The 127,430-nt window shown below is 53.8% G+C and overlaps 36 protein-coding genes and 1 non-coding gene across 37 annotated transcripts in view; 20 read left to right on the top strand and 17 right to left on the bottom strand.

Annotated features, from left to right (window-relative positions):
• Positions 1-2,242, top strand: part of F5144DRAFT_399111 (POT family-domain-containing protein) — a 2,305-nt gene extending 63 nt beyond the window's left edge. The window contains exons 1-4 of the mRNA XM_066784801.1: positions 1-52; positions 116-718; positions 789-991; positions 1,055-2,242. The exon at positions 1-52 is cut by the window's left edge and continues 63 nt beyond it. Of these exons, the coding sequence (XP_066638206.1) occupies positions 49-52; positions 116-718; positions 789-991; positions 1,055-2,134 (1,890 nt within the window). The 5' untranslated portion in view covers positions 1-48 and the 3' untranslated portion in view covers positions 2,135-2,242. The remainder of the gene's footprint in view (positions 53-115; positions 719-788; positions 992-1,054) is intronic.
• Positions 2,243-3,352: 1,110 nt separating this feature from the next.
• F5144DRAFT_587144 (uncharacterized protein) lies at positions 3,353-4,892 on the bottom strand. The gene has a single exon (XM_066789820.1). The coding sequence runs from the start codon at positions 4,768-4,770 to the stop codon at positions 3,724-3,726; it is 1,047 nt and encodes a 348-aa protein (XP_066638205.1). The 5' UTR covers positions 4,771-4,892; the 3' UTR covers positions 3,353-3,723.
• A 152-nt stretch (positions 4,893-5,044) lies between these two features.
• Positions 5,045-7,042, bottom strand: F5144DRAFT_587140 (galactose-binding domain-like protein). Its single transcript, XM_066789819.1, has 3 exons — positions 6,880-7,042; positions 6,023-6,362; positions 5,045-5,963 (listed from the first exon to the last, which is right to left on the bottom strand). The coding sequence occupies exons 1-3, from the start codon at positions 6,887-6,889 to the stop codon at positions 5,438-5,440; spliced, it is 876 nt and encodes a 291-aa protein (XP_066638204.1). The 5' UTR covers positions 6,890-7,042; the 3' UTR covers positions 5,045-5,437.
• A 125-nt stretch (positions 7,043-7,167) lies between these two features.
• On the top strand, positions 7,168-9,902 carry F5144DRAFT_542028 (Mre11 DNA-binding presumed domain-containing protein). The gene is made up of 3 exons (XM_066787180.1): positions 7,168-7,305; positions 7,400-8,635; positions 8,693-9,902. Exons 1-3 carry the CDS (start codon positions 7,290-7,292, stop codon positions 9,613-9,615), a joined length of 2,175 nt encoding a protein of 724 aa, XP_066638203.1. The 5' UTR covers positions 7,168-7,289; the 3' UTR covers positions 9,616-9,902.
• Positions 9,903-10,093: 191 nt separating this feature from the next.
• Positions 10,094-10,758, top strand: F5144DRAFT_607178 (transcription initiation factor TFIID 23-30kDa subunit-domain-containing protein; the record flags this gene model as incomplete). The annotated part of the gene is made up of 2 exons (XM_066791533.1): positions 10,094-10,294; positions 10,351-10,758. The coding sequence occupies 2 exons, from the start codon at positions 10,094-10,096 to the stop codon at positions 10,756-10,758; spliced, it is 609 nt and encodes a 202-aa protein (XP_066638202.1).
• Positions 10,759-11,291: 533 nt separating this feature from the next.
• Positions 11,292-11,882, bottom strand: F5144DRAFT_607177 (mitochondrial 37S ribosomal protein uS19m; the record flags this gene model as incomplete). Its single annotated transcript, XM_066791532.1, has 4 exons — positions 11,292-11,325; positions 11,399-11,578; positions 11,717-11,732; positions 11,840-11,882. 4 exons carry the CDS (start codon positions 11,880-11,882, stop codon positions 11,292-11,294), a joined length of 273 nt encoding a protein of 90 aa, XP_066638201.1.
• Positions 11,883-44,357: 32,475 nt separating this feature from the next.
• On the top strand, positions 44,358-45,866 carry F5144DRAFT_500067 (glycoside hydrolase superfamily; the record flags this gene model as incomplete). Its single annotated transcript, XM_066786359.1, has 2 exons — positions 44,358-44,983; positions 45,068-45,866. The coding sequence occupies 2 exons, from the start codon at positions 44,358-44,360 to the stop codon at positions 45,864-45,866; spliced, it is 1,425 nt and encodes a 474-aa protein (XP_066638200.1).
• Positions 45,867-46,821: 955 nt separating this feature from the next.
• F5144DRAFT_499668 (uncharacterized protein) lies at positions 46,822-47,875 on the top strand (the record flags this gene model as incomplete). The annotated part of the gene is made up of 2 exons (XM_066786337.1): positions 46,822-46,978; positions 47,244-47,875. 2 exons carry the CDS (start codon positions 46,822-46,824, stop codon positions 47,873-47,875), a joined length of 789 nt encoding a protein of 262 aa, XP_066638199.1.
• A 249-nt stretch (positions 47,876-48,124) lies between these two features.
• F5144DRAFT_587097 (uncharacterized protein) lies at positions 48,125-49,336 on the bottom strand. The gene is made up of 2 exons (XM_066789818.1): positions 48,566-49,336; positions 48,125-48,480 (listed from the first exon to the last, which is right to left on the bottom strand). Exons 1-2 carry the CDS (start codon positions 49,009-49,011, stop codon positions 48,321-48,323), a joined length of 606 nt encoding a protein of 201 aa, XP_066638198.1. The 5' UTR covers positions 49,012-49,336; the 3' UTR covers positions 48,125-48,320.
• A 2,218-nt stretch (positions 49,337-51,554) lies between these two features.
• F5144DRAFT_587091 (uncharacterized protein) lies at positions 51,555-57,407 on the bottom strand. Its single transcript, XM_066789817.1, has 2 exons — positions 52,209-57,407; positions 51,555-52,145 (listed from the first exon to the last, which is right to left on the bottom strand). The coding sequence occupies exons 1-2, from the start codon at positions 57,042-57,044 to the stop codon at positions 51,933-51,935; spliced, it is 5,049 nt and encodes a 1,682-aa protein (XP_066638197.1). The 5' UTR covers positions 57,045-57,407; the 3' UTR covers positions 51,555-51,932.
• A 565-nt stretch (positions 57,408-57,972) lies between these two features.
• On the top strand, positions 57,973-59,197 carry F5144DRAFT_398598 (bladder cancer-related protein BC10-domain-containing protein). The gene is made up of 2 exons (XM_066784799.1): positions 57,973-58,446; positions 58,523-59,197. The coding sequence occupies exons 1-2, from the start codon at positions 58,430-58,432 to the stop codon at positions 58,980-58,982; spliced, it is 477 nt and encodes a 158-aa protein (XP_066638196.1). The 5' UTR covers positions 57,973-58,429; the 3' UTR covers positions 58,983-59,197.
• A 2,150-nt stretch (positions 59,198-61,347) lies between these two features.
• F5144DRAFT_398602 (uncharacterized protein) lies at positions 61,348-64,966 on the top strand. The gene is made up of 2 exons (XM_066784800.1): positions 61,348-63,445; positions 63,517-64,966. The coding sequence occupies exons 1-2, from the start codon at positions 61,523-61,525 to the stop codon at positions 64,690-64,692; spliced, it is 3,099 nt and encodes a 1,032-aa protein (XP_066638195.1). The 5' UTR covers positions 61,348-61,522; the 3' UTR covers positions 64,693-64,966.
• Positions 64,867-66,748, bottom strand: F5144DRAFT_520951 (P-loop containing nucleoside triphosphate hydrolase protein). Its single transcript, XM_066786709.1, has 2 exons — positions 66,270-66,748; positions 64,867-66,182 (listed from the first exon to the last, which is right to left on the bottom strand). Exons 1-2 carry the CDS (start codon positions 66,502-66,504, stop codon positions 65,248-65,250), a joined length of 1,170 nt encoding a protein of 389 aa, XP_066638194.1. The 5' UTR covers positions 66,505-66,748; the 3' UTR covers positions 64,867-65,247.
• An 863-nt stretch (positions 66,749-67,611) lies between these two features.
• F5144DRAFT_398555 (Sodium/calcium exchanger protein-domain-containing protein) lies at positions 67,612-71,516 on the top strand. The gene is made up of 2 exons (XM_066784798.1): positions 67,612-68,005; positions 68,147-71,516. The coding sequence occupies exons 1-2, from the start codon at positions 67,852-67,854 to the stop codon at positions 71,356-71,358; spliced, it is 3,366 nt and encodes a 1,121-aa protein (XP_066638193.1). The 5' UTR covers positions 67,612-67,851; the 3' UTR covers positions 71,359-71,516.
• Positions 71,517-72,289: 773 nt separating this feature from the next.
• On the bottom strand, positions 72,290-74,141 carry F5144DRAFT_398549 (uncharacterized protein). Its single transcript, XM_066784797.1, has 5 exons — positions 73,580-74,141; positions 73,313-73,509; positions 73,011-73,226; positions 72,766-72,944; positions 72,290-72,705 (listed from the first exon to the last, which is right to left on the bottom strand). Exons 1-5 carry the CDS (start codon positions 73,994-73,996, stop codon positions 72,662-72,664), a joined length of 1,053 nt encoding a protein of 350 aa, XP_066638192.1. The 5' UTR covers positions 73,997-74,141; the 3' UTR covers positions 72,290-72,661.
• Positions 74,142-74,281: 140 nt separating this feature from the next.
• F5144DRAFT_499980 (uncharacterized protein) lies at positions 74,282-74,806 on the top strand (the record flags this gene model as incomplete). Its single annotated transcript, XM_066786353.1, is given in 3 exon segments — positions 74,282-74,487; positions 74,666-74,698; positions 74,710-74,806. The coding sequence occupies 3 exon segments, from the start codon at positions 74,282-74,284 to the stop codon at positions 74,804-74,806; spliced, it is 336 nt and encodes a 111-aa protein (XP_066638191.1).
• Positions 74,807-76,375: 1,569 nt separating this feature from the next.
• Positions 76,376-77,760, top strand: F5144DRAFT_587081 (uncharacterized protein). Its single transcript, XM_066789816.1, has one exon. It carries the CDS (start codon positions 76,614-76,616, stop codon positions 77,694-77,696), a length of 1,083 nt encoding a protein of 360 aa, XP_066638190.1. The 5' UTR covers positions 76,376-76,613; the 3' UTR covers positions 77,697-77,760.
• Positions 77,761-79,113: 1,353 nt separating this feature from the next.
• Positions 79,114-81,618, bottom strand: F5144DRAFT_398521 (uncharacterized protein). The gene is made up of 3 exons (XM_066784796.1): positions 81,068-81,618; positions 79,487-80,984; positions 79,114-79,426 (listed from the first exon to the last, which is right to left on the bottom strand). The coding sequence occupies exons 1-3, from the start codon at positions 81,428-81,430 to the stop codon at positions 79,371-79,373; spliced, it is 1,917 nt and encodes a 638-aa protein (XP_066638189.1). The 5' UTR covers positions 81,431-81,618; the 3' UTR covers positions 79,114-79,370.
• A 2,133-nt stretch (positions 81,619-83,751) lies between these two features.
• Positions 83,752-84,315, top strand: F5144DRAFT_472050 (uncharacterized protein; the record flags this gene model as incomplete). Its single annotated transcript, XM_066785014.1, has 2 exons — positions 83,752-83,973; positions 84,064-84,315. Coding segments are annotated over 2 exons (474 nt in total), but the record flags the coding sequence as incomplete, so codon positions are not given.
• Positions 84,316-85,128: 813 nt separating this feature from the next.
• On the bottom strand, positions 85,129-86,239 carry F5144DRAFT_398399 (histone-fold-containing protein). Its single transcript, XM_066784795.1, has 3 exons — positions 86,027-86,239; positions 85,522-85,653; positions 85,129-85,441 (listed from the first exon to the last, which is right to left on the bottom strand). Exons 1-3 carry the CDS (start codon positions 86,135-86,137, stop codon positions 85,253-85,255), a joined length of 432 nt encoding a protein of 143 aa, XP_066638187.1. The 5' UTR covers positions 86,138-86,239; the 3' UTR covers positions 85,129-85,252.
• A 741-nt stretch (positions 86,240-86,980) lies between these two features.
• F5144DRAFT_398381 (uncharacterized protein) lies at positions 86,981-87,606 on the top strand. The gene is made up of 2 exons (XM_066784794.1): positions 86,981-87,221; positions 87,297-87,606. The coding sequence occupies exons 1-2, from the start codon at positions 87,051-87,053 to the stop codon at positions 87,489-87,491; spliced, it is 366 nt and encodes a 121-aa protein (XP_066638186.1). The 5' UTR covers positions 86,981-87,050; the 3' UTR covers positions 87,492-87,606.
• A 708-nt stretch (positions 87,607-88,314) lies between these two features.
• F5144DRAFT_596633 (uncharacterized protein) lies at positions 88,315-90,778 on the top strand (the record flags this gene model as incomplete). Its single annotated transcript, XM_066790819.1, has 5 exons — positions 88,315-89,255; positions 89,380-89,600; positions 89,658-90,454; positions 90,574-90,643; positions 90,723-90,778. The coding sequence occupies 5 exons, from the start codon at positions 88,315-88,317 to the stop codon at positions 90,776-90,778; spliced, it is 2,085 nt and encodes a 694-aa protein (XP_066638185.1).
• Positions 90,779-91,496: 718 nt separating this feature from the next.
• Positions 91,497-92,562, top strand: F5144DRAFT_596632 (uncharacterized protein; the record flags this gene model as incomplete). The annotated part of the gene is made up of 2 exons (XM_066790818.1): positions 91,497-92,396; positions 92,506-92,562. 2 exons carry the CDS (start codon positions 91,497-91,499, stop codon positions 92,560-92,562), a joined length of 957 nt encoding a protein of 318 aa, XP_066638184.1.
• An 853-nt stretch (positions 92,563-93,415) lies between these two features.
• Positions 93,416-93,959, top strand: F5144DRAFT_499736 (uncharacterized protein; the record flags this gene model as incomplete). The annotated part of the gene is made up of 2 exons (XM_066786342.1): positions 93,416-93,447; positions 93,539-93,959. 2 exons carry the CDS (start codon positions 93,416-93,418, stop codon positions 93,957-93,959), a joined length of 453 nt encoding a protein of 150 aa, XP_066638183.1.
• An 836-nt stretch (positions 93,960-94,795) lies between these two features.
• F5144DRAFT_500097 (uncharacterized protein) lies at positions 94,796-95,641 on the top strand (the record flags this gene model as incomplete). The annotated part of the gene is made up of 2 exons (XM_066786362.1): positions 94,796-95,492; positions 95,556-95,641. 2 exons carry the CDS (start codon positions 94,796-94,798, stop codon positions 95,639-95,641), a joined length of 783 nt encoding a protein of 260 aa, XP_066638182.1.
• A 3,125-nt stretch (positions 95,642-98,766) lies between these two features.
• F5144DRAFT_596629 (RNA dependent RNA polymerase-domain-containing protein) lies at positions 98,767-102,551 on the bottom strand (the record flags this gene model as incomplete). The annotated part of the gene is made up of 4 exons (XM_066790817.1): positions 98,767-99,241; positions 99,292-99,596; positions 99,690-99,998; positions 100,110-102,551. The coding sequence occupies 4 exons, from the start codon at positions 102,549-102,551 to the stop codon at positions 98,767-98,769; spliced, it is 3,531 nt and encodes a 1,176-aa protein (XP_066638181.1).
• Positions 102,552-104,087: 1,536 nt separating this feature from the next.
• On the top strand, positions 104,088-105,358 carry F5144DRAFT_499730 (uncharacterized protein; the record flags this gene model as incomplete). The annotated part of the gene is made up of 2 exons (XM_066786340.1): positions 104,088-104,724; positions 104,790-105,358. The coding sequence occupies 2 exons, from the start codon at positions 104,088-104,090 to the stop codon at positions 105,356-105,358; spliced, it is 1,206 nt and encodes a 401-aa protein (XP_066638180.1).
• Positions 105,359-105,826: 468 nt separating this feature from the next.
• Positions 105,827-107,845, top strand: F5144DRAFT_398234 (Alpha/Beta hydrolase protein). Its single transcript, XM_066784793.1, has 2 exons — positions 105,827-105,982; positions 106,040-107,845. Exon 2 carries the CDS (start codon positions 106,042-106,044, stop codon positions 107,668-107,670), a length of 1,629 nt encoding a protein of 542 aa, XP_066638179.1. The 5' UTR covers positions 105,827-105,982; positions 106,040-106,041; the 3' UTR covers positions 107,671-107,845.
• F5144DRAFT_398121 (uncharacterized protein) lies at positions 107,739-109,066 on the bottom strand. Its single transcript, XM_066784792.1, has 3 exons — positions 108,827-109,066; positions 108,143-108,758; positions 107,739-108,069 (listed from the first exon to the last, which is right to left on the bottom strand). The coding sequence occupies exons 1-3, from the start codon at positions 108,896-108,898 to the stop codon at positions 107,807-107,809; spliced, it is 951 nt and encodes a 316-aa protein (XP_066638178.1). The 5' UTR covers positions 108,899-109,066; the 3' UTR covers positions 107,739-107,806.
• Positions 109,067-109,594: 528 nt separating this feature from the next.
• On the bottom strand, positions 109,595-110,315 carry F5144DRAFT_661194 (uncharacterized protein; the record flags this gene model as incomplete). Its single annotated transcript, XM_066793289.1, has 2 exons — positions 109,595-109,723; positions 109,806-110,315. 2 exons carry the CDS (start codon positions 110,313-110,315, stop codon positions 109,595-109,597), a joined length of 639 nt encoding a protein of 212 aa, XP_066638177.1.
• A 729-nt stretch (positions 110,316-111,044) lies between these two features.
• On the bottom strand, positions 111,045-112,012 carry F5144DRAFT_661188 (uncharacterized protein; the record flags this gene model as incomplete). The annotated part of the gene is made up of 2 exons (XM_066793288.1): positions 111,469-112,012; positions 111,045-111,303 (listed from the first exon to the last, which is right to left on the bottom strand). Exons 1-2 carry the CDS (start codon positions 111,801-111,803, stop codon positions 111,045-111,047), a joined length of 594 nt encoding a protein of 197 aa, XP_066638176.1. The 5' UTR covers positions 111,804-112,012.
• A 504-nt stretch (positions 112,013-112,516) lies between these two features.
• On the bottom strand, positions 112,517-115,033 carry F5144DRAFT_587057 (uncharacterized protein). The gene is made up of 3 exons (XM_066789814.1): positions 114,209-115,033; positions 113,531-114,133; positions 112,517-113,474 (listed from the first exon to the last, which is right to left on the bottom strand). The coding sequence occupies exons 1-3, from the start codon at positions 114,801-114,803 to the stop codon at positions 112,690-112,692; spliced, it is 1,983 nt and encodes a 660-aa protein (XP_066638175.1). The 5' UTR covers positions 114,804-115,033; the 3' UTR covers positions 112,517-112,689.
• A 44-nt stretch (positions 115,034-115,077) lies between these two features.
• F5144DRAFT_t180 lies at positions 115,078-115,148 on the bottom strand. Its single transcript has one exon. It is a non-coding gene; the product is annotated as a tRNA-Gly (tRNA).
• A 291-nt stretch (positions 115,149-115,439) lies between these two features.
• Positions 115,440-117,722, top strand: F5144DRAFT_520917 (major facilitator superfamily-domain-containing protein). The gene is made up of 3 exons (XM_066786707.1): positions 115,440-115,989; positions 116,073-117,216; positions 117,273-117,722. Exons 1-3 carry the CDS (start codon positions 115,684-115,686, stop codon positions 117,584-117,586), a joined length of 1,764 nt encoding a protein of 587 aa, XP_066638174.1. The 5' UTR covers positions 115,440-115,683; the 3' UTR covers positions 117,587-117,722.
• A 313-nt stretch (positions 117,723-118,035) lies between these two features.
• F5144DRAFT_398090 (amino acid/polyamine transporter I) lies at positions 118,036-120,006 on the bottom strand. Its single transcript, XM_066784791.1, has 4 exons — positions 119,863-120,006; positions 119,448-119,793; positions 118,550-119,314; positions 118,036-118,480 (listed from the first exon to the last, which is right to left on the bottom strand). The coding sequence occupies exons 1-4, from the start codon at positions 119,954-119,956 to the stop codon at positions 118,078-118,080; spliced, it is 1,608 nt and encodes a 535-aa protein (XP_066638173.1). The 5' UTR covers positions 119,957-120,006; the 3' UTR covers positions 118,036-118,077.
• Positions 120,007-120,483: 477 nt separating this feature from the next.
• F5144DRAFT_398078 (glycoside hydrolase) lies at positions 120,484-122,715 on the bottom strand. The gene is made up of 6 exons (XM_066784790.1): positions 121,758-122,715; positions 121,562-121,698; positions 121,281-121,493; positions 120,970-121,216; positions 120,767-120,897; positions 120,484-120,708 (listed from the first exon to the last, which is right to left on the bottom strand). The coding sequence occupies exons 1-6, from the start codon at positions 122,322-122,324 to the stop codon at positions 120,651-120,653; spliced, it is 1,353 nt and encodes a 450-aa protein (XP_066638172.1). The 5' UTR covers positions 122,325-122,715; the 3' UTR covers positions 120,484-120,650.
• Positions 122,716-124,804: 2,089 nt separating this feature from the next.
• F5144DRAFT_587050 (1-phosphatidylinositol-4,5-bisphosphate phosphodiesterase) lies at positions 124,805-126,978 on the top strand. The gene is made up of 2 exons (XM_066789813.1): positions 124,805-125,350; positions 125,486-126,978. The coding sequence occupies exons 1-2, from the start codon at positions 124,899-124,901 to the stop codon at positions 126,819-126,821; spliced, it is 1,788 nt and encodes a 595-aa protein (XP_066638171.1). The 5' UTR covers positions 124,805-124,898; the 3' UTR covers positions 126,822-126,978.
• Positions 126,979-127,430: the final 452 nt, after the last annotated feature.

Genomic DNA, 127,430 nt, shown 5'->3' with positions numbered 1-127,430 from the left:
CGTCACCAACATCGCCGACGCGAATTTAACTAACTGGGTTAACAAACGATGGGTAAGTGCCCATAAAGGCCGAGTGCGACCTTGAATCTATGACTTACACTAGATGTTCCGACAGCGGAGAAACCGCGCTCGTCCGGCGCGGACTCGATCGCCTCTCCCGTTACCATGGGCGATCTGGAGAAGCAGCCGCACACCCCTCCGGGCGATAGCCATGCGCCATATCTCGACCCTTCCATCATGGAAGAAGACTACGAGGGCAAGCCAACGGAGGAGGAATTGAGCGTTTTGCGTCGTGTGCCTGGTTCGATCCCAGTTATCGCCTACCTCATCTGCGTAGTTGAGTTCTGCGAGCGAGCCTCGTACTACGGAGTGCAACCCTTGATTAGCAACTATGTCAACCGGCCGTTCCCTACCGATGGAAATGGCTGGGGCGCCCCGCGCGCCGGCAGCCAGGATACCGCTGGCGCTCTCGGTATGGGAACTGTCGTCGCCAATGCCGTGACGCAGTCCTTCAGCATGCTTGCTTACGCCTTGCCTCTGCTGTTCGGTTGGATGGCCGATGCGAAGACGGGCCGCTTCAAGCTCATTTGCTGGGGTGTTGCCGTGTTCGGTATTGCCCATGTCCTTATGGTCGCCGCCGGCTCCAAGGATCTTTTGGCCAACGGAACTGCCAAGGCTCCCTACTTCATCTCGGTCTACATCCTCTCCATAGGTGCTGGTGAGTATTCCCGCCCTCCGGTGCCGTTTTCCATCTGCACATCAAGGTCCCGTTCTGACTAGCTCGCCAGCTATGTTCAAGCCGAACGTCTCGCCCCTCCTGCTCGACCAGGTCACAACCACCGTGCCCAAGGTGATCACACTCAAAACAGGCGAGCGGGTTATTGAAGACCCCGAGTCCACCACGGAGCGCGTCATGCTCTGGTTCTACCTCATGATCAACATTGGCGGTTTCATGGGTGTGGCTACGGCGTACTCGGAGAAATATGTCGGCGTAAGTACCTCCGGCTGCATGCTGATGATACGGTACCGCGCTCTAGACACTAACGGTGTATAGTGGTGGCTCGCCTTCGTGATCCCCCTCATCCTTTACCTTCCCCTTCCGCTACTGCTCTGGTTCCTGCACAAGCGCATTGTCCTCCACCCCCCTGGCGGCAGTGATCTTCCCAACGTCTTTAAAATACTCGGCATTTGCTTCCGCCGTGGAGGCGTCAAGAGGATTGGCCGCCATGGCTTCTGGGATCTCGCTAAGCCCTCGGACATTGCGGCCGCAGGTCTCACCGGCACTTACTCGACGCCATGGAACGACCAATTTGTTGAGGACGTCCGCCGAACCTTCCAAGCAACGGGCATTTTCTGCTTCTTCCCGATCCAGTATCTCAACGACAATGGTATCGGTGCCGCAGCCAGCTTCCTGTCAACCATGCTCGAGACCAACGGTGTTCCCAACGATGTCATTTCCAACTTCAACTCCCTCAGCATCATCGCATTCGCACCTATTCTGAACTACGGCCTGTACCCGACTCTACGGAAGTTCAATGTCCACTACGGTCCCATCGCGCGCATCACCACCGGCCTGACCATGTCCACCCTTGGAGGTGTCGGTTACACCCTTCTAAATTATTATGCATACAAGGAGTCACCGTGTGGAGAGTACGGTTCAAGCGACTGCAAGGTGGGCACTGGCGTTGCCCCCATCAGCATTTGGTGGATGGCCCTTCCTTTCGCCATCGGTGGCATCTCGGAGCTCTTCGTTAACGTCCCCGCATATGGCTTGGCTTACTCCCGTGCGCCCGTCAACATGCGTGGTCTTGTATCGGCCCTCAACTTGTTCAACACAGCCGTTGCCTACATCATCGGCCTGGCCTGTTCGTCTGTCATTACAGACCCGTATTTGACATGGGACTTTGGTGGCACCGCCATCGCTGGCGGTATCATGACGATCATTTTCTACTTCACCTTCCGGCACATTGACAACGAGGAATATGTCCTAACCACGAACAAGCCGGACACGGATTACCACCTAGAATTGGAAGGTACGCGTAATGTTGTTGGCGAGAACCAGTTCAACAAGAGCATCAACCGGCCGGCGCCGATCGCGGAGAACGAGGAAATGATGATGTCGCCGAAACAGTAAGGGGTCATGAAAAAATGGGATGATCACGTATGGAGTTCGGCGTTTCTAGCTTAGCAACTGTTGGGTACAAGGGCCATTACTCGTAAGAGGCGAGGTGGTCGCGTGTGTCAATTGTAACTGGATAGTTCTTTTGCCGATCTAACTAAGCAAATGGCTCTCTAGCCTGCGTTTCCTGCTCATTCTTGTGCCCGACACCACCGCTCAATAGCTCACACATGAAAAACTGGGGATGTTGGGAGTGGGTGGCAGTCTTTGATGCCGAATATCTCCGACTGGACATACCGAAGAGACGCCGGACGGGCCCGCAATCGGCTTTCCCAGATGTCGCAACCGGGGTATCGTGTCGAAGAGGCCCTTGTCCGCCGACGTTTCTAGAAAGCGACCAGCAATCTTGATACGCTGTTCCTGTGAGCGAAGTTTCCTCCGATGGCAATGTACCTAAACCCGCGAAGGTGGTGTGTGCAGCCTCGTCCGGCCATGTCTCTCACGGCCAATATCTCAAACCGGAGTAGAGAGGTTGATGACAAACACGCATGTGGGCGTGTGAAACCACAGAAACAACCTAGCTACTTCAAATGAGGCAACGAATGAGCGCAACAGGATCATCCAGTGAAAATCAGGTGCTTAAATTGTAACTGAAGCAAAGAGTCAGAATTTTCTTCTTCACGTCCCGAGAGCTAGCCCGGGATCGCAACGAAAAAAGAAAAAAAAAGAAAGAGGCCGGTCAGACTTCCATCGACACCCACCCCGCCTGAGCGCCCGAAGGCAAGTCCTCAAGAAAGCCGGGGTACAGATCATCGCCACTCTCTATACAGTCGCAGCACGAAGCAACGACCGCCGCCTTTGCAGGCAGAACGAGAGTAAAAAAGATTCTCACTGTAGGGTGCCGAGGATATCGTTCATCAACCCGGGTGGGATCTGTGGCTCCTTCAGGGAACACAAAAGAGGACGAATACTATAGAAATGATTCTCTGAAGTATTGTCGACATGAAGAAAAAAAAGAAAAGAAAATCGAAATGGAGGGAGGAGGGCGCTCAATATATAGGCGTCTGTTTGGGGTCTGTGCACCACGCCATTCTGCAGGGCCCCACCTCACTGTGAACCATTTTGCGCTGAAGATTTGGCAGAAAACGTGGGGCAGAGCATTCTGCCGCGCAAGACCGCCAAAATTTCTTGCGAGGGCCAGCCTTTACCCTCAGGCAAGCAACACACAAAGAAGGAGTAGATGTGTTATGACGGTATTTCCCACGGAAATTCTATCAGTTGTAGGGAAGGTCCCCATGGAGATTTAACATCATTCCAGAGACAACGATGCCTCACCAACCATGCCGACGACGCATTACTGAGCGAGCCAGGAATAACTCGTCCCTCACCACGGGCCAGTCAGTGTCTCTCTGGTTAGTTAAGCCAGCTCTAGAGTTTCTTATGTAGGTAGGTTGATCCTAGGAACTACTTAGATATTTAATTTGAGGCCCTGGATCCCGACCACCACCGGGGAACGTGAAGCCCTCCCCCACCTCCGTTAAGATCTATCAAAGAGTTTTACGCTCGAGGGCCAAGAGAAACTTGGCCCATGTAGCGCACCTATATCACTCAGAATACAGATTCTCTTGCTCAATCCACCATCTCACTTCCGAGGTAACCATCAGATCGAGCTTGGCAGAATCTCGATCCTTTGCCGCGGCCCGCGCGTGCGTACTACTTATAACATCCGCCCCGAGCTTGCGTCCCTCGACCATCCGTATCCTACCACCCCAGTCTGTGCTACCACCCATATTACTTAGACCCCCCGCCTGCAACAAACCCTCGAGATACGCCGTCTGTTCATCAGCCCCGCCCCATTCATCACCCGTCCTCATTGTCACTCGCAGCTTGGCACGGGCGAAGAACGGGTCAAGGGCCTTTCGCATCGCCGGAGGCCTGCCAGTGGAATCCTGGCCTTCCGAGCCGGGGGGGTTGTAATATTTCGGGTCAAATATGCGAATGAGGGTGTCATACCCAACGAGGAAGACCTGTTCTGTCTGGGACTGTTCATCCATACCCCGTTCCCCATGATAAAAAGTATCCTCAGCCAATGCAGCGCTCTTTTCGTGGAAATAAGGCACCGTAGAGAGGCCCAGGTCGACGATAAGTGCCTCTTCCTCGGAGCTTGCCTGCTCCCCTCCAAAGTCCGCTTCTAGACTGCGCTGTACGTCTCTAGCGAACGCCCACATCATGGCTAACCGTTTATCAAAGGCGGCCGGCTTGGCACCTTTATCCGCGTTGTTGATTGAGAGCAACAGCAACAGCCGCAATGAGCCGGGGCCTTGGTTCTGCTCGTGCCTAAGCTCCTGTCTGAGCTCCTGTATGGCCGATGTTGCCATGCGTAGGTGCGCCCGCGTCGGCGGGTTGAAGGAGGAGTCAAGCACAATCAGGCTCCGCGGCCGGATGCGGGGAGGTAGCGGTGTCGGCTCGCCATAGTCGTGGCCTCCGTGAGGTAGTGTTGGGGTGGCAGTGCAGATGACGGAGAGTCTGGACCCGGAGCTCTGAAATGACGAGAGGGCTCGGCCGAAGAAGGCAGCAACAGGGGGGGTTGGAAATGGTGACAGAGGAGGCATTGAGTGTTTGTCTATGGGTAATTCGTTTGATGATTTCATTGTGATATGTTGGGCTTCTATGCGAGTTGCGCGCGGTGTAAACACACGGCCATCAGCAGTGGAATGGAGAGGAAGCGGGGGCGGGGTAACCAAGGCCGTTCATACAATACATGGTACCAAGAAGCAACCCCAGTTCCATGACTGTCGCCGAGACCTTGACCAAAGGCGGTCCGAGCACGGCCCGAGCCGGTCCTGCAAGCCACCCGACCCGTCTTCCAAACCTGCAACCTGATGTTTCTACGTCGGAAAGGGATGGAAGGTGAGGAGCTCCGTGTAGATGGAGAGGGTGAAGTGCTTCTTATCAATACATCATCTCCACGACAACCACCAGGCAAAACGTATCTAAAACAAGCAGTGTAAATGCTGCGAATTGATGGGGTGGATGCTACAACTGTCCCAGTTTAAAAACACCGCTAATAAACGCCGTTTAGCAATGGGTATCATGGAAATCTCCTAAACCCAACAACTATCCACCATAAGTATCATTCCTAAACGCCAGGACCACCATGCACAATCGCCCAGTACCCCTGCTCCCGCGATGCGCATATCACATGCCCGTCTCAACAAGAAGATAAGCGTTTCCCACCACTTGTGTCGCCAAGTACCCCTAGATGTCATACCCACCACGGCCCCAGTCGGGTTATAATCCTCTCCTCAGAGTATCGCTTCAGCGGATAGTCGGCTCGCGCACGGTGTCAAAGTTGGATGGGGTTATTGGGTGCCGTTCAAACGCATCCAAAAGCTCTTGTAGAGACTGGTCGTCTAGGCCTTGTGTTGTCCGTCCCCGGGCGTGGTCGTCTTCCAAACCGGCTCTCGAGTCGCGTGTTGGCTCGCGAGCCGTGCCGCCCAGCGAGTGATCGTCCAGGGCATAAACTTTGATGCCGCGAATGTGAGTATCTTTTCCATTCTGGTGGTTTTCCTTGATGTGCATTTGCACCATCCAGCAGCACAATGAATGGCCGTCCGCACCTCCGCCGCTGTCCGCGATAGGGACATCCTGCCACCCTGCGGGGTTGGTGAGCGGGGCTTCTGCAAACTGTATCAAATCATGGTGGCCAGTCCCGGCGTAGAAGACAATATGGGTCGGTGTGTAGGACTCGTCCTGATTATAGTCGACGTAAAAACGAATTGCCCGAATCTCAACACGGCGTAGAAAGTGAATGGTGAGTAGGTGCGGCTGTTGTCCATCCGACCTAACCACTACCGGTAAACAAGCAGACCCTAAGAGACTTCGGTAGGTGAGGTGACATACTGCCAGTACTTATCAAGGTCATCGCTCAGCAACTCGGCTACGCCGTTTCCGGGGCGATGGCTGCTGACGCCGAAGTGGGCAAGATTGTTGATCTCCTTCAAACCCAATTCTGTAGGACTAAAGGGATCATCCACCATTTCGTCCCCAGAATGGGGATCCTCGTCATTGCCATCGCTCATCTCGTCGCCAAGGTCTTCGGTTCCGGCATCTCCAAGCATCTCATCGTCACCTTCCCCGATGCCCTCCATCAACTCCTCGTCGCTTATTTCGCCGTGCTCATAAGCCCCGCCCGCAAAATGGGCGTCATCGTCATTCGAAAAGTCGTTATCAGTTGTCGCTGCTGAATAAGGAAAAGGTTAGTCAGTGCCATCCCGTCGTTAAGGTTGTGCGCGCCAAGTTGGCGTTCCCCGAGGAGAATAGCTGCTATCTTTTTTGGTAAGAGACAGCGGATCTCCAGCCTGCGCAGCCTATGGCGGGTGTTAAAACCTTTCACCAAGGTCCGGCTAGCGCCCCACAATTCAATAGAACTGGCAGTGAAGCAGCGCAGTGCTTATCGCAGCAGTAAATCGTGGGACAGGAGGCGGAGGGTGAGAGGATGCGTTTTGGAAACCCAAGACCAGAGGAGTAAAGTTCCGTGACAGGGCCATGGCCTACAGCCGGCTCACTCGAAGGCAGTGGGGGAAGAAAAGTGGTGCTTTGGAAAATATATTCGAATGGCGGTAAAGTTCGGGGGGTAGGCGAAGCAGCAGCTGAATAGATGCCGGAGAATGAACCACAGTACAGGTAGTCCGACGTTAAAGCAAGAGATATATGTACAGACCAGCAGTTTGTGTTGGATCGTTAGGGTCATTACTTACAGCGGGACATGGCGAAGCACAACAGTTAATATGGTGCACTGGTCTCTCTGTAAAGGTCACCTTAAAGGCAGAGGACCAGACAGATATGATGGTAAAAAAGAGGTTCGCCTTGTCGAAGGTACGATTTTTTGAAGCCTGGGGAATGTTGACCAGACCCCCCTCCTGTCACACCACACCCAGAACGCCAAGATCGGTCTTTCCGCATCCCATCCACCGGCCAATTTCTGCCACCTTTGACCGCTATAACGACTCCTTAGCTGTGCCCATGTGACCGCGTGCCTCTGTCGCGACGCAACCAACGCGTCGTAGCTCCACACCACCCCGCCGACAACACCACCTGGCCAACGAACCCCAACGGCCCTACCAAGATCAAACTTTGCATTATATGGTTGACTTTTGCGTCCTGCAAGATGCCACAGGATTCCGGTAGGTGTCCCCCGTTGCGTCTTGGCAGCCATCGTGTCTTGCGACATCCCCACCCAACGGCAGAGCTCGCTCTGACTCTAACGTTCCGTTACAGACTCGGACACGATCCGTATCTTGGTTTCAACGGATAACCATGTCGGATTTGAAGAGCGAGACCCTATCCGGAAGGATGACAGTTGGCGCACATTCGATGAAATCATGCAGCTCGCCCGCACTCGCGATGTCGACATGGTTCTCCTCGGCGGGGACCTGTTTCACGACAACAAGCCGTCGCGCAAGTCCATGTACCAAGTCATGCGTTCGCTTCGGAAGAACTGTCTTGGAATGAAACCCTGCGAGCTCGAATTCCTCAGCGACGCCGCCGAGGTGTTCGAGGGCGCGTTTCCCCATGTCAACTACCAGGACCCCGACATTAACATATCCACGCCTGTTTTTTCCATCCATGGAAACCATGATGATCCAAGCGGCGACGGCCACTATTGCTCGCTTGACCTCCTCCAGGTAGCAGGATTGGTCAACTACTTTGGGCGCGTTCCCGAGGCAGACAATATTCAGGTCAAACCTATCCTCCTCCAAAAAGGGAAAACGAAGCTGGCCCTCTACGGGCTAAGCAACGTACGCGACGAGCGCATGCACCGCACATTTAGGGATAACAAGGTCAAGTTTTACCGACCGGGCCAGCAGAAGAACGATTTCTTCAACCTCTTGGCGGTTCACCAGAACCACTACGCACATACGCCAACCAGCTATCTTCCCGAGAACATGCTGCCAGATTTCTTGGACCTCGTGTTATGGGGCCACGAACATGAATGTCTCATTGATCCCCAGCGGAATTCAGAGACCGGGTTTCATGTCATGCAACCCGGCTCGTCGGTGGCGACCTCCCTTGTGCCCGGGGAGGCTGTGACCAAACAGGTCGCAATTCTCAGCATAACTGGCAAGTCATTCGAGGTGGACAAGATTCCATTGAAGACTGTTCGACCATTCGTCACCCAAGAAATCACGCTAGCCAATGATAAGCGTTTCAAGGGACTGGAAAAGAAACAAGATAATCGTCAAGACATCACAAAACGGCTCATGCTCATTGTGGATGAAATGATCGAGGAGGCCAACGCGAAATGGCGGTCCATTCACCACGAAGGCGAGATTCAAGAGGACGAAGATGAGGGACAGCCATTGCCCCTAATCCGGCTCAAGGTGGAATATACGGCCCCAGAAGGATCGAAATACGAGGTCGAGAACCCGCAGCGTTTCTCCAACAGGTTCGCAGGGAAAGTAGCGAACCAAAACGATGTTGTGTACTTTTACCGAAAAAAAACGGGAACCTCCAGTCCGTACAATCTCCCTTCGAGGCCGTGGGACAAAGTGCTAACACTACTGCCTACAGGGAAAGCCAAGGGTGGAAACACACTCTCGAGCGGCGTGACAGAAGCACTCGAATCCGTAGACAGCATCAAAGTTGACACGCTAGTGCAGGAATTCTTCGCTCAACAATCGCTCAAGATCCTCCCACAAGCGCCGTTTGGAGACGCAGTCAACCAGTTTGTGAGCAAGGACGACAAGCACGCGGTTGAAATGTTTGTGATAGACTCCCTCTCATCCCAAGTCAAGGGCTTGTTGCAGCTCGACGACGACAGGATCACCGAAGGCCTCGACGCTCATATCGACGATTTTCGAAAGGTCATGGAGAAAAGCTTCGTTTCGGGGCAGCGGAAACAAGCCCAGCGCAAGAAGCGGTTCAAGGAGAAACCTGACGGTTGGGATTCCGACCTGGACGGTCACTGGACAGCGCAACCAGGGGCTATCGAGGAAGTGCCAGCGTCCTCTGAACCGGTCAACGAACGCGGGCGCACACGAGGCGCTGCGTTTAGCGATGGCGACGAAGAGTTACCGGACGACGAGCCTCCCGCGATGAAAGCGCCAGTCAAACGAGGGGCAGCGAAGGCAACAAAATCCACGAAGAAGACTGTCCCAACCAAGAAGGCAGCGCCAGCCAAGACGGCGGCCGCTTCGAGGAAGGCTCCGGCACGGGGTCGGAAGAAAGCGAATCCGTTTCAAGACAGTGAAGAGGAGGAGGAAGAGGAAGATGTCATTATGGAAGATGATGTGGAACCAGAACCGCCTACAAGAGCAGCGGCGAGATCTACTCGGAGCCGTGGTGGTGCTGCCAAACCCCGGCAAACGACCATCAATTTCTCACAATCCCAAAAGCCCAAGACGCTGCAGAAGCCCGTTGAAATTAGCGACGACGAGATTTCAGAGGATGACGCCTTCGAGTCAATGCCAGCCACACGAAGCCGGCGAAGGTAAACGGGCATTTTGGAATGAACTGGGGTGAATGAATGCTGGAGTAGCAAGTGGGTAAATACCTAGTTACCGATCTATGAGCTTTGCATGTATACAATACTTTCCACACCCAAAACAGAAAACCATCGTAAACGTTATTAAATGCTCGTTCTGTTAGTGATCTATTGATCCGAGGTTTGGGACAATGTCCCGGTCAGGAGATCCCCTCTACTGTGACGGTAGCCCGCTTGGCCACCCGCCTGAGTACGCAGTGCAAAATATACACAATACGGCAAATGGAACTCCCGAATCCATAATCACCAACGGCAGCATTGAGGGATCGGGCGATTGTGAAAGCCAGGAATAGCCAAACTCACCTCACGACCGGCCTCCATATCACGTGACCACCCCTTCGCGCCACCGGCCCCACCTTGAACTTCCGACCTGCTGCATCACCATCCTGCTGGGCCAGAAACCTGCAAACATTACCACGTCCCTAACAATGGCAACCAATCCCTCGATGGACAACGCGGAACAAATGACGGTTACGGCCGCGAATCCAAACGGCGCGCAGCCAAGCGAGGCCACCGAAGTAAATGCCGACGACGCGCCGGCGCCAACTGTCTCAGAACCCAAGTTGCCGACACGGAAAGATGCGTCGCTCAAGGAATTTCTCAACAAGATGGACGATTATGCGCCGATAGTATGTATTATTTTTGACATCATCCAAACCTATGCTAACGAAAGGGCTACCCACAGATCCCCGACGCAGTCACCAACTACTATATGACGCGAGCCGGCCTCCCACCACCGCCACAGACCGACCAGCGCCTCGCGCGGCTGCTAGCCCTGGCGACACAAAAGTTCATCGCAGACATCGCCGCCGATGCCTACCAATATAGTCGGATCCGTGCGAGCAACACCAATGCCAATAACCCAATGGGCAACCTAGGCGCCGCCGCCGGGTTTCCCATCCCCGGACAACCAACCAACCAACCCGGTAACAAAGACCAAGGCCGGGGTGGACCACTGGGCATCCAGCGGCCTGGCTATGGCGGTGGCGGACAAGGCGGCAGCCAAAATCGCACGGTGCTGACCATGGAGGATCTGGGCATGGCCGTGGGCGAGTTTGGGGTCAACGTCAAGCGGAGCGAGTTCTACCGCTAAGGCACGGAACTCCCTCCTTACAGGGGTGTCTACATTTTTTCGACGAGGACAACTACATTGGCATCAATGGGTGGTCAGGTATCCGGTTGATCAATCTGGGGCAACATTTTCTTTTGCGTTTTTTCTCCTTGGGCCGGTCATATGGGAGGTTCTCGCAGGTTATGCAACAACAAGAACAACAGTGGCGTTGGTTGGCGTTGGTCGGCATCGTTTGGTTCCAATAACTCGCGGTCTTGACGCAAGTAGAGCACTCCGTATAAATTTCCTTGCTCATTAAATCATATTCCCGTCTTCTCGATTGGTCCTCGTGTCCAACCGGACGCCTTCTTCCTGGCCGCCAGTTTCAGGTTTATCCTCGCCGGCTACCAGTAGCATCTCTCTTCTTATTTCGGTGGTGGGCGTTGGGCGTTCCGCTCTAAGCGCAGATGCTCGCTTCCTCGTCTCTAATCGTTACACGCGTTGTACATCACGCCGCGAATGCTAGTGTCCCTAAGGTCATGACACCTTGACTCTTGCCGTCACACGGGGTCGCCTTATTTCCTGTCCCATACAAACGTCTTTCGTGTCCTATCGCCTACTGTGTCAGCCAGTTCTCTCTGTTTTTGGGAAGCCTCCGGAGAGTGAGACGGGTATGACATACGGAGAGAATTCGCCGAGCTTATGGCCCACCATCTCCTCGGTAATGGTCACGTCATGGTAGACCTTGCCGTTGTGCACCTGGAACTTGAGGCCGACAAAGTTGGGCAAGATGGTTGCCGACCGCGCCTGTGTCCGAATGGGCGCGACCCTTTTTCCTGGTTCAGGGCGCACGATTGGGAGTCTAGGCAAGGGCAAATGGTTAGAGCGTTTGGACAGTCGACTGGTCGGACGGCGGCGCGGGGCTGAAAAGTATGAGAGCAGGAGGTTGTAGGTTTGTTGGGATGTATGATTCGGGCCGGAATGAGGAGGAGGCTCTTACGGAACGATGTGCGGTCCTAGAGACGATGCAGTTAGTTGTGAAGCTAACAATAACCAAACCAGAGGTACATCCGCTCGAGCGGCGGGGAGAGGAAAGGGGAAACTAATGAAGACACCACATTACCTTTCCATACCGACCGCTTGAGCAGACACCGTGTCGGCTGCATGGTGGGCAAATCAACGGCGCAATGGTTGGTGATGTCTGGTAGATCGCGGCCGAGGTGACAAGTCGCAAGCGAAAATCACAGTCCCACGACAAGATGCTGTGGGGCATGTACTTATCACGTGATGCAGTGAGTGCAGACGATTCATACACAGTAATAACCCTGAGAATGCTACCTGGATGGATTACCTATATTCTATGACCCCTTCTATTTGGTTTTCTCTCTTTCATAGGTAGTGCCTGGTGTTTTTGTTGGAGTTGTGGGACGGTAATGACGTGACTTCGGTTTGGAGAGACATGGTGTGAACTAAGTTAGGTTTCTAACGACTGTCAGTACCATTCGGTAATCCTCGATATAGCATTCAAGTCCATCCGAAGAGAAATTGATCATATAACAGGGTTTGTCCTCAAAACAATTAGCCCTCCGGAGGTGTCTAGTGGTTGTCCGAGACTCATCGGAAGCCGCAACCTAGTCCAGACCCACGCATACGGACATACGAGCAAACGGTAATTAGAAAACTCATGGTGTGCACTCGAGTGTTGTACCTGATTTATTGTTTGGGGCGCCCAGAAGAGTCACCGAGGAGGCAATTAATATTCTAAAATGAGCCCCTGACATAATTGAACAGTAAAATGGTAGACAATAAACAAAAACACTAACGTGGTTGATCACCGAGCGGTCCATATCACCGAGCGGTCCACTTTCCCTCCGCATCGCAACCTCTTCAGGCAATCAATCCACCACAATACAAGAAAATCAGTTGCACTCAATGCTACTCTCCTCAGCTGACGTCGCCTCGTCTTCCTGGCAGGTTCGTACGTTGTGCCCAGTCTTGCCGCATCTTCCGCAGCGCCGCAAAGTCGATAGCCCAGTCTCCGACGTACCCCCTTCCGCCAACCTCCTACCCGATTGCCGTCTACCAGTTTCCTTCTCCGCGATCAAAACCTGTCCTTCCTCTATAGTAAGTGCCCCTCCAGCCCGGAGACGTGTACGCCTAGCCCTCCGGCGCTTTGAAAGGGCCTCGTTCGCCTTCTCAAGAGTTCGGACTCGGTCTTGAAGAAGGGTCATTTCGTGGACAATTAGCTCTGTACCCTTCGCCAGTTGCTTTACAGCAGAAAACATGCTAGTTGGAGAGCTTCCTTGATGATTGGCAATCCGGGTCCGTACATGTTCAGACTGTAAAATAGCCTCGCCAGGTTTATGCGGTGTCTGAGAGACCCATAGGTTGGCCTCTGGGAGGGGGGGGTCCAGTTGGTGTTGGTGTCCGTAGCTTGACGTCAAGCTTCGACAAAACGGCCTGGGGGTTATCCGGCACTAGGCCAGCGCCTCGGAAGCCAGCCCTGATATTTTCAGCTTTCATTGTAGCGAGGTGAGCGGCTTTGAACGCGATGAAGAACTCGGTCTTGGTGATGTGATTGATGTGCGCCTTGATGAAGGCCTCGAGTTCGCGGCCGTACATCCGCTTCAACACGCTAAAACAACCGACATCTAGAGGCTGGGTGATGTGCGAGGAGTGAGCAGGGAGGCAGAGGGTAATAATATTTTGCTCCTTGCAGAACTCCTCAAACTGGGCTGATAGGTGGCTCTCGTGACCATCTAGGACTATCATCCGATACACCCCCTGCCGCTGGGTCTCCGTGTGCTTATGGAAGTGCTTGATCCATTCCAAGCCCGTATCATTGTCTGTCCAGCCGTTGGGGGAGGTCTTGATAACCCAGGAGGGGGGAAGATCGCACTCGGTGTACCAGGAGGCGAGGTGGTTGACGCCCTGTACAAGCAAGAATGGTGGCAGCACAAAGCCGTCGCTGCTCACGCACTCAATCGCTGTTGCCCATTCCCGGTTGCCAGGCTGAAGTTGCTTGCCTCGACCGCGTCGATCGGAACGCGTAACAATCATGTTGCTACAGATAATGCCCATCATAAAGCCTGTCTCGTCGAAGTTGTAAAAATCGGCGTCTTGGATGCTGTACTTCGCGCGCATGTTGGCCACCAACCGGAACCAGTCCCCAATAATCTTTGGATCTTCGCAGAGGGCTCTCTGGAAGTCGTACGTACGCGAAAAGCGCGTCTTGAGCTCCGGGCGGCGCCGTATGAACCGGTATGCCCACTGCTTGCCAGTTGGTCGCGCGTGACGCGTCGCGAGGAGGAGATCGGCCATATCTTTCACCCCATCCATCCGAGGCGGGAACCCTCGCGAATCTAGATCGAGGATATATCGTACAAGGGTCTCTTCTTCAGCCAAGGTCAGATTGTGCTGTATGTCGCGTTTCTCAGGCTTTGCGACGCGGCCCTTCATCCGGGCGATGAGGGTCGACTTCGGCACATTATACGTCTGCGGCTGGAACCCGGGCTTCGACGTTGTACAAGCAGTGACGCCGACCGAGATCACGGAAGCGATAGGAAGAGCAAGCCCCTGGAAGGCGCCAGGCGAGGATCTGCTCCCGATGGGCCTTCTGAAGGCGTGCGGAGCACCGTTAGCTGAAGTGCTGGCCCTTCTGGCGACAAGGTGTCTGGAGCTAGGATGGTTCCCGAACCGTTTCAAGAGGGCGAAGACTGTAGTACTACCGAAACCAGGAAAGGCTCCGCCGGTGTATCAGACCCCGGGGGGATACAGGCCCATTGCTCTGCTGCCAACCCTAGGGAAGGTAATAGAGTCAGTGGTCGCCAGGAAGGTCACTCAAACTGCAGAAGTCAACGGCCTCTTACCAGATGAACAAATGGGGAACAGAGCACACCGCTCCACAGAGCTGGCTGTCCGGCTAGTAGTAGCCCAGGTCCAGGAGGCGTGGAGACAGAAGGGTGCGGCGTCCCTATTGCAACTGGACATCTCAGGAGCCTTTGACACGGTCAACCACACCCGACTGCTAGCAACTTTGCGAGAAATGGGCTACCCGAGGTGGCTGGTCCTCTGGACGAGAGACTGGTTGACTGGTCGAGAGGCCACCCTTCTTTTCGACGGCAAGACGGCGGCACCGACGGCAATTCGGGCAGGGGTCCCCCAAGGCTCACCCCTTTCCCCTGTTCTCTTCATCCTCTATATTTCCTCGTTATACAAGCAGCTAAAAGACGAGCACCCTCACTTGGCTATAACGGGGTTTGCGGATGACACCAACCTCCTGGTGTTTGGTCGAAACCCCGAGGCCAATGTCCGGCAACTGGAGGCGGCGTGGGAAACATGCATGCGATGGGCGGACAGTCGGGGGATGAAGTTTGCCCCGGAAAAGAGCGAACTGATCCATTTCAACAAGGGACGACGGCAGTGGACAAACCAGCTGGAACTCACTAACCCAGGGGGAGGCACCAGCCCCGTCAGACCGAAGGAGTCTGCCAGGTTCCTGGGAGTCTGGCTGGACCGGAAGCTCAACTGGGAAGCCCACCTGGCGGCGGTGGAGAAGAAGCTGAGGACCCAGAGCTATGCCCTGTCGAGGCTAGCGGCATCGACGTGGGGACTGGGTCTAGCCAAAGCGCGAGAAGTGTACACAAAGTGCATCCGGTCAGCGCTGGCCTATGGCGCATCGTCGTTCCACATTCCCACGGATGTGGGAGGCGAACCGGTGAAGAAAGGCATCACCAAGGCCCTCGGGAAGGCCCAGAACAAGAGCCTGAGGATTGTGGCGGGAGCCTTTAAGTCTACCCCCATCCGTAACCTCGAGACAGAGACGTGGGTACCACCATTGGACTTATACCTAAACAAACGGCTTGCAGATTTCGAAAACCGACTCCAACAACCCAATCTGGACGACGGCCAAGGCGGCAAGAAGACGGCGGGGAGCGTTATCCTTACCGCCTGCCGCAAGATACAGCAGAGACTCAACTCGAGGAGGGGCAACAGGGGCCGACCGCGAACCTTGAGACCTCAAGGGCCCACGGCGGTAGAGAGAGCCGCGGGCACGATCATGCGCTGGACGGGGGGAACCGTAGATACGGACAAGGCAGTAGAAGAGGCCTGGAGAGCGAGGTGGTTAAAGGAACGGGACGGCAGAGCAATCACCAGGCCGGCGGACGACTTTGACCATCAGCGGGAGACGCTATTCCGGAACGAAACCCTAAGGAGGCATGACGGTCTCAGCAAGGCGAAAAGCTCACTGCTCATTCAAATCCGGACGGGAGCAATAGGCTTACGGGACTACTTGTTTACACGGGAAGTCCCGGAGGTTCTGACGCCTGCCTGCGAGTGTGGCGAGGGACGAGAGACTGCCGAACACCTGGTAGTGTGGTGTTTGGCCCCACCGTTGACTCGAAGATGGGAGAGAACTGGAATTCGGACACGACGGGACTTTTACTCAGTTCTACACGGTATCAATCCCACGACTGTACGGCTTGCGAGGAGGATCCTCGACTGGCTGATGGACTCGGGGAGGCTGCCGATGTACAGCTTGGCCAGGAGGCTCGAGCTGGAAACGGCGGCCTGAAGCGCCCCCGTTCGGAGGCCAGGAGGCCTCCTCTCTTTGTATACGTAGACTCACCAGAACGCATCGTTCCTTGATTGTTGGTAGGGGTTTTTCACCCGGCCCGGGAGGGCACGGTTTTCCTGTACACTAAATAGCAGAGGGTCCGGCACGCCCTAGGGCATAGCGGAGTATTAATAATAATATATAATAACGATCCTCTAACTCTTTTAGGATATCAACCTCGGGATTAATCTATAAAGGTTATTCTTCGGCTTTCCGTTAGTATAACTACTCGGGTTTAGGGTTAACGGATTTGGCCTATCAATAACCGATAACTATATAGCGGCGATTGTAAAACTTAACATACCGGAAACCTTTAATACGCTCGAATAATATATTAGTATGACCGGCTTCCTTAGAAAGTTTATCCTTTAGCACTAACGTAAGGTCTAGCTACTAGAGGATAGAAAGATAACCGTACTTAAGGAAGGAAAAGCCGATAGATCTATACTAGTCGGTAAGTCGAAAGTTATATAGAAGCGATATATATCGAAGGTTAAATTTATACTGATAAATAACGAACGATAGGTATTTACTATCCTATAACAATAGCTTAGTAGGTTAATACAACTTATCTACTGGGATAAAGTATACCCGGTCTTCGTTAAGATTGATATATTAAAGAAGGGTATCGGTATAATAGTATTCTACTTCTAAAGTAATTATTAGGATGGAGTTAGAATTCCTATCAACTATATATAGGCTATTTTATATCTCAATTATTAACTAATAGTATCGGAAAAGAACCAATACTAGCCTATGGAGTTCGAGGTAGCGGATGTAGTCTAGGTATATCGTAAACTACGGATATAGCTCCAGTTATCGGAATATTCCATTATTATCCTTATAAACTACTAGTTAATTAGAGGTATTATTAACCAGTTATTGCTATAGATAATAGACCTCGGGGAACTAAACCTATAGTATATCCTAGTATCTATCTACTTTACCTAGTACTACCTCGATATTAGATATATCCTGGGTAAATTAAACCTTATTCTCGATATACTATTATATTTTCCTAATATAGATACCGTATTTGCATAACGAGTGGGCCACTTTTCCCGAACCTCAACCACCTCGTGTAAGTCAATTCAGCCACAACAGCTCAAATCAATTGAAACTACTCGGAGTCACTGTCTTCAGACATGTCGCAAAGTACTTGACAAGTCCGCGCATTGTGGCCGGGCTTCTTGCAGTTGCTGCAGAGCCGAATGCGTGGCCCACCCACTGTTATACAACCACTACTCCCGGACGTTTCCTTGCAGTCCTTATCACCAAGTCCCCGGTCAGCCATCAAACCCTTTGCCTCTTGTAAACTAAGTGATCCTCCTTCCTGCAGACGCGTTTTCTTTGTCCGACGGCGCTTGCTTAGTCGCTCATTTGCTGTACGAAGTTCCTGGGCCTCAGCTCGGAGTAACACCATTTCATGTGCCAATTTTGAGATGCTCTTGGCCTGCAAGTCGATGATGTCGAAAATGGGAGTCGGAGAGCTACCTTGATGGTTCTCGATCTTCCGCTTGAGAGTGATGGAGCTCTTGGTCGCGTCGTACGCATTGGATGGGGTCTTCAGGGCCCAACTCAAGGCTGTTCCGGGACGCGACTTTGGAGGAGATGGGGTAAGTGGCTTAGGGTCGAGGCAAGAAACTACCAATTCAGGGTCAAAAGGAACAAGGCCAGTTGCTCTAAAGCCCGCTCGTATGTTGTTCGCTGTGATGGGAGCGTGAAATGCCTCGACAAATGCGTCGAAGAAGTCCTCCTTCGTAATGTGGGTGATCTGCATCCGCATCATCTGCTCAATCCGCTTGCCGTACGAGGCCTTGAGCCGACTAAAACACCCAACATCAAGAGGCTGGAGAAAGTGGGAAGAATGGGGAGGCATGCAAAGTGTAATAATGTTGTTGGCCTTGCAGAAATCTTCAAAGTCGATCGAGTGGTGGCTTTCGTGGCCGTCGAGGATGAGCAGCCGATGCACCCCTCTCGTACGGCGCTTGGTAGCCTGGTCGAAATGTTTTAGCCAATCGAGGCCAATCGAGGCCAATCTCATTTGTTGTCCAGCCATTTTCGCTTGTGTGGACTCTCCATTCGGGCTCGAACCGGCTGTCCTGGTACCAGGGGAGGAGGTGGTTTTTCCCCTTGACGACAAAGTACGGCGGCACGACCCAGCCATCCGCACACACAGCTTGGATCACCGTAACCCACTCTCGATTGCCAGGCTGCTTTGTGCGAGGCTGCTTTGTGCGAGGCCGCCCACGTCGCTCGGAGCTCGTCACGACCTTTGCACTCGAAAGCATGCCCATCTGGAACCCAGTCTCGTCGAAGTTGTAGATGTCCCCCTCTTGGATCGCGTATTTGTCGATTACGTTGCGTACGAGCCGAAACCACGCGTTTACTACGTCGAGATCTTCGCATTGGGCCCTCTGATAATCGATTTGACGTCAGCAACGCGTCGTAACCTTGGAATGTCGCTTTACGAAACCGTTTGCCCATCGGGGTCCGACGGGCGACGCGCCGCGTGCGGCCCGAAGGCGATCGGCCATTTCTCAAAGGTCGGAGAGCTGGGGCTGAAATCCTCGCGCATCAAGGTCGAGTACCCTCTCAAGAAGGACTTGTTCTTCCAAGTTGGTCAATTTTCGAAGGTTGGCTGGTATTTCGGGTCGTGGTCGCTTTCCAGCGCGTCGATGTTGAAGCGAGCTTCGCGGAATCTCGTAGATCGTAGCAGCCTTCCGTACGGAAAGTTTAGCGTCTTTCTTAAGAGCTTCAAGCGCAAGGATCATACGACTCTCTTTTGGAAGAGGTTGCATTTTGTATTGTGAAGGAAATTCGGCATGAAGTTGGGAGGTTGCAAGAGGAAGAAAAGTGGCCCACTCGTTATGTTGGCCCACTCGTTATGCAAATACGTTAGTTATTAAATACTAGAGTTTGGATTATAGGTACTGTGGCTGTCTGGGGGCCTCTATTGTGCTATAATCGAATCCATTAGCTCTGTAGCTATATACTAATAATTTGGTCGAGCTGGTAGGGCTAGTAGTTGGCCTGTAAAGTTAAAACTAATATAGCTACCCTATACCACCAGCTCCTAGGGTGGCTACCCTACACTACAGCAACTCCTAACCGGCCTACCCTGCACCTGGTTAGCTCCTAACCGGCCTACCTTATACCCCAATCAGCCTACCCTATACCCCAATCAGCCTACCCTATACCCCAATCAGCCTACCCTATACCCCAATCAGCCTACCCTATAACGGTTAGAGTAGGTTGCAATGTAAGTGGATCTGTTATACCTTTGAGTGTAGCTGTGGGCTACCGAGCCTATTTTTAGTAAAATATATTAAAATGAGTTTTGTAGGATTCAGCTTTTTACCCCTAAGGCCGCCGGCCTATATATAGTACTATAACCCGGCTAGTAGATATAGAAGTAAGAAATGGTAAAACCTACTCCAGTAGCTAGATAGAATTACATTAATAAATATAGAGGCATTCTAAATATTGTAGTAGTATAGACTACTAAATCTTCAACTATTACAGGGCCTAGGCCCTGTAATTTACTGCTGGTAGCTAAGTAATAGTACTATATATTACTTCTAAAAGTATATTATAACCCTATAAAGTGCTAGAACTTATAAGCCTTAACTATCTAAATATTAATTATAGTATTTGTAACTTGGTTAAGTATAAGACTGGCTATATAACTGGGTTTTCTAAACTATTTGATAAAAGCATCTATTGATAATTAGTTTTATAAGAAACTAAGTTAATATATTGGTTAAATATAGACTAACATAATAGGCTCTATATATGGAGTAGTATATCCATAACCTTATAATAAACTTATAATATCTTTAAGTTTTATGAAACTATGGATATAAATATCTAGATTGGTATTTAATAGCCTATATAAAGTAGTTTATTATATAACGCGGTCCACCCCCAAGCGGCGCACACCCCCAAGCGGCGCACTTTTCCACAACCACACGACAAGAAACATTAATTACATCACCACAACGCCTGGAATACACCGAAACTATACAGAGTTATATACATCAGACATTACCACATCTCCCTGACACGTGCGCGCATTGCGCCCGGGCTTTCCACACTTGCCACAACGCCGTGGAGCCGTCTCTGTTCGAGTCCGCTGACCAACATTTTCCCGCGTTTCACGCTCCACCTGTTCCTGCACCTCTCTCTGGCTTAATAGATCACGTGCATTTCCTACAGTAAGTGATCCTCCAAGACGCACACGTGTTTTTTTGGCCCTTCGCCGCTTGCTCAGTGCCTCATTTGCCTTCTGTAAGGTACGTATCTCACCCGTCATTAGGGCAACCGAGTGCGCCAACGCCTGCGTCCCCTTCGCAAGCTGGTCGACAGCAGTGAGAATTTGCGTCGGCGAGTTTCCCTGGTGACGGGCAATGCCGTACTTCGCTCTCATGTTGTGCACAAGCTTGAATCACGCACCAATAAGCTCTGGATCTTCGCAGAGGGCTCTCTGAAAGTCGTATGCGCGATTGAAACGCGTCTTGAGTTTTGGTTGTCGCTTGACGAACCTTTCGGCCCAGTGCTTACCGACACGTCCGCCGTCGCGTTGCGCGAGTAGCAAATTGGCCATATCTTCAACACCAGCGTATTGGGGCGCGAATCCTCGCGTATCTAGGTCTAGTATGTAATGGACAACTGCTTCTTCCTCGGTGATTGTCAATCTATGGGCTGCAGGACGCGACTCTAGCTTTGGCGTTCGTCCGTTCATTCTGTAGCGGAGAGTACTTTCAGGCACATTGTAGATTGTCGCGGCTTTCCGACGGCTAGCTTTTTATCTTGCCGGATGGCTTCAATCGCCAAGATTATCTAGCTTTCTTTAGAAGGGATTGCCATTTTTGGTTGGGGAGAAAAGTTGTGTAGAAGATAGGAAGGTGTGTCGCGTAAAAAGATGCGCCGCTTGGGGGTGTGCGCCGCTTGGGGGTGGACCACGTTATAGGTTATTAGATAACTATAGACGTAGTAGTATAAACGTGTAAAGAAGGTATATAGTATATATATAGTAAGAGATAATATATTAAAAAATAGGTAGGAGTAAGATAGAGGTATAAAACGAAGGGCTAGGCCGGGCCTACTACAGGCCCAGCCTGGAGGAGCTCGGGTACCTCAGAACGATAGGGGGGATATATTAGGGATTAGGCTATAGCCTGGTTAAATAAGGGTTAGGAGATTTCACCCTAACCAAGTTGTTCCGTACCGGCTCCGCTCTGGAGCCGGTACGGACCTATCAGGGGTCTGTACAGGGAGGGGGATACATTCCGAAACGTCTGAGGGAATTCCTGTATCTTCGCTTTTTCCTCCCTAACGCTTAAGAATCTTATATTATATACCTATCTGCAGCTGCTATACGGCTAGCACCTTATATTAATATCTAAGAGGTTATAACCTTCTAGTTAGGCTATACAGGTTCTATAGATAGTTTAAGAACTATCTTCCGGATTTCCTAAACCTCTTCTTTTTCTTTTATTCCAAGGGAAAGCTTATCGACTTTGACTTCCTAGAATAGTTATTTAAATAGGAATACTCCTTATACTATTATAACTATTTCCTCTATTTCTAGAGCTATCAAATCCTCTAAATCTTATATTTATTATTATATATTATCTTAGAGTTTTTAACAGGTTTTTTAAATATATTATCAAATTATAATCCTTCCTCTTTTCTTTTAACCTATAAAGAAGTTTAATATTCTTATATTCATATATATAAATAAGAATGAAAAAAAAAAACCGAAAGCACGAAAGAAGCAACAAAACGCCTGAAACTACCACCAGTCGATCGAGCTCAGAAAGCTCTAACCGCCGACGGTAGTTTCCCCGTTGCGGGATCTGTCGCGCCTCGTCGCGATGGCTCGCAAAGGAAAGGGCAAGACCGCGCCCGGGGCTGGGAAAAATGCTGCACGGGGGGAGCCTGCCCCACCTACTGGAGGAGCCGAACCAATCACAACGAAGGACAGCGACGAAGTGATGGAAGATGACATCTACAATGGCCCCAACCCTCTACACGACGAATCAGACGAGGTACTTGCAGGGACAATAGTCCACTTGGCCAAGGAACCAAACGAGGCGGTCTCCCAAGTAGTGGCGGATGAGATCATGACACGGCTGCGGAGGCTGCGTAGACTGGAAAGCGGAAAGGCATCAGAGACGGGAAACGAGGGAATCGACGTTGCGAGGATTCAAGGAACCGTCGTGGACGCCCGTGGTGGACGGGATCGGACAAGGGACAGGGAGGGCCATAGAGGAAGTGAGAAAACAGATGCAGGAAGTCCGGAAGGAGATGCAGGAGGTCCAGAAGGAATTGCAAGAGGCCCGGAGGGAACTGCAGGATCAGAGAAAGAAGCAAGCTCCTGCACCAGCAACAACGGTAGCCCGGTCGTGGGCTACAGTGGTGGCTGGGGAAGGAGAGCTCCCGAAGAAGATCATACCGGGGCGGCTCAACAAGGAAATACTGGTGAGGGGATCTATAGAGCCGTCGCTGACCCGGAGGTCTCCACAAGAGATCGTCCAGGCGGTCAACGGGGTTTCCGAGAGGAAGGGAGCAGTGGCAGCACGCAAGCTCCCTAGCGGGGATGTTATCGTCACTTTTCAGGATGCTGAAGCGAAGGAATGGCACGCGAAGAACGGAGGATGGATCGGAACGGCGTTTGGAGAGGTGGCGAAAGAGGCAAAGCGGACATTTGCGGTTTTGGTAAAAGGGATGTTGAAGAGAGACTTGAGGGACGTCACAGAAGCGGCATTCGGCAAGCAGCTGGGGCTGCAGTCGGTGGAACGAGTCAAGTTCCGAATTCCAACGGTCGAGGGAGTCACGAGAGCGACGGCACTGGTTACCATGACCAGTCAGGAAGAATCCAAAAGGGCCTGCGAGGAGGGAGTGGTTTGGCGGGCCCAGATGCTCAACTGCGAGCCGTACTGGTCTGCACTGCAGGCTACCCAGTGCTATAGGTGCTGGAAATGGGGTCACACCCAACGGTTCTGCAAGAAGTCTGCGCTGTGCCCGCGCTGCGGCACAGCGGCCCATGGGGGAGGCGGGAGGGCGGGGGAAGCCCAATGCCCAACCCACGGCAACGAGATTCCATACTTTTGTCCGTGCTGCTCAGGGAAGCACCCGGCCTGGGTACGGTGGTGCCCGGAAGCAGTAAAAGCCCGGGGTGCGGCGAGGGAGGCATACCATTTCCGGCCTCGAACCTTTGAGCTTGCTTTGCAGCAACAAACACAACAGCAGCAAGAGAGACTACTACCGAGGATGCGGAGCGTCACATTCCGGGGTGCGTCCACCCTGGAGGAGGCCGACGATGGCTTCCAAGAAGGGGGAAAAAGGAAGAGACCACGGGGCCGCCCCCCCGGCTTTCTCATAGCCCAGGAGGAGGCTGCAAGGAGTTCGAGGCAAGGAAAGCTGACCTTTGCGAGGAAGGTTGATACGGATCTGACCGGAGACCGAGGAGACGGTGTTGGAGGCCTAGGGGTTACGACTCCAGAGGCCGCGGATACCTTGGAGGCGGACGGTCAGGATGTCGGAATGCAGGGAGCTGGGTAGGCTCCCTTCAACCGTAGTACGACGGATTCTGAAGAGACGGGCCAAGGTAACATCGGTACAGGTTTTTAGTCCGACTGGGAAACCAGGACGGTTTTCCTGTACAACTAGCTAGATAGTTGGACCGGCGAGCCCAAGGGCATAGCGGTGTAGGAATAATAATATTTTAAAGATGTTTAATAACTTATATTAGATTTTATTAATAATATTATCCTAGATATAGAATCTCTTTTTCTTTAGTACTCTAGTTAAAAAGAAAACCTTGATTCTTTCTAAATGGTTATATATATTTTAGATATCTAACCTATAAATACTTTTAATAGTTTAGTTACATTCTTTAATATAATCGTTCTTATGGAAGTTATTCTATTATTATTATACTTTAACTATAGCTTTAAAGCTTACCTATATCTGCTTTTTTATTATTATCCCAATTATTAATAGTTTCTCAAAGGTTATTATTATACTATCTTAGGAAATATCGAACTTTCTCGGTTTCTTCCGCTCTATCCTAATCCTTAAAGGTTTTTTCAAATCTTTCTAGGTAAAGGGTTACCTTATATCCTTTAAAAGGTTCCAATAGACCATTATCTTACTAGGAAAGGACAATGTTCTAAAGTATTCTCATAATTACTTAATAAATTATTATTATTCCTACACCGCTATGCCCTTGGGCTCGCCGGTCCAACTATCTAGCTAGTTGTACAGGAAAACCGTCCTGGTTTCCCAGTCGGACTAAAAACCTGTACCGATGTTACCTTGGCCCGTCTCTTCAGAATCCGTCGTACTACGGTTGAAGGGAGCCTACCCAGCTCCCTGCATTCCGACATCCTGACCGTCCGCCTCCAAGGTATCCGCGGCCTCTGGAGTCGTAACCCCTAGGCCTCCAACACCGTCTCCTCGGTCTCCGGTCAGATCCGTATCAACCTTCCTCGCAAAGGTCAGCTTTCCTTGCCTCGAACTCCTTGCAGCCTCCTCCTGGGCTATGAGAAAGCCGGGGGGGCGGCCCCGTGGTCTCTTCCTTTTTCCCCCTTCTTGGAAGCCATCGTCGGCCTCCTCCAGGGTGGACGCACCCCGGAATGTGACGCTCCGCATCCTCGGTAGTAGTCTCTCTTGCTGCTGTTGTGTTTGTTGCTGCAAAGCAAGCTCAAAGGTTCGAGGCCGGAAATGGTATGCCTCCCTCGCCGCACCCCGGGCTTTTACTGCTTCCGGGCACCACCGTACCCAGGCCGGGTGCTTCCCTGAGCAGCACGGACAAAAGTATGGAATCTCGTTGCCGTGGGTTGGGCATTGGGCTTCCCCCGCCCTCCCGCCTCCCCCATGGGCCGCTGTGCCGCAGCGCGGGCACAGCGCAGACTTCTTGCAGAACCGTTGGGTGTGACCCCATTTCCAGCACCTATAGCACTGGGTAGCCTGCAGTGCAGACCAGTACGGCTCGCAGTTGAGCATCTGGGCCCGCCAAACCACTCCCTCCTCGCAGGCCCTTTTGGATTCTTCCTGACTGGTCATGGTAACCAGTGCCGTCGCTCTCGTGACTCCCTCGACCGTTGGAATTCGGAACTTGACTCGTTCCACCGACTGCAGCCCCAGCTGCTTGCCGAATGCCGCTTCTGTGACGTCCCTCAAGTCTCTCTTCAACATCCCTTTTACCAAAACCGCAAATGTCCGCTTTGCCTCTTTCGCCACCTCTCCAAACGCCGTTCCGATCCATCCTCCGTTCTTCGCGTGCCATTCCTTCGCTTCAGCATCCTGAAAAGTGACGATAACATCCCCGCTAGGGAGCTTGCGTGCTGCCACTGCTCCCTTCCTCTCGGAAACCCCGTTGACCGCCTGGACGATCTCTTGTGGAGACCTCCGGGTCAGCGACGGCTCTATAGATCCCCTCACCAGTATTTCCTTGTTGAGCCGCCCCGGTATGATCTTCTTCGGGAGCTCTCCTTCCCCAGCCACCACTGTAGCCCACGACCGGGCTACCGTTGTTGCTGGTGCAGGAGCTTGCTTCTTTCTCTGATCCTGCAGTTCCCTCCGGGCCTCTTGCAATTCCTTCTGGACCTCCTGCATCTCCTTCCGGACTTCCTGCATCTGTTTTCTCACTTCCTCTATGGCCCTCCCTGTCCCTTGTCCGATCCCGTCCACCACGGGCGTCCACGACGGTTCCTTGAATCCTCGCAACGTCGATTCCCTCGTTTCCCGTCTCTGATGCCTTTCCGCTTTCCAGTCTACGCAGCCTCCGCAGCCGTGTCATGATCTCATCCGCCACTACTTGGGAGACCGCCTCGTTTGGTTCCTTGGCCAAGTGGACTATTGTCCCTGCAAGTACCTCGTCTGATTCGTCGTGTAGAGGGTTGGGGCCATTGTAGATGTCATCTTCCATCACTTCGTCGCTGTCCTTCGTTGTGATTGGTTCGGCTCCTCCAGTAGGTGGGGCAGGCTCCCCCCGTGCAGCATTTTTCCCAGCCCCGGGCGCGGTCTTGCCCTTTCCTTTGCGAGCCATCGCGACGAGGCGCGACAGATCCCGCAACGGGGAAACTACCGTCGGCGGTTAGAGCTTTCTGAGCTCGATCGACTGGTGGTAGTTTCAGGCGTTTTGTTGCTTCTTTCGTGCTTTCGGTTTTTTTTTTTCATTCTTATTTATATATATGAATATAAGAATATTAAACTTCTTTATAGGTTAAAAGAAAAGAGGAAGGATTATAATTTGATAATATATTTAAAAAACCTGTTAAAAACTCTAAGATAATATATAATAATAAATATAAGATTTAGAGGATTTGATAGCTCTAGAAATAGAGGAAATAGTTATAATAGTATAAGGAGTATTCCTATTTAAATAACTATTCTAGGAAGTCAAAGTCGATAAGCTTTCCCTTGGAATAAAAGAAAAAGAAGAGGTTTAGGAAATCCGGAAGATAGTTCTTAAACTATCTATAGAACCTGTATAGCCTAACTAGAAGGTTATAACCTCTTAGATATTAATATAAGGTGCTAGCCGTATAGCAGCTGCAGATAGGTATATAATATAAGATTCTTAAGCGTTAGGGAGGAAAAAGCGAAGATACAGGAATTCCCTCAGACGTTTCGGAATGTATCCCCCTCCCTGTACAGACCCCTGATAGGTCCGTACCGGCTCCAGAGCGGAGCCGGTACGGAACAACTTGGTTAGGGTGAAATCTCCTAACCCTTATTTAACCAGGCTATAGCCTAATCCCTAATATATCCCCCCTATCGTTCTGAGGTACCCGAGCTCCTCCAGGCTGGGCCTGTAGTAGGCCCGGCCTAGCCCTTCGTTTTATACCTCTATCTTACTCCTACCTATTTTTTAATATATTATCTCTTACTATATATATACTATATACCTTCTTTACACGTTTATACTACTACGTCTATAGTTATCTAATAACCTATAACGTGGTCCACCCCCAAGCGGCGCACACCCCCAAGCGGCGCATCTTTTTACGCGACACACCTTCCTATCTTCTACACAACTTTTCTCCCCAACCAAAAATGGCAATCCCTTCTAAAGAAAGCTAGATAATCTTGGCGATTGAAGCCATCCGGCAAGATAAAAAGCTAGCCGTCGGAAAGCCGCGACAATCTACAATGTGCCTGAAAGTACTCTCCGCTACAGAATGAACGGACGAACGCCAAAGCTAGAGTCGCGTCCTGCAGCCCATAGATTGACAATCACCGAGGAAGAAGCAGTTGTCCATTACATACTAGACCTAGATACGCGAGGATTCGCGCCCCAATACGCTGGTGTTGAAGATATGGCCAATTTGCTACTCGCGCAACGCGACGGCGGACGTGTCGGTAAGCACTGGGCCGAAAGGTTCGTCAAGCGACAACCAAAACTCAAGACGCGTTTCAATCGCGCATACGACTTTCAGAGAGCCCTCTGCGAAGATCCAGAGCTTATTGGTGCGTGATTCAAGCTTGTGCACAACATGAGAGCGAAGTACGGCATTGCCCGTCACCAGGGAAACTCGCCGACGCAAATTCTCACTGCTGTCGACCAGCTTGCGAAGGGGACGCAGGCGTTGGCGCACTCGGTTGCCCTAATGACGGGTGAGATACGTACCTTACAGAAGGCAAATGAGGCACTGAGCAAGCGGCGAAGGGCCAAAAAAACACGTGTGCGTCTTGGAGGATCACTTACTGTAGGAAATGCACGTGATCTATTAAGCCAGAGAGAGGTGCAGGAACAGGTGGAGCGTGAAACGCGGGAAAATGTTGGTCAGCGGACTCGAACAGAGACGGCTCCACGGCGTTGTGGCAAGTGTGGAAAGCCCGGGCGCAATGCGCGCACGTGTCAGGGAGATGTGGTAATGTCTGATGTATATAACTCTGTATAGTTTCGGTGTATTCCAGGCGTTGTGGTGATGTAATTAATGTTTCTTGTCGTGTGGTTGTGGAAAAGTGCGCCGCTTGGGGGTGTGCGCCGCTTGGGGGTGGACCGCGTTATATAATAAACTACTTTATATAGGCTATTAAATACCAATCTAGATATTTATATCCATAGTTTCATAAAACTTAAAGATATTATAAGTTTATTATAAGGTTATGGATATACTACTCCATATATAGAGCCTATTATGTTAGTCTATATTTAACCAATATATTAACTTAGTTTCTTATAAAACTAATTATCAATAGATGCTTTTATCAAATAGTTTAGAAAACCCAGTTATATAGCCAGTCTTATACTTAACCAAGTTACAAATACTATAATTAATATTTAGATAGTTAAGGCTTATAAGTTCTAGCACTTTATAGGGTTATAATATACTTTTAGAAGTAATATATAGTACTATTACTTAGCTACCAGCAGTAAATTACAGGGCCTAGGCCCTGTAATAGTTGAAGATTTAGTAGTCTATACTACTACAATATTTAGAATGCCTCTATATTTATTAATGTAATTCTATCTAGCTACTGGAGTAGGTTTTACCATTTCTTACTTCTATATCTACTAGCCGGGTTATAGTACTATATATAGGCCGGCGGCCTTAGGGGTAAAAAGCTGAATCCTACAAAACTCATTTTAATATATTTTACTAAAAATAGGCTCGGTAGCCCACAGCTACACTCAAAGGTATAACAGATCCACTTACATTGCAACCTACTCTAACCGTTATAGGGTAGGCTGATTGGGGTATAGGGTAGGCTGATTGGGGTATAGGGTAGGCTGATTGGGGTATAAGGTAGGCCGGTTAGGAGCTAACCAGGTGCAGGGTAGGCCGGTTAGGAGTTGCTGTAGTGTAGGGTAGCCACCCTAGGAGCTGGTGGTATAGGGTAGCTATATTAGTTTTAACTTTACAGGCCAACTACTAGCCCTACCAGCTCGACCAAATTATTAGTATATAGCTACAGAGCTAATGGATTCGATTATAGCACAATAGAGGCCCCCAGACAGCCACAGTACCTATAATCCAAACTCTAGTATTTAATAACTAACGTATTTGCATAACGAGTGGGCCAACATAACGAGTGGGCCACTTTTCTTCCTCTTGCAACCTCCCAACTTCATGCCGAATTTCCTTCACAATACAAAATGCAACCTCTTCCAAAAGAGAGTCGTATGATCCTTGCGCTTGAAGCTCTTAAGAAAGACGCTAAACTTTCCGTACGGAAGGCTGCTACGATCTACGAGATTCCGCGAAGCTCGCTTCAACATCGACGCGCTGGAAAGCGACCACGACCCGAAATACCAGCCAACCTTCGAAAATTGACCAACTTGGAAGAACAAGTCCTTCTTGAGAGGGTACTCGACCTTGATGCGCGAGGATTTCAGCCCCAGCTCTCCGACCTTTGAGAAATGGCCGATCGCCTTCGGGCCGCACGCGGCGCGTCGCCCGTCGGACCCCGATGGGCAAACGGTTTCGTAAAGCGACATTCCAAGGTTACGACGCGTTGCTGACGTCAAATCGATTATCAGAGGGCCCAATGCGAAGATCTCGACGTAGTAAACGCGTGGTTTCGGCTCGTACGCAACGTAATCGACAAATACGCGATCCAAGAGGGGGACATCTACAACTTCGACGAGACTGGGTTCCAGATGGGCATGCTTTCGAGTGCAAAGGTCGTGACGAGCTCCGAGCGACGTGGGCGGCCTCGCACAAAGCAGCCTCGCACAAAGCAGCCTGGCAATCGAGAGTGGGTTACGGTGATCCAAGCTGTGTGTGCGGATGGCTGGGTCGTGCCGCCGTACTTTGTCGTCAAGGGGAAAAACCACCTCCTCCCCTGGTACCAGGACAGCCGGTTCGAGCCCGAATGGAGAGTCCACACAAGCGAAAATGGCTGGACAACAAATGAGATTGGCCTCGATTGGCCTCGATTGGCTAAAACATTTCGACCAGGCTACCAAGCGCCGTACGAGAGGGGTGCATCGGCTGCTCATCCTCGACGGCCACGAAAGCCACCACTCGATCGACTTTGAAGATTTCTGCAAGGCCAACAACATTATTACACTTTGCATGCCTCCCCATTCTTCCCACTTTCTCCAGCCTCTTGATGTTGGGTGTTTTAGTCGGCTCAAGGCCTCGTACGGCAAGCGGATTGAGCAGATGATGCGGATGCAGATCACCCACATTACGAAGGAGGACTTCTTCGACGCATTTGTCGAGGCATTTCACGCTCCCATCACAGCGAACAACATACGAGCGGGCTTTAGAGCAACTGGCCTTGTTCCTTTTGACCCTGAATTGGTAGTTTCTTGCCTCGACCCTAAGCCACTTACCCCATCTCCTCCAAAGTCGCGTCCCGGAACAGCCTTGAGTTGGGCCCTGAAGACCCCATCCAATGCGTACGACGCGACCAAGAGCTCCATCACTCTCAAGCGGAAGATCGAGAACCATCAAGGTAGCTCTCCGACTCCCATTTTCGACATCATCGACTTGCAGGCCAAGAGCATCTCAAAATTGGCACATGAAATGGTGTTACTCCGAGCTGAGGCCCAGGAACTTCGTACAGCAAATGAGCGACTAAGCAAGCGCCGTCGGACAAAGAAAACGCGTCTGCAGGAAGGAGGATCACTTAGTTTACAAGAGGCAAAGGGTTTGATGGCTGACCGGGGACTTGGTGATAAGGACTGCAAGGAAACGTCCGGGAGTAGTGGTTGTATAACAGTGGGTGGGCCACGCATTCGGCTCTGCAGCAACTGCAAGAAGCCCGGCCACAATGCGCGGACTTGTCAAGTACTTTGCGACATGTCTGAAGACAGTGACTCCGAGTAGTTTCAATTGATTTGAGCTGTTGTGGCTGAATTGACTTACACGAGGTGGTTGAGGTTCGGGAAAAGTGGCCCACTCGTTATGCAAATACGGTATCTATATTAGGAAAATATAATAGTATATCGAGAATAAGGTTTAATTTACCCAGGATATATCTAATATCGAGGTAGTACTAGGTAAAGTAGATAGATACTAGGATATACTATAGGTTTAGTTCCCCGAGGTCTATTATCTATAGCAATAACTGGTTAATAATACCTCTAATTAACTAGTAGTTTATAAGGATAATAATGGAATATTCCGATAACTGGAGCTATATCCGTAGTTTACGATATACCTAGACTACATCCGCTACCTCGAACTCCATAGGCTAGTATTGGTTCTTTTCCGATACTATTAGTTAATAATTGAGATATAAAATAGCCTATATATAGTTGATAGGAATTCTAACTCCATCCTAATAATTACTTTAGAAGTAGAATACTATTATACCGATACCCTTCTTTAATATATCAATCTTAACGAAGACCGGGTATACTTTATCCCAGTAGATAAGTTGTATTAACCTACTAAGCTATTGTTATAGGATAGTAAATACCTATCGTTCGTTATTTATCAGTATAAATTTAACCTTCGATATATATCGCTTCTATATAACTTTCGACTTACCGACTAGTATAGATCTATCGGCTTTTCCTTCCTTAAGTACGGTTATCTTTCTATCCTCTAGTAGCTAGACCTTACGTTAGTGCTAAAGGATAAACTTTCTAAGGAAGCCGGTCATACTAATATATTATTCGAGCGTATTAAAGGTTTCCGGTATGTTAAGTTTTACAATCGCCGCTATATAGTTATCGGTTATTGATAGGCCAAATCCGTTAACCCTAAACCCGAGTAGTTATACTAACGGAAAGCCGAAGAATAACCTTTATAGATTAATCCCGAGGTTGATATCCTAAAAGAGTTAGAGGATCGTTATTATATATTATTATTAATACTCCGCTATGCCCTAGGGCGTGCCGGACCCTCTGCTATTTAGTGTACAGGAAAACCGTGCCCTCCCGGGCCGGGTGAAAAACCCCTACCAACAATCAAGGAACGATGCGTTCTGGTGAGTCTACGTATACAAAGAGAGGAGGCCTCCTGGCCTCCGAACGGGGGCGCTTCAGGCCGCCGTTTCCAGCTCGAGCCTCCTGGCCAAGCTGTACATCGGCAGCCTCCCCGAGTCCATCAGCCAGTCGAGGATCCTCCTCGCAAGCCGTACAGTCGTGGGATTGATACCGTGTAGAACTGAGTAAAAGTCCCGTCGTGTCCGAATTCCAGTTCTCTCCCATCTTCGAGTCAACGGTGGGGCCAAACACCACACTACCAGGTGTTCGGCAGTCTCTCGTCCCTCGCCACACTCGCAGGCAGGCGTCAGAACCTCCGGGACTTCCCGTGTAAACAAGTAGTCCCGTAAGCCTATTGCTCCCGTCCGGATTTGAATGAGCAGTGAGCTTTTCGCCTTGCTGAGACCGTCATGCCTCCTTAGGGTTTCGTTCCGGAATAGCGTCTCCCGCTGATGGTCAAAGTCGTCCGCCGGCCTGGTGATTGCTCTGCCGTCCCGTTCCTTTAACCACCTCGCTCTCCAGGCCTCTTCTACTGCCTTGTCCGTATCTACGGTTCCCCCCGTCCAGCGCATGATCGTGCCCGCGGCTCTCTCTACCGCCGTGGGCCCTTGAGGTCTCAAGGTTCGCGGTCGGCCCCTGTTGCCCCTCCTCGAGCTGAGTCTCTGCTGTATCTTGCGGCAGGCGGTAAGGATAACGCTCCCCGCCGTCTTTTTGCCGCCTTGGCCGTCGTCCAGATCGGGTTGTTGGAGTCGGTTTTCGAAATCTGCAAGCCGTTTGTTTAGGTATAAGTCCAACGGTGGTACCCACGTCTCTGTCTCGAGGTTACGGATGGGGGTAGACTTAAAGGCTCCCGCCACAATCCTCAGGCTCTTGTTCTGGGCCTTCCCGAGGGCCTTGGTGATGCCTTTCTTCACCGGTTCGCCTCCCACATCCGTGGGAATGTGGAACGACGATGCGCCATAGGCCAGCGCTGACCGGATGCACTTTGTGTACACTTCTCGCGCTTTGGCTAGACCCAGTCCCCACGTCGATGCCGCTAGCCTCGACAGGGCATAGCTCTGGGTCCTCAGCTTCTTCTCCACCGCCGCAAGGTGGGCTTTCCAGTTGAGCTTCCGGTCCAGCCAGACTCCCAGGAACCTGGCAGACTCCTTCGGTCTGACGGGGCTGGTGCCTCCCCCTGGGTTAGTGAGTTCCAGCTGGTTTGTCCACTGCCGTCGTCCCTTGTTGAAATGGATCAGTTCGCTCTTTTCCGGGGCGAACTTCATCCCCCGACTGTCCGCCCATCGCATGCATGTTTCCCACGCCGCCTCCAGTTGCCGGACATTGGCCTCGGGGTTTCGACCAAATACCAGGAGGTTGGTGTCATCCGAAAACCCCGTTATAGCCAAGTGAGGGTGCTCGTCTTGTAGCTGCTTGTATAATGAGGAAATGTAGAGAATGAAGAGAACAGGGGAAAGCGGTGAGCCTTGGGGGACTCCTGCCCGAATTGCTGTCGGTGCCGCCGTTTTGCCGTTAAAAAGGAGGGTGGCCTCCCGGCCCGTCAACCAGTCTTTTGTCCAGAGGACCAGCCACCTCGGGTAGCCCATTTCTCGCAGTGTTGCTAGTAGTCGCGTGTGGTTGACCGTGTCAAAGGCTCCTGAGATGTCCAGTTGCAATAGGGATGCCGCGGCCTTCTGTCTCCACGCCTCCTGGACCTGGGCTACTACCAGCCGGACAGCCAGCTCCGTGGAGCGGTGTGCCCTGTTTCCCGTTTGTTCGTCTGGTAGAAGGCCGTTGACTTCAGCAGCTTGAGTGACCTTCCTGGCGACCACTGACTCTATTACCTTCCCTAGGGTCGGCAGTAGCGCAATGGGCCTATACCCCCCCGGGGTTTGATACACTGGCGGTGCCTTCCCCGGCTTCGGTAGCACTACGGTCTTTGCCCTTTTGAACCGGTCGGGAAACCATCCTAGGTCCAGGCACCTCGTTGCCAATACGGCGAGCACTTCAGCTAACGGTGCTCCGCACGCCTTCAGAAGGCCCATCGGGAACAAATCCTCGCCTGGCGCCTTCCAGGAGCTTGCTCTTCCTATCGCTTCCGTGATCTCGGTCGGCGTCACTGCCTGTACAACGTCGAAGCCCGGGTTCCAGCTGCCCAAAAAGGCTTGGTCTTCCACGTCCGTCAGGTTGGCCGGTGGGTCCGGGAAGAACCTCTCGGCCAGCGCGCTGGCCTTCTGGTCGTGCGTTTTGGCCGTTACCTGTCCGGAAGAGTCCTTAAATTCCGGCAGCCTCGGTGGTTCTGGCGGCAAAAAGCTCCGCAGCCTAGCCCATCTTTCCAAGCTCCACATCTGATCGGGCTTCTTTGCCTCGCTTGCTTCCTGTAGGCTGTTTCTCCAAGCCCTCGTCCGTGCTTCGCGCGTTGTTCTGGCAAGGTCCTTGAGCCTTTCGCTGAGCTCCTCCCAACAGTACTCTGCCCTAGTCTCCTTCGCCAACCTCTCGGCTCTCCTGGCCTCCCGGGCGGCCTGCTGCACCTCCACAGTCCACCAGGGAGAGCTGTAGCCGCAGCTCGCCTTCTTCCGTGGAGTGCTTTCCCCCGCGACCCAGGTGAGCCACTCAACCAGGCTATCGAAAGCTTTGTCAAGACCCTCGACTGTCCGGGTCCTGGCCGGTAGTCCGTCCGGTCCCGGGTCCGTGAGCCCCATGGCCTTGCATAGCAACGCTGATTCAGCCTTCACCCTCTCTCTGTCCATCTTGTTCCAGGCCCAGCCGTCCGGCTGGGTTGGCTTCGGCCCCAGCCTCCCCTCGATCTCGAGCACCTGTGGGTAGTGGTCTGACTTTCCGCGACACTCCTCCCCGTAGTATGTTGTCTGGAGGTTTCCCGAGGTCCAGAAGTGGTCTATAGTTGACGGACGGCCCCGCTGTCGCCCCTGAGGGGCTCGTGTTGTTGCTCCCCTTGGGGTCCTGATGGTGAGGTCCCACAGGAGACCCAGCTGCAGTAGGTCTTCAGACTCCCTGTCGTAGCGCCCGAAATCGTCCCACAGTGGGTGCTTCAAGTTGAGGTCACCTGCCAGAACTACTGGGTGGCTTGGCCTCGGTCGTCCCTGAAAGGCTCTTGGTACGTTCTCGCCGCCGGGGGGGTTGTATATGGACCAAAGCTCGAATCCGGGGCCCTCCCTTCCAAGGTCTGCCTCTGAAAACCACACACGGCACCAGTTCTCGGTGGCTTCGGAGTCCCACTGCTTGATCCCAAACCTCTTGCTCACGTATATCGCTGCCCGCCTTTCGAGCTTGTGTACCAGGTGGTATCTGCTGCTCCGGGGGCAGTATGTAGACTTCGTCTCCTTGTTAATCCACGGTTCCTGCACCGCCAAGAGGTCGTATTTGGCCTCCTCCAGCAAGACTTCCAGTGTTTGCTTGTTTCCTTCGGTGTTCCAGAGTAGGATTTTAATTTTCATTGCCTGCGACGGTGATCGAGTCCATCGTAGTGTCCCCCTCGGGGTCGCGTTGGTTCGGAGTAGCAGTGACCGCAGGGTTGGCGGCGACGGCAGGCGTTGGTCCGGTAGCCGGTTCGGGCGCCCGGGGCGGCGGAGCGGCGGTGTAGACACCGTTGACTACCGGGTTTGCGAACTGCACCCTCGGAGCCTCGAAGTTGATCCTGGTCTGCTGGGGGTCTAAGAGAGCCTGACGTTGGGCCGCAGCCGCATTCGTCGGTCTTCCTCTCAACCTCTTCCTGCCTGCCACCTGGTAGCTGTCGTCGTCCCTCTCCTCGCCCTCGAAGTTAAACGCCGGAGCGCTCGTAGGGGCCGTGCTGGCAGAGTTCGCCGCTGCGGTCTCATAAGTCCGTGGCCGGAACTGGTAGGCCTCCTTGGCCTTGGCGAGGGTCCTCGACTTCTCCGGGCACTCTCCTGACCACGCCGGATGCCTTCCTCCGCAGGCCGGGCATCGGAGCGGGATTTCGTTTTTGTGAGTAGGGCACTGGTTCTCGCCGTCCCTGCCGCCCTCTCCATGGGCTTTCGTCCCGCAGCGCGGGCACAATGGGGTAGCCTTGCAATGATGTTGTGTGTGTCCCCACTTCCAGCACTTGTAGCACTGTGTTGGGCTGAGGGCAGCCCAGTAAGGCTCGCAGTCCAGTAGTTGAGCCCTCCAGATCACTCCCTCGTCGCACGCCTTGCGTGCTTCCTCCTGGGAGGTTAAAGCAACCAGCACTGTTGCCCGGGTCGCCTTCCTGTGTCTCGGCACTCTGAACTTCACTTTATCGACTGTGTGGAGGCCTGTTTGTTTCCCGAATTCCTCCTCGGTGACCCCCTGGAGGTCCTTCTTCCACACGCCCTTTAGCAGGACTGCAAAGGTTCTCTTGCTCTCCTCGGCCTGCTCTCCGAAAGCCTCCTTGATCCAGTTGGTGTTCATCGAGTGCCAATCTCTCGCGCCTGCGTTCTGGAATGTGACGATTGTATCGCCGCTGGGGAGCCTTCGGGCCGCAACTGCTCCCTTCTTGATAGACACCCGGTTGATGGCCTGGATGGTTTCTTGCGGGGTGCGTTTGGCGAGATCGGCTGGCATTCCTCTGCCTCTGACTAGAATCTCCTTGTTTATGCGGGTCGGCACTATCTTTGTCGGCGTGTTAGGCTGCGGCTGAGAGGGGGCAGCTCCATGAGCGGCCACTGCGGCCCAGGATCCTCTGTCCTGGGCTCCGGTTCCGTTGACGGCTGCCTTCATTTCCTCGGCCACCACCTTGCGGAGGTTGGCAAGCGAGATGTTTCCAGTCTGTGACTGAGACGCGTTGTGCACCTTCCGGACGGCTGCTAGCAGGTCCTGTCCCATGCCTCTGGCTGTCCCTTTCTTCTCGGGGTCTGCTAGTCCCACCAGCTCGTCAACCATCTTCTTGATAACCTCTATGTCGGAGGGTGGGGGTGAGAGGGGCGGGGTGGGGGGCAAGTGTCGGGACTGCTCTAGCCCACTTCTTCCCCTTTGGACTGGGGCAGTAGGGCCGGCCATCCCGCCTCCACTCAGGGGTTCAGGGGGGCGTGGTCGTCTGGGTAACTGTGGGTGGGTCGGGTAGCTCGTGGGTCCGTGCGTGGGCGATAGAGATTTCCAGGGCGACTGCGTGTCCCGGATCGCCCTTCTTTCCACGCCTACTGCGGCCGCGCTGCGGATTGCGCGTCGGTGCACGTGGTGTGGCTAGATAGGGCTTTGCGAGAGCTTTCGATCGACGCAAGCTTTGGGGCTTTTGGGGCCGAATTTCAAGGACGTTCAGCGTTGTTTAGCTTGTTTCTAACCAAAGAATATATCTTCGTCACATATACTGTTATTAGACCAATAACTAATAGAAGAAAGCCGATACGTTGAGGATAGTAAAGAAGCCTATACCAACGAGACTATTAATAATCTCTTTTAGCTCGGTAGTAGGTATATATCCGGTATAGTTACTTTATTAAGGGGGTATAAGTTAACTACTATCCTACCTTTATAGATTCTATTAACGATTTACTAAATAATAAATACCGGGTATTCGAATAGGGTAGGCTATAATATCTAATCTAGCTTCCTATCCCGGTATATTTTATTATATATCTTATTGAGAGCCATAGACACGGACAAGGCAGTAGAAGAGGCCTGGAGAGCGAGGTGGTCAAAGGAACGGGACGGCAGAGCAATCACCAGGCCGGCGGACGACTTTGACCATCAGCGGGAGACGCTATTCCGGAACGAAACCCTAAGGAGGCATGACGGTCTCAGCAAGGCGAAAAGCTCACTGCTCATTCAAATCCGGACGGGAGCAATAGGCTTACGGGACTACTTGTTTACACGGGAAGTCCCGGAGGTTCTGACGCCTGCCTGCGAGTGTGGCGAGGGACGAGAGACTGCCGAACACCTGGTAGTGTGGTGTTTGGCCCCACCGTTGACTCGAAGATGGGAGAGAACTGGAATTCGGACACGACGGGACTTTTACTCAGTTCTACACGGTATCAATCCCACGACTGTACGGCTTGCGAGGAGGATCCTCGACTGGCTGATGGACTCGGGGAGGCTGCCGATGTACAGCTTGGCCAGGAGGCTCGAGCTGGAAACGGCGGCCTGAAGCGCCCCCGTTCGGAGGCCAGGAGACCTCCTCTCTTTGTATACGTAGACTCACCAGAACGCATCGTTCCTTCATTGTTGGTAGGGGTTTTTCACCCGGCCCGGGAGGGCACGGTTTTCCTGTACACTAAATAGCAGAGGGTCCGGCACGCCCTAGGGCATAGCGGAGTATGAATAATAATATATTTATTATTAGTTTAGTATAAGTTTGCTAGAGGGTAGTAATAAGCTTTACTATAGTTTGGGTATTGGTAGATAGGTATTTGATAGTATATAGATACTTTACTATATATATCTATTTCCAGCTATTATTGTTTAACTAGGTAGTATTCTAAAAACGATCGATATCGGTTATCTTATTGATAAAGCTAGTAAGGCCGGTCTTTTCTATATAATTATAGATTATCGGAGGGATACTAGTCTCCGGCTAATATCCTGAGAATAAAACTACTTTTAAGATAGTAGATAGATATAGCTATAGTATCTTACTATCTATATTAGTAATAATCCATATCTGATATTTATTATACTATATAGTAGTATCCTTTTGTTAAATGACGATATTATACTAGAAATGATACTCTGCTAGCCTAGTACCGTTAGAACGGTTAAGTTAGCTTTAAGTAAAGTAGAGGGTTTTACTATCGATATTCTATATCCTATACTACTTTATAGGGGCTTCTATAATAGTAACTATATTAACGTTATAACGTTAGAATATATCAAAGTTACTATACCCTTACTATTAGTTATCTATTCTCTACCCTTTATCGTAATATTTAGCTATAGATATCGGGGTAGATAGTATATCTTCTATACTATCTATAGTAGTAAGAATGGGATACCGACTTAACCTAAGGTTATATTTATACTTAAAACCCTTAGGAATATTGGAGATATCCGGTAGAGCTTTTAGGCCCTTTATAGACCTAGTAAGGGTAATATTCCCAGCTCTATTACTAGGTAGCTACTTTTTCCTAGCTAACTTGTAGCTCCTCGTTACTACCTCCTCGGTATATTGGGTCGAATACTTACTTAGTAGTACTACTCTCTCCCGGGGGATATAGTAGAGAAGTAAATCTAGGATATTATTCGGGATAGTAGACTTTAGAGTATTCGGTATAGTAGATAAAGGAGCTATATTGATATAGGACTTTATAATTGATAATTGATATTATAGGTTAGTAAATTATATAAAGTGATAACGTATTTGCATAACGAGTGGGCCACCATAACGAGTGGGCCACTTTTCCCGAACCTCAACCACCTCGTGTAAGTCAATTCAGCCACAACAGCTCAAATCAATTGAAACTACTCGGAGTCACTGTCTTCAGACATGTCGCAAAGTACTTGACAAGTCCGCGCATTGTGGCCGGGCTTCTTGCAGTTGCTGCAGAGCCGAATGCGTGGCCCACCCACTGTTATACAACCACTACTCCCGGACGTTTCCTTGCAGTCCTTATCACCAAGTCCCCGGTCAGCCATCAAACCCTTTGCCTCTTGTAAACTAAGTGATCCTCCTTCCTGCAGACGCGTTTTCTTTGTCCGACGGCGCTTGCTTAGTCGCTCATTTGCTGTACGAAGTTCCTGGGCCTCAGCTCGGAGTAACACCATTTCATGTGCCAATTTTGAGATGCTCTTGGCCTGCAAGTCGATGATGTCGAAAATGGGAGTCGGAGAGCTACCTTGATGGTTCTCGATCTTCCGCTTGAGAGTGATGGAGCTCTTGGTCGCGTCGTACGCATTGGATGGGGTCTTCAGGGCCCAACTCAAGGCTGTTCCGGGACGCGACTTTGGAGGAGATGGGGTAAGTGGCTTAGGGTCGAGGCAAGAAACTACCAATTCAGGGTCAAAAGGAACAAGGCCAGTTGCTCTAAAGCCCGCTCGTATGTTGTTCGCTGTGATGGGAGCGTGAAATGCCTCGACAAATGCGTCGAAGAAGTCCTCCTTCGTAATGTGGGTGATCTGCATCCGCATCATCTGCTCAATCCGCTTGCCGTACGAGGCCTTGAGCCGACTAAAACACCCAACATCAAGAGGCTGGAGAAAGTGGGAAGAATGGGGAGGCATGCAAAGTGTAATAATGTTGTTGGCCTTGCAGAAATCTTCAAAGTCGATCGAGTGGTGGCTTTCGTGGCCGTCGAGGATGAGCAGCCGATGCACCCCTCTCGTACGGCGCTTGGTAGCCTGGTCGAAATGTTTTAGCCAATCGAGGCCAATCGAGGCCAATCTCATTTGTTGTCCAGCCATTTTCGCTTGTGTGGACTCTCCATTCGGGCTCGAACCGGCTGTCCTGGTACCAGGGGAGGAGGTGGTTTTTCCCCTTGACGACAAAGTACGGCGGCACGACCCAGCCATCCGCACACACAGCTTGGATCACCGTAACCCACTCTCGATTGCCAGGCTGCTTTGTGCGAGGCTGCTTTGTGCGAGGCCGCCCACGTCGCTCGGAGCTCGTCACGACCTTTGCACTCGAAAGCATGCCCATCTGGAACCCAGTCTCGTCGAAGTTGTAGATGTCCCCCTCTTGGATCGCGTATTTGTCGATTACGTTGCGTACGAGCCGAAACCACGCGTTTACTACGTCGAGATCTTCGCATTGGGCCCTCTGATAATCGATTTGACGTCAGCAACGCGTCGTAACCTTGGAATGTCGCTTTACGAAACCGTTTGCCCATCGGGGTCCGACGGGCGACGCGCCGCGTGCGGCCCGAAGGCGATCGGCCATTTCTCAAAGGTCGGAGAGCTGGGGCTGAAATCCTCGCGCATCAAGGTCGAGTACCCTCTCAAGAAGGACTTGTTCTTCCAAGTTGGTCAATTTTCGAAGGTTGGCTGGTATTTCGGGTCGTGGTCGCTTTCCAGCGCGTCGATGTTGAAGCGAGCTTCGCGGAATCTCGTAGATCGTAGCAGCCTTCCGTACGGAAAGTTTAGCGTCTTTCTTAAGAGCTTCAAGCGCAAGGATCATACGACTCTCTTTTGGAAGAGGTTGCATTTTGTATTGTGAAGGAAATTCGGCATGAAGTTGGGAGGTTGCAAGAGGAAGAAAAGTGGCCCACTCGTTATGTTGGCCCACTCGTTATGCAAATACGTTAATACTACGGTAACTTATAATATAATTTATAATTATTTAAAACCTTTTCTAATATTTACTAGAGCAGTAGTGTCACGAATATGCCAACAGGTGGAACCTCGGGGGCGCGGGACGCCCCGAGCCAGTCATTCAGCGGACCAATCCGGAGGACGGAAGGGTGATCAGTGAGCTCAGCCGCTAAGAAGACTGAGCACACTGAGCACCACAATCGGGTCACCAATCAGGAAGCGCGAACTGATCTAAGTGATCAGTGTGATTAGTATCTGGGGAGACTGAGCACACTGAGCACCACGAAAGTAGACAAGTATATAGTCACTCGTTCTGGAGAGCTCTGGGAGTTCTCCAGTTAGCAATCACAACTACAGTTCGCTACGAGCTCGCAAGCCTACTGTTGAGACAAGTCTATTGTTGTGCACCTTTTGGCTGCACCGAACCTAAGCATCCTCGAGAGATTACCTTCAACGAAGCTGAACCCTAACAGGATAGGATCCTGAAGTAGGTTCGTCACAAGTAGCTGATAGTAGCTCTAGTCTAAGCTAAGGTATTAAAATAGTATATAATATATATTCGTACCCTTAGTTCCATCCTATATCTTTGGCTTTTGGGCCTAAAACTACACAGTTTCATATTTTAAATTATATACATAGTAAACCTCCATAGGCCTACCAAGCCTAGTCCATTAGCTTGCAAAGTACCTATAGAATTACCGGCATCGTCGAGTAGTAGTTACTTATATCTCCACTCCCATTTAGTACAAACAGTTCTTACTCTAATAATGTGGTTTATATATCATTGTAGCTAGCATAACTATATGTACTTATCACAGTTTTATAAAACATTTCCGTTAAATTCTAGTCCGCCTCAAATATTAAACACGCTGTACACCACAATATTTGAAATATAACCTCTTGGGATTCCACACTCCCCTTCAACAGTATCGCCATTTACCTCCTCGGCCGTTGACTTTACTTGCATTATTTTGCGGGCGCTGTGACGGCAGGATGGTTCTGACCCTAACCCTGGCCGCAACCTGAGTGGTGGTCTGTGCGCCTCCCACTTGTGTTTTCCCACAGTTGCGGGAATCCTGTATCTTGATTCTTTTCTTCTCTTTTCTTCTCTTCAGCTTTAGATTCAGGTAATTGAGTGGGATCATTTGAGCCTTTGTGCCTCTATTCCTCGCTCGCTCGTCACAGGCGCTATGCCCGTGGTTGTCTTGGGTAGGGGTCGTGCGGACCTTGATCATGCCAACCTCTCTGCCTTACATTGACTTAAGAAATTGGAGCAACGAGCATAAACGCGGGCGGTCTTTCTTTCTAGACGGGGAAGGATGGAAAGACTAAGCTTGGCAACATCAATATCTCGTGCCCATGAAGAACACACCGGCGGCCAGTATCAGATCCAGCGGATCCTACATGGCTCTTCATATGTCAAACTTGGAAGGCCTTCGCGCTTTGAACATCCTCGTCTGGAACATCCATACCCGTAACGAGGTATCTACGAAAGCTCACCTACCAAAAAAGAAACAAGTAGTGGGGTGATGGACCACCCAAATAGCGAAATAGGTACTATCCACGGAGCGAGGGTACTGTACGCAGCAAGATAGCACCGCCTTAGCTCACAGCAAGCTCAGGTATAGCACCCAAGGTAGCCCTCGCTTTGAGAAGCGGTATATGCAGCCTATATTTATACTATATCACATTAGGTAGTGATCATGACGACCGCACTTTGTGTTGTAGCGCTCGAGTTCCATGGTGGCTGAGTAAATATACAATCGGAATAGGTACCTAGCACAAGTGAGCTTTCCACATCTTAACGTATGTCTGGTAACGTATATCTTCTGCTGCCTTCTCCCGTTCCTTTGACCCAATTTCTCCCTACTCCCGTCAAAGTGTACCGAAGTAATATCGGCTTGAACGTTCTTATTCTTACCCTACGATGTTCCGCTTGGAACCGCTCGTTCAGACGACGAAACGGCGCGCAGTCGTCAACGATTCGAACCTTCCCACTTCCTATAAAACAACAGTGGACACCGATTCGGCTGTATATTTAATTCATGGCTGTACAGCCCTCCTCGCCAGGAAACCAGTGTCAGGGAGCATATATGGGGAGCGGGAACCATGGAACGCCGGGGAGCGCTACACTCGCTGGAAGCATCCCGAATGGACACTGAACGCAACCGTTGTGATATTTTCTCAGGCTTGGTTCTGAAAGATCGTATAGGCTTAAAGTTTATACATCACTACGAAGAACGGAAATACTTAAACGGTATACTAGCCGCCCGAGCGCCACCATTGGCATTGAAGGAAGCGACCCTCCTTCCGTCCAGCTGTCGCCCTGGGCCTTCCTAGATAGTCGATACATCCTCTGTCACTACAGGACGAAGGGTATACCGGCCATTCTCGCATGCGTTACAAAACCTCTGAGCTGGTGGACTTGTCAACACGCTGCACGCTCCTAGGTCGCAAGCCTGTCGTCTGGCGCATCCATAATACTACCAACCACGCTCGCGGAAGGACGCCGCCCTATATCAATGCGGACGGAGAGAAAAAAAAAATCCCTCCAACCAAGTGCCCTCCCTTAAAGTGGCACAGTTTCCGCATCCTCCCCGCATCCCCTCCACACGGGGACCTCTCCTCTTGGACAGCAAAATTTCCCGGGACGGCAGAAAACACGGAGACCCCCCTGTTCTATGCTGGCGTATTATATATGCAGAGTACGACGACGACAAAGTGCCAAGCCACGGAAAAATCGCCGGAGAATAATCAGTCACACGTGGCTACAGATGGTTACAACTCTGGCCTGCGAATACTGCCGGACATGATGAAGCCAACAACAAGAGTCCTAGATCTGGGAGATGGAGACCGGGTCCAAAAGGAAGGCCGGATATGTATATATTCCAGCGGTGGCCCGACCCTGAGAGTTCCGATTTTTACGGTGGATAAACTTTACACACAATAGGTATGTTCGCCACAATGCATTCCCTTCATCTGGTAACCATCCTCGGCCTCGCGCTGGGGATGAAAGCAATGACAATCGAGCCCCGCCAGGCCACGGGTATCACAGTCGACCTCGGGAAAACATATCAAACCATGGACGGCTTCGGCACATCGGAAGCTTTCCAGCGCGCCGTGACCATGAAGCGACTCTCGGAAACGGAGCAGCGCAAGTTCTTGGATCTGATGTTCAGCATGGATAAAGGGGCTGGACTAAGTATCCTACGGAACGGAATCGGATCCTCCCCAGACATGAGCGACGACCACATGGTATCGATCCAACCGAGGAACCCCGGCGGTCCCAATGCCGAGCCTAAATACGTTTGGGACGAGTCTGACAACGGCCAGCTGTGGGTGTCAACCGAGGCGGCGGACACATATGGCGTGAAGACATTCTACGCAAATGCCTGGAGTGCGCCAGGGTACATGAAGACGAATGGGAACGATGCCAACGGCGGTAGCTTGTGTGGCGTGTCGGGGGCGAGCTGCTCCAGCGGTGACTGGAAGCAGGCGTTTGCCAATTACCTGGTACAGTACATCAAGTACTACGCCGCCGCCAACGTCTCCATCACCCATCTTGGTTTTCTTAACGAGCCCGACTACACGTGAGTGTTTCTGCCCCCGTCCTCCACCCCCCCACCCCTTTCCCACAGCCTAACCCGTCAATCACCGCTGATACACTCACGCAGTACTTCGTATGCGTCAATGCGCTCTTCTGGATCTCAGGCCGCCGACTTTATCAAAGTGCTCCGGCCGACTCTTGATAAGAACGGCCTGGCTTCGGTCATCATAAACTGCTGTGACACGATGGGATGGACCGTGATGAACAGCATGTTAAGTCAGATGGGCAGCACGCAGTCCATGCTCGGCACCGTGACAGGACACAGCTACACGTCCAGCCCCACCTCTCAACTGTCAACCAAACTCAAGACGTGGATGACGGAGGGCGCCGACAACAACGGCGCGTGGACGTCAGCGTGGTACTCCAATGGCGGTGCGGGAGAGGGCATGACGTGGGCCAACAACATCTACTCAGCCATCACGGGCGGTAATGTGTCGGCGTATTTATACTGGATCGGCGGGCAGGACCGCAGCAGCAACACCAACAGCAAGATGATCCGCGTCGTCAACAAGCAAGTGGACCCATCCAAACGCCTGTGGGCAATGGCCAACTGGAGTCGCTTCGTGAGGCCAGGCGCTGTGCGTGTGGGGGCCTCGGGCAGCGGCGTGAGTACGACGGCATTCCGTAACGTGGACGGAATGGTGTCGGTGCAGGTCATCAACAGTGGCGGTGAGCGGGCTGTGACCATCACTGTTGGTGGTGGTGACTTCGTGGCTACCAATGCTACGGCCTGGGTGACAGACAACACGAGAGATTGCAACCCGATTGCAGCTACAGTCGATGCTACTGGGAAGGTCTCGGGAAGCGTGCCGTCGAGGAGCATGGTCACGTTTGTGTTGCGCCCTGCTGCCGCGACGAAGATTTGAGCTTACATGTATTGAGATGCCAATGTACATACCAGCAACGGTATATACCGGGAGCATCCATCCACGCACATCAGCTACTCCTGCTATATGAGATGCGGGGGCCTTGGTATTTTACGTGGTCGCAAAAAGAGCCTCCAGGTACTCGAAAAGCAATTGTGTGACCGAACACATTTGATATGTTCCTGCCCCCCCTTTCCATGGGCACACCCGACGACGCCACCACGCTTTCTCTCCTAAGTTGCCCTCTGACTTTCGTTCCCGCATTTAGGCCACAAGCTCAAATCATACGTAACAGCCAATTTGAATATGTCGACGGAGGCTACCCAAATTTCAGCGAGTCATTACCCCTTTGCCCAGATATAGAAAATAGAGAAAACCCCCAACGACCAAGTCTGTAACCGAATATGTAGGTAAGTTCCTACCTACCATACCAATTCGTGCACGGAGAGAGAGCAGAAGTTGTTAATAGTTGCTAACTAATTATGGACTAATTACCTAGTAATACCTTATTGCCTAACTAGAAAAGAGGAAGTTTAACAAGACTCTCTGAAGAGGAAGAGACTGAAAGGCACTGCAAGATCCTAATTTCCGAAAGTATAGGATACAGTTGACCACGGTGCTTACAAGTAGTAGTATTCTGTTGGGTTTGTAGTCAAGTGTTGTACAAGTACGATCATGCCAATGTGATTAGGGAGGTAGTAGAAAAACGGCGAAGGATTGGATGTAACCCAACAAGCCCATGGTTTTTTGAGTGGAGACCAGTTCCTAGGGCCGATCAAGTAATTTCCGGGTCGGAAGCCTCGCGTCTTGAACAGGACATACGTGCCGCCGTGTGGCCTGAGCTTTGTCATGGATTGCGGCACAGTCAGGAAGCGCGTTTCGGATTCCCTTCTCCTCCTTTTTGGACCTGGCCGAGCCGACGACATGTCCTCCAAACAATATTCTCGTCGTCAACATGGCCTTCTCACGGGATTTCTCCTCGCTCGGGAGGTGCCTTTTCGTCATAGCCATGCTTGTCGGTCTCCGTGCTGTTTCCGCGCAGACATTTAGATTCCCCGAGGACGCGACGCCGACAGAGTTCCAGGGCTTCGTAACAAGTGCTCCCGGCTCGGGTGAGTGATAATTGATTAACCTCAACGCATTTCACCCACCTCACCCACCCTCACTTCCAAGTTCTGACGCGGAATGCATGCAGTCGGGACATGGTCATGTGTCCCAGGCTCGACACATACCACGCACAGCACGTGGGCGGCGTGTTGTGTGGCGGGTGAGAATTGCCAGTTCTTCACAAAATGCGACGCCGGGACGGCGACGAGGATAGACGGCTCGACCTATGTTTGGTGAGCCCACGCGATCAGGCCAATCAATTAATGGTAGAATCTGACCGATTCCTTAGCGCCACCAACATTCCCAATTGCTATACCATGACCATCTACCAAAGCTACCCTTCAGCTGCCCTGAGCTGGTCGGCAATCGGCTGCGTACAGCCTGGCTTTGATGCCTCTACCGTGTATCGGGAAATCGTGGTGGGGATTACGACCACTGCGCCGCCGGGATCGAGTACCGGGACGGGGACAGAGCGCTCGTCAACGGCGGTTGAGACCGGTACCCGTGGATCGACCATCTCATCAACGGCAGTTGAGACCAGCACCGGGGAGGCAGCCAACGCATCGCCACCGGATTCCCCAAGCTCACAGGCTTGGATCGCCGGTGCCGTGATTGGGCCGGTTGCGGCCGTTACTCTTGCCGCCTTTTTGGCCTTTTGGCTAGGGCGGCGGAAGGGGAGGAGGGAGGTTCCGGGAGAAGTCCCTCAGAGCGACTTCGGCAATCATGACTTTGAGTCGGCGACGATGCAAAGCACCATGTCTCCATTGACGGTGAAAAGTGAACTTGCCGATGTCACCAATGTCGCGGAGCTTGCAGACCACCGTACGGTAGAACTAGATTCTCATCCTGTTAGTTCCAACGGGGCTGGGAGGTACATGAATAAAGGGGAAGGGAGTTGGTGAAGCCGGCCCTGCTTATCAGCACACCAAGATAGCGTCTGTAGTGGCGTCGACATCGGCCATTAGGTTTGGCTGGGGCCGGCCGTGAGTGGGTGGGAAGAAATGAGAACGATTGCGAGGGGCCTCGGTTTTATGCTTTGAGTTGTGTAGACGCCCGGTGGATAGCTCAACGCAGGGGGCAGGTATGTACACTTCGACTGTAGCAAGCAGAGAAACTAATAAAGTGTCAAGAAAGAGAACAGCGACCTGAGTTAGGCCAAGCCGGACCAGACCGCGCAATCTAGTATTGTGTCGATGCCCATGAACTTTGAGGTTTATTAAGATAAAGGGGGCCTCTGAGCTGGACTTATATTGCGAAACATTCATAATCCTCACTGAATGGCAACTCACTCTCCCCGCCCCATACTAATTAAGGAGTCCCGCCGCTCGTAATCCAACATGCATTGCATTACCCAACAACCTGAGTAGGTTGAAAGGTTACATCAACTGGCTCGCATGTGATGACACGCTGGCTATATATCTGCCCAGGTTTCCAATCTGGAGTCACCGTGGTCGTGTCGGTGCATGTCAGAGTGAGATCACTCGAGCCCGTCACCACAAACGTTCCTCTGTTGCCAGGTAGTCGTTAGCTCGCTGCATTAACCACGTGCACAAGAATATAAGGGCAACATGGCGGGGGGGCAGGAAGCATACGTCGCCTTTCCCTCGGTGCAAATAATGGACTCCTTGATGTCGAGTTCACCGGATGGGCTACTGTAGCGGAACGTAACTGAGGCGCCAGCGGGGGCATCGGCGGGCAGAGTGCAGGAGTAGTCGACGGTTCCGTAGAAGAAGTCAGAGAGCTGGCTGCTGGAGGCAGTACAAACGGCAGTGTATGGGACAACATTGTTGGTCAGGTTGAAGTTGACGTATCCCCACGAGTTCTGGTGCGCTGGGTTGGTGAAGGTGTATGAGGCATGGTAATCAAAACCGTGAACCGTCCAGCGCAGGCCGAGGGCTTCCCTCCAGCACTTGCCGTCGCGAGGCAGTTTTGGTCCGCAGCCACCTCCGCCATGACCGCCGCCATTCCGAGCATCGAGGGGTGTAGAATAGGCGAGGGTGGTGAGAAAAATCAAACCGAGGGCAATGGGTTTGGCCATTTTACTAGAAGCGAGCGTGTCGGCTACGTATCAAAGCAGTCGTATTATGGCGGCGAATGTCCGAGATATCAGTATTATCTTGGAGGAGAGCAGCTTATTCGGGAGGGTACTCGGGGCAGAAGTCTTATTATAGTTGGACAATGAACCCAGCAATATTGCTCGTGTCGTGTGTGAGAGCCGCTTCCGTGACTGCCAAGAGCCTTGAGAAAGCCACACGCTCGTATTGACGATGGGGGTGTGGCATGCTCTGCAGTAGCGGCCTTTACAAACCACCCTGATTGGGGGGTCGCTTCGTCACCGTTGTTTTCGACATTCGGCACCCAGCCGAACCCAAATGGCATGATCTGCTCCTGGCTGCGAGCTCTCCAACAAATCGGATGATTTTACCCTGGACTGATTGCCACGACGCGGCACCATCAAACCGCTAGCAGCCGGCCTCAGAACCACGAGGGCTCGCTCTCCCTTGTTGCCTACCTACCAATCAAGCCAAAGTCCATGGGGGAGTAAAAGAACGGACCGTGTACTAGTCAGGCGTGCCGAGTTCCTACACGAGCGAAACAAGGTAGCATGTGGCAACCCCGTCTTTTTGGTCTCTTTGGTTCCATCAAGGTAATTCAAACAGAAGCCAGCCCCCCCCCCCCCCAATACACTGCCAATACGGAAATAGACTCCGTCCAGGTCTCTTACCTGCTACAAAGCAAAGTGCCTTGCTTGGGGAATACACATGTTTACGTGGGCTGGTGACTTCAAGGCCGTTTTCTCGCCACAGTAAGGGCAATACACAATACACGCACTTCTTTGTGATCGTACCATGTTCTGGTTATCTTCACAGCCGTTTTGGTCTCACAACCGTTGAGTAAACCGGCGGTGAGCTCTTCACCTCACATATCAGTCAAGTCGCCATACTATGGTTGCTATAACCCTCCTTGGAAGTTGGCGGTAATAGCATGATTGATAATGAAGTGATGATTACTCCAGATACTTTGTTCCATAGAAGTATTCACGCTCCCAGGGTAGAGCCAAGGAAAGGTAAATGTAGGGTGACGCGGCAGCGGAAGGAGGAGTCGACGGTGCTGTTCTAGGGCGGCCGCCGGCCAGGAACATAATGCCGCGGAAATATTCGAGCTCTGGAGAAGGACCACATTGGCCTGAGCTCATTCCACACGTAGGCTTGGGTTTACTGCACCTATAGGGACGTTGGTTTCATGAAGCACGGTTATCACATTATACTGGATGGTTGTCTCAAACGCCTTGATATTGGTTCCCAGCACGTATGTTGGTGCCCAAGTCCTTGGTTTCACGGCTTTTGCTTATCCTACGGACTAACATAGTTAGGCCTTGCCTTTTCACTACCGAGCCGTTGACTGACATACTACGACTCTGTCGTAACAGAAGAGCCTACATCTATCAACGATAACGCCTTGCATAGGTAGCCTCAGTCTCCACTTACAGTGCGGTACTGCGCTACAGCGGTTTTAAACCGAATATGACGAGACCTTTCTGTTGCTCGTCATAAACTAGGTAACATTTAGGCGGGTACCCCTCAGCTAAGCTAGGGGCAACATGAGCGCAGTAAGGGCTCTTCGCCTCATCGTGAGTGAGCGTAGTCTTATTGAATGCGCCCCTGGCTCCCGAACCGTGCTGGCCGTGACGCCGCCACCGTCCCCCACATGGCACTCACTGATCCCGCTCGAAGCGTGGTTCGTCCCCCTTGTGGGATCCTCCAGGTAATGATGCGTATGGTATCCGGCAGCGGGATGAACACACGGTCGCTGGCGTTGCGCCCTTGTACGTCTAATTGCAGCCTTGTCGTGAGACGCGAGCGTGCACCGGCAGCACAGCCCGGATGGCCAACAAGAACGGATGTTGTAGTTTGACCGTGTCACGGTGGTACGGTAGATCAAAGTGACCAGAGACATGGGTGTTTTTAGCGCCTTTACTTTGGAACCATTGGTGACCACCCGGGCTTGGTCCACGTTCTTGGATGACTGCTACGGAGGGTAGTCGTCCGAGTAGTCATGGCGAGGTTATATAGACGCTATTCGGGTTCGTGCACGTCTAGGTCTCTCCGGATTCGAAATTGTAACCCATCACGACCTACCCAGCTCCGCTTGCTGTCAGCCCCAGTAGTTCTTACCCTGGAGTCTATAAGAAAACCTGATTATCGCCCTGGTTCGCCGCTAACGCACCGACTTCAAACCAGCCTACTTCCTTGAAGCCCAAGCAGAGCCCGAAAGCGTCCCATTGCAATGCCCAGGAATTTAGATCTCCGGACGGGATCCCGAAACGCTACCTACCTGGTAGCGGCATAAGGGCACAGGCTGTACCAAGTTGGCGACAGCGGTGGGAGTACACTTTGCAAGTTTCCTTCGTCTAGGTTCAAATTGGACGAGGACAGCAGTGCAAAAAACCGAAACAACGGAGGCACTAATTCGAGCTGGCGTTAGCACTCCGGTTAGGGCGCCGTGTGAAGGCCCACTGGCCTAGAGTGTGGCCTGGCTCTACTCTAGTAGTGCAAGCTAACCAAGTCAGCATTGAAATCACTGGAACGGCCGTGGTCTCTCAAAATCAAGGCATAGTATATTTGTACATAAACGAGAAATCATAGCGCACCAAATCCTCCAACACCCCACCGTGATGCCGGAAGCCCGGATCACCAACCTAGAAGCAAGATGATGGGTAGTCCCTGCGTTCCTTTCGAGGTGCAGTTACCATATGCGCGCGAGGCCGCAATTTGGCGGCTTAGAAACACCGAAGAGAAAAAAAACGAACCGGCCCACGTAACGAAATAACCACCCTCGCCCATGTCCCACGCTGCCACCCGAGAGCTGCCGCGCTCGCCCGGGGGTATCAACCAATACTAGCCACCGTGATCGCCCCAAGAGGCATACTGCCCATTACCACCAAGCGGCCATCATTCCTTAGTACGGAGCGCCCATGTGACCAGGGGCGTGCATAGGGCCGTGGCGCATTTGCACATTCTCGGCAACGCGCCCGGCAACCTGACTCATGTTGGAGAGCGTCTTGAGGGCTGGATCGTGCGGCGCGATACGGCTGATCTCGAGGAAGAGCTGCTCAATCCGCGTTTTCAGGAGGGTCATGATCTTGGGTGTGACCTCCCGTACTTGATCATCCTGTAATACGAGAATACGGTTATTACGAGCAGAAAAAGACGAAGAGAAAGGAAAAAAACGTACCAAGGTCCCTAGATTCTGATTGAATGCATAGACCACGACCTCCAAGAGATTGACTTTCTTCATCAGCTTTTGTGAGTTGCGGCTCAGATCAACCGAGACGGTGGCGCCGACGGAGAGCAAGAGAAGAGGCTGGAGATCCTGGACGAAAATCGGGTTGTAGCTCGAGAGCACCTGTTGAAAAATCTCCTCCGCCTTGTCACCGGACTGTAGCCAGCGTAGCATTGCCTCGTCATAGTTGGAAGACCGCATCAGCCCGTCAATTGTCTCAACCAGGTTGTCGAGCTCTAGTTTTTGGCGCTCTTCCCGACTGAGCGGCGCGAAGACGACCTGTCCCTCTTGGTTGCCGAATTGGTGCTGGTGCTGGTGCTGTTGTTGGTGCGAGTACGGGGCTTGCACTGGCTGTGGGTGCGCAGGAGACTGGTGTTGCTGCTGGTGCGGCTGATGCGGCTGGTGCTGCTGGTGCTGGGACGGGTAGTTGACCAATTCTCGAGAGCCGCCGCTGGGCAGGCCATGGGAGCCAGCGGCACTGTGAGAATGAGCGTGGCCGCGCACGTGTTCTTCGGTAGCGGAGGACCTCTCACGGCTTTGGTCGTGCATCTGTTGCTTTAGAGTGGCAAGCTCCTGCTGCATCTGCGTCTGAGACGCGGCCAAGGACGAGATTGCACTGGAAAGGTCCTCCGTCTGGGCAATGAGCCGGTCGAGCTTGGCGTCTTCATTGCGGCGGCGTTCGTCTAGTTGCTCAAAAGCATCGCTGATCCGGCTACCGACGTCCTCAACGATGCGTTGATGCACAGTTTGCGCCGTCGCATTGGCAATGGCGGGCGTGAGGGTACTGAGCGACTTGGAAATTTGGTTTTCCACTTGGGCATTGACGTTGTGCGAGACCTTGTCCGAAACTGGCTTGATGAAGTCAGGTTTCAGCATGGCCTGGTTAACAGCGTTAGGAAGGAGCCTTTGGATTTCCCTTTGCACGGCATTGACTTGGGCGGTTGAGTTGGCGCTCAGCTGCTCGGATACCGAGTTGTCAATAGCGCTTTGGACGGATGGGATGACGTTGTTGTTGATCTGGGCGATGATCAGGTTCTTTAGGACCGCCTCGGTGTTGTCATTGAGGACGTCTGCGACCATCTGTAGCAACGCCGACTGATTGCTGGCGAAAGCCGAGTCACGGTTGTCCTGAAAACTTTGCATTTGCTTCATGATCTCGTTGAAGACAGCGTCAAAGCGCTCTGAGAGGTTGGAAACAATGCGCGACTCCATTTTGCCAACCACAGCGTCAAGTTGCTCCTGGAATGCCGTATTGGAAGTGAATGAGAGATCGGTGGAGGGTTTGCTTGACGTTGCGTCTGAAGTTGCATCGGCATGGCGGGCAGGTTTGTTACCCTTGGTTTGAGAAATCGCCCGATTGACCTCTACAGTGCCATTTGAAGCCGGGTGGTCGCCAGCCGCCGCGGCAGCGGCGGCGGCAGTGGGCTTCTTCCTCCGGCCTTTCTTTTCATTCTTCTCTGGGGCAGGCCCGGGTGTGTCAACCTCGTCCTTTCGCTCAAATTTCGGCGGAGTCATGGACTCTGAGCCCTTCTTCTCGTCGACTTGGGGCGACGCGATCTTAGGCACGACGTCCTTAGCGCCGCGCGTGGCAATCCGAATCTGCGGAGTTGCGATAGCATCGCTAGGCATGCTGGTGTGAGGCGCCTCAGCGGCTTGGGGCGGAGGCGGGGCCACCAGCTTTGAGATCTTGGCCAGACCGGTTTCCACAGCATCGGCGGAAGCAAGTACCTTGTTATCCTTCGTCCAACCCAGCTCAGACTGCTTGATGAACAAGCAGGTGACACCCTTGGAATGCATGGCATACAGCTCGAAGAGAGTTGGCTCGTCCCCATCGCCGGAGGCTGCGGGGTTTTCGAGGATGTTGAGGCTGCGAAGCACGCCCTTGTTGGCAAATGAGTACTCCCGAATACCACTAATAACGGCAGTTGACTCAGGTTGCGGGATTGACGAATCCTGAGCGACGAGTCGCTGGATGTAGTCGACCTGGGATAGGTTCTTCAGCGAGTATTTGGGAGCCGAGAGATGGAGGAAGTAAACCGAGTTGCGGGTAGGATGCCCGACGATAATCATGCTGGAAGGCGCATGGTACATGACGCTGCATACAGCGTCGGACTCTTTGTTGTGGGGGAAGTTGAATTCCTGCACTGGCTTGCCTAGCGCGAGATCCCAAAGCTGGAGGGTGTGGTTCTGCTTCATGCCCACGATCATGTACCTCAAGGCGGCACGCTTCTGGTACGGTCGGAACTTATCCAGCAGCAACACTGACGTAGGCCACGCCTTTTCGCCCTCGGGTGTGGTAGTTAGGGTCATGAGCGGCTCCTTGATCTCCAGCGATGTCCGCGCCGGCATTGGGTGCAGAGGGTCCGAGCCCTCCTTGGTGGCGGTTAAGTCGCGGACATCCCAGAACTTGACCCGCCCGGACTTGTCTAACGAGACAACGAGGGTATCGTCCTGGCTGAAGGTGAAGTCCTTACCAGCCTTACCGGTGTTGATCTTCAGCGAACACTGCTTCAGGAGCTTCTCGGTATCGACAACGCGGTCGTGCCCGTTCTTAAAGAGGTCGTTCTCAAACACAAAAGCCGGCCAGATGATGTTGATTGATTTGCCCCTGCCAACGGCGAAAAAGTCGGGGTGCATGGCAGAGGGCCGAGCACGCGTCTTGAGAACGCCGCCAGGAGCATCGCCGCCCTCCTGGGCCGAGATCGGAGGAAGCGCAAAGCCGTATTGCTCCGGGTGCGCATCCTCTAGGTGGTCCCGGTCGCCGTTTTTGAGCTGGACCCAGTATACCGTTCCGCTGACGCCGGTGCCGATGATAGCCTCCTTCGGGTGGTGGTGAGAGGCTGATGTCGAGATGGCGACATTGAAGATACGATCTTTGGTGTCGGTGAAGAGCTTGGCGTCTTTGCCGTCCTCTTGTCTGATTACTCGTAGACCGCCAGCCTTGGACATACCATAGGCCATGTAGGTCTCGGAGGCTGAGACCAGGTTGCGGTCAATTTGATCGAATTCTTTCTTGAGGCGCGCGATGTCGAGGATAGCCTCTTCGCGGAACACCGGGCGAGATTCGTCGATCTCTTGCAGGCTGATGGTAATCCAGGGCTTCATGGGGAAGTTGTACACCTTCACAGGGGCGGCCGTCTCCTCGATCACCACGATCTCTTCGGCCTCGGCGCTCTCCCAGCTATCGGCCACGGCGCCCTGAGTCACTGGTGCTGTGTCATCCCCGCTGTCCCTGGACTCCTGGGCAAAGTCTTGCGCCAGTGAGGAGTCGAGGAAGGCCTTATCCTCCTCCTCAGCACGCTCCTTATTGGCAACTAGGGAGGCGGTTTGAGCCGAGTGAGAGGACCCTTCCCCAGTTCCACCGCTCGCCGTATGCTCTGGGTTATGGGTCGTGTCAAACTCAACCTGTTCTTGTTCAGCCCGGGCCAACGCCTCCCTGGCTTCTCGGTCGGCTTGCTCGGCAAGCCCGCTGACGGCGTCCGCCACACTCTCCTTTTTCTCTTCGCTGGGGTCCCGACCGGTACTGGGTGCTGCATGGGGCGAAGGGCCGCCGAGGCTTGATGGGGGCGACACGGTGTTGCCGGTGGGCCAGGCGGCGTGGGTCTGCGACAGTGGGGAGACGGGGTGCTCAAGTTTGCGCCGGTTGTGCTCGGGGCTGTTGATTACGCCGCGGTCGCTGGGTGGACGCTTCTGTTCAAGCGACGATGATTGAGTCGGATCCTGGTTCTTGAGGATTTGAGTCGGAGCAGGCGCCGGGTGACCACCGCCGACAGCCGAACCGGAAGCTCCGGGTGTGGTCGAAGACTTCGGTGTCCGATGGATCGGGGATGACGTTGAGAGGCGGTCGAAATGGTCCGAGTAGCCAAGGATACCGGGCTGCCTCGAGCTGGACTGCTGCGAGTGCTGGGAATGCGGGGTCGAGTCAAATTTGGGAGGCGGAGATTCGGTGTTTTTAGGCTCAAAATCGAACTCGGAACGCGAGGCCAAGGTGCCCACAAGGGTCGGCTCAGCGGAGCGGCCACCGTGCGAACTCTCGTTGTCCTTTAGGTCATCGGTAGCAGGCGGCGGGGGCAGCAAGTCGGATTCTGTCGGGTCCGCTCCATCGTGCTGGCTGGGTTTTGGCCGGTTAAGGAGGTTGAGCAGATATTGCTGCGTGCCTGACGGAGGCTCGGTCTGGTTCCAGGACGGCGGGCTGGGCTCGGGCTTGCCGGAATCGGGCTGTAGGTTGCCCTTCATAAGGGCGGCGAGCAAGCCTGTGGGATCGGCGGCGGCCGGAGCGGGCGCGTGAATAACATTGGTTGTGGCTGGCAGCGGCGCAAAATTCATTGAAGGCTCTCGGGATGACGGCTGGTGAGGGTTCGTAGAGCCGCTCTGACCACTGAACTTGAGTAGGTTCAACAAATGCGTGGTCCGGCCATCTCCCCCCACCGCTCCGCCGCCGCGAGCGGCACCCATCTGATTCATCATGCCTGGAGGAAACTGGGAATGGCCAAAACCGACGGGCGGTGTGGGAGCTTCGGGCAGAAACGCGGGCGAATCCATGGCGCTCTGAGCATGGTTCGGCAGGTTGGGCGAGTCGGAGTTGGAGTGATGGCCGTAGAAGGGCTGGCTGCCGTGGTGGTAGTTGAACGGACCAGAATATTCGGGCGCAGAACCTGCGCTCGGGCCGGGACTGGGCGACGACTGGAGGCGGAGCTGCGCGAGCAGCGATTCAAACTTTGGGGTTGCGTCAGAGTCGCCAGCACCAGCAGCGCCGCCGCCGCCGCCAGGCATGCCATAGTTAGACATGGTGACGGTCGTTGTCGCGATTGTGGTTTTAAATCACTGGAGGACGGCGCGAGTCACTGATGGTGGATCGCAATGTTCAAGAGCGCAGTAGCTGGCAGCACCGTTGATTCCCTGGTTGCCCGATGGGCGATGATGCGCAAGGGTCGACCCGAAAATGCAAAACAGCAGTTGCAGTGCAGAATATCCACTATCCACCACTCGGCGGTGGAGAGGTAGGGAGTTATTCGTAAGGCAAAAAAAATCAACAACAACGACACGTCCAGCGGCGCTGCTGCGTTTGGCAGAGACAACCGCAGGTTCTGCACAAAAGCAGCGGTGTTGCCGAGGAAGGGCGCTGGTTCAATTGTTTGCTTGTTGCGTGGGTGGTTGAGTGCTTCAGAAAATTATATTGCAGATGGCTGAGGCGGCTGGGAGCATTGCATGGTCCGTGCACAGGCCTTAGCGGCTACACGTGTCCGTCGCTGTGGCGCGTGGTAGACCAGGCAGGGCGTGGGGAGAGGGTGGGTTAGGCCCAATGGGAGGCTCACGAGAAACCTAGACGTTGCAAAATTGCATGCGACCACAAAAACAGGGCTCTCTTTTTCTCGTTTCAATTTTTATCACCACCTCACTGGCGACAGCATTCGGATGAAGGGATGTAGGGACAAATAAAAGGCAAGGGCCGAGATGCGAACCAAGCCGTCATGGCCCAGGCTGGGGACTGCCCGAGACGGTGCGAAGTCGCGGGGCTCGCCAAGAGACGGGGGTAGCAGGCGATGTGTTGTCGACCTGCATGCCCCACGTCAAGAGCCTGGTCCAAAGTTCTCTCCGAAGTACCTAGGTACACAGTAGATTTGTAAAGTAGATAACCTACACAGTAGGTAGGTACTTAGCTAACATGCGGCCTTTTCCCTGAATTAAATACTACTACTTATTGGATGGAGCCCATTTTGGAGACAGACGGAGAATTTCCGAACAATACAAGCACGAGACCCTTGAAGACGACGGATACCACGCGAGACAATGGCGTATGCACCGGGCGAGGTGCCAAGGTAAGGTTCCGCAGACAACTGTTGCCTTAGGTAAGCTCCTCAGTCAAAAATGACGCCAAGCCCGCCACATCCAAAACGAGGCACGCAACCTGGAAGTTATCTTGTCCCTGGATAGGTAGGTAATCAACCTCAATTCAATCCTCGACCGCAGAGCGAGCACGCGTCCGGCATCTGGGATTCCTCTGGCTTATCCGCACACGGTGCCTACCAGACGACGGCACCATTTTCTACACACTTTACGAGGCGAAACCGATTTGCAAACCGACGGTTCCGACCACGTCTCAGTTGGTTGAACTGCCCTTGACATTGCATGAGCCTTGTTCGGCTCGAGCCTACGAACTCCGGCGATTTATCATGTTCTGCCTTCGCAGGTAAGGGCCATTGTTCTTTGCCCAATGGCAGCCGACGGTGATGGTGAATAGGTCCTAACTAATCATGTCCTCGCAGTTGGCTTCCGCTCCTCTTCATCCCGACCAATGCGTCGCCATCCTTCATCTTCCTCTTCTTCCTGTGCACCTATTTCCTCAACCGGCCGTGCTTTTACTGCTCGTTCCTCCTCCTCATTCTCTTCCTGACATCTTGCAACTGGTCAGACCGATGTTTCCTCGACCTCAGCAGCAACTGGTTCCAGCCACGACCCGCCGGAAGCTACATATACCTGCCCGTTTCTTGGTGGAAGGCTGAAGCGGCGACCGGCCCCGCGGCGGGAGAAGACATGAATGCCACCGCCTCGGCTGTGGTTGTTGAGATGTTCAACACGACAGCTGGGGCATTGGCGACCGCTGCCACGGAGCAGATGACGCGGACCAGGGTTGAGTGGACAGGGCTCGGGCTGGAATGGCTGCGAAGTCTTCTTGGGCGTAGGGAATGGTGGATCGACTGCCTGGACCTTTACATCCGGTTATAGCGAAGGGAGTTGGTTTGCCGGCCTTCGCTGTTGGCCCGACGGCCGTTGAGCCTAAACCCGCCATCATGCGATCCCATGTCGACACAGCACGGATATGCATCATACAGCGTTTGGACGGCTCATCTGACTTGTTTGTCAGGGTGGCCCGGGCATATTTGCAACGAGGCGACAGTTTTACTCCATTCTTGGCTGCGTTGTGTCTTTGTTTTCGGGGGTGTAGTTCCCCTTCAGATTGGTCTCTTCCCACCTTGGGTTGACTAGCGCTCCTCTTCTCGCCGTGGAAGCTGGCCACACGGCATGCAGGTATATGGGCCAAGATATTTGTGAGTGATAGTAGTTAGAAGAACTAATCCTGCGCTTGAGAAGACAGCGTGATTCACACGGATATTAGCCAAAGCAGCGGTATCGGGCGACTACTAGTCACGATGAATGCTTGGACGTGCAAATCGAAGAGTCGCTGTGGCAACTTTATCGGCGTTTATGTTCCGAGATCGACTTGCGTGGTTGGGCTTCTGCGTTGTGTGCAAGGAGCACAAAGTGGATCGCAAGATGGTGTGTGGACCCCGAAACCGATCAAGGCAAAGAACGGACCAACCGATTAAGCAGAATCCCAATACAATATGAGGTGCATGCGCGATGAGACGGTCTTTTCGGGTCTCGAACGCCTCAAGGTTCCAAGATCAAGGTCTTTCGGCATGGTGCGGTCCTTACTTTCTGCGGGATGACAGTATCGGAAGTATATCGACTGTGCAGTTTCTTTCTGCCAGTGGCCGTTACCCATAGGAGTCTCGTGACACACAATCTTCTTGGGACTTCTTAAAGGAGTAGCGTGTTCCTTCCGCCAAGAAGATACGCCCCTTTGATTTGTGAGAACGCCTGAATGTGTACAGAGCCTGAGATACACGAATGTTGATATACCTACCTAGAGGTACCCAAGCGTGATACCTACCTGACCTACCTTGGCATGTGGGTGTACCGAATGTCCCAAAGTCACATGCACTACTGCACCATGGGATTTTATATGCCAGAGGTAGGTAGGTATCCCAGGGTATGTACATGGTAGTTCGCGATATGTCGTGTATTTGTGTGTGGACGCATGTTCAACTTTTTTGAAGCGGTAACGGCGAACTTGGCGCACGCAATGACGACACCACTGACACAAGATGCAAGGGCTGCCCCACTTGTACCCGTCGTCTGACTCGGCCTCCTATGGAAGAGCGATGCCATTGTCGCAGCCCGATCCATGCCGAGGGGCCTGGCTCGCGTTCAATGACGAAGTATCCTACTGGTGATTCATCGAATACACATGCAGCCAGCCCTCGCCGTTGCGGTTTTGCGGCTTTGTATTCTTGTCGGTATGCGAATATGACCTACCGTAAATTCGAAGAAATATCGGAACTCAGCGAGCCTGTCGGTGAGGTCACTGTGGGCCAACAGTCAGAAGTTGCCATTTCTGGGTCAGCAGATCATTCCCTTCCTCGGGGGCCTGGAATCTTTGAGGAACCCGCTCCCCTGCGTATCTTGACATCAACCTTGCGCATCGCTGCCCCTATTTTCGCGGTTCCTCCTTCAGGGACTCCTCCATGCGACAGGGGCTTGGTTCCTTTCCCAATTGTGTGTTTGCCGTGATTCCCGCCCACTGTCACGAATCTGGAAGGCACGAACGTCCTGTCGGTGGAAATCGAGCAGCTTTACGCAATAATTTCCCATCAACAAGACCCTGCCCCTGACGTACCTGGTACACCCCTCCAGACCGGTCTTGCCACCGTTTCTAACCACTGTCGGGTGTTGCTGATCGTCCGACTTTCAGCGCTTCGGAACCCCCACCATCCCAATTACCCTAACCTCGTGTCCACACTCCGTTCCGTCTATCCCCCCTGCCTTTCCTTGTTCCTGTCCTGAAACTCGCTTTCTGTTCCTTCTCCAACAACCAGAGTTCATTGACCGTAGACCCGATCAGCGAATTGCTGCCCCCCAAAGTTGTTGGTTTGAGAGGCACGAGAAGTTCAACTGCAGGTGTCGCTTGCCGCTATTCAACCGACCCCGCGGCGACTCAGCGAGGCGACCGACAATCACACTCAGACCAGGGTCTCGCCCCTGCTCCACCCACGTTGAAGAACAAACCCCACACGCGCCGACTCTTGCACTCGTTTCAAAAGACGGCAGTCCAATAAAGCCCCAGAGCGTCATCTGCTGGGAAAACGCTGTCTATATCTGACACCTCGGACGAAGAGGCTGTTGACGTTGACGAGCCACCAAACAGCACATCCCCCCATTCCCTTCACGACATCCTCGGACGTCAGAAACAACCAGGTGTTGTGTGCACATCAGCGAGACGAATTCGGGACACCCTCGTACCCACCCAACACCGCTTCCCAACCTTCCGATATTGGACTCAACATGGCGGCTTCATGACGGGCTGCGCTCAGCACACTACTCCTGCGATCACCACGCCGGCTTAAGTCTGGAGCTCGTGGTTGCTGAACGCGCTGCTGCATCCCCCCCCTCTCGATTCCGCCACCGCCATTGATACAGCCACTATGCCTCCCGACCACCGGGTGACCGACCGGCCCTCCTACTATACAATGACGACGCCAGCGCCGGTGTCCGCAGTGAGCCCCCAGGGGCTCTCCCATTCCCGGTCTAATTCACAGTCGTACATCAACAACAGCAAGCCTACAGTTTCTCCCATGCCTTCCCCGCGGCCTCCGCCTTCGGTTGGCCAGCCGCACCCACCCAAGCTTTCTCCCGGAGCCGCCCGAAGCGCCGTTCAAGATGCCCGAAGCTCGAGTCCAAACTACTTCGGACTGGCCGCCGACCCCGCCGCTGACCCGCGTGATTCGTGCTTGGTGCCCCGCGAGAACTGGAGTTCGCCGTCATCCTCGGTTAAGTCGTTCTCCGCAGCGATCCCCAAGCAGCTTCCCTTGGATGCGAACCCCGAGTTTGAGGCCTTCCGAAGGCAAATCGATGCAAACCGCGCCAGGGCCGGCTTTAGTTTATCGGCTTCCCACTTCGGTGTTTCGACGGGAGGCGCGCACACCCCGCCGGCCTCGACGCCGTCTGCCCTGCAGCGGCCACGGCCTCCCAGATGGCACACACAAGGGGGCGATAGCTCGGATATACCGTTTCCGCGGCCTCGTATCGCCACCGGGTCCTTTAGCTCAGGAGACGTCCCTGGCACCAAGTTTGACAAGGACGCCCACAGCCTCCAAGAAGACTCTGCGTATGTATCTGCAGATTCCAAGCGCAGCTCCGCTGTTTCGCTGAACCCGCCTTTCTTTCCGAGCATGGGCAGGCACGAGATTTCCCCACCTAAACTACCATCGCCGTTCTCAAACCCTGACCGAGCAGGCACCAGCCACCCCCCCTCTCACACGAATGACCGGCCGTCGCTGCAGCCTATACCCCGCGGTAAGGCGGCCTCGCCGCCCCCCAGCTCGTCTAGTCAAGCCGGCGTCGTCGCGGCGCCCCAGACGCAGGGAACTAGTGGTCCTGTTTTAATATCTCCCACGGAACTCAAGGACATGTTGGAGGACAAGGACGCGAAACTCTTGCTGCTAGATCTTAGAGTCTCGCCCCAGTTTGTGCAATCTAGGGTGCGCGGGGCGTTGAACCTGTGCATCCCGACGACGTTGCTGAAACGGGCAACCTTTAACCTGCAAAAGCTCCAGCAAACCTTTCAGGCGGACCAGGACCAGGAAAAGTTCTCCAGCTGGCGTGATGCAAGCCATCTGGTTGTCTATGACGCCTCTTCATCCGACAAGCGGGACGCCGTTTCCGCCATAAATATGATCAAAAAGTTCACCAACGAGGGCTACTCGGGCCCCGTGGGCATCCTGCGCGGGGGCTTCAACGCATTCGCAGCAGCATACCCGGCTCTGATCGATCGTTCCTCGGGCGGGCCATCACCGGGCTTGTCACTCGGATCTGGCCCAGTGTCTGGCGGCCTACGCGCTAACCTACCACCGGTTATTGGCGGGGTGGTCTTGCCCAATGCGAGCCACAACCCGAGCCCATTCTTCAACAACATCCGCCAGAACCAGGATTTGGTCGATGGCGTCGGTCAAATAGACATTGGTGTCCCAGCAGGCCTCGCTCTTTCCAACCTCCCGCGGTGGCTTCGAGACGCGGCCGAGTCTGGGGATCATGGGAAAAGGGTCTCGGATAAGTTTCTGCGCATCGAACGCACAGAACAATCGCGCATGCGCGAGGCGTACTCAATGGTCGGACCTGCAGATATCCAAAACGGCACTCATAATATCATAACAAAAGTACAGCTATCGGGCATCGAAAAGGGGGGGAAGAACAGGTACAAGGATATCTTGCCTTTTGAGCACGCAAGAGTGAGGCTTGTAGGCCGCCCCGAAGGCACTTGTGACTATGTAAACGCGAGTTACCTCCAAGCGAAGCGGAGCCACAAGCGGTATATTGCAAGCCAGGGCCCACTGCCGGCGACCTTCGAGGTGAGAATTCGCAGCTCTTGCTCCCAGCGCGTGTTGCTTTTCCCGTAAGGGCAGCTAACTTGATTGCGCAGGACTTTTGGTCTGTAGTCTGGGACAACGACGTGCGCGTCATTGTCATGTTGACCGCCGAGTCGGAGGGGGGGCAGTTGAAATGCCACCCGTACTGGAAAGGCAATGACTTTGGTCCTGTAAAGTTGCGAGTTCTATCGGAGAAGAAGATCTCGCTGGACATCGACAAGCGGAAACCACCGCCAACCGCGGCCATGGCAACAACAGACGGTTGCGCAAGTACTTTGTCCCCCGACGCACTTCCGCCTGACGCCGCCCGACGGCGTGCGAATACCACAACGACGCTGGGCACCGGGCCTCAAACGGCCAACCACTTCATGTTTCCCCCACAGGCGGCGGCGGCGACGGAAACCCCTCATGTCATTGTCCGCACGTTCGCTCTTAGCCACGCCGCGCATCCCTTCTCTCCAATTCGCGAGGTTACACAACTCCACTACCCATCGTGGCCCGATTTCGGTGCCCCAGCCCAGCCCAGCCATCTACTCGCACTCGTCGAACTAGCAAATATCATGCAACGCGGCGTGCCTCCCCGTGACGCAGCGGGGAATTTGACATCGGCGCCCGTGCCGCGGCAGAACAGCGGCCTTGTAAGCGATTCAGCGAGCAATCCGTTCTTCGCGCACCATGACCCTGGCCGAGATAGTTCTGCCGATCTTAGGAGGATGGACAGTGATAACATGCAGTTGGCCTGGTCCGAGGGTCCCGAATCCCAGGAGCACCCTCGGCCCTTGTTGGTACACTGCTCCGCCGGTTGCGGCCGAACAGGCGCGTTCTGTACCGTCGACAGCGTCATTGACATGCTTAAGCGCCAGAAGCAGCATCTGATGGGCCCCGCTACGACTGCGATCACTGGCCGGGACCAGCCGGCCCCTTCATTTCCCGACTCGGACGGGGATATTAGCATGAACGAAGGAACTGCCGGGCCCGATCCTTTAGCGATGAATCAACGCGACGCTCCGCTAGGCATTGACCCGAGCTGGCTCAACGATGACACCGTGGACCTGATTGCGCAGGCTGTGGAGGACTTCCGTGGCCAGAGGCTGAGCATGGTGCAGAGCCTGCGACAGTTTGTGTTGTGCTACGAGACGGTGCTAGAGTGGGCGTGGCGGCTCCAAGAAGACAGAGATGGGGGGGTCGACGGAAAAGGGAGAGGTCGAAGCGGGAGCCTGGCATTTTAGGAAGCGCTCATTTTGGGGATGTGGTTGGGAGGCAAAGGTGTATTTAGAGGGGAAGGGTTATGGACTTATGGCACGGTTTGGGATGACTGCTTGGGACGAACTCCAGAGCTCCACACATAGTCTGCGGGTTTGCGCAGAGGGACTCTGCTTTGGTTTATCTTGCGAAGAGGATATCCCAACCAAGAGGGGGGGGGGTGTTCTCCAAGGATAGATACCTTTATGCATGACGGTCTGGCGTATAGCAATAACAATAGACAGGTTAGCCGAGTACCTAATTATCCTTGCGTGTGCGTGCTCAGGGTGTTGGTCATGGGCGAAAAGCTATGATGGTTTTCTAGCGCAGGTTTAGGGGCGGTCGCGGCAAGACGACCAGAAGCAAGCGTGGATCGATTGATTTTGAGATGTTCCCCCACTTCATTTTTAATGCTTATTATACCCTGCCCTGTATCGTACAAGGCGTGCTACCCACCAGTCAAGGGCTCGGCACCACAGACGGAGCAGCGCAGTTACGCAGTCTGAACCATGGCTGAACCATATCATCCCCTCTTCCCACCACTAGCGCCAGAGCTTGGCCAGAGACACCTCCTTGTCGTCGTGCTTGTTCAAGATCTTGGCGGTAGCAAGCTCAAAGTCCTCCTGTGTCACATGCACGCGCCTCTCCCGCAGGGCATACATGCCGGCCTCGGTACACACACCCTTGAGCTCGGCGCCGGAGCAGCCGTTCATCTTCTCGGCGATCTTGGTTAGGTTGATGCCGCGCGTCAAATTCATCTTGCGACTATGGATGCGCAGAATGTCGGCGCGGGCTTCGACGCTCGGTGGCGGGAATTCAATCTTGCGGTCGATGCGGCCAGGGCGCAGGAGAGCCGGGTCTAGGATGTCCAGCCTGTTTGTAGCCATGATGACCTTGATGTTTTTGGTCGGCTCGAACCCGTCGAGCTGATTGAGCAGCTCCAACATGGTGCGCTGAACTTCGGAGTCACCACCTGACGAGCCTTCGACGCGGGACGACCCGATGGAATCGATCTCGTCCATAAAGATGATACTTGGCGCGTGTTCGCGCGCCATGACAAACAACTCGCGCACCATGCGGCTGCCCTCGCCAATGTACTTCTGCACTAGTTCGGAACCAGATACACGGATAAATTTGCAGTCGGTGTGGTGAGCCACGGCACGGGCCAGCAGGGTCTTTCCGGTACCCGGAGGGCCGTAGAGCAGCACGCCTTTGGGCTGGGCAATACCGAGCGACTCGAACAACTCGGGGTGCTTGAGACCGAGCTCGATAACTTCCTTGATTTCCTTGATTTGCTGATCTAGACCGCCGATCATGTCGTAGGTGCTATCGGGCACCTTCTCGACCATCATGAGGGAGACGAGCGGGTCGACTGACGAAGGCAGGATCTTCTCGAGCTTGTACGAGTCGGACAGCAGAGTCACCCGTTTGCCGACTGTGAGCTTCGAGACATCGACCGAGTCGGCGACATCGACAACTACGGGGAGGCGGATCGCATTAGCACAAGACAATAAATAGAGGGCCTCAACCCACGGCGGATAGAGGCACGACGTGGCGCACATACCATATTTCCCCTCGGGATGTACTTTGACCAGGACCTTTTTAGTGCCCATCACCTTGACTACTTCGCCGACATACGAGCCCGGTTGTTGCAACAGCCCCAGCTCTTCTCTGAGTAGGCGTACCCGCGAGTTGTAGTCATTACGCTGAGCTTCCAGGCGGCGGAGGACAGCTTGGCCTTTGAGAATCTCCAGTTGCATCGCCTCAATCTTGTTGTGGTAGTAGTTGTCGAGCGCCATGGTGATGGCGTCGCTGTGGGGGTTTTGCGGGGTGCTCGGTAGGAAGGAGGGTTTGGCGGGAATCTCGTATTGCGAAGAGCCTGGCGGGATAAATGGGGCTCTGGAAGGCTAGGCAAGATCAACGTCGCGAGGTGTAACAGAGGTCGATGTCGGGTGATGCTGTGCGTGGGATTGTGATGCGGGCGGAATCCAAAACGGGCGTCAACGAGCTCGGCTTGAAGGCAGCGCAGGTCCACGCAATGCGTCCGGTCGCCAACGCCAAGACTCGAGTTGCTCTGGGCAAAATCGTGGCACGTGACTTGGCGCCAGCAACTTCCCACCGCCCCCCCACACCGACTTGGCGATCGGGAAACGAACGGGTCCAGCTTCACTTGGCTCACAAGCAGATGATGTCATTTGCGAGAGGGTTCCGAGCAGTGGATCTTTGGTATTCGTGTACTGCCTTACTTTACGAACCACCGATGCAAGATAGGTAGTAGGTACCTAGGTTTTATACAGGTATAACCTACTGCGTAGAAAGCTGCACCTTCCTTCTGGGTCAAATTCATCAGTGCCGTGCATCAATCCTCTCATGCGAGGTGTTAATCGTCCGCCGATACGACCGTGCAGGGACTTATGGCATGTCACACAGCGTACTTGGTAGCCTGCCCGGTTTGTTGGTTAGGTAGGTAGGTAGTTACCTCTGACAGCCCTGCGCACTTGGGCAGATGATCAGCAGAAGCCTGGAGGGACCGCCCGGAGCGCAGCACAGCAGCAGGCTCACAGGGTCGGGCGCAGCCACCTTGCTGCGGCACATCCCGGTGTTGGTGGTTTCGCAGATTCCACGGTGCCGCATCCGACCACTGGCGACCCACCCCCAACCACATCCCTCTGCAACACTGCGGTGGTGCAAACACTGGATGAAGTGAGACACAGCAAGAAGGATGCCCTCTTCGTTTCACCGCTTCGCTTGGTCGGCTCCTTTGACGGGATATTGATGCTGTTCTGTTGTACTAGTATCCGGTCAATCCCGTCGGTCTTGCCCGGTGCGAAGCTCTCGCATCTAGGTCCGATTGCCTTATCAGCCACGCGCACCCCATTCTCTAGCTCTTTGCGGCTGCCTTGTCTACCCTGGTTCTCAACTAAAACCACTTCCGACTTGCAGTTACGGGGTTACGAGACTGCCATGCTATCCTAAAACCCGCTGCATCCGTCCCACCAACCGCGCGCGTTTGACGGCCCTGGCCTGCAGTTGTTGATGGTCGAAACGAACTCCGACTAGTTAAGCTGAACCTATCCCGATCGGGATCATCGGCAGCAAGTCTTCACTTCGCTCCCCTTTCAGCGCTTCCCAGAGCCCGGTCCATCATGGAATCCTCCTCAGGGCCCGGTCGCGACTCGCCAGCCGCCCCCTCTCCAGCCGACACGCGACGGCCTTCGCAATCCATCTCTACCATTCAAGATGATGACAATGTATCCGACAACCTCCAACCCGCCGATGCTGTGCGGAGGCGACCAGAAAGTGGGTATCGGCGATCGCGTTCTCCGCATTGTCTCCTTGGCACTTGGGACGCGGCTCCGTTGCCGTTGTTCCCATTGTTACTCTTGTTGTTCGAATGCCGTTGAGGACGAACTGGCTGACGTCTTATTTTCTCCTTTGCAGGCGCCATGCAAAGTCCAAACCCTGGAATCCCTTCTCGTTCCGATGGTGGCCTGTCACCAGCCGCCGATTTTCTCGCGCCACGAACCGGCTCAGGAGCCCCGCGATCGCGTCCCCGGAAACCGCCCATGACGCGGCGCGCGTCGTCCAGCGCCCAAGCCCCTTACCGAGGCGGCGTGTTTTCAGTAGACGACGGTATCGCCGAGGTCGAAGCTGACGCCGCGGAGCGCCAGCAGAGTTACACGACTACGCTACGAAGACGAGCTGGTGCCCCGCCGGCACTCGTAAGGATCCACTCTTCCGCCGCTGACGAGGATCCTACTGGCGAAGAGATCGACGACCAAGACGACCAGGTCGACAGCGGTAGCCCGCCGGAGGAGACCGGTGGAGATGCACCTGAGATAGAGCATCCGGACGTCGCGACACCTGCTGATGATGACGGGGACGTCAGCGACGCCGAGAGCTTCACTCTCAAAGACCGCCAGCAGGCCATCAACCAAACACATCCTTTCGGAATCAGAATTTGGAAGCCAGCCCTGTACAAGAAGAGCCGCTCGGTGCAAAAGAACGCCGAAGGCGATATTCACTCATCACCCGGCGGCCATGTCAGCACTTGGCTGCTGTTCTTCAACCTTATGTGGACCCTAGCTTTTGGCTGGTGGATGGCCCTGATTGCCTTTACCGGTGCACTTGTCTGCTTTCTTTTTGCCGCCGCGCCGGGTGGGCGGGAGTATGGCCAGGTTCTCTGGGGCCTGTCAGGTTACATCTTCTACCCCTTTGGCAAGTTTGTGGGACTGGAGCAGCAAGAAGCTTACCTGGACGAAGACGAGGGTGAGGGCCGAAGCATCAGCGAGTACGAACAATGGCAGAGCGGTGACTTGGAGTATGGGCGGCTGTTCTTCGGGCCAGATAGGAACCGCTCTATCGTCGGACGGTCCCGGCGAAGCCTCGACTCGGAACCGGACGAGACGGAGAGTCTCCTCGGAAGAGGGCGCGGGCAGGTCTTTGACGATGATCATCTTCCTCGCATGAAACGGAGATTGTTCGGGCGCGGAGAGTGGAATGTCGGCCGCGTCATCTTCTTTGCCTTCTTCTACTTCCTGATCATGCCGTCACTCTTCCTCGTCTCAGCCATTTGCTGGTTTTTGGTGTTCACGATTCCCATGGGCAAGGTCACCATGCTCCTGTTTTCCCATCTACGGCGCCACCCCCTGGCTCTGTCCTTCGAATCCGACATCGCCTCCGCCCGCGCCCCTACGACACCCCAATCTTCCATTTTGCTCTGTACCTATCGAGCTGTGGGCCTCAAATACTGGAAATACACCATCGATGGAACCAACATCTTTTTGATCAACCTCATGGCCATTGTGGGCTTTGTCATCTTTGACTGGCTCGTCCTTGATGGGCTCCTGGATATGGACAACTTCCTCACGTCTCCCGCCTTTCTTTTCGTCTCGGGCCTCCTATCCATCATACCGCTCGCCTACTTCATTGGCCAAGCGGTGGCGTCCATCTCAGCCCAGTCCTCCATGGGGCTCGGCGCAGCCATCAATGCGTTCTTTTCTACCATTGTTGAGGTATTCCTCTACTGCGTCGCCCTCCGGCAGGGCAAGGCCCAGCTCGTCGAAGGCAGTATTGTCGGCAGCATTTTTGCTGGCGTCCTCTTCCTGCCAGGCCTGTCTATGTGTTTCGGCGCCATCAAGCGCAAGACCCAGCGCTTCAACTCGAGGTCGGCCGGTGTGACCTCAACCATGCTGCTTTTTGCAGTCATTGGTGCCTTTGGCCCGACTCTCTTCTACCAGATCTACGGCACCCACGAGCTGACTTGCCAAGACTGCGTCAACTTTGACACCCCCAACGATGGTGGGGGGGCTTTACGTGACTGCCGCCGTTGCTATTTCTCCCAAACACCCGCTCTCAGCGACCGATTCTACATCGAAGCGGTGCGTCCTTATTGCTATCTCGCCGCCACCATGCTGTTCATGTCCTATGTCATCGGACTGTGGTTCACGCTCCGCACGCATGCGGCCGTAATCTGGAACACGGAGGTAGATGAGAAGAAACACGATGACCACGCCACCCCTCACCCAACCCCCCGACCATTGGGCAATCCACCGACCGGGGAAGCCAGTGGCGTGGACATTCGAGACTCGCACTTGTACAAGCGCATCCTTGGCCAGTCCCTCCGACAAGTTGGGCAGTACTCGCGAACGGACGAGGAAACGCGGCAGAACACAACTCTCTCCGGAGGAACCAACGGCACCCCTCACCTAGTTCCGCCGAAGCCCGGTGGCAGCTACGGGACTACTGAGCCCACTTGCGCCACTATTAACATCCCCGGGCTAACCGATGCGGAGAACAGCAACTTCGTCCATCAAGTGGCCGAAATTGCGGCGACTGCTGCCACCGTCGCCGCTAGAAACGTGCAGGCTAGGCGAGGCCCACCAGGTACCATCTCGACGGCCGCCAACCCACCGGCTTCGGCGAGCCACTCGGGAGCGGTGCGCGGCGCCGCCATCGTACCGGGCCAGGATGACGCTGCAGGGCCGGCGGGCACGCAGGCAGACGGCCACGGCGGCCACGGCGGCCATGACGCGCCAAACTGGAGCCGGCTCAAGAGCGCCATCATCTTAATGGGGGCCACTGTCCTCTACGCCATCATTGCCGAGATCCTTGTGGACACGGTTGATGTGGTTCTGGAGAGCTTCGACATTGACGAGAAGTTCCTCGGAATCACGCTATTTGCACTGGTTCCCAACACCACCGAATTCCTAAACGCCATCTCATTCGCCATGAACGGCAACATTGCACTCTCTATGGAAATTGGTTCTGCCTATGCTCTGCAAGTGTGTCTCTTGCAGGTCCCTGCCTTGGTGCTTTTCTCGGCTGTCAACCCGCTCGGGGTCCCCGCAGAGGACGTGGCCCGGTACACGTTCAGCCTGCTTTTCCCCCAATGGGATATGGTGACGGTCATCCTGTGCGTGTTCTTGCTAAGCTATATGTACGGCGAGGGCAAGAGCAATTATTTCAAGGGAAGCATTCTGCTCCTCAGCTACCTGGTCGTCATCATCGGCTTCTATTTGAGCAGTTTTGAAACCAGCCTGGAAGACCCCGAGAATGGCGTGAGCCGGTTCGACACGTTGAGGGTGGATGGCCAATGGATGAGTTATAACTTCAAAACTGTTGGGAGGAGTACCTCCGGGGCCGCCTTCTAAGAATCCTGATGGGCGTTGGAGGATGGCAAACGGCTTCATTCGGTTCTCGGCTCTAAGTATGCCGAGACCCCGATATTACCGGGACTATGGGCGTATGAGTGTGGTCGTCGGACGAGCACATGAGTGACTCTTGGTTGCGGGCAGCCTAGTCTGCAGATTGCTTTCGTTTACTTGTCGGGTGGTCCAGGTCCACGCGGGGCGCTAGTGCATTCAAGGATATATATGGATCTCGTTCATCGTTCTGCTTTTCTAGAACAAACATGGAAGCCCGGCGGAACCTATCCGTCACGGTAGTGATATTGACAGGTTACATGTGATGGAACCCTCGTCCCTGAGCTTTGCCATGACTGGTGGAAAATCGACCATCCTGTTCTTGACCGCCCATGTCTCAAATTCAGCCCAGCGTCTATTCTCCAAGATCGACGCCCGTTCTATGTCTGGTCATCCCACCCCGCGGGCTGGTGATGGCGGAGAGGATTTAGGCAGAATACAACAACATTCTTCTGGAAGCACGGGGTCAGCGCTGCCGTACGCCGATCTTCTGGGTCTGCCCTGGCATGTGGCATCCGCCCCAGCCTTTCGACCGTAGGGCGGCATGGCCGTGTTACATTTCATGTGAAAGACACGCGCCGGGCAGGACAGGAGGCCAGCCAGGGGCCACCGTTAATAAAGACTCGTTTGGGGCTCAACCTTGGCACTGCCACGGTTTGGCCTTTCCCGGCAGAACTTCTGGGTGCCGGCCATGGGTCGTCCGTGGAGCCGGGTAGTAGCGAGCCGGGGAGTTGGGGGCGTCTAGGCACATGGGGTGGGGGTTCAAGAGACGCCGAACTTCGAGGACCGAGAAAAAGGTTTTCACAAGGCAATTTCGCGGGCGGTTGGTTTGTATATTGTGTGGATTAGACTTAGTTCGATTTGTGCAATCTTGGGTTAAAGGAGCAATATAGAACGCAGATGGCCCAGGCCCGTCAATACAGCGCAGCCCAAGATTCAGTTTGTCGGAACGGGTGTTGAAGATGGAACGGGGACAGCCAAAACTCGGTGTCAAGAACAAGTTGGTTTCTGGTGCTGAAAGCGGAGACAATACTCAAGGAGGTGAAAACTATGACTCGAGTACAATGGTGAAACAAGAATAAGAAGTCAACCGGCAGAGCTGCCTGCCGTCCAAAAGAAACCACATCGCCCTCCGGGAGTCCTGGAAGAAAAACGGCTAAATGGGACGGTTGCAAGACTGCCAGCCAGTTGGGGTAGCGTATCAAGCCATGGCGCAGGGACAATGCTCCCCGAATCAAGTCTTGGTGCCAACTTAGGCCCGCAGGGCCATCTCGCCCATGGGCATGGCCTTGAGCCCTATTGAGATGCGTTAGTATCATGAATTTCTTGCCTCCAAGAGCTTCATAGGAAACCTACATCCATCAACATCCTCGGGTGCTTGTTGCTTGATGGTGCAAGCGTTGTACTGCGCCGGAGTCTGGGCAGTGAGGCCGGCAGCAGGGCAGTTGTTGTTGAGGTTGCAGCCGCTGTCCATGGCCCGCTGGAGAGTATCGCCCTCCCAGCCAAAGACGTAGTCACCGTGAGCGGCAGAGCCACTAGTTACAGTTAGCGTTTCCTTTCGCATGCTCACAATATCCAGGGGCAAGGCTCGAGATACGTACCCAAGGTTCATGCTGTACATGAACGCCGGGCCGGAGTCGGGCCAGATGCTCTTGTCGGAGAATTTGCTCACATCCCACATCAACTCGTACATGACCTGGGGAAGCTTGACGGGATGGCTAGAGGGGCAGGCGCCGCCACCGCTAGCACCGGCACCTTGGCCATAGGCGACGTGAGACTTGTGATCGGGCGTATCGAGGTTCTTGCCGTCCCAACATCTAGATTTTACCATATTTGTCAGCTTTTTATATGCTCCAAGAAGAGGAAGACATGGAAAAGGAGAACGAGAGAAGGGATGGCGTACGTCGGGAAGATGATGGTCTGACGGATCATTTTGCAGCGCGTTTCTTGGGGAATCGCGACGGTATCGCTGCCAGTGCAAGGGGCGCCACCAACGAAGGGGGTGTCGCTCGTCGACGTCCAGCAGCGGTGGCAGATGTTACCGCTAGAAACCTTGCTGTCGTCCGTGTTGGCGGCGTTGCCCGCAAGCATACGGAAACCCTAGGGGGGAAAACGCCAGTCAGTCGATGTGTTCCGCCCGTCCGCCCTTTCTTGTAGTGAATGTACTTACAGGCTTGAAGGCCGTGGTTTTACCGCTAGGAATGTAGTAGACATCCAGACCCCCGTTGTTGACGAGCTTGCCCTGGGGACCACCGTTACCGACTTGCGGGACGCGGTGGTAGGTGCCGTTCTTGGCCTTGAAGAACATGACGGCGGTCCAGTAGTTGGACTTATCTTGGTTGAAACTGCAAGACGTGCATGTCGATCGCTTGGCCAGGTCGTACTCAACGGGCGTCATGGTCAGGTTGAAGGAGTTACCGCCAACGATCTGATGAAGATGGGGCGTGTAACGGAGGCCTGGGTTGACCAAGGGGTCGACACGGTCAACGACGAGCTGGGAGCAGGCGAACCGCAGCATGTTGAATTGTGCAACGGCACCGTTGGCCAGCAGTGCCGCCGCTGCGGCGAGGGAAGCCCACTGATGCATCTTTGACTTTTCCCTTAATCTCGATCTTCTTGGTGTATGTCACGAGCTCGTTCGCCTACTCCTGGGATGGGACCGGCTAGGATGTTGTTTTTTCCTACAATCTGTTCCTCACGATAGAGAACTGAGGAAGGCGAGAGGTGCACGGGGCCTGGCGAGGAATCAAGGGCTTTAAGAACGGCGGAGAGGAGATCGATCAGATGACGTTGCACCGGGACACTTATACATGTCGGTCTCGCCCCATCCGCGCCCCTCCCCCTTCATTCTCTTGACTTACTTCTCAGTACCATGGATGGCGATGACCCGGTCGAGCCAAGTGCAGGCCGTCCAGGCGCCCCGGCAACCAGCAACTGCCGATGCTACGGAACAAGTTCGAAGGTCTTCTGTCATTTGGGTATAATATCAACGATTGGTGTTGAGCGTGCCCCAACCGTTATTGGACAACCCCCTGCTGCAGCTGTGACAATTGCCGGGGTTCCGGATGCGGCAGGCTGGTTGGCAGCTTGCCCTGGCGCATACCAATAAGGTACACACTTCCCTATTGAGTCCCCCGGGTAAAAGGAGAGCCATCCCACCCCAGACCCCCAATATCCCTATTATTGCCCAAGGTCACACCCCTCGTTCGCCGCCTGCCTTGCCCCCCAGTCGCGCACATGGTTCATTAATGAAGAGCCCAGCGGCAAAGCCCGGCCAAGTGACGTATATGTAGCAGATAGGCGCCGAGCCAGCTATTCATGGCAGCTCACAGCGCGGGGAGTGGAGAGAGGCTGGAAGGGGGAGGGGGGGTTGTCAGATGTCAAAAAGCCTAGCTGAAAAAGCCTGGGGTGGCCGAAGTTTGCGGAGGAACGAGGTTGCTCTGCATGGGCCCGGGGACGGCGGCATACCCAAACACGTCCGTCTTCATTTACGCATGTCCCCACCGTTGGTCGACTGGTGATGGTTTCGGCCCTTTCCAGGATATGGCAGAGGCAGCCCTCGCGTCTGCAAACTGATAAAAAAGCGCCATGGCAGTTTCCGATTTTGAGCCCCGACCAGTGAACGGTCGTGGCATGCTCACGCAGATGCCGAGGGACCAGCTTGAGTGGGATACCACCACATGGCACTTGGTGGTCCGCTCTTAGGGACGGATGAGGTTGGGTAGCAAGATCTTCTGAAGACGGACAGAGGCCGAGCGTTGGGATCGGTTGCCACTCTGTCACCGCGCAGCTCGTGGACCTGGTCTTGTAACACACCCCTTTCACCTTTTTGTCGTGATCTCATCATATATGCTCGGTAAACCTCCGCTTGGGCTAATCATTGACATCGCTAGGGTGCTCGGTGGAATATCTGCCGACCGCGGGCTGTGCCGGCCTTGTAAATTCGCGGCAGGCGATAGATGAACAGGGCTCCGGCGACTCCTTCTTTCGTGAACTTTCCGAACAGTACCCTCTGCTCGCGCTCTCTTCACACTTGTCGCGTTGACCCCCAACAAAGTGTGCCGCCTAGATCAGCGCTGGCTCCTCCTCCTACATATGCTCTCCGAGTCAGCTCAATATGCGGCTAGTATTCGTGGTTGGAAATCAAGTGGTCGGGCTTGGGAACAATGCTCGGCAGATGTTCTTGTGCCTCCCAAATCCGCGTGCCGGCCAGATTCCATACGTTGATGTCGCCATGACTTCTTCGCCACCTCTACTTTAAGTCGGGCTTGGCCTTGGGCTGTGATCAGCCGAGCACACACGTCCTAATCCCCTCGGGTACTTGGCTGCAGGTTGCAAGATGTTGGTGTGTTGAAGTCGAGAGCGGGGGGAATTCTGCTTCTGGGGGTGTGGCGGGCTCTCCATCTTGGCTAGTTGTTCGATGACGGTAAGCCCGCGAATGCTCTATCCTCATATGCCTTCTTGCTTGAACCCAGAGATCGAGCCTAGACCTCCGAGCATGGTACCAATGGTCTTATTCTCGACCATTTTTTTATTCTTTCCAATCCTGACAAGAAAGGAAGCCCGCTTTTACATTACTTCCATCGTTCAACAAAGCCGGTATTATGCCCTCCCAACCGCGAAGCAGAAATAGCTCGCTCTTAAGATCAGCTGCTGTGTCGAATTTTCCCGGATACGCCGAAAGGTGGTGATGGTTGATGTCAGAAGAAACATATGGGGAAGAAAGCAGATGGGAAGAACATGACATGATCAGGACCATTCACGTGGGATGGTATTCCGCTTCTATGCGGTATATTCTTGCCCCAGTCATGCAATGATGCAAGCCAAAGTAGGACTCTAGCAGTACATGTCCTCTAGTGGGGCCCCATTTGTGGAGCGAAGGTGCTTGGGCTGTATAGTTTTGTATGGATACTTGAACTACTTGGCGTTAAATTGATTCTAGAGGGGAGCTGCGAGCGAGTGGCCCCGTAAGTTCCCAAACAACCACGCATGTCTCTAGAGGCAAGCCCGGCAACAAGGCAACTCGGTTACCACCCTCCGAACAAACCAATCTCCGCCGCTATCATTGGAGGGAGAGAGGCAATAATAAACAAATCGCCTTATCTTTGCCAATCCTTGGCGTACTGCGCAAATCCAACAACCAAGTCCTGAACAAGTCACTCCGGTACCGGGGACAACTTGACAGGTGTGACAGGATCACTATCATGGACAGCCCCTACCGCCACGAGCTCGAGGTAGCTCTCGCAGTAGCCCAAACAGCTGCCCACATTAGCCGCGAGGTTCTTGCTGCCGCACAGGCTGATTCTACCCCGGGGACTTTCGATCTAATCAAGGACGACCTGAGCCCGGTCACTGTCGCCGACTTTGCTATTCAAGCCCTTCTCACCCGCACCCTCCGGAATGCCTTCCCGAACGATGGCTTCATAGGCGAGGAATCAGCCGATGAACTGAGGCAGAACCCAAGACTAGCATCCCTCGTGCTCGCCATCATCGCACAGTGCGCGGGCGACACCCTATTCCGTGACGCCGACGACCTCTGTGATGTCATTGATTCCTGCGCTACGCTTACCCCGGGCCCTGGGAGGATATGGGTGTTTGACCCCATCGATGGCACCAAGACATTCATCCGCCGTGAGCAGTATGCCATCAATATCGCCCTGCTCGAGACGGGGCGTCAGGTCTTGAGTGCCGTGGCTTGCCCTCTCTTATCGGTGGATGTCACGCCTCCGGTAACCGACGGGACCGTCGACCCGACCGGGAAGGGGTGTGTTCTGTATGCAGTTCGTGGACATGGGGCTCACATTAGGCCGTTGTTTGGGGACCATGGCGAGGCGCAGGTTCGGAGGCTTCCCCGGCACGCAGATGAAGCAACTTCACCCAGTGACCTTCGCTCTGTCACCTGCTGGGCTCTGCTCGATTCCGGTGTCGATGTGGTACACAAGGGCGTAGCCGAGCTGCTGCACGTACCTTTCCCGGGTAACGACCTGCTGGGCTGGGTTCCCAGGTGGGCCGTTCTGGCCGTCGGCGCTGCCAACATGACTGTCTGGGTTTACAAGAAGAGGGACCGGTACGCCAAGATATGGGATCATGCCGGCGCCATGCTGCTGTTCGAGGAGGTCGGGGGGATGATCACTGACGTACACGGCAAAGAAATCGACTTGACTGCGGGGAGGAAGCTCGAGGCCAACTTTGGGTTCGTCGCAGCTCCAAGGAACCTGCATCACATTGTGCTCCAGGCGGTGCATGAGACCCTCAAGGCGTCCGGGAAAGAGGTGCTCCTCCAATAGCTCGTGATGATGGCACATGAAGGCGGGGATGTGTATTTGTTACAAACCAAGTTGGTCAGCGCGATGCTCCATAGACATAAATACATGCTCGCCAGCACTATCTCTGTGTTGAGAAATGCCTTTCCATCAATGCCCTGATTAGGAACCATCCCTTTTTTCACCGCCCCTGAAATCATCAAAGTGCGAAGCGGTAGATGCTGAGCTTCGAGCAGGACTCCGATCACGGGGTGGAACCCGAAGCAGGTACTTCGAGTGAATCCGTAGAAGGACTATCGTCCCCGCGTCTTCTAAACCGATCCCCAGCGTCCAGCAGCCAAATCACCAACCATTCACATGAGCCCACCTTCTTCCATAAAACATGACTAGGGAATGAACTCATCAGCCACTAACAGCAAGCATGTGGTGAAAATGATAGGCGAGAGTATAGAAATGACATGCTGGTTTTGGGAGCTGCTAGAAAGCGTCAGCTTACTGGGAAGTCCAAACCAGAGTGTATTCAAGCGAAGGGACAGCGATAGCCAAAAACTAAAACTACGTAAAATAAATGAAATACAAGCAAATATATTATAAAGTACGAGTGCGGTCCGGAGACGCGGGCGCAAAATAAGCCATCCAAATGCAATCAATCATATGGTGGGTTGACCAAGACAAAAACTTTTGTATTTTCTTCCGAGAAGTGCTCCTTCACCACTGTCCCCTGACTGATGCGTTCAACGCACCATCAACCACTGCGGACGCGCGTTTTAGGCAGAAACGGGACGATTGAGGATGGCACAGTGGGTGGGTGGGTGGTATTAATGATTTTTTTCGTTGCCGTTGTCTTTTACTCCCCAGAGGCGGCATGGCAAGTGTGATAAGAGCCCGCCGAGAGGAGGTTGTCATAGCCATCTAGGACGTGACATCGTAACACCGTAACATTCGTAAAGCCTGGTGGGTTGCTGGCAAAATCCACCGGTCTTCGCCACTCAATGGGCAGGTCTTGAGGTCGGGTCGGAGATGAAAAGTTGGCGAAGGCGGCGGCCATAATCGTGCGGTCATATCCGTCTTGTGTTGAGACGGGGTTATTGGAGTGGATGGTTGCCCATGCAGGTGTAGAAAGTATGTGTATCCCAATTCTTCATCCCCATCCGTGTCGTTGGGTTGGCACCCCGTTGTCATCATCCAAGGTGTGATATGGCCAGGGAGGGACGACCGGTACAGTTCGTTAAACAAAGGCAATCAAAGCGTGCTGAGGGCGTAGCGATGTGCACCTGATCGATGAAGCCCTGACCGTTGCATATCCCTGAACCCACGGGGAAAACAATGCCCAACCAAAGAGGAAAACGGGGCTGGCGCGGAAAGAAAAAGGCGCCAATTGCTTCGGGAAACAACCAAAAAAAGAGATATTACAATGTTTTGTATGGTCGAGGTTTAGAAAACGCGCGGTGGCCAGCTGATGTTGGCTTGGCCGACTGCCACCCGGTTGCATCCGAGCGAACGCCGGTGCACCTGCCGCAGGTGGTTCTAGTCGGAAGGAGCCATACATCCACCAAGAGGACACAAACGATCGGAAGCGGACAAAGGTGTACAGCGCCAAGGGGCCAGACGCATTGCGGACATTGGCTCTTGCGGATGCAAATCTCTGTTTGGCAAAGCTTGTTGCTGCTGCCGGGCGGAATGGGGCGGGGATCCACACTACTGGAATCTCGACGCCGAGGAGGATGTTGTGCGAACCCCGTTGTCAGACGAGTCTGGGAACACTGATTAGCATGATGGCTTGCGTAGGCCTGCTGGTCTAGGTGGTTACTTACCGCTGCCTCGCTGGATGTGGCCATTGGTCCGGCCTCGCCCCCCGAAACCAATTTTCTCCCCCCAATCGCCGCTGGGCCCGTGAGGCTGGCGCTCCGGCACGCTGCGGGTGCTGGTTCCGTTCAGGCCGGGGCGTTGGCTTCCGATGGCACCCGGAGTCTCCCGAGGTCGGAGCCGGTTGCCATTGAATGACTCGTTCAGATTCAGCGACCCTAGCTCCCCGATCAACATGGACGACGGTTCGTTGTTCGAGGCAGCGCCCGGCGTGGTTGGTGTCGTCAGAGCGCTGGGCTGGCCGAGGCTGGCGCTGTACTCGCCGTACTGAGCCACGTTCGTCGCGTGGACGCTGTTCCCTTGGGGGTATCCCGATGCGGTGGACAAGGACGGACTCGGCGTGTAGGACCGGAGATCGGCGAACGACTTGACGCCGCGAAGCGCATTCAGACCGCCATCCGGGCTGTCGGGAAGTTCCAGGGTCGGGCCATGGCGACCCTGTCTGCCTAGCGTATTGTACTGACCGGGCACGTTACCGCGCGTTTCGGCAAAGTCAATCGTGGCGGCGCGGCTCAGACCCCTGCGGTGGGCATCAGCGGAGACACCCGGAGGCATGTGGATGGCCGGTGCAGCCCCGCTGTCCTTGATAACATGGATCTGCCTGTGTTGTCCCTCGCCCACAGACCGGTGTTCGAGACCCATGTTGTGTGCGAGGATGTGAACTGTACGCCGTTGCTGCGGGGTAATGGTGCTGGGGAAAACAATGATCTCGCGACTCGGATCGCTCTTAAAGAGCATCAACTCGGTGTAAAAGCTCAGCGTGTCCGGGTTGTTAAGGTCCACATCCCCAGGGGCCGCATGGGGGTTCGCGGCCGCGCTTCTTGCCGGAGCCTCCGCAGGGGACTTGCGCAACGGCGAGTTCCGAGTCCGCGACGTGTGTGCAGCGTTCAGCGAATGCATCGAGGATTGTGAATGGAGAGTTATGGGCTGATGCTGCTCCTCGAGCTGACCACGCTTCTCCCGCTTCTCCCGCTCAATCCTCTCTCTTTCGTGCTCAGGTAGCATCTTTTTGTACTCAACCCTCAGCTTCCTGCCCTGAACCTCATAGCCGTTTAACTGCTCGATGACGGTCTGCGTGTCGACCGGGTTCTGAAAATTGGCAAAGGCGAGGCCACGGAAGATGCCGTTGTCGAAATGGTAGTTGAACGCATACGGCTGCGGCAGCCCTAGCTCGGACATGATGGTCGTAAGCATCTCCTTCCTCACGTTGAAGGGGATGTTTTTGATGACTATGGCAGTCGGGATCAGGTCGTTGCCCAATGCCTTGGCCTCATGGCGAGGGTCGTACATGTTGGTCGGGTAGCCGTGTCGTTCGCTTGGGAATGCTCCGTCGCCGTTCATGAGGTTCATGGCCGGGTTGAAGCTACCAACTGTAGGATATTGAGCAGAAGGGACGGGGGGCGGTGGTTGGCTTCCGAGGCCGGGCTGTTCGGGCATGGTCCACTCCTGTGCGCGAAGATGTTAGCAAAGCGGTCTATGTGCAAAATCAAGGGGGTGGGGGGTCCGGGCGCAACATGTGGGAGGCGAACCTGGGGTATTGCCCTCCGGGCGCCTGAACGAAGCCTTCCATCGCCTAGCGCCCCGGTCACGGTGCTTGCACCCGAGTTATAGGCCCAGGCCTGGGCATTGCCCATGAAGTTGTCCGCCGCAAATCCTGGCGAGGGCTGCATTCTATTGTGCCTGAAGGCATTGCCATCGTACGAACCGAATCGGTCATCGGCTGCAAAAAGCGCCGTGGGAGCTTGGACGGCAGGGTCCATTTGCCGCTGGTCCAAACGGCTAAGGCCGGGATGACCGGTCGTGGTGTTGTAGCCGGGCCTCGAAGAGCGGGGGGACCGGTTTGCGGTGCTCATCGCGTATGCCGGGAAGTAATGATCGGGTTGTTGGTTCATATTGACTGGAGTTCGACGTAGCTAGCATCGAGGTCCAACGAACCAGGACAACACCGAGGGGTGGGACTCTTCTTCGTCGGGCGGGGATTGAAGCTTCTCAGAAACGGAAGGCCGGTTGTTGCAGGTTGAGATCAAAGCGGCCGTCTCTGAATCCGATATCGAATTGTCGGCTGCCCCCTCTCGACGTGGGAAGCCGAAGTGCAAATTCTTCGAGTGGAGAGGCGCGTGGTTTTTCGATGATGCACAAAGGGTTGCAGACGTCGATGAAAAAAAAGGGACGAACAACAAAAACTCTCCACAGTACCGCGCTAGGGGGGTCTCCCAGGGGTGCGGAGACAGGGAAGGTGGACGCTGAACAAGTGTGTATCAAATGTTTCTAGGTCATCACGTCGTCCGCAGCTTCATGGATGTCGTGAAAGTGGTGCGAGGGCCCCCGAAGTCTAGAGATTGGAGGGTTGGATGGAAATTTGGATTGGGAGAAGATGGAGGCAATGCGGGCGCTGAGAAAGTGAACTGGCAGGTGCACCTGCTTGCCCGTCAAAGCTGAAGCAGGGAGGCGGTCTGGTGCTAGCGACGTCTTTTTTTGTGCGAGATCCACCCACTGTTGAGTCCTCCCAGAACCGGGGCAGCGGGGAACAGGGGGTTTGGTGCCGCTCCCTCGGCGTGCAACACCCGAGTTTGGCAGAAGGCAAAAAGGAGAACCCAGTGGCCCGGGCTTGGTAGGTCTGGTATCTACGGTGTCGGGAGGTTGCGGTGGCAACTCGGTACTCATAATATCAACACCACTGCCGAAGGCGGGCAACGATGCTGCATGCAAGGAGAGCTTGATGTGTTTTTCCCCGATGTTCATGCTGCGTCTGGTTCCTAGGTTCTAGGTTCTTTTACTTGTGTCCGCATGGCAAGCGCCCTAAAAAAAAGGGCGAGCGTGAGGTGGATGCGCTTGCGGGAGCAGACCCGACACCCGTCAGTGGCCCCACTAGCGCTAACTCGTTCAGATGCTGGAAGCTGGGTCAGGCCACCTGACTGAATGTTTTTATTGGGCTGCGGCTTTCACCGCGCCAACGCGGGGCCCAGCGAGGCAGCCAGGCTCGTGGCAGGCTGCCAGGCACAAACGGTGAAGGTTGGATGGCATCCAACTCTGCGCATCGAGCTTGCGTATAAAACAGCTCACATTATTATGTACACGATGGCGCATGACGGCGGCGAGGCTGACAACGGTAACCAAGCAGGGGAATTACATCCGAGACCTTGGGCAATCAGTGAATGCCAGGTGCATACTTCGTACGCTTTAGTTAGGTATGCCAAGACCAACGGCTTGAGGAACCTGGACAGAACTTGAATGAAAAGAAGCAACGGCCGATGAAGTCGATCATCATCAACAATTCGCCTCACCCCTGAGTGAGCCCATGGCACGGGCCACGCTCCAGGAACCAATATGCAATGCTTTTAGCTAGCAACTAATCACGGTTATTTCTCGACCTGTGGATGGTAGGTTCGTGATCTTTCTTGCCATTTGTACTTCACCGTTGAAGTCAAGGTAACCAAATGTGTCTCGCCAGGGCGGGCTGGTTGACAGTGTTCAGTTAGTAGGTAGTTAACTACCTAAGGTAGGGAGGTACCTAGGCACCTAGTTAGTCCTAAATCATCTGTCGGTTCTTGGGTTCGAGTTCATCCACAAGATTTCGCAGGCTTTGTCACGGGCTAATTATACTATAAATCTTTATTTTATCAACCACTTGGGCATAAAGGACCTTGTTTCCATCTTGAGTGGGCAGGTACCCAGTTTTCAACAACTGAGGGGTGTCCTTTGTGTCGGAGGATCTCCGTAGATGTAAGTGGCTCGGGTGACAAAGAGTCGAACAATAGGTAAGCTCCTTAAACGGAAACGAAGACAAGGGCAATGTCTCTTTCCCGAAAACCTAGGCTATCACAATACAGTGAATGACCCGGGATAAAACCATGCGCCTCCCTGATTGAGTGCCTCGAGCAGCCCGAGGCAACTTGGGCACCCCCTTGAATACCTAGCCATCTTTTTTTTATCTTACTTTGTCACGATTTGACCTACTGGCTCCGGGCTTCCGGGCATCTACAATCAGGTTTCCATCGGTAACGAACCAATGGTAGAGAACGCCTCCCCACAGGCCGCCGCCGACCAGACAGCTAACCGGCTGGCTATGCTTGCGGAAGTAGCAAGCACAGTGACCGATACTACAGAACATTCGATACAACGGCCTACACAGCCGACAACCCCGAGAAGTTTAGGAGGTGATCCCGAGCCTTCACGGGCTGCAAATTTAACACCGTTGCCGTTGCTGCTGCCGCCGGCGCCCCCGACCCCGTATCCATGGATCTGGAGATGCCACGAGTGCGATTCAGAGTATCCCTTGGCAGCCACGCGGCGATGCTTGTACTGCAGTCACCACTTTTGTACAGCGCCTCCAGCAGACACCTCTTTAAGACGGAGGATCCCCGGGAGGAGGGACTGTTGTGATGCCGAGTTTGATTATTACGGTTGGGCGCGGTGGGGTGCATACCGTCGGTCTGTTGCTGCCATCCGCGCTGGTGAGATAGCGAAGAGCGGTGTCATGACGACAGTGACGTCGAGCAGTCAAGACGGAAAACGTCTCCTCAAGCGAAAACGAAGTTGCGATATAGGGGCTGCGGATCAAGATACATTTGCAAAGTTTGGACTAACCACAGGACGCTCTAGGCGGAGCGGGCCGGATACCGGGGGACTCTTGTGGAAGCCGCTATCGAGGTCCGCCGTGAGAGAGGTGGCTCGCGGGAAAAGGAGGATGTACGTCTCTGGGCAGTACAACTGCGGGCTTCATTGTGACTTCCCAACTGAGTGCGTCCGCAATATATACAGCGCCTGGACTGCGAGGAAGGTTCGTCTCACTGATGAGCAAGGTCCTCCTGTCCGCCGGCCCCAAGAAGAACAGGGCAGCTTTGAGCACGAAAAGGACCAGGAGAGCGAAACACGGGAGGGGCAGGTTAAGAAGAGGAAGAAGGATGCGGCACCCCCCGAACAATCTCACGGACCGAGAAGGAGCAGGAGGCTTTGGGTGAAAGAGGCCAAGGAGAAGTAGACTCGGGAGATCTTTGGAAAAGTTAAGTCGACTCAACATACTGACACAGCCAATAAAAGGCTTCCTTTCATTCGCTGATTCGAGTGACAGGACGGGTGAACGTACGCAGACGACTCTGGTTACAACGTTCAATATTGTACGGACATGTGTCGAGTTAAGTAATGAAGAAAGTAATTGCGTCCTATCTGTTCTTCTCAGAACCCGTTGTCCTGTCTTGCTTCGTGGGCAGGCGTTCCGTTTCGGCGCCCGCTAGTTAGGGGTCAAGGTTTGCGCCTCCAGAGGACGAGTCATTGCAGGTGTCCGAGGCACCGCACCAGCATCCACGGGCGTCCCGTGAGCGCAGCATAAGACTGTTGTTACAGATACCAGAGCCCCCAACAACGATAGGGGGGGGAAGCTCAAGGCCAAAATCGTCGATGCTCTTGCTCTCTCGCACAAATCCCATCCCAGACCAACGCCGGCCGTTGCTCCCTGAAACCTCCCCATCAGCTCTGATATGGTATCGCGGGAATCATCGAAGTACCCAGATAGCTAGCCTCCAACGTCCCGGCCTAACCTAACGCAGCCCGTGCCATCAAAGGGAATTAGGGGTCGAACCATGGGAAGACCCGATGTTGTAAACAAACAGAAAAACGATTGCCAAACCATCCAGCCAAACTGACCTGCCAAAAGATGGCGAACAAGAGATGTCGTCGGCCTGTTCAAAGAAATCCGTGCCAATCATCTCCATCTCTTATGCCTCGATCGCCTTGGCCTTCTTCTTCTGTTCGACCTTGAGGAGAAGGGCGCGATTGATGTGGGGAAGGACACCTCCGAAAGCGATGGTGGCGCGGATTAGAGTATCCAGCTCCTCGTCGCCACGGATGGCAAGCTGGAGATGGCGAGGAGTAATGCGCTTGACCTTGAGGTCCTTGGCGGCGTTCTATAGCAGGGCGCGGGGTTAGTAAAACTCAAGAGTGAATAGGGAAGAGTAGCAGCGCGGACGCAAGACGCAAGACATACCCCGGCAAGTTCAAGCACTTCGGCCGTTAGATACTCCAGCACGGCGGTGACGTACACGGCTGCCTTGGCGCCGACCCGCATCTTGTTTTGCGTGTTTTGTTTGAGGAAACGCTTGACACGGCCGCAAGGGAACTGGAATGCAGGCAGATTAGCAACGATCTAGGGACAAAGAAGGGCGCGCTGGGAACCGTGCGGGGCTTATCGGCGCCGTCTACTGCTCGCGACAGGTCGATAGGCAGGCCGTGGCAGTCCTCGCGTGGTGTCCGGGGTGGGGTTGGCTGTCTGCATATTGCGCGTAAATGGCAACGGCGTGACATGATAAGATGAGAAGCTGGGAAGCCGTGGGAGAAAAAGGGTGCCGCCGGGGTAGTGGATGAAGGCGGGGGGCGGTGGGCGCGTTGGGGTGTGTGTGTGTGCAGCCTTCGATGATGGCGATGGCCTCGGGTGCACCAACACACTTAGGCGCATGGATAAGAATGCGATGCTCAACGGCGATGGGACATACCTGTAGACCGGCGCGAGCCGAATGACTCTGTTGCTTCTTGGTGCCGTCAACTCCGGACGTCTTGCCGCCGGAGCTCTTGCCGCCCGAGGACTTGCCCTTGCCACCGGCCATTATTGATATGCTGCACTGCACGTGGATGATGCGCGGGGTGGCTGGGTTTAGAAGTCGGAAATGATCCCTTTGTAAAATATCTTGTGTGATGCGCGGATTCGATGCTGATGACGCGACGTCGAGGGTTGTCGTGTTGATGGATGGGGTGGATGTGGATGGAGTTGGGGGATGGTTTGGGGATGGTTCGGGTCGCGACTGTGGTAGATGTTGACAGGCAAAAAATCAGGAGGCCGATGGCTGGTTGCGAATGTTGTTCAAAGTCGCTGTTGCGCGGCAGAGCTAAAAGTCGAGGGTACTTCTGCTGAGCAAGCTCTGAGAGCTTGGCATCTCGTCCCACCTTACTTTTCGTACGGTGGGCGACAGCAGCCAGGAACGCAGTTCCACCAAGTATCCGGATTCATCGGCCTGGCCAAACTGCGATGGAAGCCCAACAGGAAGGAGCCTTGTGTGTAGGACGCCGAGAGAGGGAGCTTGTGATATCCCTGCCACAACTAAGTTATTTCCCCAACAGCACCTGAGGCGATTATTTGGACTGCCTTGGTGGTGCCAGGGGAGGGGCAATCGCACAAGGTCGGGTTGCTGCGTGCGTTGCTGGTTGCCGGTAGGACCCGTCCCAGGGCTCAAGGAGGGAAAAAAGGTTGGAGACCGGGTGCCATTAAGGCAGAATGAGATGGTTGCCACATTGCCCACTGAGTAGAACTGTGTTCGGTAGAGGATGTTGTGGGAGTCAAAAGCTGTTCTTGGGCTGAACAGGCAGCTCGATGGATGGAAGCTTCACTGTCGACGTCGCTGGCCCACCCCGCCCGGATGTGGCATGTGGCTCCACCCCCCAACCTGATACTTCCAAGCCACACTTCCTACAAAATATTGATTGGTTCGAAGAACTGGCCAAGGTTGGTTGCGCCATGCTTCCATGCCAATGTCCCGTCGCATGGCTGCCTGCGGCTGCCTCCCGCCATGGCCCCACCTCCACACATTTGTTACCTGTTTGCTATTGTTGTCGCACTCAGCTCTGCTTCCTTTGCGCTCAGCTGTTTTGAATGAGGATGCGATGCGTTCTTCGCGCAGGAACCCGATGCAGGAGGCAAGTTTGCCAAGAGAGTCCGAGGGCGCCAGTTGGACACCTTTGTGTTGAACGTGCTTTTTGTTTTTTTTTTAGTCAAGCGTGACCACGATCGGTATTGAGAACTCGCAGCGCGGTTTGCTTGAATGCTTTCAAGTTAGCGCTCCCGAATCTCAGCCCGAACCAATGATGCCCCTGGTTTCCATGGTGTTGGAACCAACATCGGCTGCAAAGCCGGACAGCGCCGCCGCCTTGCAGAGCCCTTCGAGTTGCAGTCGCCGCAGCCAATGACCCGATACCCTGCGTTGAGGCTGGACCAAAAGGGCGTCCCCGCTGAAACGGTGGGCGGCAGCTCACCAACCGCCCTTGCTGTTGATCCGTCCAGCCTTGTGCTTGTTGGTGAGGGGGGGCTGGCTGCTCGTGTCCTGGCTGGTTGGCGCCCTGGTGTTGCTGCGCCAGTATATCAAATCAAGCTCACTACAGGTGTTTGACAGACGACATTGCTGGCGGCACCTATAGGTCACCGACTGCCCGGCATTTTGCTGACCAAACGACTAACTACATAGGATTTTTCCTTGCCCTCCCGTCGACTGCGTTGATGGAGCGCCCCTCTGGAGCAACCTCGCCTTCGGCGCGACCCTGGATGGCCGCCGCAGTGCAAGATCAAGATGAAAGCGTCGAAGGTTCTGCGGCGGAAGGACCTCAGCCAGGGCTCAAACATCTCGCACTCCAGGGAACTGGGCCCGTTGTAAAGAGAGACAAGGACATGATCGAGGATTCTCGACTTGAGAGACGGGATACCGCTGAGAGTTCCCTTTCCGACTTTTACCCCCAGCGAAGCAACACCGGCTGGTCCGTCGCGGGGTCCACAGCCACCGACTTGACTGATCTCAACAGCCCCGACGTCGCCTTCGCTGACGAAGGCTCCAACATCGAAGCGGAAGTGTACGCGTCGTCACCGCGGCGCAGCGGCTTGTTCCCTCGTCCGATAGCCTTGCAGAAGCGCCCGCCAATCCGTGTCCCAACGGTTTCTTCAGAGGCAGATAAATCCCGAGTATCCCCCTATAGCTCATCGCCTGATGCGTTAACTCTTCGACACCGCCGTCTGGAACAAATGACCTCAAGGAAGTCGAGCCTCAGCCAGTACACTGTGCCGGGCGCCTTGTCCAATCCAGCTTCCGGTGCGGAACCGAGCCTTTCTGGCACTCGAGAACCCTGGATCATTGCGCCTTGGGTTGCGGCGAGCGATGCCGCCCCAGAACACGCGGAAAAGGATGACGCCGAGGACGCTGGTCGTGACACGGTCGACGCGACCCCGGGCGAGGAGAGGACGGTACGGCAAGACAAAGCGGATGCCGATGCCGAAGGGGAAGATGACGCGTCGACTCCCGGGGGGAATACTCCGGAGGAAAGCGTGCTTAAGCTAGGTCAAGCACTAGCAGATGCTGCTGCCCCCGGGCCTCATGGACAACCCAGCTTAAGGCACAGCGAGGAGTCGCACCTATCTGAAGACCGAAGTGGGCGGTCGACACCCAGACTGCATGACAACATAATCCATGAGGTCTGCGACTTGGTACTCCAACAGGCGTTCGGTATCCAGCTTCACGATGTTGCCCTTGCGGGGGCCGTCTCGTCGGTGTACGAGTCTGTTGGCTACTGCTTGGACGAGATATCCCACATTGTTCTCAACAGCGGCCTTAGCAATACCGGAATCGTGGTCGATGAGTCAACATGGGGAAGAACGGGCACCAACGCCGTTCCCATTTGGCCGGCCGGGGGTGTTGCGGATGGGATCGGTTCCGGCGGTGGGGGCGGTGGAGGTCAGGGCAATGGTGGCGGGAGTCGAAAACGGTCCAACGCCGGGCATGATCATGGCGGCGGTGCTGGTGACGGCAGCCCCGGCGACGGGAAACGCCAAAGGGTTTCGCAAACCCAGCAACAGTCTCTCGACATGCATTTCAGTTGCCCGTTCCGCAAGCGGAATCCGGTGCGTTTCAATATCCGGGACTTTCAGAGTTGCGCTGTTCAGTCGTTCCCGGATGTTCCCCAGCTCAAGTAAGTATCCTATTCCTCATCGGACCCCAACCCTTTCGGGGCGTCATTTAACGTGTGGTAGGCGCCATGTTAAGAACTTCCATAAGCAGATAGCGGTCCTGCCCTTCACGTGCCCGCGGTGCAGGCGGGCCATGGGAACACAGAAGGCCTTGGACGAACATATCTCTGTCGGCAAAGACGAGATCTGCGACCCTCAGGCGGTGCCACCCAGTGCAGATCCAGAAGATGGCATTACGCCGGGGATCGAAGAGGCTCTCAATGAGCGCAAGGCGGACATGAAGATTGACGGCTGGACGAGTTTGTGGGGTCGTTTGTTCCCCGGGGATGTTGATATCCCCGAGCCCGGTATGGAAATCCGACGGGCGCCGTTTGCGTTAGGGCGCTAACGACATGTGCTTTTAGATTTCGTACCCCCAACCGAGTTGGATGAAGTGTATGCTCAGTTCAACACGGACCATGCCATGAGCCAGCTGCGGCAACGGATTCGGGAAGGGATGGGACCAGCCAGCAACATCGACCCTGTTTTTGATGTCTTCAGGAATCATCTCGACTTTATTTTTGACGCCTGCCGGTTGAAGTCTGGTGGGGTGGCGAGTAGCCGCAGACGGCTACGTATTCACACGCCACGACAGATGGCAAGTCGGCGGGGCTCAGTACTGCTTACCCCTAGGCGGCAGGGTTCGGGACGCTCCGAGAGTAGCGTTTCGTCACCAGCTGCTACTCCTCACAATACCAACATCTTGGGAAACCTGGATCAGTCGCTGCTGGTGGAGCCACAGCCACACATGCCGTACATGCCGCCAACTACCGGTGGTTACCCCATCGGCGGCGTGGATAGCCTCGGGGGCCTGACCCTGGGCTTCCTTCCCGGCGGCAATGCAAGCAACGTCCAACCAAGCCAAACTGTTACTGTCCCACCGCCGATGCAGGTTCATTTAGGGTTTGGCAGCCAAGGTCAAAACATGGCTGGGACGCTGGGCGGTCAGCACGGACATGGGCAGCGGCCCCGGTTGCTACCTACTGACTCGGGATTGGCTGTCAACACTTCGTTCTCGGGCCAGCAAACAGCAAGCTTCTCGTCTGTTCTGCCTCCGGGGCCACAGAATGCCTACTCGCCCATGGCCTTTGGGCAGGAAATGCAGGATCTCTGTTTGCGACCGCCCCCCTCCGCGCTGCAGGAGGTGCAGGGGGCGCAGGGGGTACGGGGTCAAGGAATCTCACCAACGGACCCAGGCATAATCCCGTGCATCACAAACACCTACCATTTTAACACACAACAAGACCTGCACGACGAATACGAGATGGTTCACCGGAACAGCGGATGGATAGTGTGACGATAGGTGCCATGATCGAGGGGGGTGGCCCGTCGGACTACCTACTCCAGGCCGGTGAACAATGATGATTACAACAGGTATGGCGGGGACGGCTACCGCGTTCTGGGTTGCCTGTTAGCCATCAGCTCTGCAGTTAGTTATCCGGAAGCCTATGTTGTATATCCCTTTCCGCCAGGAAGTGACCATTAGTATGTTCCAAAATTCCATCGTCCAATTTCTGTGTCAGTTGCTGGTGTCGCTTCTGGTTGTCGAAGGCGGGGTTGGGTTCAATGTTGGGTGGGCCGGACCGTTTTGAGGCCGACCATCCGGGCCGCAGTTCGCCTGGCTGACCCCCGGAACCCTGTTAGGCTTTTCGTTCCTTCTGAAGGTTGACAAGTTTCTTTCGTAACCCAACGTCATGGCGACGCACAGATGAGCGCGTTCATAATTCACACAGTGGCGCATTTAAAAGCGATGAGGCGGCGCCCATCGCTGAACATTTTCCCGTTGTTTGTGTTCTTGAAACTGTCTCCAACCAGGGGGCGCTGGGTTGCGTTTTGGTCCTCTTTTGCACGCACGCAAACACCAGACCTAACCAACCAAGCAGCTAACTCGGAGCGGGCAGCCAAGCAGTCAGCAGCAGCACACGCTTCCGTCCTCTGCACCCCCGCCTAATCTTGAAAGTGGCGAGGCCACCGCCCTCAGCCGCAGGCACCAGGCTGCGATAGGTCCTTTATTTTGCACAACCTAGAAAGTTGCTTTAGGACTCTAGGACAGGTTTGTTGTTCGGTCCTTGGTGGCACAAGTCAAGTATACCTTACACGTCAATACCTGGTGTTTGCCTGTGTTCAATGTTTAGGAGATTGAAGATTCTCCCGACTTCTCATTATCATTATCCTCTCTCCCGCAACTCGACTCTCGGTCGGCCATGGCGTCCATCGTTCCCATCACCCCTGTTACAGTGGATCCCATGCTGCCGACCGACCCCGTCAGTAATACCTCTACGTCCGGGCCATCACCGTCGTGCCCAGTGCCACCCGAGCCCGCCGTCCAAGGAGGCTCTTTCATACACGAGCTCATTGGTCTCTCACCCACCGGCTTCCGCGAGACGGTCCGAAACTCATTCTCTTCTTTGGCCAGGCGGGAAGACCATGATTGCATCGCGACTTTCTCACCACAGCCCGGCGCCGACGTGGTTACAAACCCGAAAAGCGGCAACCTCCATACGACTCATACCCGGTTACCACTGACGCCACCGCCGGCCCCCGAGCCGTGCCCCCGCCATCTTCTCACCTTACCACCTGAGATATGGCTCCTGATCCTGCAGCGCCTGGCGTTTGCCGACATGGTGCGTCTGCGCAAGACGTGCAAGCAGCTCCGCGCCTTGATCGACCCCAAGCAGATCCGCACCCTCTACGGCCCGGCTCAGTTGCATACCCAGCTCCTCAGTCACTGCAAGGCGTGCCTGCTGTACGACCCCTTTCGTTCCCGCCTACTGCGGTCGGTCCTGACGGACCCGGGGTATCCGCTGGCCAGCTGTTGCCTTAGCTGCGCTATCAAGGCCCGCGATCCTCGTATCCGCGTCGGCAAAAAGCTCGACCTGGCCAATTTCGACACTGTCTGGGTGTGCCGCTGGTGCGGCTTCCCCATCACCGACGGGGGCGCCTTTGGATGCGAGCAAATGCATCGATTCTGCTACAAGCGGTACAACGATGTCCTCTTTGCCTTCTTTTCCGTCGGCTGGATTCAGCTTGGATTGGGAATCGTTGCTGCTGCTCTTGCGTGGAGGTATTACCGGTACACGGTATTGGTGTTTGCGCCCACCGTGGTGAGTTGGGTTCGGTTTCTGCAATGCATCGCCATTGTTTTTGCGGAGGACCGGCCGTGCTAACGTTCTGCCTGTTAGACTAGCTTTATCATGCTGTGGATTTCCTTAGGTTTTATCACTTGCTCTCGCAACACGTGGGGAACGTACCATTGGATCTTGGCCCTAGAGCTGATCATTATGGGACTCTGGATTCCCCCCATATACTACGTTGCCTCTGAGATGGCCAATGCGAGCGGCGACTCTATCCCGAAGAGCACGCAAGCTAGCCTCGCCATGTTTGCCCTGAACATGTAGGCCGACCTTCTGTCACTAACCTCCGGCGAATTATCTAGACAACGCTGACGACCTGTCACAGGCTTTTCCGGCTCATCAATGTTGCTGGCAATGTCGTATTTCTCTTTCGATTCGACACGACGACAAGAAACCGGTTAGACCTCCCGGTTTGGAAGCGCCCATTCCATTATCTGGCCACCGCTTTGATCATGTGGACCTGCCCTCAGTCGTTAGAGCAGACCTTTCCAACGGACGCGTCGGAGGTGGTCTTGCATCAGCCTATTTACTCCGCCTGAGAAGGCATAAATCTGCACTGACGCTTGGGTCTGAAGCTCGTATCATTCCATTCTTTCCCGTCGACAGCGAAGCCTTCTCACACAGCTTTCAAACTCTTAGGCCGTCTTGTTTCAGACTAGACAACTTTTGAGCCACGTTGTCACATCGTCCATGTTCACCAGGCACGGTGGCTTGCTCTGATACGCTGTTGTCAAGATGAGCACGTTGAATACGAGGTTGAAGCTTGGCCAAGCGAATGAGCTTCATGGGCATCTCTGTTGCCGAGGCCAGGAAAGTCCCATGGAAACTGGCGCGGACAAAACTTCGGCCGCCGGAGGGTAAGCCACGCCAAGGTTAGGAATATGCATAAATCAACTAAATGGCGGTTGAGAATCTGCTCGAGACACACAGCCTTCTTCACACAATCCGAAGTTCTTAGAGGGTTGGAGTATTTACCAGAAGCGTACACGATGAAGTCCTTCGCTACGGCCGTGGCCTTTCTGTAAGTATTGTCCATCGCTACCTCAACGACGCCCTTGTCTTCTCGTGTGCTAACACGGGGGTAGGGCGCCCCTTATCCTCGCCCAGTCAAGCTTCCCTGACGATGAGCCGAACACTACAACGCCGATCCCCACCCTCCCGACAGCACCTGCCTGTGCGTCCGTGACTGCGACCCGGGAGCTCTGCACGACCTGCGTGGTTCCGGCCTGTCTAGAAATAGCTACTATTACCCAGTCTTGTGGATGCCCAACCCCCGTTCCGACAGTCCACCTCGACTTCCCCTGCGAAGCAGGCTGTGATGGGATTTGGTGCTCGACTAGCTACGCCATTGTCACCATGGATGGCTGCGTCACTGACGGCCCGAGCCCGACTGACAGTCCGACGACGGTGTCGGAGCCAATCACCACTACTTTTGCCCCCAACGGCACCGTGACCACTGGCGCCCCTACGAGCTCGAGCTCCATTGCTACGAACGCGGCTGGGCGGATGAGAGTGCCGTTTATGTTGTGGTAGGGTGTGGGCGTCATGGGTTACCACTCGTGGGCTTCCATGGGCTCGGTCTGAACTGTTCTGGAAACTAGGAGCGTAATGTTGTTGTCGTGCTTGGATTTGGTGTCTCGATAGTCAACGTAATAGGTGCAATCACAATGGAAAGCAGTGACAAACATTATGAGCCATTGTTCATCTCCTTGGTTTCATCGCTAGCTAGCGATGAGGTTCCCTAAAAAAGGAACAAAGAGAGAATGAGTAAAACGAGATAGCAGAAGTCTCGTAACAACTATAGCCCAAGTGGACTGAGATGCGCCAGCCATTTTCCACATCTCGACCCCAAGTTCTTCGTCTCGCCAGTGGCCAGTCTCCCTGGGCTTGCCTGGCCGCCCGAGATGGGATCTTGTATATTTGGTCATTTTCAAGTTGCAACAAGTTGGAGATTCAACCCTTCGAGCAGGGTTGGGGGTGGGCCGATTTACAATACCATCGGCCTGCCGTTGATAACTTGGACGATTTATACATCGGGCCAGTCAATTAAAAATCAACGAAGCCACCGGCTAGTGAGTTCATTAAACATTTTCCCGACAAGAATTACTAATGTTCACGGCTCTAAGCCGGGAAACGGGGAGACTAAGAGCCATGCCGCATGTACACGCAGCCCAACTTCCGAATCCACTCGGATACAAGCTAAGATCCGACAACGTACGGGCAAACCGCTGGTTGTTGAGTATGTGTGATCTGGCTAGGCCAAATGTATATTTAAGACCGTACCCTTCATGCTCACCAAAGGAGTGCGTTGTACTATCACAATCCATCGAAGTCTTCCAACCTCAACATATCCAAAACAATCTGCCAACATGGTCGGTATCAATTTCATGTCTGGCGTGAGGCTCATCCTCACCGCCTGCCTGTTGTCCTCCATCTCGCAAGCCAGTCTCATCCCCAGCAACCCCCTCGGGGCTCGAGGACTGAAGCCTTATCCAAGACGCACCTTGGGAGGCGTCTCTGTCGTCGATACCCCGATTGTTCGGGCAGCCGAAGCATTTGCCAGACAGAACGGCCAAGACTTTACGTACAAACATATCATGCGCTCGTGGCTGTTCGGCGCGCTCGTCATCCAGCATAACGAAACGCTACGTGCCACCATTGATCTCGAGGTTCATGCGGTGGCCGCTCTTCTCCATGATTTGGGTTGGGACCAGACGGATGGCTCACTCATGGTCAGTGCCGATCGGCGGTTTGAGGTTGATGGTGCGATTGCTGCTCGGAATTTCATCAGAGACCACCGGGACGGCAAGCGATGGGAAGAGCGCCGAGTGCAGTTGGTCTGGGACGCTATCGCGTTGCATACCCAGCAGAGCATCGCCCTCTTCAAAGAATTGGATGTCCAGGTAGTACACAAGGGTATTATCACGGATTTTGATGGCCCGCAACTGGGTATCACCGGGGACGAATACGCTGCTGTGGTGAAGGAGTTTCCCAGGGACGACCTCCGGGATGGTCTCAACGAGACCGTTATCTGGCTGTGTAATACGAAGCCAGCGTCTACTTATGGTAAGTGGTGTTTTTACTTCTTGTTGTTTTGGGAGATAATGGGCGTTGACGTGGTTTTGACAGATACTTGGATGCAACCGTGGGGAGAGGCATATGTTGCCAATTACTCGGCAGTGGGAAGTCGGTTGTTCGATAGGCCGACGTATTGATTGGGAGTCTGCGTCTACAATCCTGTGATAGTGTGCTCCGAATAGCGGACGTTCCTCAAGCTCGATGGTTGCGAAAGCGGGCCGGAACTTACACCGCCAGGCATCTGAGTCTCGGTTAGTAGGTAAAGGGGAAGCATTCATTCAGTACAATCAACTTCGTTCCATGTAAAGTTAGTGTCAACAAATGTTGTCCGTAAACCTGTTACTTCAGTGGGATCTCTCTCTACAAGTGGCACCCTTGATCCAACAGCCGCGAGCACAACATCGAGTGTCCCGAGCGTTAGCGTGAGTACTATTAACTCCATTACAAAGTTTAAAGCCCTCTCTCTTACTCTAAAGTATTGCCTTGTTAGCCATTGATAATTATAAATGTCCAAGACCAGGGGTAGCTGAGTGTAATGTATATAGTTGTATGATGGATACCTATATAGACCTTCAAGATAGTCACTCATAAAAAACCGAAAGCACGAAAGAAGCAACAAAACGCCTGAAACTACCACCAGTCGATCGAGCTCAGAAAGCTCTAACCGCCGACGGTAGTTTCCCCGTTGCGGGATCTGTCGCGCCTCGTCGCGATGGCTCGCAAAGGAAAGGGCAAGACCGCGCCCGGGGCTGGGAAAAATGCTGCACGGGGGGAGCCTGCCCCACCTACTGGAGGAGCCGAACCAATCACAACGAAGGACAGCGACGAAGTGATGGAAGATGACATCTACAATGGCCCCAACCCTCTCTACACGACGAATCAGACGAGGTACTTGCAGGGACAATAGTCCACTTGGCCAAGGAACCAAACGAGGCGGTCTCCCAAGTAGTGGCGGATGAGATCATGACACGGCTGCGGAGGCTGCGTAGACTGGAAAGCGGAAAGGCATCAGAGACGGGAAACGAGGGAATCGACGTTGCGAGGATTCAAGGAACCGTCGTGGACGCCGTGGTGGACGGTATCGGACAAGGGACAGGGAGGGCCATAGAGGAAGTGAGAAAACAGATGCAGGAAGTCCGGAAGGAGATGCAGGAGGTCCAGAAGGAATTGCAAGAGGCCCGGAGGGAACTGCAGGATCAGAGAAAGAAGCAAGCTCCTGCACCAGCAACAACGGTAGCCCGGTCGTGGGCTGCAGTGGTGGCTGGGGAAGGAGAGCTCCCGAAGAAGATCATACCGGGGCGGCTCAACAAGGAAATACTGGTGAGGGGATCTATAGAGCCGTCGCTGACCCGGAGGTCTCCACAAGAGATCGTCCAGGCGGTCAACGGGGTTTCCGAGAGGAAGGGAGCAGTGGCAGCACGCAAGCTCCCTAGCGGGGATGTTATCGTCACTTTTCAGGATGCTGAAGCGAAGGAATGGCACGCGAAGAACGGAGGATGGATCGGAACGGCGTTTGGAGAGGTGGCGAAAGAGGCAAAGCGGACATTTGCGGTTTTGGTAAAAGGGATGTTGAAGAGAGACTTGAGGGACGTCACAGAAGCGGCATTCGGCAAGCAGCTGGGGCTGCAGTCGGTGGAACGAGTCAAGTTCCGAATTCCAACGATCGAGGGAGTCACGAGAGCGACGGCACTGGTTACCATGACCAGTCAGGAAGAATCCAAAAGGGCCTGCGAGGAGGGAGTGGTTTGGCGGGCCCAGATGCTCAACTGCGAGCCGTACTGGTCTGCACTGCAGGCTACCCAGTGCTATAGGTGCTGGAAATGGGGTCACACCCAACGGTTCTGCAAGAAGTCTGCGCTGTGCCCGCGCTGCGGCACAGCGGCCCATGGGGGAGGCGGGAGGGCGGGGGAAGCCCAATGCCCAACCCACGGCAACGAGATTCCATACTTTTGTCCGTGCTGCTCAGGGAAGCACCCGGCCTGGGTACGGTGGTGCCCGGAAGCAGTAAAAGCCCGGGGTGCGGCGAGGGAGGCATACCATTTCCGGCCTCGAACCTTTGAGCTTGCTTTGCAGCAACAAACACAACAGCAGCAAGAGAGACTACTACCGAGGATGCGGAGCGTCACATTCCGGGGTGCGTCCACCCTGGAGGAGGCCGACGATGGCTTCCAAGAAGGGGGAAAAAGGAAGAGACCACGGGGCCGCCCCCCCGGCTTTCTCATAGCCCAGGAGGAGGCTGCAAGGAGTTCGAGGCAAGGAAAGCTGACCTTTGCGAGGAAGGTTGATACGGATCTGACCGGAGACCGAGGAGACGGTGTTGGGGGCCTAGGGGTTACGACTCCAGAGGCCGCGGATACCTTGGAGGCGGACGGTCAGGATGTCGGAATGCAGGGAGCTGGGTAGGCTCCCTTCAACCGTAGTACGACGGATTCTGAAGAGACGGGCCAAGGTAACATCGGTACAGGTTTTTAGTCCGACTGGGAAACCAGGACGGTTTTCCTGTACAACTAGCTAGATAGTTGGACCGGCGAGCCCAAGGGCATAGCGGTGTAGGAATAATAATATATAGTTGTATGATGAATGACCTAACCAAGGGTTTGGGAGGTACATCCCTACATATCCTTACAATGGCTTGCCATGAGTAAGCACCGGTGCTGTTGGACTGCCCAAGCCATTTATAATATGCCTACATCGAGGAGCGCGTGGCGAACCCTGCTGTAACCTATCCACTTTTCTATCTTGAAGCCCAAGAGGGAACTCCTAGGCCCATTGTCTCATCGCGTAAAAACAGAGCTAAAGTGAGTATCAAAAGGTATTGTTGTATTTGGACCTTAATTACACCATTATTAACTACTTCTACTCTCCTTATACTACCCTCTTTACTCTAAATTAAGATCCTACCATTGCCCGTGGGTAAACGGCCCTTCAGCTACCTGGAAGGTTACTATACGTGGTTGTTAGCCGTTTCTTTTTTTCTTTATTAACAGACGACCTTGGTGAAGCCTATTCTTTAACCGGGCACCTTGGCAACTGGTGGGCCATTTCGTATCTACAAGAGCATAGAGGAGCTGTTCTTGGGTATAATTAACCTTTTTTTCACAAAAGATTCGAACTATAAAATCGAAAGTGTTGAGGAATGGAATTAAACAACGGGTGGTTGGTTGAACTAACAACACTTGGAGTAGAAGGTGTTCCATTTATTTGATAAGAAAAAAGGTGATCTCCCGCTCAGTAATCTAACACCACCCAGAAATGATCGACATCACTTGACATGTGAGTTTCTTCCGACCCTACCGCTAATAACCCCAACATAACCGCCACCGCCGTAGGTGTACGCCTGACCACCCCTGCGTTTCTCAAGGGCGGCAAGCTCGCGCGTCAATGCCGCCGCTGCTACAATCTTGAAACTCTCGATATCTTGAGCGGACCTGCGGTGCCCGGGGCGCAGCTGTCTATATGTCTTCTCGCAGCCAATAGTAAGGCAGGCCAGGCACAGTTCGAGTGCGTCCAACTCGCTGGCGTAGCCGCTGATCGACGTCGGGTTGCGCATCTCTCGCGTTATCCACGCTGCGATCTTGTCGAAGCCGTCCTTTAGCTTGACGGAACGATCTCGTTGGCGGTGTGTCTGACCGCCACTTTTATTGAGAATGAATCCAACGAACACTTCTAGCTCCCTCAAAGGCTGGTACGGCTGATCCGCGCAGTCTATCATGAGTCCGTAAACGGCGTCTTCGTAGCTTTGCAGATGTTAGCAGAGGGCTGCTGTAGATCACAGGGCGAGACTTACGCGTGAAGTATGTTGTGTGCCTCACCTGACCTATGGCTCCATTCTACAGGGCCGATTCCAGCCACTCGTAATTTGAGACACGCGAGCAACTCACTCCAGAACGGCCGATTACCGGGTTGAACTATTCTCTTGATGTCCTCGGCCCAGATCTTTTGTTCCTCGACAGCTCGGTAGAGTTGCCCCAATATTTTATCCGACCTATAAAACTGATGTCGCGGACCTGAGTCGTCGTCATCGTCATCGTCATCGCCCCGTGGAGCAACATACTCCTCCATAGCAATGGCTGACTTGTCATGGATTGTGATCTGTGATCCCGGAGCAAAAAAGTCCGGTCTCCATTTTGGGCCCCGGGGCAGCTGGGACAGTTCGACGGCACGCCCACTTTTGGAAAAGTCGACCGCGGAAGAATGCAACTCGGCAAGTTTGATGCAATCTCCGTCCAGTGTTCCTTTCTCCCTTTGGTCCGCAAGTATCATGTGTCGGGTGGCGATGACCCCAAGGTGGTCGGTTCTCATGAAATCGACAAAGAAGGCCGCTATATCCGCTGGCGTTACTGGTCTGTCCAGTTCTAGGAGTTTGACCCGCGGGTAAGCAGCAGGCTCGAACGTTCTCACGGCGTTAACCACGGCGGGATCCCAGATGACATGGAAGACATCACCGTCCAAGTCGCCTCCGCTGAGCTGGTTAGAAGGGCTCCTCTCGCCCCACTTGCTGAAGACGATGCAATTGCGCTGTTGGACTAAAGGATGTTCGTCTGGCGGGATTGTGTTGATGGCTGCTTGGACATCCCCGGGGTGCAACGCCGGCGATCGCGTTACAAGCACGCGTCCCGGCCCGGGGGGCTGAGAATGGCGGTTCTCCTCGGGGTCGAATGTCACGTAGACTTCACCTTCTTTTAGAAACCCTGTTTCATCCATAATGCCGAAAAGGGTCATGCCGTTTCGAACGGGGATGCGAGCTTTGTGCTTAAGAAGGCGCAGCTCACTGAGCAGAACGGCCTCGACTGCACGGCGAAGAAAATCGTCTCTCCTGTAGTCGAGACCCATGGCCTCTATCTGGCGAAGGAATTTGTGTAGCTGGATGCTTTCTCCAATTCTTTGCGCCCTGAGAAAGCTAGCAGTGTTGTATACCGTGGAAGAAATCGTACGGAGCCGTTGTAATTCGCGGCTTTGTAGGTTAAGAAACCACCGGTCAGGCGCCCCCATGTCTTCGAGGATTTTGATGAGTTGGCGGTTCAAAACCATGGGCATCGGGTTGGACGCCATATCGCAAATCTCAAGCTGCATATCGGTGCTACCAAACTTTGCCATGGAAGGACGGATGCATATCACTTTCCCCTCCAGACTCGGATCAATGGCTAGCATTCCCTTTGCTCCAGCCTGTCTGATTTGGAAGCAAGTTGGGAAACCTTTTGATCGGGGGATGACATCGTACACCAACCGAGCAACGTCTTGCGAGAGCTTTCCCACGCCGTCGCTGAAAACTTCCTCGTTGCGCACGATGTCGTCGATTTCCCGAACCTCGACCGAGTTGGCGACGAGGTCAATAGCCCAGGGGGTCTCCGAGAAGGCTTGACCGATGCGGGCGGCACGACGGGCAGGAGACTTGATCTTGTCAAAGTTTCCAAGGCCCGTGACAATAAGGGCGGGTAACTGCAGTTCGCCTTGATGGATGAAAGGTGCAGAAAGCCATGCCGAGTGAGCACGAAGCGACGAGTGGGAAAAGCCCAGGAGCGTATAGACCCTACCAGCCACTTGGATGCCGTTGGATAAGACGGACTTGAACCTATCGTAAATGGAATCGAGGGATACTCTGGTGTTGAAAAAGAGGTCTTGGCCGTTCTCGTCGCAAAACTGCGTTCTGATGAAGTACGAGTGGTCTGGATATTTCCGGAGGACACGATTCATGGGCTCAGGTTCCGGGCCGTGGAGTGTGATACGCGAGGGGGTCACAACGGCTCTGAAGATGAGAGCTCTGTTCTGCGTCTCCTCCATCATTCTCGATCTGAGCGCGGAGCTTCCACGAATGAGTCTCTCCTGCTTTTCCAAATACTCCAAGATGCCGTCAACTTCAAACATGGTTGGGTCACCATCAGGCATGGGGTAGTCGATCCAATCAAACAGCTTCTTGAATGCGTCGACTGACACTGGCGGCTGGGTGTCCCCGACTTTTCTGGCTTCTTCGAAGCGCTGTGCTAACCTTTGGGCCAGAGAAGAGATGGTAGTGGGGTGGAGATAGCTGTTTGCCATCAATGCTTGAAGAAGAAACAGTAAACCAAAAGGCAGCGTGCCAGTGGTGTTCTGTTTGGCAAGCTGGTTTCGTAGGCTGGTCATCGCGTCGCTGAACCGTACGGCAATTGCGCGGTGGAAGAAAAACTCGTGACGTGTGACGTGGAACAGCTCTAGGCGCGTGAGCCTGAGCATCTCGTTTTGGAAGTCGCTGTTGGTGTGTCTCGTTATGGCGTTGGGTACTTGGAAATGGTAAGCTAGGCAGTATGGAGATATGAGGCCATGGTCCAGATCGATGGCTGGGAGCCTGTGGCGCTGGTCGGCGCGCTTCTGAGAGCTCCCCGGGCTAAAGCTGAGCGATGAGATGCCGTCGGCGAGCTGGTCAACTGAGAGTGTCGAAGCCAATATAGTTGGCGCCCAGGAGAGCGTCAGAGCAAGGCTGCCATTGTGCCACCAGACGAGCTCGACGATGCTCTGGAACGGGATGCGAAGCTGGACGTCCCGCCTGGTCAAGGTGATGGTGAGGGCCCGTTTGGCAAACTTGACGAGACAACGTTCAACGGTCGTCCATTCGGGTGTAAAAGTCAACTTCCCATCGTTCAGGGCATGGTAGCCACAGTTTAACTCAGTGGCTTCGAGTGTTTTGGTTGGCGGCTCTGCATGGGCTTCGTGGCTTCGCTGGCTAGCCTCGTACTCGATGGTTCTTAGAGTGAGCTCATGGGGCTTTTTGTTACTGAGCTTGCAGAAGACCTTTTGACCCATAAGCAAAAGACGTGCTCGAGTAGGCGGATGCCGGTTTCGGGGCCACTGAGAGGGCTGTGCGCGGGGTTGGTGAATTAGTTCCTCCCCATGACGCTGGAGGAATGCCGTGCCATGGGCTTCACGGAGGAATGTGATGTTCCCCGTTGTCTTGCCCCTCTGCTTTTCGACCAAGTAGTCCGTGATATTGAGCGGGCCCATGGATTGCTTGAGTTGTTCATAGAGGGCACCGCTAGTCAGATGAGGGGGTAAATTTCGTAGGAACACCTCCATGGCGGTTGGTCGCTTGTCTCGAGGACGATCCCGGCGTAAGTTGCGTCGCGGGGTTGTGCACCTGGAAACACCGGACGTATTGGTCGGCTTCGAATAGACGCAAGCGTTTGCCTGGCGTAATGGATGTAGGCCGACTCGGTGAAGCCCAGAGGGAGCGGGCGAGCGGCGCGCTGCAGCGAAGCAACTAGGTAGGTAGGTACCTAGGTGGTTAGGTAACGAGAAGATATGGTAACGGTGAGTAGTTTTCGACAACCTTAGCTAGGTAACATGCGACCTTACGAGCGCTCTATTGCTTGGAGCTCGAGTTATCCTGAGAGGCCTGGCATTGAGGGAAATGAGGCAGGCATTCAGAAAAGCAGAGGTCGACCCAAGAATACAGGGAACTGACGGCTCTAAATGCGCTTACCCGTGAATACGAAAGGAACTTGGAATTATGCCGCCATCAGTGCAGCTGACTCTTTCGAACGGCTGTTCTTGTTGGCAGCCCTGCAGTGAGGCCCACAACGATTGGTTTCCCATCATTTTCTGAGGCAGGCAGGACTTTCGAAAAGCCATGTGAATTAAGAGACAATGCTCCACTTCCCCTGTTATCCATCTCGACTAGGTAGGTACCTAGAGTACGTGACTTAAAAACTTCGTACGGAAAAGCAGGAGGCATTGTTCGAGGTTATCATTCCTTCTAATGTACGACGTTATCCGCAGTTTTTCGGACTTGTCCGCCTAATTCTTTTGTCTCCCACCAATTCATTCCCTTTTGGGTCGGGCTGGAGCTCAAGAAATTACCTATGTGGTGGAACCAACAGCCAGCACGGTGGCCATCCATTACCACCTCGTCGCTCCAAAGCATTATAGCGGGTCAAGCCCCCCGTTTTTATTGTAAACCAATGGCCTACTAGAGCGACGTAGGCTTAAAATACGCTAAGACCCCGAGTTCTAAGGAATATAATCAACCCCTTCAAAATTGAATGCGTTCCGTTGTCTGCGTGGTCTTGGAGTCAGGGGAGGGAGGGGCGTATTGTGGGGCGGCCAAGAGGGCATGTGGAGGGGTAAGAATCTAGCCCTAACCCTCAACACCTGGGCGATTTTCCCGGGAGACAGATCTTGGCTCCGTGCCAGATGACAGCAACATCCCTCCAGCCATTGAAGCTGGTTGATCCACCATTCGGAACTCATCCATCCCCGCAATCCCACCTCCCGCCCACGCGAACCAGGCGTCCAGAGGACCAGCCCTCCTTGCAGCCCTCGTTTGCCCCCCTCATGCCCCGCCTACACTTTGTTTTATGGGAATGATGGGGATCCTCCGGGGCGGGGACGGAGCGCTTTGGATGAATTGGAATTGCCGACTTGGAGTGCGGCTTGGGGTCAGGGGTCAACTTGGCCTTGGATGAGCCCCGCTTCCGTCAAAGTCCTAAGTTCTTAGCTCTCAATCCCAAAAGCTCCATTCCTCCTCCCCTCTCCCCCTTCTTGAGCCAGAATACCCCCGAGGCACTTCTCGTTACCTACCTACCTTTATCCTTCTCGTCCCCATTGCCAATCATGCCCCCCTTCCGCGCCGAACATATGGGGTCGCTCCTGCGACCGCAAGCTTTGCTGGACGTTCGCGAGGCCATCCGGGAAAAAGGCCTGAGCCCCGAGGCCGCCGGCCTGCCCGCTGTTGAGGAAAAGGCGGTCGGGCACGTCGTGAAGCTACAGCAGGACCTAGGGCTCAAGGCAGTGACCAGCGGCGAATACAACCGCACCCGCTTCTGGGGCCTGATGTGGGACGAGTTTGAGGGGACGGTCCGTCTCGAGGATGCCGACGCTGCGTTATTCCGATTATATCATCCCGACGTGGTTAGCCTCGTCGAAGTTGCCCGAAAGGTTATGCCAGGTGACTCGGTCATCGCCGGTTCCAAGTTGCGGCACAATCCCGAGAAATCTCAGTCCAACCTCCACGAGCTTCGTCTTGTGCAGAAATTCGTACCCCAAAGTGAGTGGGGCAGTATCAAGCTCACCATGATCACACCCGCTTGGTTCCACATGCGTTATAAGCAAGGGAAGGCCTACTCAAAGGAGGCGTACGCAAACGACGCTGAATACTTCAAGGATGTTGCCAGCGTCTACCAGGCCGAGCTAGACCAGCTCTACAAGGCCGGGCTCCGGAACGTGCAGTTTGATGACCCTGGCCTCGCTTGTAAGTGTGGCTCTTTTTGCTGTCCGCCGTTGTCCTTTGCCATCACGAGGCTCACCAGCTTCCAGACTTTTGTTCCGACAAGTTCCGCCAGGGATGGGCTGAGGATTCAGACAATATCGGATCCGTCGATGATCTTCTCGAGGCTTATATCGACCTCTACAATGACTGCATCAGCAAGTTGCCCGCCGATTTCCACACGGGTGTACATCTCTGCCGCGGGAACTTCATCGGAGGGAGATTCTTCTCGGAAGGGGGCTACGATGTCATCGCCCAGAAGCTCTTCACGAAGCTCAAGGTCAACACTTTCTACCTCGAGTACGACACTGAGCGGGCCGGTGGGTTCGAGCCGCTCAAGTTTCTTCCCAAGGATAGAAACGTGGTAATCGGTGCCATTTCTACCAAGCTGCGCGAACTCGAAGACAAGGAGGAAGTGAAGAGAAGAATTTACCAGGCGGCAGATTTCGTAGCTGAGGGGAACGGCCAGACGCGCGAGGAGGCCCTGAAACGCATCTGCGTCAGCCCGCAATGCGGTTTTAGTACCCACGAAAGTGGCTACCCGTTGACTGAGGAGGACGAGAAGAACAAGCTGGCTCTCATCCGCCAGATCGCCGATGAGATTTGGGGCGAGCCGTGAGCAGGCTGGGGAGGGACAAGAGTGGTGGGCGCACCCGCGAGTTGGCGGGCTTAAATGACGGATTATTAGGGCTTTATGGGGCAGATATTCAACAAGACTGGGCAGAGTTCATTTACCTCGGGCGTGGGGTCGGTCATGGTTGGGCGGTCTTGGATATCAACTTCCAGATAAAAGACGGCGGGCGTCTGGGCGGCAAGCATACGGATGCCATGTTTGCTGGGCTACGTAATAGTTCCAGTTTCTGCTGAGTTGAAGCACTTGATGGCAGTTCCAAGAAAGCAGTTTTGTTGTAACCAGTTATTCTTCTCGTCTTGTTGTGCGGCACTTGTTATGGCATATTGTTGCTCATGGTGTGGCTCTAGCCTCCTGGATGTCGGCTAGCCCCACCGCATGCGAGCAAACTCCGAGCGGGAAAACGCTTTACCTGACAAGTACCGCAGCCGGGACAAAAGCCGGTCTCCACTACTTTGCCTTAATCGTCACTCGTCAGTGGTTCTGCCCCGGCCCGAACACCTACCGGCCGTTTCGAAAGCTTGCATTTCTATTCCTTCGGTTTACCCTTAAACAGGCCATGAAGTTCGTCGAGTTGGCCTTTAGCAAGCCAAAGTCCGAGTTAAGACGGAAGTACCAAGCTCCGAGGTAGTCCCTACTCCTTCACTTTTTAACCCCTTTTGCTTGCAGCCATGGCAGCCGACGGACCGGGAATGCTCTATGTTACCATGCAACCCCATCAGGGGTTGTCGGCGGACCAGTTCCACGAATGGTACAATAACGAGCATGGCCCGACACGCCTGCGTCTGCCGCACATCTTCACGAATGGACTTCGGTATCGTGCCACCGACGACCAGGAGCCGCAATTCCTGGCCGTGTACGATGTGACGTCCATGGCGCACCTCGAGACGCCCACCTACACCGATTTGCGGGCGAACCGTTCCCCGCGTGAAGCGGACACCATCGCCAAGGTTGACGTCAACCGCAAATTCTTTGATCTCGTGGCCACGCAGCAGAGCCCCTTATTTTTGCCTATTGAGAAGCTAACGGACGCCGAGGCAGAGGGGCTTGTTCTTGTATCGGTCGAGATCTCGCTTCGCCCGGGCGTCGAGGACGCGGAGCAGGCCGTAATAGATTGGTACAAGGAAGAGCACATCCCAATGCTCTCCAAGATCCCAGGGTGGCTACGCAGCCGTGTCTTCCGCACACCTTCCATCATTGAGGGTCAAGCTAGCGAAGCCAAAATCGTCACGTTGCACGAATACGCCAAGGAGAATGGGTTGGGGGGGGCCGAGCACAAGGCATCCATGAACACGCCCTGGCGCGACGACGTTTTCGCCAAGCACATTGCTAACAAAGGGCGCCGCACATATGAGTTGTTTTACGTCTTTGGCCCTGCGCCGAGAGAGCTTTATGCTTTGTCCAGACTGCCACAACTGGCCGCTTTCTCAACCATCGACCGGCGGATATCCACAACGCCCGGGGAAAAGGATGCTGCAGTCGAGGCCTTCGTCACGACGTCAAACGGCCTGACCATCCCTTACCGGCTGGAGGGTAACCCGTCTCCAAGAGCGCCAACACTAGCCTTCTCCAACTCCTTGCTCACTTCGATGCATATGTGGGACCCGCTTGTTGCCATTATCAAGGCAGCGCGCCCTGACCTTCGAATCCTGCGGTACGACACTCGTGGTCGGAACGATGTGCCCTCCCCACCCGTGCCCGCCGACCTCGAAATGCTCAGCGATGATCTTGCCACCCTTCTCTCGGCTCTGCGCATATCCAAGCTCCACGCCCTAGTAGGCGTTTCGATGGGCGGTGCTACCACGCTCCAATTCGCCATCAAGTACCCTGCCCTTCTAGACAAGTTTGTGGCTTGTGACTTCAATGTTGCCTCTAGCGACGCCAACACAGCCGCTTGGAAGGACCGCATTGCTGTCGCTGAAGGGCCCGACGGTGGCATCCGGAAGCTGGCTGGACAGACTGTCGAGCGGTGGTTCCACCCGCACACCATGATTCAGAAGAAGGATGTTGCGAACTGGATGACGGACATGGTTGCTGCCAACAGTGTTCAGGGGTTTAGGTATTCTTGCCAGGCACTCTGGGATTATAACATGCGCGATGAAATGAAGGGTATCGAAGTCCCCGGGTTGTTAGTTGTCGGCGACGGTGATGGAAAGGGGGCTCTGGTGAAGGCTATGGAGGGGTTCAGGGGGTCACTGGGCCGCGATGGTGCCGACCTCAAGGTCGTGCCCCAGTCTGGGCATCTCCCCATGTCCGAATCGCCTGCTGAGTTCTGGGATGCTATCGCCACCTTTCTATAGTGTCTGATTCGGAATGAGACAACGACGGGTACTCTGATCCCACACCAGTTGTGGTGATATTACTGGCCCTGGACAGTGAATGCCCTTGGTATCGAAATTTCCCCCGTCTATAAGTAACTCCCTGTGAAAATCCCTGTCAATACCTGCCGCTGCTCTTTGTTGTGCTATGTGGGTTATCCGAGAGCTCCCCATCGAACAAACCCTGTTTGTCTTCATCCTGGACGGGTGGCGCGACCGCTATCTCCCCACGCATGATCTCAACCACCGAGATCACAGGTAAGATGAGCATGAGCAGTGATAATAGCTGACCAAAACTCCACTGCTTTTCCCCTTCGTCGCTGAGCTTCACATCAGGGTGGCCGAACGCTTGCGATAACAAATAGGCACGAATAGTCGCTCCTAAAAGAGAAAGTGGTTAGCGACTTTTCCACCGAAGGAATCCCGTTTGGTATCCAAGATCCAAACGACATACCGATGGCAATGGCCGACATTAGGATCAGGCCGGCAACTTGAACCACTTTGTAGAACCTCTGCTTCCGGCTCTGCAAGTACCATGTCGCCAAAGCAAAAACGATGCAGTTTCCAGCGATGGTAACAATGGTCCCAACGTAATCGAGGCCCCCAATGTTGGAAACACTCGAGTTAAGTACCCATACACAGCCGATCGGTAAGGTGTTCGGCAGCCCCTTGACCTTGCTTTGTAACACGTAGATCCCGTACACGCATGAGAGGGCCAGGTTCACAAACATCAAGAGTTGTCGCATCCATCTCAGGACCCAATCTCTCTTGAAGTCTTTGACTAGCGCTAGGAGGGCTGCATTATGCGTCGCCATCGAGAGCAGCGCAAGCATCCAGATAAGGAAGAAGTGGTAAGGCACCAATGAGTTTGACTTTGCCAGCCCTATGCTTTGTAGCCCGATACCGACCATGATCTGTTGGTCGGAGTACCCGCTGAGAAGTTTCCGCCGGATCACTGACTGGTTCCGGTTTATGTTTGAGGAGGACGGTCGCCACATCAGTTCTTGTAGCACTAAGCTGGCTGAGATGCCGAGCGCTAAACTTGCTGTAATAGTTGAGGCAAGGAGAACCTGGATTTCAATGGTCAGCATGTAATTAACAGGGTCACAACGGAGGGACTGGTATGGAGTCTTCATACACCTGCTCCAGCGATGCCAGCATCGCTCGGCACAGTCGCCGGGATATCGGTACAGTTATCCTGGCCGAACATTATATTATGTTCAGAGTCTCGGAGGCGTCCAAGGTTGAAGAAGGTTAAGGGGAAAATAGCGGCGGCCCGCTGCCGAGGGTTGAAATGCCGACGAAATCTATTTCGGAGAAAATGATCTTCGCGACCGCCGTTCTTAAAGTCTGAGTGCTGGCATGCACAATCCCTTGATTGTCGCATTCTGAAACACAGGGGGATACGAAAGGGGCCAACCAAAGGGCCAAACTGAGAAACCACTGGCCGCCGAGAACGGGACCGCCACAAGTAAACGCTCTCCTCGGCGGCAACGACTAACGAATAAAAGCGCTATATTTGGACAAGCCGGCTTGACAACAACAATGGCAACTACCATTGCTATCATTTTCTGTGACTGAAATAGTTGTGCTAAAAGAGATGTTATCCTCCAATTTTGGTAGCGAAAAGCTAACCTGGCCACCCTCCGTCATGAATAATTAAACAAAGAACAAATAGAACTAAGAACTTGCCTTTTATATCGATAGCGTCTTAGTAAACATGGGAATAACATAACCGCCGACAATAGACGGTCGTTTTCACTGAGCTCCTTGCGCAGCCGCTGAAAACGATGCCAAGGTTTGTACAGCACGCACAAGGATACACACTATGAAGAAATGATAGGTGGATTAAAAATCGAGTGTCTTACTACCCTAGTATGGTGGTCTTCTACATCTCGCCCAAAAGCTAGGCCCAAGTCTGACCCCTAACTCTGTGCTTGTGGGAGTGTTCTGGCTCAGTTGGAGCGGCAGCAATGCTGAAATCGACGCACGACTCATATGTCTGCCCCTGCCCAAACCAGTACCACTGAATGACCTGCATCGGAAACGCGCGTTAGACTACCTAGTACAAGGCCAACGTTTCTAGAGCAGTAACAAATAGGAGAAAGGGGACTTACACAGGCGCCAGCCTCGGCACACTGGCCCCCGAGCTCAGGAATGGTTACACTGAACTTTGTCTGGTTTGCCGGTGGGGTTGCGGAACCAGCGTAATGGTCGGGCCAGGCAACCAACGGCGTGCCGATAACGCTGTTGCTGGCCGTATCAACGACCGAAACGTTGGCATGTCCCTCATGCGGAATCCGGATCCAGACATCGAAATCGACTACCTGGCCGGCGGTGTAGCTCTGTACGTTGGCGGCGTTGTCCGCAAATTGGTAGCCTCTGCAGAGCCAGAGGTTGCAGTTCTCCGGGTCGTACGGCTCCTTCAAACCCCCTGGGTTGGCTCGGAGGAGAGCTTCGGGGTAAGAGGTGTTGTCGGCTCGGTAGAAGTCGGCCATAACCTTGCCGCATGCCGCCTCAGTGGCTTCTCCAGGCCCACGTGTTGCCGGCTCTCTGACAAGGCCGTGTGCCGAAGCCTGGGTGATGAGCCCGGCGAGGCCTAACAACGACAAAGAACTAAGATACATGGCGATGGAAACTTGGGAGAGGTGGTTGTAGTATCAAAGGAACTCGTAGCTTCTAATCATTGAATCTCGGCGGATTTTGCCATTTCTTAAGTACTGCCTTCACAATTTCCATCTCTGCTGTCAATGGTGGGCACGGAAGCAGCAAACACGGCTTTTAGACGTTCCGGTTGTTTTGGCTAATCATTCCTTCGTTGGATAAGGAAGAGGGTCATAGCGGCCAATGGCCGCTTGGCAAAATGTGGAAAGAGATGATCGAGATAGACATCATTAATTAATTGCCGCGCCTTCGGCAAGAAGTCGGCCGAAATCCCATTCCCACCAGGGACAGCCGGTCGTCCCGGGTCGTGGGAAGGCTGGGCGGCCAGCCCCTTCCCCCTTTCTCCAACGACTTAATATCAGGGAATACCAGATCTGGCAGGAAATGTAATGCAGATGCAGGGGGGGTTCATCTTTGGCTCGCTTGTTCATCTTCGCCTGCTTATATGTACCTTCATGAATGGCTAGTACAACTCAGTTCCTATCTACAGGTGGCTCAGACTAACACTCGCCCGAAACTACCCCGAGCAGTTAGGTAGAAAGACTATATACAAAAGGCCTAGCACCGTTTCCCTACTTGATCCCCATCAGGGTTCCATCGAAGCGGACCAATCACTGTTTCACATCAATGTTTCATGTTGAAAGCTCATCTCACCGTGCCGGACAATTCCTCTTGCTCGTGCTTGCTGTTGATCAAGCAGTCGTAGCAGAGGCTTTCTCAACCAACTCAGCGAAATTGGCGATCTGAGCGCTTTTCAGATCATGTGTCCATTTGCCCCGGGAGTTGTGAATGCTGAACCGGGTGCCATTGTTGGCCGGCTCCGCAGGGGGGGTTGCTGACTGCGCATATGCTAGTGACACTGTGCCGGCCGGGTTAAGATTGGTACTGCCCCATGAACTGACGCCCTTGGCGAGGACGGTGAGAGTCCAGTGAGTGGTGTTGGCCGTTGAACTAGGGAGAATAGTGTAGGAAGCCCCGGTAAAGGGGGTAGGATACGACCGGGAACTACAAACCAGTAAACCGTAAGTAACATGAAGCTATCTTAACACACCTTGTTTGTTTCGTTTCGAAGCGGTGTAGGTAAGTAGGGCCCTTTCCATGCGTGTTTTTACTCACCTTGCACTTCGGCTCGAGACAACAGTCTTGTCCCCATTGGCCCAACCCACTGTTAGGGGGTTGTTGACCATCACGCCGCCCCACGCGATGGCTGCCCAGCCTACCGCCCGAGGGGCCTCGATCTGGAGTAGGACATCAAACTTGCCCGCCGTGGCCGTGTCGGGAATGGCAATTCGGTATGCAATATTTTCGGGGCTCAGCCATTCAGAGTAGCATATCGTGGTGGCGGCATCGCAATATTTGGCTGCCGAGACGGCCGCGGTCTGTGGGACGGGGTTCCCAAGGCCGATGTTTCCAAGGGCAAGCGCCGTGACGGCGAGGTGAAGAGGGCCCATCGTGCTTTGTGTATCTCCGTGGGTGAGATGAGCTAGGGTTTAGTAGAAGGGGGATGATGGACGAAGACCGGATGGGTTGGTGCTCTTTGGGAGACAGCGTTCCAAGATATATAAACCATTGCATTTTCATATCTTTCCTGCTCAACTTTTATCCGGGTTTCGCCAGTCGGCCCCGGCTACTCGTTTACTTCGATGTCAAAGTTCGGGGCGGCTGATCTCGAGCTGATTTTCCCGGCTATGGGAATTGGTAATTGCACGCTTCTTAGTGGTGGTTAGCTACATTTAATAACTGCGGCTCTTGACCTCAACGTCGATTTTTATTAGGATGAATGCCAGAGAGAAAGCTTTGCCTATCAAGCACTGCCGAAGGCCCCTCCTCGGATCCCCAGTGTTACGATTTACTAGGTGCTTGGCGAGAACGTGAGATGACGAGATCTATCTTAGACGGGCCATCAAAGGAGGGGAAAATGAGAAGAAGAGACGGGCTAAAAGTTATTTAGATGGCTGGCTAGAGTAACGGGGCAAGGTTTTGATCAGGAACCGACGATTGAGGCCTAGGGACCGTTGGCACTTGACGATACAAGGTGCAGTTATTCAACTCGTTTTTATTGCGAGGGAGCATTTGGGGACGATATCATGATGGAAGAATACACCTAAGTTCCATATCGTTAAACGCCGTTGCTCTTGATAACACGATTGTAGTTAGAATGAGAGGAGGCACTGCAAGATGTTATTATGTCTTTCGTGTTATCCTAATTAAGCTGTACTTCTCGGGGTATTATGTCGTCTCTCTTAAACACAACCTAGATCTTTCCATACAAGTGACACGGAGTCATCGACCCTTACCATATCCCGTTCCTGACACATTCGCCGTGTTGTCATGTCATCATTCCACTCGGGTCCCTTGTTCAAACAGTGGAAAGGCCCCCGGGATTTCGAGGCGGGCATTATCCGGCTCCTCGCCCTCCCTGACGCTCCCATAGTCATGAATTGATGTTGGGTCGTTGTAACTTGGGCGTATTTCATCCCCGTTACACTCCTTCTTGACCCGAGCCGGGATACTTGGACCAGCTGTTAGCGAAGCTTTGCTATTCTCGCTTCCTCTCTTTGTATCTTCCATTTCCGCCTCCTTCTCCTTCTCCTTCTTCTTTTTCATCTTTTTCATCACCTCGCCGGTCAAGTCTTGTTTGAGCAGTCGTTCAAGGACGTCTTGCTTCCGGGTCCGTCGATCGCCGATGGAAATGAGTACACCGGCGAGAATATTCGTGGTGATGGAGCAGCACAAGATAGTGGTAGTGACGGCGGCCGGTAACAGATGTGCCGAGACTGCCCACGTACATATGCCAAGTGAGATTTGCAAGCAGCTGTGTAGATCGAGAAGAAGAACAACGGCGATTAGCAACCGCAGAGGAAATGCATGATGCGTCTCGGTTTCGTGTGGCTTGTAAAAAGTGTGAGATTTCGCGAGTTTGGTTTGGTGGTGTATCAACCGGGCTTGCGCCTTTTCCGACAAAACAGGGACGAACTGGTCGTCCTGCTGCTCTTCATTCGACCGAGGTTGAGCTTCGGGGTCTTGGTTGGACTGGTCTTGCTTGTTACCCGTCGGCAAGTCGTTGTGATCTTGCAGGTCAGGAAGAAGAAGCTTGCTGCGCAGCTTCCAAGTCTTTCGGTCTGACTCTGGTTAACGGCGTAAGGTCAAGGGAGCACAGGAAGCACAGGGAGCTTACGATAATGAGCCACAAATATCATATGGTACGTATCAACGGCACGAAACGGGGCGAGACCGTCGCCGACAATGCCGAACAGAGCGACCAAGGTATAGTCGATGACGTCGATCGCATAAAGTTGCCGATCACCAACATAAATCCACCCAATCAAGAACAAAACCCAGGCAAGGCCGAAGAGGGTGATGAGTGTGGCATACAGGGTGACGAGAAAGCCCAGCGGTCTCCTAGCATACTTGCCAAATCCCTTGAGTCGCTGTTTAATCTTGGACCGCCTGGAGTGCAGCATGTGCCGGACATAATCATTCAAGGCTTTGATGTCCTCTTCGGGCCAACCTTCGAGCGAGGCGTCGTTGGGGAGGATGGCGTACTGGGTGTCACTGAGGACCGAGGATAAGCTGGGCGACCGAGCGCCTTCGGGCGGACGTCCCTCGCCGGCACTTTCCGCTGCGGCCACGTCCTCTTTTGAAGGGGGGAAAGCTCCGGGAATTCGGGGGACTTGGGACAGATCGTAAGTCGGCCTGCGGTTCACCCACTTTCCGAGAGAGGGTATGAACAGCGAATTCTGGATGTTGGTAATGGATGATAATGTCGCTACCTCGGGGTCTGCCGTTGATAGATATTGATTAGCCACGGTTTCATTCCGAAATACCAAGGAAGATGTAGGGACGAAGAACTTACCAACGACGTCTAAAATATCGACAATCCTTGAATCGTAGCAGTCCCTATCTTGGGCGTGGCTGTAGGGGGGTTCCTGAACGGTTAGGCGGCGTCGACCAGGAAAATGGCGGCGCCTGTGGGTCGGGGCTCCGTCAACAACAGCTGCTGGCTCCGGCGACGGCGCTGGCGTCGCGACATGATCTCGAATTTGGTGCGACTGAGCTTCAACAACGGGTGGTAAAGCAGTCCAGGCAGTTGCTGTAGGGATCGCGGGCCGCTGTGGTTCCGAACTGGAACGTCGGCGACCGCCCAGCGGCTCTTGGTCGACATTATTGAGAGGCAACAGTCCCGAGGACAGAGCTGGGCCCCTTAATCTGCGAAGACGGATGGCGGATTGCTGACGATCTGGCGGAAGGGCGCGTGCGTTTTGGGAGACGGTGTGCGGTGGTGGTTGTTCAGTCGTTGGTGTCGCCGGAATCTCGTCCGCCGCCAGGGTCGGTCTCGGTGGGGGGGTGTTGTTGGCATGGTACGCATCGCCAGGGCCGAAATAAGTGTTGTCGTCGTCGACTGTTCTTTGTGCCGGGGCTTCTGCCCTTTGGGGAAGCCTTTCCGCCATTTCCACGGCACGGACATGACTCAATAACAAAAACTGAAGGCAGTCCGTATTGATCTCGATATTTACAAGAGGAATAACAATCCCATTAAAATTCCAACAAGGTTGGCATCCTGAAGCAAGCTGCCAAGGCAAAGTGCCCGTTTCACTATTGGGTGGACAGTGACGTCACTTGTCGCAGGAAAACACTGGAAAAAGGGGAAATTGAGGGTGCGCTCCTGGGCGGACTCGGCAGGCACTAAAAAGTTTAACATATTTCACAAGGAGCAAAAGATTCTGCGTCAGCCGCGAATCGAACGCGGGGCCCATCGATGGCAACGATGGATTTTACCACTAAACCACTGACGCGAGGATGTTATAATGAATAAGCGTTGGCTTTTACTACTATCATCGGGTATCTGCGTCGAGAGACCGCTAAAGCCTGCATTTATTCTCATTGATATCATGAGAATGGTAAATGGGAAGTGATAATAATTGTAGAGGTAAACTAGCGTGTGTTGTTATGGATGGGCTGCCTTTGTGGTGGGTGTGGATGAGGGAAATTAGGGGTGTGCCTTTATCACCATTCTCATTGTGATTCATCTTGACCCGAACTTATTCACACCCGCACCATGATGAATTGCTGTAGACCTTTTAAAGCTTTAAAATAAAGTTCTCCTTATAAATGTAAAATGTCTCGGGTCTGATAGATGGTAGTTTTATTTTGGGGGTTTAACTTTCCTTTCTTTGATTCTGCTAGGTCTTAAGAGTCCCGAGTCACCTTTAGGCTTTGACAGCTGGTGTCGACTGTCGACACTGTTAAGTCTCTCTCGACCGCGACCACATGCAGCTGGCATCTTCATCAGTCCTCAGAAACCAATAATTATCTATCCGTCAGAGCTGGATGACAATGAGCCTACATACAGACCTCTCGGTCGGCGCCACAGCCACCGAAACCGAGCCTCCGATCCTCAAGAAACCAGAATCGCACGATGCGCACGGCCGTCTCGAGTCTCACGTACCGTCGGGCGAGAAAGAAGACGAAAAGTGCATCAGCAACGACATCTTAGCCCTACCCGATACGGCTCTGGTTCCCGACGGCGAGAGACATGCTGCCGGTGTCGCCGAGACCGAGTATCCCGGCGGCTTCAAGCTGTTTTCCATCATTCTTGCGCTTGTTATGGGCATTTTCCTCGCTTCCCTGGACATGGTAAGTAACCGCATCACGCACGAAGACTTGCCTGTCCCGTGTGATGTTGATGTTAGCTTTGCTAATCCTGAGCATCGTATCAGACTATCGTTGCCACCGCTATCCCGAAGATCACCGATGAGTTCCACGGCCTGGACAAGGTGTCGTGGTATAGCGCCGCCTTTTTCATGACCAACGGAGGCTTCCAGTCTTCGTGGGGTAAAGCCTACCGCTACTTTCCCTTAAAGTTCACCTTCCTAATGGCCATTGTCGTGTTCGAACTCGGGAGCCTGATCTGCGCTGTCGCTCCAAACTCGACCGCCTTGATTGTTGGCCGCGCCATCAACGGCCTGGGCGCTGCAGGCATCGGCACCGGCGCTTACACCATCATCGCCTTTGTCGCTAAGCCCAGCAAGCGCGCTACCTACACTGGCTTTGTCGGCATGTCGTTCGGCGTCGCCTGCGTTGTGGGTCCCCTCATCGGCGGCGTCTTCGCTGACAAGGTGACCTGGCGCTGGTGCTTTTGGATCAATCTTCCGATCGGTGGCCTGTCCGCCCTCATCATCCTCTTCTTTTTCCAACCGCCCAGCGCCGCAAAACCGGTTGATGCCCCGTGGAGAGAGAGGTTCTTGCAGATGGACCCAATCGGCGTGGCCCTGGTTATGGGTGCCATTGTTGCCTTTATGCTGGCCCTGCAGTATGGCGGCCAAACCGCGCCGTGGAATAGTAGCGTCGTCATTGGCCTACTCGTTGGTTTCGTGCTGATAACAGTAGCGTTCGTCGTTTGGGAACACTTCCAGGGCGAGCGGGCTATTGTCGTGCCTCGGCTACTCAAACAACGGGCGATCTGCATCAGCTGCCTCTTTGCCTTCGTCTTCGTCGGGTCCTACTATCTCGTCATCTACTACATCCCCATCTACTTCCAGAGCGTTGGAAACGCTAGCCCGACCATGTCCGGCGTCTACAACCTCCCCCTCATCATCGCCACCACGATTTCCATGATCATATCCGGCATGCTTATCAGCGCCACCGGCCTTGCGGTTCCCATTCAAGTCGGTGGTGCCACCATCGGTGTCATTGCAGCAGGACTCCTGTATACACTGGACGTCGACACCGGCATTGGCAAGTGGATCGGATACCAGCTACTTGGTGGTGTCGGCTGGGGCCTAGCATTCCAAGTTCCCATCATCGTCGGGCAAGCCAACGCGGATCCTGAGGATATCTCTTCTGTAACTGCCATGGTTCTTTGTAAGTCAATACCTTCCGCTGCTATTTCTCGCCGATTTTAATCGTACCCCATACAGTTTTCCAATGTATCGGCGGTACCGCTTTTGTTACGGCAGCCCAGGCTGCCTTTGTCAATCGGATGATCCACACGCTGCCTAACTCTGCCCCCGACGTCGACCCGGCCAGTGTGGTTACAACAGGAGCAACCTTGATCCGGACAGCTTTCCCTGCGGATCAGGTCCACGGTATCATCGTTGCATACATGGCTGGTATCAAGGTTGCACTCGGCATCTCAATTGGAGGTGCCGGGCTCGGTCTAGCAATCTGCCTTTGCAGTGGGTGGAAGAGACTTAACTCGAATGCGGTTAAAGATGTTGTCGTGGCGGCGTGACGGCGTGACGGCGGATATAAGTGACACATACCCTTTGTAATATATAATGTTGTTTTGCCGTCGTGTATTATTAAATCCGTAACCAGTCATGGGAAAACTAGAATCTAAATTCCGACTCGAACGTTCAAACTCTGTGATTACGGGTCCGGGAGGTTGGACGTCTGTGGAGATTCCAGTCGTTGGGAATTATCATGCTTTGGACAGGGCACCGGCCGCATCTTGTGTAGCGGTATCACAATTTCCATATGAGCAACCTACATAAGGATAAGCCCTTGGCTGCCTATGGGTTTGGCAGGAGCTCGGATTGTGTTGCGAGTGAAATTTAATACTGTATGACCTAGATACGAGATGGGGCGGTCAACTTAAGTCTTCCGTCACGTATCCATGGAGGGAACGAGAGGCGAGAAACCCACCAAGGGAAATCTATACAAGTGTGAACAAAATACCATACGCACTCCTATCCTAAATCTAAAATTGTAAAAAAGACATGACTACAGAGCCCCTTCAACTTGATCCTTGAGTGGACGCCTAGTGAACACCGTCCTCTCCCATCCGTCAATGTCGTCGAGAATGGTCTCCCGGACAAGTTCATATTTGCCTACTTTCGGCAAGATGATGGCCCAAACCAGCCAATACACACCACCGGCAAAGATAATCCCAAATCCGACAACACAGTGAATCCAGTACGGCAGAGATTGGTATATGTTCTGGCCGTCTTCCGGTGGGACGAATGGTGCAACTACAAGGTAAACGTTGCTTAGAAAGAAGAAGATGACGACCGGGAGGGTAGCGCTGATTGGGGGGTCCCAATTCCATGACTTGCGGTTCAGGTAAAGGTAGATCAACCCTGCCGACACGAAGGCGTTTACAATAGCAAGGGGATATGAGATTAGGCTGTCAAGTATTTGGTTAGTGAATTGGATCAACGGTAAAGAATGGGAAACAGAGTGAGCCCTCACTCACTTCAGAATAAAGTCGTACGCATCCCCAGGTGGGGGAGCAAGCATGATAATGACGGAAACAAGCCAATGTTCGAAGAGGCCAGCTAGGGGGGCATTGAACGGGCGGTTACTGGCCCAAATCCGAGAGAAGGGGAGAATGCCCTCACGTCCCAGCTCTTGCACGAGTCGGCCCTGCGAGAATATGACACTGAGCACATTGCCGAAGGCCGACAGCGCGACAAACACCGAGAGCGCACGCTCGGCAGTGCCGCCAAAGACGTTTCTAAACAAGGACGCAGCAACGAGTCGCCGGGCTTCGAGGATTTCCTCCTTGGGGACGGCAGCGAAGTAGGCGACGTTGACAAGCATGTAGAGGATCGAAATGGTCCCGATGGCCATTGGCGCGGCAATCTTGAGGGTACGTACGGGGTTGCGTGTCTCTGATAGGCTGTAGTTGGCATTACTGAAGCCGACGAAACTCCAGATGACGTTGTACAGGGCCGTCACAACGCCATAAGCACTTCCTGTCGTTCCCTCAAACGCGTTGGTGAAGTTATGTGGTCGGCGCTCCTCGGGGAGCTTGAGGTGTCCCGCAAGGGCAACCCAGCCAGTGATGACGATGATGAGGATGATGATGACCTTGATAGCCCCAAGAAGGTTCTGGAGGCGAATGCCCCATTTGAGCGCCGTGCCGTGGATGAGAAACGCGGCAGTGATACAGGCAATGCCAATTCCCCGCTGGTTCCACCGGTCCACTTCGATTTGAGCCGCGTGAAGAATATATTCGCTAGCAAGGACAAGGTGACACTTCGTTAGCCCACGCCGCCGGGAATTGTGGGAGAAAAAGAAAATCAAGGTTCGAGGGTGGTAAGAAGGGATTTCAAGGGGCGCCGCCGAAAGAGACTGGCGGAATCACTTACCCAAAGATGACCGAGTTACCACTAGCCCAGCCGAGCAAAACCACGTAACCGGTGTACAGACCAGTGACCAGGAACTTTGGTTTCCTATAGACGTATTCCAAGTAGTTCTTCTCGCCCCCGTTTTGTGGAATGGCGGTTCCAAACTCCAGATACACGGCCGTTCCGGCGAGGGCGATGATTGCACCGGATAGCCACATAAATAGCGAAAGGCCAACACTGCCAGATAACGCTAGGATAGAGCCCGGTGTTGCGAAGATACCGGTGCCGATGACGCGGTTGACGACGAGGAAAGTGGCAGACACGACCCCGATCTGTCGTTTGGCGTCTCGTGCTTGTCGGAGTTGGCCTAGGAACCAAGTTAACCAACGGGATCAAGGTAAAATTAATCATATCTGAGAGGTCAGGCCCGACGAACCAACTTGAGCGTCATGGTCGTCAGAGGCAAACTCGCTATCATTGTTATCGCCCGTTTTGGCGGCGGTGGCCTGTGGTATGAAGGACTTCGACATGGCAACGCAAGATTTAACGACCTAGTTGGGAGACGAGGAGGGCTGGGACGTGGGCCAGAGATTCAGGATTAAAAAGAAGTTCCATGGACCTTGTCTGCGGCAGGGATGGGCGTGCTCGAGGTTTACTGACCCACAGCTGACCTGACAAGAGAGGCAGGCGGCGAGATCCCTGTCCAAACTGCGGGTGCTGAGGGCTTTGAAAATGGAGCCCAAGGCCCAAACGAGCTGAGAAAAGGTCGCATTATTCGAATTCCGTCAGCGGTGTGGATGTCGTGATCTGGCGTCATTATTAGGTGTGGAGTTTAAAAAACCTTTCACTTCACACATAAAAGAGATAAGTAGCCTTGGCTAGGACTCAAGACCTAAGGAACAAACAATCGTAGAGAAAACAATAGGGGTATATGAAATAATAGAGTTAACAAGGAGGTATTAAACTAAAACCTAAAGCAAGATGGTTAAAACGTCGAGTACAGTCTTCTCTTCTTTGGAATAACAAGTTCAACGTCGGGCTGGATATCTAGGGAGGCGAGGTATGTGCGGAGTATGATTTGTACCGTGTATATGTATGTGCTAAGAACCCTACAATACACAAGTTCAAGAAGTGCGGTCCGAAGAAGCGAAAGATATTCCAGCTTCACTCATTCACAACGTGCGTTCCCAAACCAGAGGGGACGGCTCCCAGTTGCTCCCTACTTTAAACCTGGACGGTTGAGCCGACGGGGCCGAAGCGGATGTTGGACCAAACGACGGTGCTATTCGACTATTAGCAATGCAATGTCTCGGTGGAGCTTTAGAGGCTCTTGAACTTACGCATCGGGGTGCTGGGCCTCAACGTCGGACGGGACACCAGAGTCCTGGGCACAGGGACCACGGTCGCCACCGGGGGTGCCGGCCTTGTCAGGGGGGTAGCTGGAGTCGAGCCAAAGCATGTTGGCGTAGTGCTAAGATAAAAGTAAGCATTGTAATCAATCCGTTGGAGCCGCAGCCGGCATCCGAAGCGTCGAGAAACGTACATCATCCCAGATGGACATGACGAGCACCATGGGGACGGCAAGAGCCTTGTTCAGCGCATCGAAGCCGCCAACCTCAGCGAAGCGGTCGCGGTCACCAAAGACCTCAGGCATGGCGCTGCACAGCTCAGGAGTGATGGAACTGCTCTCGGTGGGGAGACCTTCGTGCTTGGGGCCGGGGACCTCAATCTTTTTGCCATTCTGGACGAAGAACTGAGTGAGCTTGTTCTGCTGGAATTGGCTCACGACGCTGTAGTAGGGATTTTTGTTAGCGATCCATATCGGCCCCTTAGGATCCTGGGCCCGTGACTCACGTGAACTTCTTGCTGGTGTCGACGGTCAAGCCCTTTCCATAGAAGTCAGTGTTGCCCACGCGGTAAGGGTTGTAATCGCATCCGTTAGCGTCGCAGTCGCCCGCAAAGCGGTCCTCCGAGTAGGTACCACCGCAGGTAGTGTCTTCGCAGACGTGGTAGTTGTTGTTCTCACACGCGTGCGGCGTGAAGGCATAAGCATGCGCGTTGGACTCCCTGCAACGTCAATTAGAGAGACTGCTGAGAATTACCGAAACTGGATTTTCGTCGTCTGGGATGCTTACCAAACATCGATCTCGGCGCAGCAACCGCCGAGCGCGCCAACACCGGCATTGGCGTCGTTGCTAGACGGCGTCCATCCGTCGTAGTTGGCCTTGCCGCCGACAAACTTGAGGTCGCGGGCGCATTGGGCATCGCAGTACTGGGGCGAGAGTTAGTAGATGAAATAGAAACCCGCGGAGTGCGGAGGATTCAACTTACTCCAGTGCCGTATTTGGCGCCGGCCTTGTTGCTGGAATAGCTCTTCATGCCACCATCCTCCTCCATAGCAACGAAGTATAGCGCACTGTTGAGACCGCACTCGACGGTGGAGAGGTCGACGTCAAAGGTGAACTCGTTGTTCATGAGGGTGAACATCTGATACTTGGACGCGCCATTCATGAGGTAGAAGCGCGAGCCAATGTTGGTGCCGTACTCGTGCTTGGTGAGGAACTTGAGAGACAGAGAGTCGCCGCTGGTCGAGGCACCGTACGTCTTGCCGTACTCGGCACCCTCAAGCAGGCACTTGGAGGTGCAGTCGGCGGTCGAGCTGCAGGCGTCGGTCCACTCGTTGCCGTCATAGCAGTTCTTGGAGTCGGCATTGTGCAACCAGCGCCAGTTGGCGTCGATAACGACCTCGCCGTTGACGGTAGAGCAAGATCCACCGCTCGAACACTTCTTCCAGGTGATCTTAGGGTGAGTCTCGGATGTGCTAGTGCCGACGCCCTGAGCCGAGACGAGGCTCATCAGCGGCAAAGCCGCCGCGAGGTACTGGAGATACTGCTTCATGATGGCCAAAGAGCTGTGCAAAGGTGAAGAGCGACTTGAGCGTGAAGAAAAAGTAGTTACTCCTAGGTGCCGCCCCCTCGCCTTTATACCACGCTTCTCGTGAGAGATGGCCTGGTTCGGACACGGAGCTGTCCAGATCTGGAAAATGTGCTCAACATGGTGGTGGAAAACTGAGCCGATGATCCATACCACAGGTCCATTGTCTGGTAATTGATCAGCCAACCGTTGATTCGGCTTCAATGGCGGGTGATGCACGGAGAACCTTGGCTGGGCGGCGCCGGACTGGGCGACAATAGCAAGATAGATTAAGCGTCCCTGAAAATCTGGGGTACACGCTTGCGTTGCATCTCCAAAGAAGCTGTTGGGATTGGCATTGCTTGGGCGCCTCGAGCTGTTAGCGTCCCTCGGTTCTGATAGGTGGTTAGGTCATGCCCCCCGGCCTCACGCCGCGATCATGCCTTTACGGGTCGGGATCTGCGTGCCCAGGACGGAGACTGGCCCCCCGCAGTTGCAGCGTTGTCCCCAAGAGGTTCCGTCGCCGTCATGGATGAGAGCTTGCCTTCGAGGAGGGGGGGAGGGTAATATAATCCGAGCTTAATCAATTTATCGGCCCCTCACCGAACAACAATGTTGCCGGTGCTCCAGTATTGCCGAGCCTGACCTCGCGGGCCCCATTGGCCGGCCCCGGGGCCTCTACGGACGGCGTGCCGGCAGTTGGTACCGTGGCTGGGTTCTTGGCTACCATTCTGGGTTGCAACCTGCTATGCCGACAGTGCGTCGGCATGATGTTGATTATCAGGTCCCGGATTCGTTTACCGGCCGGTGCCATTTCCTTGGTCCGTCTCCGCCACTGTCCATTGGCTACCTTCGGTGCCTGGCTGCCCCGGTTTCCCGTGAAACGCGACGCAAGAATACCGTCGAATTTACCCCGGAGATTGACTGAAACGGAAGGGCCACCTCCGATTCGTGGGCCAGCAACGTCGGCCAATGCCTCAGAATGGTTGTATAATATCCAGCTCTTGGCCTCTTCTTTTGGCTGTCATTGCATCCCAACCTGTTCGTCTGATCTGCCGATGTCATGGCGACGCGCTGCCATCGGGACACCCTGGGACCAATACACCTGGTTCTGACCCTGGGATGGTAGCATTAAGATTGGAGGTGCTTCTCATTCGATTTAATGATGCGCGCAAATAGATGAGTGTGGCCCGATCTCAGATCGTCTTGGTGTATTGGAAAACCCCCTGAAACTTCGGAGTTCCTGGCCGTCGCTCCTATTTCCGTCATATAAGCAGGTTTGACGGGAAACCGGATGTTGATTCCATGTTGACACACTTGCTCGACGGTTCGAGCCTCTTGGCGCGCCAAGGTGAGTTCCTGTGTCTGTGTTTTCAAGTCATTTTTGACGAGCAAGGTGAAAAGGCGAGCTACCAAGGATGAATTCAAGGGTTGTTCGTATCTTTATATCTCTTTGTAGAAGGGAGGCCTCTAGGCTGTAAGTTGGGGCCCAAAAGAGAGAAGTTGGGGAGGTTTGAACTTTTGGAAAAGAAAGCGGAGACTAATATAAGTAGATAGGTACATATACTTGGAGGTTGTAATATGCTGGGGCTCAAGAGCTCAGTTGCAGTAGGGGGATGTTCTTGAAACTCAGCTTGCAGTGAACTATACTTGCATAACAGCAGGACTCCTATTTTTCTGACCCTTTGGCCGCGTAGTTATTGTGCCGACGGGCGCCGCAAACCGTCCTTCGTTATCTTACCCATCCACTTTCTATACCGTCTTTAGGCACCTACTTTCACCAGCATGCCTTTGTATTCTCGTGCATTAGGCTCCCTCGTAGCATTTTCCCTTCCTTGCGACTCCATTACGGAGCTACTGCCTCTCGATCGTACACAATATGGACTCCGACAACCTCGCGAACTTTCAACACATTGTCTCAGCCGACTAAGCCGTGATTAGCTTTTTACTCAATACCCCCTAGTAGGATCATATCACCGACCTCGATAATTGTTGCGCTCTTCTCGATGATTTGTACTGACTGCACCAGGACTTAAGTACTTCAATGCCAAATGGCGCGACAGTAACTTTTTCATAGTTACCTACCTGCCTATATAGTGGCTTGAAAAGTATACCTCTACTATGCAGAGGATAACTTGTAGAAATTCTTGATGTATGCACTTTGGCAGTAATGAGCTCTTGTATGCTTTACTTTCCCCCTTCTTTTACTGATTTTACCACTCCCCTAGACTTCAAACAAATCGTTTCTCAGTTCTTCAATATCAGATACCAATGTTGCCACCAACTACGATGCTAGGTAGCCAAGGAAATGTAAAAGCTTCTTATATCTTCCCTTTCTCTTCTCTTCTTTTCTTTTTTTGCCTCAAGGAACCAAGAATAAAAATACCAAGACATTTCATGCACGAGAATTGCCGTCGGTACATAAGGAGCTACCCCGCTGCGGATCGCTTACCCCTCAATAAATCACTCAGTTCGACACGTTTCTCAATACCCACCTAACAATTGCAAAGGAAATTGTAACATTGTCCTGCCGGAAGTATTAGTCAAAGCCCTTTTGCCATGTCTGAATCCACTTCCTCGCGACTCTCTTCTCGTATGGCCAGACTGAACCCCTTCAAGACCAGAGCAAGGCAGGACGATGATGAGGATGACGCCGGGGAGGAAATTGATGCCGCCACCTTCGCCGGTGGCGGTCTCGGTGCATCAACAGGCACCACGCATCATCCTCTGTCAGTCAGTGCTGCGCTCCAGTCGTTTCTCTTCCACAAGGGTGTATTAGGCAACAGCGATTCCGACGACGTCAAAGGACCGTTGCTGAAGGCCTTGCTTGACAAACCGGTCGTTACACCGCCCGCCTACCTCTTGGACAGGTCGCATCCTCTGCCGGAGTATTTTATCAGCTCTAGCCACAACACATATTTGATGTCCCATCAGCTTTTTGGCGCTTCTTCAGCCGCCGCATATGAAACCACCCTCAAGGCCGGGGCGCGGTGTATCGAGATTGACGCGTGGTAAGTGCCTATCTATATCTCGACTGCCTGTACACCCCAATCTTAACCCTCCAGTCCCCTCAACTGTGACAACGGTTTCTCTATCCTGGTCCCGAGCTCTTGGGAATGAACAATTATTTGTTAACATTGTGCCAGGGATAACCCCGATAACTGTACGGAGCCGAAGGTCACGCATGGCTACACGCTCGTATCCAATATCCCTTTCCGCGTAGTGTGTGAAACGATACGTGACGTGGTTGACCACGAGGAAACGGCCGCTCGGGGTCGGGGGTATGCCCCGGCTCCAATCCTCGTCTCACTGGAAAACCACTGCGACCGGGACGGACAGCTCCGCCTTGTTGAAATCATGAAAGAGGTCTGGGGGGACCGGTTGCTGAGTGTCCCAATCCGCCAAAAGGGACATGAAGAACAAGAAGGCGGCGACCCGGTCCGGCTCGAGGATCTGGGCTCCAAGATTGCCGTCATTGTCGAGTACCACCTGCCGGATGAGGTGGACGATTCCAGCACCTCCTCGTCCAGCTCCAGTGATTCCGAGGAGGAGAAGCAAGCCCGGGAGGAGTATAAAACAAAGAAGAACGCTACACCACCGCCCATCATCATTCCTGAATTGGCAGAGCTCGGTGTCTATGCACAATCCGTCAAACCACGCGACGACTCCTGGTACATCGAGGGGAAGGTCAAGGATGGCCCTCCTGAGCATCATCTGATCAACGTTTCCGAGTCTGGTTTGGCTTCGCATACTAAGGAGCACGCGCCGGAAATCGCACGCCACAATGCACGTCACCTCATGCGTGTTTATCCTAAAGGGACCCGGATATCATCACGTAATCTTTCCCCAGTGCCGTTCTGGGCCGTCGGTGCCCAAATCTGCGCTCTCAACTGGCAAACATTTGGCGCGAGCATGCAGATCAACGACGCTCTCTTTGCTGGCACTGCTGGTTATGTCTTGAAGCCTTCCGCTCTCCGCCGCGACGGCAGTGGCGCCCTATCGTCTGAGGGCCGTCGGAAAACGATACAGCTTCACGTTGCCGGTGCCACAAATGTTCCGCTCCCGGCCGGTGATGACGTGGGTGACTTGAAGCCGTACTTGACCTGCTCACTTCTTCAACCGGGAACTGGGGCTGAGCTAGTCAAGGTCAAGCGTAAAACTGGAGTATATCACAAACGGAACGCCTTGACTCGCCCATTTCTCGGCTCCGTTGGCGGTACCGGCGAAAGCCCTGCGGCAACGGACCCAGTATGGGATGAGACACTCGAATGGGAGTTTGAGGACAACGAGTTGGTATTTGTAAGGATGCTCATCAAGAGTGACGCGAGCTTCTCAAGCAACCCCATCCTGGCCGTCGCCGCGGTCCGCCTGTTATATCTTGACCGCGAGGCTGGCTGGACGTTTGTACGGATGTTGGATCTCAGAGGTCACGAGACAGGGTGCTCATTACTTGTCAAATTCGAGATTCGGGATGTGCAGTAAGGAGGCCAGGTGAATACCTAGGTCCTATGTTTGGAGGAGAGTACGAACTTAGTGATTTCAGGAAGGAAAGGGTAGATACACGAAGTGAACGGCCCTGTCAGCTCTGGAGTCGACTATGAATAAATAAACAAGTTGAAGAACACGAAGTTGTCCGGGCTTTATTCTCTCGAACCACGAAATTTGACATGTTAACCATTAACCCTTGATTATCACATGCAATGCCAAGACAATGACAAGGTTCGTTCCTCGGTAGTGGATCCGAAATTTGTCTCCGTCGTCCGTGAAAACCACAAACCGGCTGTTTGAGACTGTTTTCCTCCTCCTTCTCCTGCTCCTTCTCCTTGGTACACAAAACTTGAACCCTTAGTCATCCATATTCATCTCTACACAACATCATCACCCCGTCATGTCTTCTTTACCGGTGCCATTTACGGCTGACTCGGCCGTGTTGGCTTGCTCGGTCGGCGCCAGCATCATCTACCTCACAATGGTTCGCTCTCCGCCGAGCGGCCAACGCATGGTAGTCAAAACGGCGTCCACAGCTCTACTTTCTGCTCTCGTCGTTATCCAAGGCGGACCACGTCTCTTGGCCGGGGCGCTGGCTTTGGG

Source organism: Chaetomium tenue (genome assembly GCF_020726465.1).
Source record: "Chaetomium tenue strain MPI-SDFR-AT-0079 chromosome Unknown F5144scaffold_8, whole genome shotgun sequence".
Lineage (NCBI taxonomy): Eukaryota > Fungi > Ascomycota > Sordariomycetes > Sordariales > Chaetomiaceae > Chaetomium > Chaetomium tenue.
This window is presented reverse-complemented; position numbering and strand designations above follow the sequence as displayed.

What these genes read in the sequence shown, in the direction of transcription:
- F5144DRAFT_587144 (XM_066789820.1), bottom strand. Translation starts at nt 4,770, where the DNA reads ATGAAATCATCAAACGAATTACCCATAGACAAACACTCAATGCCTCCT.
- F5144DRAFT_587140 (XM_066789819.1), bottom strand. An exon ending in GACCTTGATAAGTACTGGCA is followed by an intron (nt 5,964 to 6,022) that starts GTATGTCACCTC and finishes GGTAGTGGTTAG; the next exon opens with GTCGGATGGACAACAGCCGC.
- F5144DRAFT_542028 (XM_066787180.1), top strand. An exon ending in AAAAAAAACGGGAACCTCCA is followed by an intron (nt 8,636 to 8,692) that starts GTCCGTACAATC and finishes TACTGCCTACAG; the next exon opens with GGAAAGCCAAGGGTGGAAAC.
- F5144DRAFT_587097 (XM_066789818.1), bottom strand. Translation starts at nt 49,011, where the DNA reads ATGGCCAAACCCATTGCCCTCGGTTTGATTTTTCTCACCACCCTCGCC. An exon ending in TGCACCGAGGGAAAGGCGAC is followed by an intron (nt 48,481 to 48,565) that starts GTATGCTTCCTG and finishes ACCTGGCAACAG; the next exon opens with AGGAACGTTTGTGGTGACGG.
- F5144DRAFT_587091 (XM_066789817.1), bottom strand. Translation starts at nt 57,044, where the DNA reads ATGTCTAACTATGGCATGCCTGGCGGCGGCGGCGGCGCTGCTGGTGCT. An exon ending in ATCAGAATCTAGGGACCTTG is followed by an intron (nt 52,146 to 52,208) that starts GTACGTTTTTTT and finishes CTCGTATTACAG; the next exon opens with GATGATCAAGTACGGGAGGT.
- F5144DRAFT_398602 (XM_066784800.1), top strand. Translation starts at nt 61,523, where the DNA reads ATGCCTCCCGACCACCGGGTGACCGACCGGCCCTCCTACTATACAATG. An exon ending in CACTGCCGGCGACCTTCGAG is followed by an intron (nt 63,446 to 63,516) that starts GTGAGAATTCGC and finishes TTGATTGCGCAG; the next exon opens with GACTTTTGGTCTGTAGTCTG.
- F5144DRAFT_520951 (XM_066786709.1), bottom strand. Translation starts at nt 66,504, where the DNA reads ATGGCGCTCGACAACTACTACCACAACAAGATTGAGGCGATGCAACTG. An exon ending in ACATCCCGAGGGGAAATATG is followed by an intron (nt 66,183 to 66,269) that starts GTATGTGCGCCA and finishes GCCTCCCCGTAG; the next exon opens with TTGTCGATGTCGCCGACTCG.
- F5144DRAFT_398555 (XM_066784798.1), top strand. Translation starts at nt 67,852, where the DNA reads ATGGAATCCTCCTCAGGGCCCGGTCGCGACTCGCCAGCCGCCCCCTCT. An exon ending in TGTGCGGAGGCGACCAGAAA is followed by an intron (nt 68,006 to 68,146) that starts GTGGGTATCGGC and finishes TCTCCTTTGCAG; the next exon opens with GCGCCATGCAAAGTCCAAAC.
- F5144DRAFT_398549 (XM_066784797.1), bottom strand. Translation starts at nt 73,996, where the DNA reads ATGCATCAGTGGGCTTCCCTCGCCGCAGCGGCGGCACTGCTGGCCAAC. An exon ending in ATGTACAGCATGAACCTTGG is followed by an intron (nt 72,945 to 73,010) that starts GTACGTATCTCG and finishes AACTGTAACTAG; the next exon opens with TGGCTCTGCCGCTCACGGTG. An exon ending in ACCCGAGGATGTTGATGGAT is followed by an intron (nt 72,706 to 72,765) that starts GTAGGTTTCCTA and finishes GCATCTCAATAG; the next exon opens with GGCTCAAGGCCATGCCCATG.
- F5144DRAFT_587081 (XM_066789816.1), top strand. Translation starts at nt 76,614, where the DNA reads ATGGACAGCCCCTACCGCCACGAGCTCGAGGTAGCTCTCGCAGTAGCC.
- F5144DRAFT_398521 (XM_066784796.1), bottom strand. Translation starts at nt 81,430, where the DNA reads ATGAACCAACAACCCGATCATTACTTCCCGGCATACGCGATGAGCACC. An exon ending in CCCGGAGGGCAATACCCCAG is followed by an intron (nt 80,985 to 81,067) that starts GTTCGCCTCCCA and finishes CTTCGCGCACAG; the next exon opens with GAGTGGACCATGCCCGAACA. An exon ending in CCACATCCAGCGAGGCAGCG is followed by an intron (nt 79,427 to 79,486) that starts GTAAGTAACCAC and finishes CAGTGTTCCCAG; the next exon opens with ACTCGTCTGACAACGGGGTT.
- F5144DRAFT_398399 (XM_066784795.1), bottom strand. Translation starts at nt 86,137, where the DNA reads ATGGCCGGTGGCAAGGGCAAGTCCTCGGGCGGCAAGAGCTCCGGCGGC. An exon ending in CGGCTCGCGCCGGTCTACAG is followed by an intron (nt 85,654 to 86,026) that starts GTATGTCCCATC and finishes CCTGCATTCCAG; the next exon opens with TTCCCTTGCGGCCGTGTCAA. An exon ending in AAGTGCTTGAACTTGCCGGG is followed by an intron (nt 85,442 to 85,521) that starts GTATGTCTTGCG and finishes GCCCTGCTATAG; the next exon opens with AACGCCGCCAAGGACCTCAA.
- F5144DRAFT_398381 (XM_066784794.1), top strand. Translation starts at nt 87,051, where the DNA reads ATGCCAATGTCCCGTCGCATGGCTGCCTGCGGCTGCCTCCCGCCATGG. An exon ending in GCAGGAACCCGATGCAGGAG is followed by an intron (nt 87,222 to 87,296) that starts GCAAGTTTGCCA and finishes TTTTTTTTTTAG; the next exon opens with TCAAGCGTGACCACGATCGG.
- F5144DRAFT_398234 (XM_066784793.1), top strand. Translation starts at nt 106,042, where the DNA reads ATGGCAGCCGACGGACCGGGAATGCTCTATGTTACCATGCAACCCCAT.
- F5144DRAFT_398121 (XM_066784792.1), bottom strand. Translation starts at nt 108,898, where the DNA reads ATGTTCGGCCAGGATAACTGTACCGATATCCCGGCGACTGTGCCGAGC. An exon ending in CTGGCATCGCTGGAGCAGGT is followed by an intron (nt 108,759 to 108,826) that starts GTATGAAGACTC and finishes ATTGAAATCCAG; the next exon opens with GTTCTCCTTGCCTCAACTAT. An exon ending in AATGTCGGCCATTGCCATCG is followed by an intron (nt 108,070 to 108,142) that starts GTATGTCGTTTG and finishes TTTCTCTTTTAG; the next exon opens with GAGCGACTATTCGTGCCTAT.
- F5144DRAFT_587057 (XM_066789814.1), bottom strand. Translation starts at nt 114,803, where the DNA reads ATGGCGGAAAGGCTTCCCCAAAGGGCAGAAGCCCCGGCACAAAGAACA. An exon ending in CGATATTTTAGACGTCGTTG is followed by an intron (nt 114,134 to 114,208) that starts GTAAGTTCTTCG and finishes TATCAACGGCAG; the next exon opens with ACCCCGAGGTAGCGACATTA. An exon ending in GATATTTGTGGCTCATTATC is followed by an intron (nt 113,475 to 113,530) that starts GTAAGCTCCCTG and finishes AACCAGAGTCAG; the next exon opens with ACCGAAAGACTTGGAAGCTG.
- F5144DRAFT_520917 (XM_066786707.1), top strand. Translation starts at nt 115,684, where the DNA reads ATGACAATGAGCCTACATACAGACCTCTCGGTCGGCGCCACAGCCACC. An exon ending in TCCTCGCTTCCCTGGACATG is followed by an intron (nt 115,990 to 116,072) that starts GTAAGTAACCGC and finishes GCATCGTATCAG; the next exon opens with ACTATCGTTGCCACCGCTAT. An exon ending in TGTAACTGCCATGGTTCTTT is followed by an intron (nt 117,217 to 117,272) that starts GTAAGTCAATAC and finishes TACCCCATACAG; the next exon opens with TTTTCCAATGTATCGGCGGT.
- F5144DRAFT_398090 (XM_066784791.1), bottom strand. Translation starts at nt 119,956, where the DNA reads ATGTCGAAGTCCTTCATACCACAGGCCACCGCCGCCAAAACGGGCGAT. An exon ending in CGACCATGACGCTCAAGTTG is followed by an intron (nt 119,794 to 119,862) that starts GTTCGTCGGGCC and finishes CTTGGTTCCTAG; the next exon opens with GCCAACTCCGACAAGCACGA. An exon ending in GCGTACGACTTTATTCTGAA is followed by an intron (nt 118,481 to 118,549) that starts GTGAGTGAGGGC and finishes AATACTTGACAG; the next exon opens with CCTAATCTCATATCCCCTTG.
- F5144DRAFT_398078 (XM_066784790.1), bottom strand. Translation starts at nt 122,324, where the DNA reads ATGAAGCAGTATCTCCAGTACCTCGCGGCGGCTTTGCCGCTGATGAGC. An exon ending in TGCGCCGAGATCGATGTTTG is followed by an intron (nt 121,494 to 121,561) that starts GTAAGCATCCCA and finishes TTGACGTTGCAG; the next exon opens with GGAGTCCAACGCGCATGCTT. An exon ending in TCATGTCCATCTGGGATGAT is followed by an intron (nt 120,898 to 120,969) that starts GTACGTTTCTCG and finishes CTTTTATCTTAG; the next exon opens with CACTACGCCAACATGCTTTG.
- F5144DRAFT_587050 (XM_066789813.1), top strand. Translation starts at nt 124,899, where the DNA reads ATGTCTGAATCCACTTCCTCGCGACTCTCTTCTCGTATGGCCAGACTG. An exon ending in TGTATCGAGATTGACGCGTG is followed by an intron (nt 125,351 to 125,485) that starts GTAAGTGCCTAT and finishes ACATTGTGCCAG; the next exon opens with GGATAACCCCGATAACTGTA.